General features: G+C 59.5%; 4 protein-coding genes across 10 annotated transcripts; 2 read left to right on the plus strand and 2 right to left on the minus strand.

Moving 5' to 3' along the window:
* Positions 1 to 3905: 3905 nt before the first annotated feature.
* On the plus strand, positions 3906 to 37130 carry CARD11 (caspase recruitment domain family member 11). The gene is made up of 24 exons (XM_075528613.1): positions 3906 to 3912; positions 6035 to 6247; positions 9130 to 9267; positions 11316 to 11641; positions 15768 to 15947; positions 17048 to 17200; positions 17871 to 17996; positions 18274 to 18468; positions 20057 to 20233; positions 23084 to 23135; positions 24495 to 24574; positions 25166 to 25266; positions 25638 to 25690; positions 27131 to 27263; positions 27581 to 27782; positions 28334 to 28460; positions 29600 to 29840; positions 31058 to 31154; positions 31835 to 31930; positions 32975 to 33110; positions 33810 to 33989; positions 34476 to 34600; positions 35808 to 35923; positions 36926 to 37130. The coding sequence occupies exons 1-24, from the start codon at positions 3906 to 3908 to the stop codon at positions 37128 to 37130; spliced, it is 3459 nt and encodes a 1152-aa protein (XP_075384728.1).
* Positions 37131 to 57282: 20152 nt separating this feature from the next.
* GNA12 (G protein subunit alpha 12) lies at positions 57283 to 80505 on the plus strand. The gene is made up of 4 exons (XM_075527604.1): positions 57283 to 57679; positions 69101 to 69316; positions 78024 to 78074; positions 78665 to 80505. Exons 1-4 carry the CDS (start codon positions 57395 to 57397, stop codon positions 79232 to 79234), a joined length of 1122 nt encoding a protein of 373 aa, XP_075383719.1. The 5' UTR covers positions 57283 to 57394; the 3' UTR covers positions 79235 to 80505.
* A 5445-nt stretch (positions 80506 to 85950) lies between these two features.
* Positions 85951 to 92000, minus strand: AMZ1 (archaelysin family metallopeptidase 1). 3 transcript variants are annotated; one of them, XM_075527601.1, is made up of 6 exons: positions 91697 to 92000; positions 90909 to 91076; positions 90168 to 90296; positions 89803 to 89972; positions 89160 to 89267; positions 85951 to 86481 (listed from the first exon to the last, which is right to left on the minus strand). In XM_075527601.1, the coding sequence occupies exons 1-6, from the start codon at positions 91998 to 92000 to the stop codon at positions 85951 to 85953; spliced, it is 1410 nt and encodes a 469-aa protein (XP_075383716.1). The 3 variants fall into 3 exon arrangements, with proteins under 3 accessions (XP_075383716.1, XP_075383715.1, XP_075383717.1); XM_075527600.1 differs by having other exon boundaries at positions 89160 to 89336; XM_075527602.1 differs by lacking the exons at positions 85951 to 86481; positions 89803 to 89972 and having other exon boundaries at positions 89257 to 89336.
* A 12467-nt stretch (positions 92001 to 104467) lies between these two features.
* On the minus strand, positions 104468 to 121313 carry BRAT1 (BRCA1 associated ATM activator 1). Of its 5 annotated transcripts, none has more exons than XM_075527582.1 (14): positions 121254 to 121313; positions 120947 to 121107; positions 119748 to 119890; positions 118356 to 118510; positions 115104 to 115248; positions 112291 to 112663; positions 111589 to 111708; positions 110790 to 110881; positions 109501 to 109875; positions 109273 to 109346; positions 108983 to 109085; positions 108653 to 108751; positions 108322 to 108497; positions 104468 to 107337 (listed from the first exon to the last, which is right to left on the minus strand). In XM_075527582.1, exons 2-14 carry the CDS (start codon positions 120973 to 120975, stop codon positions 106693 to 106695), a joined length of 2529 nt encoding a protein of 842 aa, XP_075383697.1. In that variant the 5' UTR covers positions 120976 to 121107; positions 121254 to 121313; the 3' UTR covers positions 104468 to 106692. The 5 variants fall into 5 exon arrangements, with proteins under 5 accessions (XP_075383697.1, XP_075383698.1, XP_075383701.1 ...); XM_075527583.1 differs by having other exon boundaries at positions 119748 to 119901; positions 121007 to 121107; positions 121254 to 121307; XM_075527586.1 differs by having other exon boundaries at positions 119748 to 119901; positions 121254 to 121307.
* Positions 121314 to 121896: the final 583 nt, after the last annotated feature.

A 121896-nucleotide genomic window follows, 5' to 3' on the forward strand; every position in this document is an offset into this window, starting at 1 on the left:
CCTCAGCAGCTGGTGGGTTCAAAGCGCCAGCGTTTGCATTACCACTTTACCACCAGGGCTCCTTCTGAGAACAGTCAGGTCAGGGTCTTTTGGTCCCCCCTACGCGCCCCCCCCCCAGAAGATGCGCTTGCTATTGCGACAAGCCAGGTATCGTTTGTGTCGAGGGGGTGCTAATGAAATCATCGTTTCCTTTCTTGTATGTATATATTTTTTATTTTTCCCAGAGTTAATATTGCTTTTTGTTTTTCCCTCCCCCGTTAGCTCAGTTTTTCCCAAACGTCTCATTGTAGTATGTTGCCATCACGCCGGAGCTGGCTCCGGCTCCTGTGACAGAACCAAAGGCTGCCTGGTCCTGAGCCCCTCCTGTGATGGTCTGTGTGTTTGCGTCCATTCAGCTCATCTGCCCATTGAGCGTCTCCTCTGTCTTCGTCGACCTTGACCTTGCCGACTATGATGACCTGCAGTAGCTGTCGTAGAAAGTGAATGACTCTTGTTCCTTCCCCTGTGCTTTCCACACCTGCCGTCCAGTACAATTTCCTAAATTATCGAAGGGATCCACTATCCATTCAGTCTCTCTCCACTGGCACCTGCCTCTAGGGACCCTCTGTGAGTCTGCTGCGGGGTGCTCACTCGGCCTCCCTGTTGCCTTCTCAAGAAGAGATCTTGCTTCCCAGACCCCGCGTAGCGTCCTCTTGATGGCTTCAGCCCCTGTGCTGCTGGGTGTACCCGCCGGTGACTTCCTCAGGAAGGATCCCGGGGAAACACGCGTGTCGGGTCCTTGCCTTTCTGAAGAGCGTTCGTTCTGTGTGCACGTCATTTGAGTGGGGTGTGGACGGCTGGCTGTCTGCTTCTTAGAGGCACCGCATCCTTCTCCAGGGACTGGTGCCTCCTGTCAACTTGTCCAAGGGCATGAGATGCAGGCTCTCGCCATCCTCCCTGTGGGCAGCCAGCTGGCTGGACCTTTGACTTGATCTCGGTTGGATTCCCCACCTACCCACCCTTACTTAGCTCCCGTCTCTTTAACTTCTTGTGTATTTAACTTTTGGGGAGATTTCATCAACTTTATCTTCCAAGCTATTTATGGATTTTCTGTTTCTGCTCCTTGTTTTTAATTACCCAGAGCTCTTTCTTCTGCTAGAATTGTTCCCTCTACTGTTCGTGGATGCAACATCTTACCTAATCTCTTAGTGGACCTTCGTTACAGAGCTATGGTTTTCAACTTTGATCCGGGGACTCCTCTACTTGCTTTGCGCTCTCGGCATTGGTCTCTTTCAATGTTTGCCTTTTAACGTGAGCTGGTCCTCAAATGCCGAGTGATCCTGATCTCTCTGCCGGATCCGCTCCGGGGGAAGGGGGCGGTCGGAGGGGGTGGGGGGTGCTGCGTGACACAGGAGAGCTTCACCTCTGCAGGGTTTCCGAAGCTGTTGTCTTTAAAAACACGTCTCTGGGCTTCCTCCTGTGAACCCGCTGCTGGGTTGGAGCCAGGGACCCTGGACCTCTCCGATCTTTGGTTTTCTCAGCAGGAAGACGGTGAGAGGCACCCTTTGGCATCAGTCCAATGCCAATTTGTGGTGGCCCCCACGGGTCAGAGTGGAACTGTGCCCAGAGTGGAACTATGCCCAACAACAGCTGCCACCTCCCCCAAAGAGCTGAAGAGCTGTCCCGGCTATGCTAGGGGCCGGGTGCCCGAGGGCTTATGTGTCTGCTGCTCTTCGCCAGACCAGCAGTTCTAAACCACCAGCCGCCCCGTGGGGGAAAGACAATTCAGCTCCCGGAAAAAGTGACAACCGTCTGGGAAATCCACAGAGGCAGGTCGCCTTGTGTTAGAGCAGCGGTTCTCAACCTGGGGGGTCAAACGACCCTTTCACAGGGTCGCCCCATTCAGAACAGTAGCAAGACGACAGTGATGAAGCAGCAAAGAAAATCATGTTATGGTTGGGGTCACCACCACATGAGGAATTGTATGAAATGGGGAAGGTTGAGAACCACGGTGCCAGGGGTCACTATGAGTCGGCATGGACTTGGTGGCCGTGAGTGTGGTCTGTCTGGATGTTGTCAGCCGAGGTGAACCACACACCTGGCATCCACTAACGAGTCAGCTACGCTCCGGCTCTGCCCGCGTCTCCGGAGGGAAGGGCAGTGCAGAGGTTCCCGGCTGGGTCTTGGCACTGTGTTCTCCAGGGCTGCCATCAGGCCAAATGGGCAGAAAGGAGAAACATTTGCCTCATTCTTGGTCGGTGCCTCAGTGGGCAGGCTGGACAGCTAGGGAAGTCGTGCCAGCCGCTTTCAACTTCCGCGGCCAAAAAGGAAAGGTTTTCCTCCAGATTACTGAAGATGTGCGTGTTCTCAGTTGGTTTGTTTTCTAAGTAAATACCAAGACGTGTGATTCCCCTGGGTGCCGTAGCTGCTGCTGCTGCTGTGAAGTGGGGGAGGTCTGCAGGGCACTCGGTGGCCCGCCCAGCAATGAAGAGCCCTGGGAGTGGGTGTGAGGCTGCTCACCACAAGGTCAGCCGCTCCCCACGGGAGAGGGATGAGGCTGTCTGCTCGCTCCCTGAAAGATCCGTCACCTCGGGACCCCCAGGGGCAGGTCTACTCTGTCCTACTGGGTCGCCAGGAGCCAGAGGCAAGTCCGCAGCAGTGAGACTGGGGTCTCCCTTCATGGCAGTCATGAGCCCTGGTGGCGTAGTGGTGACGTGTCGGGCTGCTAACCGCAGGGCCAGCAGTCTGGCACCAGCAGGTGTGCCCCTGGAGAAAGACAGGGCTTTCTTACTCCCACAGGGAGCTGCGGTTTCGGAAGCCCACAGGGGACGTTCTGCCCTATCCTGTAGGGTCGCTGTGAGCCGGCGTCCGCTCCAGAGAGGTGAGTTTGGTCTCTGGGTTTCATGGATTTGGTTTTGGTCCCCACAAGGGAACAGCACGCCTCCCGCCCCCTCCCTGAACTTCCTGTTTCCCGCCCTCCCTCCTCCCTGTCCCTTCCTGGCCTGCCACCTGGCCTTTGTTCTGCAGCAGATGTCCTTGGCTTGTCCTTGGCTGGTCTTTAGCTTCTGAGCAGTCTTCCGGACGCCCCTCTCCCTACCCTGGAGCTAAGTAAAGCAGGAAGCCGGGGGAGTGTGTCCACGATACATGCACACCTCCCGGGGGGCCACCGCCCTGGACAGCTTGCTCGGATCCCACCTGACACCCTGCCAGAGCAACGTCTGTCCCGAGGACTCTGTGTGTCACCTGTGAAACCCCTCGATCCTAGAATCCAGCTGGTGGTCAGTCCACGGGGGCACAAGCGCGGCTCCCTGGGAGGCTGGTAGGCCAGGTGGAGCCCCACCTCCCCTTCCCAGCGTCTGCTGCATCTTTACCCTCCTGTCCTCCCTCATGAACATCCCATCCCCATAAACCCACCTGCCTGGCTGGGCAGCAGGAGGGCCTGAGCCACGTGTGAGCGGTGGCCTTGTCGATCACCGTGGGCAGCCGCCCTCGGTAAATCACACGCTGGGCACTGCTGTGGGTTCCTGGCCAGCCCGGGTGAGCTATGGACCGAAGAGAGATGGGGCCTTTGGTGAGGAGAATGCTTCTCTACACAGGGGGCTGTCTGTGGCTTTGACCTGACCCTGTGAGCACCAGTTAGCCCCTCTCCCCCTGGGGACACTGGCCTGCTCCCTGGCTGCCATCCACCCTACAAGTGCTACTTGGGGAGATGCCCAGCCACACACATGCTAGGCCTTTCCCTGCCGAGAGATGTTGCCTGGATCCCAGAATGACTTTCTTTCTCTGTGTGTTTCCAAATTCCTCCCCACTGCAGCCCTGATGGTCGTTCCCGATCACTCCGACCGCGAGTTCAGACAGAGACCAGCTCTCAGGAAGATGGGGTCTGGCTGGAAGTAAGAGCCTCCTGCTTACTGGGCGCCTGCGGAATGCCAGGTACTTGACCCCAGCATGGTGGCCGTCGGCTGCAGTGGCACCATGGACAACGGGCAGAAGCGTGGCCTGCACTCTCTTCCCGGTTCTTGGTCTGCTCAAGTCCACTGGGCAGGAGGGAGCCCCAGTGGCATAGGAGGGTACCTTCTGGGCTGCCAACGACAAGGGCAGCGGTTTGAATCCCCAGCCACTATGGAGGAGGCAGGGTCAGCGTGAGTCAGAATGGGTTTGATGCCAGTGAGCCTGGGTTTGTTTGTGTTTGTTTGTCTGTTTGCTTGTTTGTTTTAAAGAGCATCATGCTCAAAGCAGACCTTTTTACTAGTTAAACTAAAGTAGCATTTGATCATATGAAGCCTTCAGAGGCTGGTTCTGATTTGATTACACCATGGCTAGATGGTAGGTTTTTACATCGGGGAGTGAAAGACCTCCAACTTTGTTTTTTAATAATGATTTGTTTATCCTGGGTTTCTTTCCTTTCCATATAAATTTGGTGATTCGTGTTTCCATTTCTTTAGAGAACTGGGCTAGGATTTGGATCAGAATCGCATTGAATTTATCAAGTGATTTTGGTAATGCTGTCGTTTTCCCTGTACTTAGTCTTCCTATCCAAGAGCATGGGACATCCTTCCATTTGTAGAAGTCCCTTCTAGTTTCTTGTAGAAGTGTTTTCAGGGTTTTCTTTGTACATGTCTTTGTTTCTCTGGTAAGAGTGTTCTTTTCTTTAAAAGGGAAACCAAGGGAAACCTGGAGCATGTATAAAAGTGGGAGGAGGGTGATGGAGTCCCGTGTGGCCGGCCATTCCCTCCCTCAGCACGGTCATCTATCCCTTCACAGAGCTCTGTGCGCTCTGGTCAGTGAGGAACGGAATTTAGAGACCACAGTCTCGTGAGCAGGTTGCTCATTCTCACAGGGTTGTCATAGTCCCACATGTTTTGAATGGCCTGTGGTAGGGCTGCTTGCCTCCGCTGCTGTTTTAAGACACAGTGCATTATGGGCCGGGACTCACACCTCCCATTCAAATTCAGGACCCTTGGCTTTCCATTGTCTCATCAGTCTTGCAACTCTGCCTGTGCCTCTTCTAGCTATCTGCTGCACTATAATCAACCACGCCCCCCCCCCTAAAACCTGACCTATGCAGCATTTCTTTTACTCAAAACGTCTGAGATTTGGACAGGAAAGTGGGGACAGCTTGTCTTTACCCCGGGGGCACCTTGGGGCTCGGCTGGAAGACTCACAAAGGCTGTGGGGTGGGAACATCTGAAGACGTACTCACTCATGTGTCTGCTTGCCGGTGCTCTCCATTAGCTGGAGGGCCCCGTTTCTCTGTGTTGAGATCTCTAGTGGGGTCTCTCTGCGTGGGCCCGTTTGGGCTTGCCCACAGTATGATGTCTGGGCCCCAGGGTGACAGGGAGTGTGGAACAGTCCTGCGCCCCATGCCACGTCATGGAGTCAGCCACACCATCCTGCCCAGGCTCAGGGGAAGAGGGTGCCAAAGTCCTGTAGGATCAGAAGAGCCATGACAACAATTTTTAGGAAATTCAGGCTGCCACAGCGCCATGCCCCAAATCCCAGAGGTCAACAGTTCCCAGGTGCCTTGACACAGCAACAGTTTCCGAAGGACAGTTCCAGACAAATTGGGAACAAACGTGGTTGCTGAAAACGGCTTAGGACTTTCTAGTTCCAGGCTGTCCTTGTGTCCTTGTGTGGTCCCTGGCAGGGATGGCTACTCAAGTTACCGTGTTAGAGCTACCTGGGACATTTCCCTCTCTGTGACTTCCACTAGTTGGGTACAAACATTTTTATTTCATAGCAGAGATTGATTTTGGATGTGATTGTGTTGTCTCGAGTTGTAACATGAGTGTAAAACCCAAAAACCAGGCTCACTGCCCTCGGGTTGGGTTCAACCCTTGGCAGCCCTGTAGGACAGAGAACTGCCCCTGTGGCTTCTCTACGGGAGCAGAAAGCTCCATCGTCTTTCTCCCGGTGACTTCAAGCCACTGGCCTGACGGTTGGCAGCACAGCACCTTCGTTGAATTGTTAGTCTCTGTAGGGGTTCCCCCAGAGGAACTGAGGGGGGTCTCGGGTGTGGCGGCTCCCCTGACCCTGTTGGGTCTGTGTCCAGGAGGCGGCGGGCCGGACATGGACGACTACGTGGAGACGCTCAAGGACGAGGAGGACGCCCTGTGGGAGAACGTGGAGTGCAACCGGCACATGCTGAGCCGCTACATCAACCCGGCCAAGCTCACCCCCTACCTGCGCCAGTGCAAGGTGATCGACGAGCAGGACGAGGATGAGGTTCTCAGCGCTCCCATGCTGCCCTCCAAGATCAACCGGGCAGGTACGTCCAAGAGCTAGGTCGCGGCCACCTCCGCGGTGGCTTCTGGAGGCACCCTTCCATCGGCTGTGCTGCAGGGACATTCCTCTGGGTTGGGACGGTTTTCAGTGGGCTCCGTAGACCTCTGTCCACCCCAGCCTCCAGCCCAGGAGCCCATGAATAGAACTCAAAAGGATCTGGGACCTCAGGTGGAGGTGGAAAGCTCCCTCTTCTTTGTGTTCTCCTGAGCTGAAACTCACGAGCAGGGTGGCGCCACAGATGAGCTCCCGGCTGCCAGTCCAAAGGCTGGGGGTTCAAATCCTGCCCCCCAGCACCTCTGGAGAAGGACAGACGACAGCCTCCCAAACCCTCTGGGCTGCCCTGCTCCGTCCATGGGGTTGCCGGGAGCCGGAGTGGACTCCGTGGCACCCAACACCAACTGAGCGTCGGAAGGCTTTCCCAGCCCATTGGCAGCACTGGTAACTTGGTCAAGATGCCCCAGTCGCACCGGGCAGTTCCACCGGGTCCTGACAGGTCTGGTGGTGAGTGGGTGCACATGGGTTTTTCAAGGTGGTGCATTGCCCCCCCTGACCTGTACTCATATTTCACGAGCATGAAAAGAAAAGTTTGCTCAACTTGTTTCAACGTCATGCACCCTCGTGTAGGTGGAGTCCCAGGGGGTGGGGACAAGTGGTTAAAGTGCTTGGTTGCTGACCCGAAGGTTGGGGGTTTGTGTTAGTCCAGGTAGACTAGAGAAAAATATCCATAGACACTCACATGTGTATAGGAAAGAGCTTTACATACAAGAGCAACTGAACATTGAGAAAACATCCCTGCCCGGTCCAGATCAAGTCTGTAAGTCAGATATTAGCCCATATGTCTGATACCAAGGTACAAAGTCCTCTTCAGACTCATGAAACACATGTAATGACACCGGATGCAGGAAGATCACAGGCCAGTGGGTGGGAAGTCTTGTGGACCCAGTGGCAGTAGAGGTATCTCAGCACTGGCTGGGGTCTCCACGTGGCTCCTCCAGCTCCAGGGCTCTAGAGTAGCTCCATGTGTCTTGTCAGCAGGAATGCCTCACAGGAAGGGACCATGTGTCCCGCCTCCAGTGAGCTATGTATCTCCTTAGTGCCTCCCAATGAGGTCATCAGCTGCGACCTGATTGACAGGCTAAACTCCACCCCTTCACTCTGGAGTCTCAAGGTGACAACAGATGATGTAAAGACCAAAGGGTTCAAGTCCTGTCTGAGGTCCCTCATGAGAACAGCCTGGGAAACCCTCCTGAAAGATCACGGCTATCGAGACCCAGAGGGGTGAGGTTCTAGGGACACACAGGTGTGCGTCCTAATCAATGCCACCTCACTGGTCTTATGCACATCGAGAAGCGTGCCGGTGGCATGGTGGGACTGCTAACCACAAAGTCAACAGTTCAAAACCACCAGTCACTCCATGGGAGGAAGGTGAAGCTTTCTACTCCCATAAAGAGTCACCGTCTTGAAAACACTGTCCTGCGGGGGCGCTGCATTGGAATCCACAGCAGTGAGTGTGAAAGCAAGTAGACGTTGCGTAGCTCGTGGAAGAATGGAGGCAGGAGCCACGGAAGCTTCCCACAAGCATTTTGTGGGCATACTGGTCTGCCTGGGTCTGTGTGTCTGTGTGCAGGCAGGTCAGCACGTCTGTCTTTGTGTGGGGCCCCTGCTCAAAAGGTCAAGGTTGCTTCTCTCCTGGGAGGCCTGAGAATCCTGCCCCTTGAAGCAGCTGGCAAGAATCAGCACGTGCCCCCGCGTCTCCTCTGTGCCCACAGCAGCTGGGCACAATGCATCGCACGCAGCAAGGCTTCACACAGCACCCACAGGCAACTTCGGAATTCTCCTCCACGTGCTGTTCCAGGTGCGCTTCGCCAGACACAGTTGACACAGCTGAAACTTATTCATCGTGCCCACCTTCAGGAAAGGGGAGCGCCGTCGGGTCTCTGGGGAAGTAAGCGCTGAGAAAAACAACAGAATAAAATTTAAGGAGATGCTAAGAAACAGGACGAACCCACACAGTGGGCAAGCAGCTGGCGGTGACTACGCAGAAAGCATTTAGGTCGCCGATGTTCCTAGACCGGATGGCGAGCCCAGAGATGTGCACAGAGGACGGCCCACCTGCTTCCTAGGCTCAATCCCTAGCTATCCCCACCCAAAGTCTTCTCACCTGAGACCCAGAAAATCAGATGTTATCCGCTCCCTGTTCCTGTTCTCCAAGGCTCTTTGCCCGCAGAGGAGCTGACATCTGCCTGGTTAAATTGAGCCACGGGCAGAGGGCAAGCAAGCACTTTGGGAGTGCTGGATGCCTGTGGATGCCATGTGTCCCTGGTTCTGTCCATTTCTCTGAGAAGAGCGACCAGTACTCCCTGAGCCCCTGCTGAGGCTCGGCCGGTTGATGCGTTATCTGACGCCCGAGGTGGGTCTCCCCGGCGGTGCGGATGGTGGATGCATTCTTCGGCCGCCAGCCCAAAGGTTGGAGGTTCAAGTCCACACAGAGATGCCTCAGAAGGAAGCCTTGGCGACAGACCCCGAAGGCACCCAGCCACCGAGAGCTGCAGGGAGCAAAGCTCTCCTCGGGCTCTCACGGGTCGCCCGCGTTGGGGCTGGCTCGGTGCCAGCTGGCGACTGATGGGACTCCCAGAGCCACCTCGGGGGCAGGATGTGTGGACGATGCTGTCTGGGTGTGTTGAGGGAGGTGTTCTTGTTGCTAGTTGCCAGCGAGTCAGTTCTGACTCATAGCGACCCCGTGTGCAGGGGCTCTGAGCGCCAGGAAGCCGGGCACAGAGGGCGAGGAGACTAGGATCAGGATTGTGAGGGCTAGAGGCCGGGCGAAGGCAGAGCGGACTCCTCTCACCATGCGGTTCCTCCTAGGTCGGCTCCTGGACATTCTGCACACCAAGGGGCAGAGGGGCTACGTGGTCTTCTTGGAGAGTCTGGAGTTTTACTACCCAGAGCTGTACAAGCTGGTGACAGGGAAGGAGCCCACTCGGAGATTCTCCACCATCGTGGGTGAGTGGCTGAATCACCAGCCGGAGCACTGGGACCCGAGTGGAGGGTGTGTGTGTGTGTGTGTGTGTGTGTGTGTGTGTGTGTGTGTGTGTGTGTGTGTGTGTGCGCGCGCGCGCGCGCGCGCGCGCGCCCTGTGATAGGGCAGCTCTCGAGCCGTCATCTGTGCCAGGAGAACAGTGACCTGCCAACCAGGGCTCTCTCTCTGAAGATCGACGGGCTCCCTGGGATCACACAGGCTCCCCATTGCGTGGGCCTCTGGAAAGCCCCGTGGGCACCGTTCTGCCCGGTGCACGTGGGGCTGCCATGAGTCAGCACCCACTGGTTGGTGGCAGTTGTGGCGTGAAGAGAAGGCCGGGAGGAGATGCTGGTGGAACCTCCCCCGTGAGGGCGCTGGGGCAGAAAGGAAGTCCCTTCTGCACACCGGCTTGTCTGCTCTCCTGCCAGTATCCCACAGATCTAAGCCCTCGGTCTTCTGGCCTCCTCCATCCTCCTCCGAAAAGATTCTCCCGGCCAGCTTCTCCACAGGTCCACCCTCTCACCAGTCCATCCTTGCTCTGCTCGGTCTTTCTCCACCCACCTCCCGCTGCCTTCCCCTGCTTGGAACCCAGGTGGGGTTCCCCGTTGCTCCTGTAAAGGGGGCCCCAAAGGCCCCACACAGTCAGTCTGCCAGTGTAGAGGCTCACACCCCAAGACTCAACCTCCTGGCCACCCTCTTCCTCTCTCAGGGTCCCATCCATTCCTGCCTTCCTCCAGGTCCTGAAGTGTGCCAGGTTCATGCCCTCCATCCCCACGTGACCTTGGCAGTGTTACTCCACCTGCCTAAGACACCTTCCCCACACACACACTCGATTTGTCATTTCTGCTCAACCATCAGTAGCCTTCTCTAAACCCTTCATTCAGCAGATGGATCTAATCTCACACACACACACACACACACACACACACACACACACACACACACACACACTGGATATCCGCAGGTTGACTCAGAAACGGTTTCCAGATTCTCCGTAGTCACAACGTTCTAGGATGATGATCCCATGCATCGCTTAGGTAAAGACCTGATCCATTCCAACCCTCTAGGTTGCTTTGACTGTCTAGTCCAGTGAGTCTCAACCTTCCTCACACCGTGACCCTTTCATACAGTCTCTCATGTGGTGGTGGCCCCCAACCCTAACATTATTGTCGTTGCCACTTCATCACTGTCAGTTTGCTGCTGTGATGTGTCAGGAGACCCACAGGTTGAGAAGCGTGGTCTAGTCCGTGTTTTCAACACACACAGACACAGTGACGGCAACGAGAAAGGCGTGACAGTCACTCAGTGACCACACAGAACCCTCTTCCCGTCAGAGCACTTTCTTCCTGGAAAGCCCCAGGCCCCTGTATCAGGTGTGGTGGTTTCAGGTCCCTACCCTGCTGACTCTCAGGTCTTGAAGCCAAAATTGCTCCCTCTCTCCTGGCGCCCACAGCCCTTTCTTTGTAAAACTCTCCTGACTGGTGGCTCTGCCTGTGTGTGATCTCTCCAGACTCTCAACACGGGTGTTGTTACACTTCATTTTCGTGAGTGCCGTGGCCGTGGTATTCTTACAACCCAAGGAAAATTCCCGCCCCACCTCAAGCAGATCACCTGGGGCCATTTTCCCCAATGGCTCGTGTTTACTGGAGTCTCTGCTCCCACGTGGTCCTCTCCCATGGAAATTCCAAACCTTTCCCCAGTGCAGTTGCTCATTTAATAGACGACATCACGGCTGATGTCGACCTAACTCTTATAGGCACTGGGACACACACACACACACACAGGTGCATGTGACCTGGGTGATCACAATAGTGGCTTTATTGTGGTAGCATGGAGCTGAACATGCAGTAGCACCTGTGCACCTGAAGTGCTCACTGCTGGGGCCACTGGGGGGAAGCCTGGCTGGCTCACCCTGGATCCCCAGCCCGTGGTAAAGTGAGAGCTCAGCACAGTGCTATGGAGTGGAGGTCCGAGTCAGGGGCACCTGTCCACACTAGTGTCCTCTGGGCCTGACGCATGTCCCCCTCTGCAGTGGAGGAAGGCCATGAGGGCCTGACACACTTCCTGATGAACGAGGTCATCAAGCTGCAGCAGCAGATGAAGGCCAAGGACCTGCAGCGCTGCGAGCTGCTGGCCAAGTCTCGGCAGCTGGAGGACGAGAAGAAACAGCTGACCCTCACGCGGGTGGAGCTGCTGACCTTCCAGGAGCGCTACCACAAGATGAAGGAGGAGCGGGACGGCTACAACGACGAGCTGGTCAAGGTCAAGGATGACAACTACAACCTGGCCATGCGCTATGCCCAGCTCAGCGAGGAGAAGAACATGGCGGTCATGAGGAGCAGGGACCTCCAGCTGGAGGTGAGATGGGCGAGGGGGGCACAAACGCTACCGGGGCCCAAGACTGCCTCGCCAACATGGGCAGACACGGGGGTGGGGCCTCAGGAGAGAGGAAAAGGACACAGGAGACCGAGTATCCAGTGCTGCGCACGTACACACAGGCCCAGCAGGCTTCTCACCCCTGGGTCAGGCGTCCACACTCACCATGCGCATGTGCAGACACACAGACACAGGCGGACCAGGGCCTCGTCCAACCCGACTTGGGGGGATGCGGGTAGATAGCCGACCTGGGAGATACAGGTGTGCATGTGCAGACATGCGGACCAGGGCCTCATCCAACCCGGCTTGGGGAGGTGCGAGGGGGTGGCCGACCTGGGAGATGCAGGTGCGCATGCACCCAGGCCCTGCAGGGCCCCCGCCAACTGGTTCCCAAGCTCAGGTGCAATCTGCGGCGTTCGCACATGCGCACAGCAGCGCAGTGGGTGTCCGGCCCTGGCAGGGAAGGCCTGCACAGCCACGTGCCTGGCCCGTAGTGGGAGATGGTGGAGGACAGCAGAGGGGACTGCCCCAGATGTGGCGCACAGGAGCACGATTGAAGAAGATACCAGAGACGAGCCACGAAGGGTGGCACAGCCGCTCGTTGCTGCGGCGTGTGGTGGAGCGGACCCAGACTCCTAGTGAGCCCGCGTGAGAGCAGAATGGTCCGTCGGTTCCCTCCTCTGCCAGGCCGTGCTCCCCCGGAGCCACTGCGCGGTCCCCCGTGCTTAACCACTGTGCCCGGTGTGATCCAGTACAAGGAGGCGTTAACGAGTTGACCTCGCCGTGGGGGACGGGGAGGGTCAACTTGCACTATGTGCTCATTGGTCATTCCTCCTGTGTGCTGAGTCCGACCGAGTGCCCAGGTTCTTTGTCCAGGTGCTAGGGACGCAGAGGGAGCCCTGGTGGTTGGGCTGCTAACTATGAGGTTAGCTGTTCAGAACCACCAGCTGCCCCTCGGGGAAAGATAAGGCTGTTCACTCCCGTAGAGTTACCGTCTAGAAAGCCTGCATGGGGAGTTCTTCCCTGTCTGATAGGGTCGCCACGAGTCAGAATTGACATGATGATGGTCTTGGGGGGAGGGGGTAGAACTCGGAGCACAGCCTGGCACTGTGGGTCTCATTACCAAAACAGGTAGCCACGGCCATGTTAAATGACCAGAGGGCATCGCGTCTGGTCATTCATAGGGTTTTTGCACCGGACTGGTAGCCAAAGGATCAGAGGTTCTAAGCCGCCCAGTGGCTCTGCAGAAGGGCAAGGGGTCAGTTCTACACGGAACCCTTGGGGTCACCATGAGCCGGGGTGGACTCGGCAGCACAGGCGGAGAAGAGAGCAGGGCATGAAGTAAGAGAAGGAGAGGGGCGAGGGGTGAGGTGGAGCCCCTCTCTATTGAGCGGAGATTGGAAGAGGGGGAGGGGTGCTAGCTGTGCTAGTCTCAAGGAAAGAGCTCTCCCGGCAGAAGGACGAGTGAAAAGGTCCAAAGTCGACACCATGCTGCGGGGCTGAGGACCAGTAAGCAAACTGGAAGGTCAGCGAAAAAGAAGACGCCCCACGACACGACAGCGTGACCCCGTGGCTGCACCGTGGGCCTAGACATAGCAACAGTGGCGACGCAGGCACAGGACAGGGCCGTGTTTCCATCTGTTGGACGTGGGCTCGAGAGCGGGCAGAGCCGACTCGGCACCAGGGAGGCCGAGGGGCCGGAGCCGGGTGCACACAGTCTGGACATGAGGTGGGAGAGGCGGCCGGGAGCAGACGCAATGGGGGGGCGGGACGGGGCAGGGCCTGTGGGATTTACTCCGGTCTTGATGGGAAGCCGCTGCAGGATTGAGAGCCGGGGAGTGACAGCTGATTTATACCTGGAAGGGTCACTCCGGCTGCCGTTGTGGAAAACAGACTCTGAGAATATTTATGAAGCACCTGCTGGTGTAAGGCACCGTGCTAAGCACCGTGAGGGATGCAGGGATAAATAACCCGCCCTCGGCTCCAGTCAGTGACAATTTGGGGAAGCAGGCGGATCGGCAAACGATCGACTGAAGTCCAAGGGCTGGGCGCTGAGTGGGGTGTTACCAGTACTTAGCACCGGCTCGGTCCAGTTCCACCCACTCCTGAGAGCTGGCCTTTGCAGCCCAGACAGTCGGACGGAATCCCAATCACATACCCTTTCAGCACTGCCCTGTGCTTGAGGGGAAGGCGTGCAGAGCACATTGGTTTTCCCTTGAGGGCACTCAGGTTGGCTCGCAGCCTTGGTGGCAGCCCCCGCCCTGGGTCAGGACACACCACAAGGCCTCCTGTGTCCCCGTGTCCACTCATCTGGTCCCCTGTCCCTCCTGGGCATCTCGTCCTTGGTCTTGGGGGAATGGGAATCCTTCCGTCCCGTGGAGTTGACTGCATTTTGAAGCTTGCTCTTCACAGGTGGTGGGGTGGTTTTGTGACACACCCCCAAAGTCAGCCCCGGGGGTGTCATCAAAGTTTCAGAGGAGTTGTTTTCCTAGGGAGACCATTTCTGCATTTCCTCCTGTCTCTGTCCAACCACTAAGTCCTGTCATTGTTGTCCGATGCCATCAGGGGGGTTCCATTCATCAAGACCCCGCCTATCACAGAACAAAACCCTCCCCCCACCCCACCCCCGGCCTGCACCCTCCTCATGCTTGAGCCCATTGTTGCAGCCACTGCGTCCATCCGTCCGTCTGTCTTGTCGAGGGCTTCCTCGGTCATATTTTGAGTGCCGTCTGCCCAGAGGGCTTCCTCTTCTGGTGCCCTCTGACAATGATCTGTGTCTGACAATGTCCCGCTCCTGTCCCTAAGGTTGTCAGTGGCTAATCCCCCAGAAGCGGACAGCCGATTCCTTCTTCGTAGTCTGTCCTCGGTCTCGAAGCTGCGCTGAAAACCTGTCCGCTCTGGCTGCCCCTGCTGGCATTTGAAATAGCAAGGGCACAGCTAGCTTCCAGCATCACACATGCCGCGTCACACAGTGCAACAGCCTGGCAGAGGAGTCTATCATCTGACAAGATCCCCAAGTGATTTTTTGTAAACCATTTTATGGTGAAGGAGGCGCAGGTTGACAGAGCGGAACATGGTTCTCGCGTTCAACCGTCCACGCACACGTTGTTCCTACCCCTCCATCGCCATCCCCTCAATAGGCCGCTGCTCATGCTGCACTCCCCCACTCCCCCAGCCCCCCATGATTCTTGTTTCCACTCCTCCTTTCCTCACTTTCTGTACTTTGACCTTGGGTCAAGACCATCCTCTGACCTTATGCAGCTGACTATCCTAGATGAGTCCCATTCCAGATCTGAAGAGTGACTAATGGACATAGTCTTTTTGGGGGGGTGGGGGAGACAGGGGAGGTCCCACTTGTCTCTAGCCAACCAGAATCCTCGGGCAATTGATTCTTGCAATCAGCGGCCTGGAGATGGACAACTCTGACCTCCTCCAGCTTCCCCATGGCCACAAGACCTCCATGCTCCCTCCTTCCTTACCTGTTCCAACACCAACTGTTCCTCCCACACCATGCCATGCCATGCAACATCCATGCTGGGGTACAGAATTCATTGCAATGGACACACAGAACTCAGGGGCAATACTCACGGTTGAGGGGGGTTATTCGGGAGCCCTGGTGGGGTAGTGGTGACCTGTCCAGCTGTGAACCGTTGCAGAGTCAACAGTGATGGAGAAGAGAGGCCTTCCTGCTCCCCTGAAGAGTCAGGTCTGGGATGCCCACGGGGCAGCCCACCCTGTCCTGCAGGGTCGCTGTGAGTTGGCATCGACTCCGTGGCAGTGGGCTTGGAGCTATCCTGCCCATCCGTGTGGTAGGGAGCCCCCTCCCAAATGGGAAAAAAGTCACCATCCAGAACGGTCGTCATCACTGGAGGCGGTCCTCCGTGTGTCCTCCTCTGCCCACCCCCTGATCACACAGGCTGTGTCCTATGGGAAGCGTGGGGGCCCCGAGCAGTGCCACTCTCTCCAAGGGTGACCCCAGCTGCATGCCCCCTCCGCACCCCCACATCGGGGCAGGGGTTTCACGCAGGCCGTTAGGGTAGGTGGGGGTCCCGGGGCAGCGCCACCCTCTCAGATCCGAGTGCACCTCCCCCGCCCCCCGGCGTTCCAGATTGACCAGCTGAAGCACCGGCTGAACAAGATGGAGGAGGAGTGCAAGCTGGAGCGGAACCAGTCGCTGAAGCTGAAGAGCGACATCGAGAGCCGACCCAAGAAGGAGCAGGTGCTGGAGCTGGAGCGGGAGAACGACATCCTCAAGACCAAAGTGCAGGAGCTGCAGGCACTTGTCCAGGTGCGTGCCGCTCAGGGCCCGGCCACACGCTCCACACAGAGGGCCACATGCCGGGCCTGACCATGCAGTCCACTTACAAAGTCGCACACTGGGCCTGGCCACGCAGTCCATGTAGAGAGCCACACTCTGTGCCTAGCCATGTAGTCCACTTAGCCACATGCTGAGCCTGACCACACAGTACACCTAGAGAGCCACATGCTGAGCCTGACCACACAGTACACCTAGAGAGCCACATGCTGGGTCTGACCACGTGGCTCACCTTGAGAGCCACGGGGGACAGTGGTGCTCTGCACCTCATCTTTAGTGGACCAGCCTCCCAAGGAGAATGGACCACACTGGGCACCCAGCACCCTTACCACCCGGAGCTGACCCTGAGCTCTCTGTGTACTGCAGAGTGAAGGAGGGAGGAGGGCTCTGCTGGGGGCAATAAGCACAGGTCCCCTTTCCAATGGTCCCCACCCAGCCCTGGGCCCAGGCACCTGACTCTGCCTGGAGCAGGCTGGCTGCCAACTCAGCAGAGCATCCGGGAGGTGGGTCAGCACCCGCTCTGGGGTCACCTATGATGGGTCTGAGGCTCCCGGAGGGGCAGCACAACAGCTGCAGGTCAGGAGGTGACCAATGGAGCCAGGTCAGATTAGCTTCCCAGATGAGGAGCTGGTTACTGTTCCCCACCTGCACCGGGAGCAGCCAGGGCGGCTAAGCCATGCTCCTGACAGCTGCCCTTGGCTAGCTGCTTGTGTCCAACACAGACGCGCGCGCACACACACGCGCACACACACACGCATACACACAGTAACAGATATACACACATAGGGACACATAGAGACTCACACACAGTAACACAGATATACACACACGGATACATAAAGACCCACACGCTCACACACAGTAACACACATATACACACACACAGGGACACACAGAGACACACAGACACACATATACGCTACACACAACCACACACAGCCAGACAGACACACAGACACACATAGACGCGCACACACGCTAGAGATAGACACACCCACAAACACACAGAGGGACAGACATACACTCAACACACGTACCCTGTGCATCTCTCTCACACACCCTTCGCCTCCCAGGCGGGGAAGCGCAGCCTGCCCGACTCGGACAAGGCCATCCTGGACATCCTGGAACATGACCGAAAGGAGGCCCTAGAGGACCGGCAGGAGCTGGTCAACAAGATCTACAACCTGCAGGAGGAGGCACGCCAGGCCGAGGAGCTGCGTGACAAGGTGGGCTCCCTGGGAGCCCAGGCAGGTGGCTGTGGAGTGAGGCAGCCAAGGCCCAGGCTCTGCCCCACCCACACCCATCTCTGGGTGGAGCCTGCCACTGGCCTGGAATGCTGGACAGGTGTGGGCGGGGCTTCTAGACCAAGACCAGAAAGAAAGGCTTGGAAGCAGACCCAGGAAAGCCCCGTGGTCACTGCTGTCCAGCGTCACCGGTCAGAGTCCGTTTCCCATGGGCGTAGTGTCCTTGCTGCCCCCCGCTCATGGGTGGGGGCAGGCTCAGCATCTGCTGGCCCCTGCTGCATGCGTTTCCTGCCTGGCCCGCCGGGTTGCTCGCACTCAGTGAAGGCATATGTCCCACGCGGTGCGTCTGTGGCCACCCCGTGTCTGCAAGCCTGGGGAGTCACTGATCCCTCATCTCGTGGGAGCCAGTTGTCCTCGGGACGTTCCTAACACCTCCGAGGCATGTGCACCCCTATGACTGGGGATGGGAACAGGACCCTCAGCCCATGTGGGTGGGACTGGCTTGAAGGCAGACAGCAGGCCCACCCTCCCCGGTCTCGGAGGCCTGGCGCGGCATCCCCTGGGGGGGGGCTGCCCTAGATCGGGGTGTCCCCCCAGCCAGGGCCCTCTGGAAGGCACGGGCCTGCGGCTGACCGTCTGTGTGGCCTGGCAGTACCTGGAGGGCAAGGAGGACCTGGAGCTGAAGTGCTCGACGCTGGGCAAGGACTGCGAGATGTACCGGCACCGTATGAGCACCGTCATGCTGCAGCTGGAGGAGGTGGAGCGGGAGCGAGACCAGGTGCGCCCGGGACAGCTGCGGGGCGGGGCCGCCCGCTGCAGGGGGGGCGCGGCTGTCCCCACTGACTCAGCCAAGGGTTAGTACCCCAAGGGACAGGGGAGTTGACCGACTACCGACATGGGATGCGGGCTCACGTCTGTGCAGTGGGGTGGTGGCGGTGCCCACTGGGGCCAGGAGGGCTAGCCTGGGGCATCCCAGGGCCCCCCTCCCCCCGAGTCCGAGGGGATGGTGGGCGGGCGCTTCGGCGGGCGTCACAGGCGGCCCCACCCCGTGGCAGGCCTTCCACTCGCGGGATGAGGCGCAGACGCAGTACTCGCAGTGCCTGGTGGAGAAGGACAAGTACCGGAAGCAGATCCGGGAGCTGGAGGAGAAGAACGACGAGATGCGCATCGAGCTGGTGCGGCGCGAGGCCTGCGTGGTCACGCTGGAGAGCAAGCTTCGGCGTCTGACCCGGGACGGCACCCTCGACCAGGTGGGCTTCCAAGGGGCAGGGGGCGTTTGTGTGCATGGGGAGGGTAGAGGACTGCACAGCAGAGAGCAGGGAGATGGGCAAGAGATGCATGGCCAGGTGGGCAGCCATGCCAAATAGGGGCACTCGGCCAGGTGGGCTATGCACAGGTGGAGAGGGACACTCAGGCAGGCAGGTGGGCGGAGTATGGGTGCTTGGTGGGCAGCCATGCTGGCCAGGGGGTGCTCAGCCAGGTGGGCAGCAACACACTGATGGGAGCATACGTGGCCAGGTGGGCCGAGCAAGTAAGCTGTGCACAGATATGGTGTAGACATTCAGGCTTGTGGGCTTCTCACGGGCAGGGGCCCTCAAGCAGGTGGGCTTCTCACAGGTGAAGGATGCTAAGGCAGGTGGGCTGTGCATAGGTGGGGGAGGATGCCAGACCAGGTGGGCAGCTGCACACAGATAGATGGACCCTCCACCAGGTGGTGCAATCACAGGGGGGGGGCCAGAGGGCGCCCAGCCAGATGGGCTGAGCCTTGGAGAATTCGCGGGGGAGGTGGGGGGAGCTGATGGGCCATGTGGGCCAGCACAAGTGGGGGAGGACTGGTCACACAGAGGTGATGGGTGCAGTCAGGCAGGTGGTACAGGCAGCACAGGTACAAGGGACTCACAGTTGGCAACGGGCAGTTCCCAGGCTGGGGCCCTTCCCTCCACGTCCAGACTGGTCCACAGACCCACGTGCCTGGAAGTTAGGAGGGCAGGTGGAACGTTACTCTGCACCTACCTGCCTGCCCCCCCCACCCCCCGCACACAAGCAGTGTCTCCTGTTTGAGGAGACGTGGTCACTAACAACACAAGAAACCCGTATTACATTCCTCCATAAAACGCACCCACATAAAATCAGTTGCGGTCACATCCCCAGAATGGCGCACGCGCACCAGGGCATGGGCGGGCAGGGGCGTGGCAGGTGCGTTATTTCAGAAAGAGTGAGGTGCTGGTCAGGAAGGGCTGGTGGTCACCTGTAATCCTTTCCTCCTTGTTGATCTTTCCCTTTCCCTTGCTGACTTCCCAGTTTTCTGTTTGCCATTTGCTTCCCATTTTGGGTTATTCAAACCCCCAGTGGGTGTTTTTGCCTCTGTCTTTAGCGTGGGAGGGGCTAGTGATCCGGCAGTGGTGCGGCCAGGTCAGGCTTAGGATGCGCACGTGGTTACGTGCCTGCAGCCCACGGAAAGGACACGGGCGAGTCCACTCACATGCACCTCCAAAGAAAGGCCTGGCAACCAACTTCCCAAACCAGCCGCTGGCACCCCTGAGGCGCCCAGTTCTACTCTGGCCCATGCGGGAGCCAGGCATCGCGTGAACTTGCCAGCAGTCAGCATCTGGGACCAGGGCCGTGGAGGGAAGGGTTAGGGTAGTGAGGGACAGATGTGGTCGAGCTGGGTGGATGGCCCAGGAGCCACCTGTCTGTATGCTGATCCTGGAATGGCAGCACCCTTACCTGTGAGGAGACAGGGCCGTGGTGGGCAGGGTGGGTGCCCCAGAGATGCCGGGCTGTGTGCTGAGTGGCCTCAGCTCACCCCCACCACCTCCCACCCCACCCCCACCCCAGAGCCTGCCCCGGAACTTGCCTGTGACCATCATCGCTCAGAGCCTCGGGGAGGTCAGCCCCAGGACCAATGGTCAGGAGGCCGATGACTCTTCCACCTCCGAGGACTCGCCCGAGGACAACAAATATTTCCTGCCCTACCACCCGCCCAAGCGCAGGATGAACCTGAAGGGCATCCAGGTACAGGTGGAGGGGCATGCTCATGTCATCATCAGAACCACCGGGGGCCAGGTGTGCATCAGACTGGAGGTGGGCGGATGGGGCAGGGGGCCTAGCTGTTGATATCAGAGCTACTGAGAGGGCCAGGTGATCAGAGGCAGGGCTCAGGGGTGGCCCGGATGACTGGAGCCGTGAGTGGCTCGGGCGTGACTTGACTCCAACCCACCAGCCCTGTTAGCCTGGCTCTCACCAGCTTCTGTTCCTCACCTGGTGGTTCGCACCATTGCCTCCACCCTCATCAAGTAAACAATGAGCCCAGGCTGGCTCGTTTTACGTAACACCTCCCCTGCTGTGCCTATCACGTGTTGAAGAGAGCCTGATGGTGCCGAGGCTAAACCACAAGGTCCATGGTTCGAACCCACCAGCGGCTCTGAGGGGAAATGATGAGGCAGTCTGCTCCCATAGACTTACAGCCTTGGGAGACCCCACAGACACTTGTTCTGCCCCGTCTGTTGATGTCAATGGGGATGGGTATGATTTCAGTTGAGGATTTTGGGGTTTGGTCACATGCCAAGCACAATTCTAGGAGCTGGGTTACAGCAGTCATCCATACTTAGAAGAGTCACATGGTAAAGGTGGTGGTGGTGGTGGTGGTGATGGTGATGGTGGTGGTGGGATGCTGGGAGTGGGGATGGTGGTGATACTGGTGGTGATGGTGGTGATGGTGGTGGGATGCTGGGAGTGGGGATGGTGGTGATACTGGTGGTGATGGTGGTGGTGATGGTGATGGTAATGGTGATGGTGGTGGTGATGGTGACACTGGTGATGATAGTGATGGTGGTGGTGGAATGCTGGGAATGGGGATGGTGGTGATACTGGTGGTGATGGTGGTGATGGTGGTGGGATGCTGGGAGTGGGGATGGTGGTGATACTGGTGGTGGTGGTGATACTGGTGATGATGGTGGTGATGGTGGTGATACTGGTGATGATGGTGATGGTAATGGTGGTGGTGATGGTGGTGGGATGCTGGGAGTGGGGTTGTTGGTGATGGTGGTGGTGGTGGTGATGATGGTGGTGGGATGCTGGGAGTGGGGATGGTGGTGATGGTGGTGGTGATGATACTGGTGGTGATGGTGATGGTGGTGATGGTGGTGGGATGCTGGGAGTGGGGTTGGTGGTAATGGTGGTGGTGGTGGTGATGATGGTGGTGGGATGCTGGGAGTGGGGATGGTGGTGATGGTGGTGGTGATGATACTGGTGGTGATGGTGATGGTGGTGATGGTGGTGGGATGCTGGGAGTGGTGATGGTGGTGATGGTGGTGGTGGTGATGGTGGTGGTGGTGGTGACACTGGTGGTGATGGTGATGGTGGTGGGATGCTGGGAGTGGGGATGGTGGTGATACTGGTGGTGATGGTGGTGGTGGTGATGGTGGTGGTGGTGACACTGGTGGTGATGGTGATGGTGGTGGGATGCTGGGAGTGGGGATGGTGGTGATACTGGTGGTGATGGTGGTGATACTGGTGATGATGGTGATGGTAATGGTGGTGATGATGGTGGTGGGATGCTGGGAGTGGGGATGATGATGATGGTGGTGGGGTGCTGGGAGTGGGGATGGTGATGATGGTGGTGGTGGTGGTGGTAGTGATACTGGTGATGGTGGTGGTGATGGTGATACTGGTGGTGATAGTGATGGTGGTGGTTGTTAGATGTCATCAAGTAGGTTGTGCTTCACAGTGACCCCACATACAACAAAACCACACAGTTCCAGCCCTGCAGCATCCTCACAATCCTGGCTACGTCTGAGTGAGCCCCTCGTTGTAGCCACTGTGCAATCCATCCTGAGGGCTGGTTTTGCTGCCCCTCTGCTTGACCAAGCAGGATGTCCTTCCCCTGGGACTGGTCTCTCCTGACACCATGTCCACAGTGGGTGAGATGCAGTCTCTCCCCTGGTCCCCATGCAGCGCTCTGGCTGTGGTTCTCCCTGCGGCCACGGCGCACTGTTCTTCACCAGCACCGGCCCAGTTCACACGCCTCACTTCCCCCTTAGGCCTCCTTGTTCGGTGTGCAGAGGCGACAGAAGAGACCACAGCGCGGTCAGCCGCGCCTTCGTGTTCAGAGTGGCGCTCTTTCTCTTTAATGCTTTGCAGTGGTCTTGTGCGGCCGACTGGCCCGATGCAGGGAGTCCTTAGACTGCTGCTACATGAGCACTGAGAGTGGGCCCAAGTAAAGTGGCATCATTGGCAGCGCCCACCTTTCCTCCGTTGATCATGATGTTGCTTGTTGGTCCAGGTATGAGGGCCTGTGTTTCCTTTAGGTCGAGGAAGGCTACAGCCTTTATTTATCTTTATCAGTGAGGGCTTCCAGCCCTCCTCACTGTACGCCAGCAAGGCTGCATCATCTGCATAACCAGACCCCCGCCATCAAGTAGATTCCGGCTCACGTGACCCTGCAATGATATGTAAGGTTTCCAAGGCGGCACAACCTTCACAGGGACCCACCCGCTCACAGGAAATGGTCCCAGAAACCCCCGGGCACCCTGCACCCAGGTCTGCTCTGTCTCTGGTCCCCCACTCCACCCTCCTTCCCTGCCACCACTTGGGGCTGGCTGCGCCTCTGCCACACGCCAGATGGCCCCGTTTCCAGGCGGGAACTGGCCTGCATCAACAGCTGCCTGGTAGGCCCAGAGCGTCGGCCCAAGGGAGCCAGCGTCCTGTCACTCACTCCGGGTGGCTGCTGGGCACTGCCCCCGTTGGATGAGCTTGCTCCCTCGGCTCTGCTCGCCGACCACCGCCAGCTGGCACAGTGACACATCTGCTGGGTCCTGATCTGATTCCATCCTCTTCCTCCTCCTTCTCCCCCTTCCCCTCCAGCTGCACAGAGCCAAGTCCCCCATCAGCCTGAAGCGAGTGTCCGATCTGCAAGGTTAGTTGGACAGCCCAGGCCTCTGCCCATGGGCTCTCCGTCCATCTGTCTCCCCAGCAGCCATCCGACCTCCTGGTGAACCCGGGCAGCCTCCGGCCAGTGGCCAACCACTCAGGTCATAATCAACGGTCATCAGCCTTGGACATGCCAAACACTGGCCCCTCCACACCCTTCCGATCTTATCAGCTGCTCCTGGCCTTCCTCCCTCAGGGCCAGATGGGCTGGCCTGCAGAGAGGCCACGAGTTGCCCCAAAGCCCCGGGCATGCCCAATGGACTATCTTCAGACCCCCCCTCACTGGTGCCCACTGTTGGGCTCCAGTTGGCCGGAGGGGATACAGCTGCCACAGAGAGGTGCATGGACAGGCCTCCAGTCCTGGGAGGTCAGGGCCCAGGGCGCAGGTGGCACTGTACAGATGGGGGGGCGGTGTATACAGAGGACCCCTCACAGTGGCATTGAAGATGGGTTGGAAAGAGGCGATTAGATGGGTGACATGGCTCCTGGAGAAGTGAGTGTAGACGGCAGGGGGTGAGGGTGCTGTCTGAGCAGGCAGCAGGGTGCATCAGCCCTGGGCCCTGGTGCTCTCCCTGCTACATTGCCGAGATGGGTCCCTGAGACACCCTCAGGACTCCCTACACTGCTTGGCCCTGGGGAGGATTCAGGTGGAGTGCGGGCAGGGTCAGGGGGGCCAGGTGATCTTCCTCCTCTTCTGGGGTCCAGAGTGACCAGTCTGTGCCGGGGTGTTGTGGGACAGTGCATCACGTGTGCAGAAGTGCCTGTGTGCACGTGTACGTGTGTGCACATATGAACATGTGTGTAAGCATGTGTGCCTATACACATGGTGTCCACAGATGTGTGTGTGAGCCTTACAAGGTTGTGTATGAATGTGCATGTGTGCACACATGTGGCTGTATGAATGTGCATGTGCCCGTATGCATGTGCATACACATGAATGCATATGCCTGTATGTGTGCTCACAACTGTGCTTGAGTATGTGCATGTATGTGTGTTCACGTGTGCACCTGTACATGTATGCGCATGTGAGTGTATGTGTCCGGGTATGGCAGGCAGGTGTGCCTGCTGGCACAGCTAGGTGGGGCGGGGCGGTGGGCCACTGCTGGGCAGCAGACACTCTCTCTGCACAGTGTGCGCATGCATGGCCCCTGAATGAGCAGTGGAGACATTATTCTAAAGTGGGACAAGCAGCCCGAGCCCTACTCCCCGCCCTTTAAAAGAAGAGGCTATTTCATTGGGGGAAGCACCAAGCTCCAGTTCAGCCCTGAGGCGGGGGAGGCTGGAGAAGGTGGGCACAGGCGTGGCAGCCACCCGGAAGCCCCACAAGCCCCTGCCTCCCTGCCAGCTACCCGAGAAGACGAGGATCCAGATGCCAGCCCCCGCCCCTCCAGCCCCCGGCCTCCCAGCAGTGCCTTCGCCAAGATGGTAAGGGGCGCACACACGCAGCTTCCAGTTAAACTCTCGGTGGGAGAGGAGGCCCCCAGGAGTGGGCAGCGCCAGTGCCCTACCCAGCTGAGCCCCGCAGAGGCCCTGAGGCAGGAAGGAGCCCAGGGAACGAAGTCCCAGCCCCAGGGGAGCCGAGAAGTGCTCAGTGCCGCTTCCCACCTGAGAGGCAGAGCCTCCATAATGAAGGGCTCAGGCTCGGCTGGGGAGCTCCCCCACCCTCCACTGCCGCCCCTGCCAGGTGGCCTGTGCCCACCATCCCCAGGCCTTGGTCAGAGAATAAGAGCCAGCCTGCAGAGCGTGGCACCATCCCTGCCTGTGAGCTAGCAGATGTCCCCTCGCCTTCCCCTCCTCTCCCCTTCCCCTCTCACGGTGGCAAGCAGATGTTTGCCCGCCCCAGGCAGGTAGGGCCCTCTCCCACCAAGGTCACTGCAGACAGCGGCTTGGGGGACAGCAGAGGGTGGGAGCCAGCAGGTCCAGCAGGGCCCCGTGGGTATGGTGTTTACACACAAGGCACCAGCTCCCTGTGACGCGCGTGTGTGTGTGTGTGTGTGTGTGCGTGCATGTTTAAAGCCTCCCCACCGAAGCCGCAACAGCATCGTGTCCATCACGGCCGAGCCCCCCGGGAACGACTCCATCGTCAGGCGCTACAAGGAAGACGCCCCCCACCGCAGGTGCATGGTGGGGGCCTACCCTGCACGGCACACAGGAGGGTGGGTGTATGGGCCCATTGTCCAGACACGGAGACTGAAGCTCAGAGAAGCCAGTGGCTTCTGACAGACGGGTGCTAAATGCTGGCCACGCCGCACAGGGCAGAGGGGGGCTGTCCAGGACCCCCACCCCCACGACCCTCATTGTTCCTCCTGCCCCGACGAAAGTATCATTGGCCTCTGCCTTGCTTCAGCTCTCGGTGTGGTCCCTGCAGTGTCCGGCGCCTCCACCCACACTCCCTTCCTCGGCCCACAGTCAGGACACTCCCCGAGACCTCGCACACGCGTGTGCTACACACACGCACACACATACCGTCGTCTGTTCTGTCTCGCAGCACGATTGAAGAGGACAATGACAGTGGCGGCTTTGATGCTGTGGACCTGGACGGTGGGTGCCCCTCGGGTGCTGGGGCCACTTTAACAGGGATAGAGTCGGGCACCAGGCCACGGCCAGCTGGGGGGTCAGCTGTGTCCATCCCCCTGAAGCTGCCCCAGGGGGCCCTCTGTCACACAGCCTGCTCACTCTGTTTTCTCATGAAGACAGGGGTCATGGAGGGTCAGTGCCCACTGACCCCACTATGACCTGCGAGCCTTTAAAAGCCCTCCATCCAAGTGAGGTCAAGTTCGCAGGTTCACCTCTGACCCAGCAGGAGCCTCGTGGGGCGTGAAGCAAAGTGGGGACTGGAGTCTGCTGGGTAGGCAGAGGGACAGGCAGGGGTGTGTTCTCCATGGTGTGCCACAAGGGGCCCAGAAATGAGTGTTAGGGGGTGCATGCCCCATCCACCTACCCACAGGTGAAGTCAGCCTGGGCGCTCCCCGCTCACCACAAGGTCGGCAGTTCGAACCCACCCATCATGGTGCCTGGGAAGAAAGGCTGAGATGACCCTACACACCCATGCACACACACGCACACACACAGCCTGGTATGCTCCCTAGCACATTCCAGCACACACGGGATCACCCTGAGCTGGATGGAACCCACTCGCCCCTACACAGCACAGCCCACAGCCAGGAGACTCTGGACTCAAGGTCCCCAGGTGTGACCTGCTCCCCACCCCCCAGGCCTTGCCAGCCAAGGCTACCCACAGATAAGATGGAAAACCCAACCATAAAGGTCAAGCACAGGACTGCCCCCGGGGTGCCCCAGGCTGTCCCCCTGAAGGACAGCCTCGTCCTTCCCCTCCCCGCCCACCTTCCAGGTAGCAGCTAACTGCTTAACCACTACACCACCAGACCAAACGGAGGGGGAGCGACCCCTGTCTGCGGACTTGACTTGGGTGCAGGGAGACCCTGTAGGACAGAGGGTGCTCGCTACCCCTGGGGTCCCCAAGGCTGATGATTTTTACAGAAACAGCGGTCTCGGCTTCCGCCCACAGAGCAGCGCATCAATCATTTCAAACCAGAACTAGCCGATGCTAATGGGAGACCCCTTCTCCCAGATACAGAAATGGGGTGGGGTCCTCAAATGGAAATTCCAGACCGGCCTCCTTGTGGGGGAGTGACAGCATGCTCTGCCTGGGGATCCCTAGGACCTGGGGCCTCGCCTCAGCCCAGTGATGCCCCCACATCTCGCCCAGACCCTGGCATGCCCCCCCACCTCTCAGATCCTGATCTACTCCCGCTCCTGGATCCTGGCATTGATGTCCCCCTCCCCACTGCACCTGGACTTGGGCATCCCCCATTTCACCCAGACCCTGACATCCCACCCTTCAGGCCCCTTGGGCTGACACCCCATGACCTCTGATGCCCCCTATCTGGATGCCTCACCCCCCCAGCCCCTGATGCCCCCCGACTCCCCCTCCCCAGCTCTCACCCCCCCTTGTTGCAGAGGACAGCCAGGAGCACTCATCCTTCGGGCCCCCATCTGTCCACTCCTCCTCCTCCTCCCACCAGTCTGAGGGCCTGGATGCCTACGACCTAGAGCAGGTCAACCTCATGTTCCGCAAGTTCTCCCTGGAAAGGTAGGTGCTGCCAGTGCCCCGCCTGAGGGGCCTAGGGCGCCATGGCTGCGGTCCCTCCGAAGGCCAGAGCAGGGCCGAGGGTTCCCACAGGCCCGCTTCCGGCAGAGGGTGGCTCTGTTCTCTCCTGACCTTTGGGAGCCCCCCATCTCTGCAACACCCAAACATCTGACAAGTGGTCCCTGCCCACAGGAATGGCATCTGACCGGTGCAAGTGACCCCCAGGCTGTGTCCACACTCCCATCTTGGGGCTTTTCCTGGGGAAGAGTCATCTAATCCCAGCCTGAATAACACCCCATGCCTGTCTCCCTGACCCCCAGGCCCTTCCGCCCGTCGGTCACATCGGGGGGCCATGTGCGGGGCCCAGGACCAGCGCTGCATCAGGCCACACTGCATGGGGACGGCCTCACTGCCCAGCTCACCCTGCTGGGCGGCAACGCCAGGGGCAGCTTCATCCACTCCGTCAAGCCGGGCTCCCTGGCCGAGAAGGCTGGCCTGCGTGAGGGCCACCAACTGTTGCTGGTGAGGGGGGAATGCCCGAGATGGAGGGGGGTGCCCAGGGTGGGGGCAGGGGGAGACAGAGGACCCGGGACAAGGTGGCTGCTGGGGAACGGGACACCTCCATGAGAGGATGGGCCAGGGTGGGAGCTCAGCCCCACGCTTCCCTCGGCCGCCCGGCTGGCCCCTGCTGCTCAGCTCAGTCAGGAGGCCAGTGAAGGGCAGCCCCTCATGGGACAGCCCTCTGGACCTGTCCCTCGGCCCCACCTGTGCCAGAACACATGTGAACCCGAGCACACGCACCAGCTTATGTGTGCTGCCGAGAAGCACGCACACTAGCACACACATGCTCCCAGGAAGTGCATGTACGCACAGCAGACGTTTTCACGTGCACGAACTCCACATGTTCACATGTGCACACACCACTGCACACATCAACACGCGTGTGCTCCCAGGAGGGGCGGGGGGGCCTGATGGGGAGGCATGCACCAGCAATAAACCACTCCAGAGGAAGTGCTGCCTGTGCCCCCCACGGGGCTGGCCCCAGACTGCACTGACCATGCCCCGGCCCCCAGCTGGAGGGCTGCATCCGCGGCGAGCGGCAGAGCGTGCCCCTGGACTCCTGCACCAAGGAGGAGGCCCGCTGGACCCTCCAGCGCTGCAGCGGCCCCGTCACCCTGCACTACAAGGTCAACCACGAAGGTAAGGGCGGTGCAGGGTCAGCCCCGACCCCCCATCCCACCCGGTAGCCTGTCTGATGGAGGAGGTCAACTCTGCCCGGGAGGGAGGAACCTGAGGGGCAGTGGGGCAAGGTGGCTGCGGGGGGACAGATGGTCCTGGACTAGCCAGTCACTGAAAGGGGGGCAGCTCCAGCCCACCCAGAAGCCCCTCACAAGAAAGGCCTGGTCATCAGCTTCAGAAAGACCGCAGCTATGCACACACTGGGTCTCTGATACACAGAGTGGGGGGTGGTCCCCCTTTCTATTGACTGCACCCAGAAACCCACACTCCTGGCACCCTGTGTTCCCAGCTAACAGCATGCCTGTGGGCCCAGGCAGAAGCAGTGGATGCTCACCTGCCCAGCTGCTGTCAGCCCCCATCCCCACACCCCCACCCCTGACAGCAGGAAACCCTCTGGGAAGCATCTCAGCGGGGTGACCCTCTCCCAAACGGTCCCTGAGACCCTCAGAGGGTCTTGTGGGGCCCCAGCTCCCCTCCTCCCCTGTACCAGCACCTGGCCACAGGGCTGAGTCCCCTGTCCACCCAGAGGCTGCATCCCAATCTCACCTCTGGGCCGGCCTGCGAGCCCCTGTCTACCGCTGGCCTTCACTCGAAACCAACAGGCTCGTGAGTCTTCCCGCAGAACTCAAACAGTCCACTTCTGCACCTGCCCACCCTGCTGCCCTCACGCCCAGCACCCTGCCCCACCCCCACCCCAGCCCCGTCTGTGCAGAAAATGAGTGCGGGGCCCGAGCCTTGCCCGGCACAGGCAGCAGTGTCCCTCTCCTGCCCCTGGCCAGCAGCACTGTTGGGAAAATGGAGCACGGGGCCTTGTGATACAGGCTGACCGTGTGCCTTCATCTTGTAAAAAAGAGTGCTACTGCCCACACTCCCGAGCGGGCATGGTGGGTGCAGGTCACACAGGGAGCGCCAGGGACCCATGCCAGTGTAGCCACAAGCTTCCTGGCGGCCAGTGGAAAAGGGAAAGCCACGCAGACCCCGTTGGTGGCCCACCGCCGGGGAGAACAGCCGAGGACAGGCCGCGCTGCTTTGCCCCAGGAGGGGCCTCCAGGACGGAGAACTGTCCTTAAGCAGGCGCTGGAATCTGTGTCGTCCCCCAGGGTACCGGAAGCTGCTGAAGGACATGGAGGAGGGCCTCATCACATCGGGGGACTCCTTCTACATCCGGCTGAACCTGAACATCTCCAGCCAGCTGGACTCCTGCTCCCTGTCCCTCAGATGCGACGACATTGTGCACGTGCGCGACACCATGTACCAGGACCGGCACGAGTGGCTGTGTGCAAGAGTGGACCCCTTCACTGACCACGACATGGACACGGGCACCATACCCAGCTACAGCCGGTGAGGCCAGAGCTAGGGAGCTGGGAGTGAGGGCAAGGCAGGGCCTGAGATTACAGGAGCGAGGCTGGGCCCAGAGGGTCGGGGGTAAATGAGGTAGGCCTGGGGGCCTGGGAGGGGTGACGTCAGAGCTTGGAGGTGTGGTGGGGTGAAGCCAGGCCCATGGGACTGGGAGCAGGGACCAGGAGGAGTAAGGGCAGCTATGGGGGGCGGCGAATGGGGTGCAAGTGTGCAGTGAGATTAGATCCTGGGTGTGGGGTGGGATGAGGCCAGGCCTATGGGAACAGCGTATGTGGCTGTGGGCAGCCACAGGAGGCTCACACGTGCCTCGACCCAGGCAGGCAGGCCGGCAGCATCCATGGTGACCATGGCAGAGTCCCCCTGGGGACCAGGTGCTTTGAGCTGGGCTTACCCAGCCAGGACCAGGCTGCCAGCCCTGGAAGCCCCTTTGAGACTGGGGGGAGGAGGGCACCTGCCCACCTCTCAGGGCATCAGAGACACCTGGTGCTCTCTGGCTGCAGCTGCAGCACCACACGGCAGCCTCGCCCCCCACCCCACCCCACCTCATCCCAGGTTTCCCAGTCTCTCCTCCTGCGTTACGATGGCCCCTGTCCCAAAGTGACCATGTGTCCTAACTGGTGACATTCCGAAGATTAGGTTCCTGCAAGATCATGTTCAGGGGTTAGAACTCAATATGCCTCTTGGGGAGCCCCATCCAGCCCCAGGACCCACTCATTGCCTTACGCAATGGGATCCCCACTCCCTCCTCCCCCAGGAGGCCTCCTCTCCCCACAACACCACCTCACCCCCACCCCGCCAACCCCTAGCATCTTGTGTGATGTCTGGAGCCCTGGTAGGGTAGTGAGTCTCCCGCCAGGCTGGTACTTCCCACAAGGTCAGCAGTGGACTTGACCACGCCCCCACCAGGAGGCCCCGGCCCCACCCCTGCAGCCCACCGATCTGTTCCTCCAGATCACCCACAGCAGTGACCCACACCTACCAGCTCTCTAGTCTGGGACCCCCATATCACAGGCAGCCATGCCACGTGACTGGCCCCAGCCCCCACTCAGGGCTGACAGACTGGGAAACTGAGGCTCCGAGAGGCTCCGTGGCTTTGCCACAGTCACACCAAGTCAGCGCTCGGGGAAGGGGAGCTGGGGTCAGCACAACCACACCCACGGGTCCTGCCCTCTGAGGCCCTGCCCCCTCTTTCCCCCCAGGGCCCAGCAGCTCCTCCTGGTGAAGCTGCAGCGTCTGATGCATCGAGGAAGCAGGGAGGAGACAGATGGGGCGCACCACACTCTGAGGGCCCTGAGGGTAGGTCCCCACCTCCAGGCAAGCTCCCTCTGCTCAGAGAGAGGCTGGCTGGGGTGGGGTTGGGCCGGACATTGTACGGGGACAAGCTCAATAGTGCCCTTGAGCCTAATGGTTGAAGCAGCCAACTGCTAACCCAACATCGCTGGTTCAAACCCACCAGCTGCTCTGAGGGAAAAAGGCCTGGCAGTCTGCTCTTGTAAAGGTGGCCGCCCCGGAATCAACAGGGCAGCAGGCTGGGGTGGAACCTTAGGAAGGGCTCAGGGGTCCCATGAGGTTTGCACTCAACTCTCAACCTAAAGGTCAAGGGTCAAACCCACCAGAGGTGGCTCAGAGAAAAGGCCTGCTTGCCACCTGCTTCTGAAATCCCAGCCGGGCAGGAGTGCTCGGACACACCTGAGAACACGGGGACTTTCCTCCAAGAGCCCTTCCCTGGGGGGTCAGCCCCCAGCTTGGCAGGGGGGAGGAGGACGGCTGTGCAGCCACAGCTCTGGGACGGGCTGGAATGGCAGCAGCACCCTGGCTGGTGGCAGCCACTCACCTTCCCAAGAAGATGCTCTGATTCCTACACGGAAGCAACTTTAGGGGAATGTGGGTAGGAGGCAGGAGCCTGTGTCCACTTCTCAGGACATGACAGTTATTGCACCTTCAGCCACCCTGGTGGACTCCCTTTCTGCTTCCAGAACACCCTGCAGCCAGAGGAACCCCTCACAGCCACGGACCCCCGAGTCAGCCCCCGACTCTCACGAGCAAGCTTCCTCTTTGGCCAGCTCCTCCAGGTGAGGCTCTGCCAGTGCCTCCAACTGCCCCCCAACAGTCCCACCATGCACAGCTGCCTTGTTGCCCTCCCAGGGGACACTGCTGTCACACCATGGCATTCTGGGTGGGCGACCCTCAAAGTTTTACTCTGGACTCTGCCCCTCCAGCTTTGCCCCTACAGGAGGCGTGGCATACATACACCCCACCCTGCACACATACCTCCTGCAGTCCCTGAACATGCACCGGCATCCTGCGCACAGGCCCTGCACACATGCACATATCCTGCACACAGGCCTTGCACACACACACAAACACACATGCACAACCTGAACACACACACCCTGCATACAGGTCCTGAACACACACACTCTGCACACAGGCCATGCACGCACACACCCTGCATAACCTGCACACACATACTCTGTGCACACACATCCTGCATACTGACTCTGCACACACAATCTGCACACACACCCTGCATACTGGGTCTGCACCACCTGCACACACACACACCTTGCACAACCTGAACACACACACCCTGCACACACACATCTTGCACCATCTGTACACACACGCCCTGCACACACACAGCTCACCCTGCACTTGTCTGAAGCAACCTGCTTTCACAAAAGCTCACACATGGGCTGTGAACGTGGGATGGGACAGCAGGAGGGGAGTGGACTGTGAACATGTGACCAGGCAGTGGGAGGGGATTGGGCACTTCAGAGGGAGACAATGCAGGCGAGTTCCTCAGGTTGAGGGCCCAGCTGATGGCTGAGCCTCCTGGCAGCCAAGGAAAAAAGGCACCTGCACACTGTCCATCTTACCTGGTGGTGGGACATTTCCGCCCCCGGGACCAGGAAGGACGCCTCCCTCAGCTCAGTTACAAAAGGACCACTCCTACGGGACGGCATCCCAAGGAGCTGTGAATGGCATCCTGCGCAATGGCCGGGGCCCTGGCCGCACAGCAAGCCTCAAGCTGGGCTTGCAAGGTCAGCAGTGGACTTGACCACGCCTGCACAGCCCACAAATCTGACCCAGGACTCCCCCGTGCCTCCCCCCAGTTTGTCAGCCGGTCGGAAAATAAGTACAAGCGCATGAACAGCAACGAGCGCGTTCGCATCATCTCGGGGGGCCAGCCCGGGGGCCTGGGCCGGGCCTCGCTGGACATCACTAAGCTCTTGAGTGAGAAGCAGGAAGGTATGGGGTCCCCTGCCCCTGCTTCAGGCTGCCTGCACACAGACCCACCACCACTTACACAGTCTTTGCCTCCTGAGCTGGTGCCCTGCCTCCCTTAAGGGTGCAGCTGCTGCAGGAGCAGTGAACCAGGGTGGGAGGGGAGGGGAGACCACTCAGGACACTGCCAGACCGGTCTGCCCGCTCGCCCGCTGAGGCAGCCCCTGCTGCCCATGCACCCCAGTGCCCATGTTCATTGTGCTGTTTGCCTGGACACGTTGCTGGTTTATCAGTCCCTCTCCCCGCGGGGTCCCCATCACCACTTACCAAGCTGTGCAGGGCTCTGGTGGTCTCGCCCCTGGCCTGTGGTTCATAGCGGACAGCATCCCTGCCCACTGTCAACGCTTCCCTCAGCTCAGCTCCCCCAGCCACAACCTCCCCCCAAAACCCTCCCATGGCATGCCCATGCGGCTGGAGCAGGAATGAGATCGGGCGACGGGGCACTCTGGTCCTGCAACCTTCCCTTACCCTGGAATGAATCAGGCCGCGTCCCTCCGGGAAAACCCCCACTTCTAGAATGACCTGGCTGAATTGGGGACCCGTTCCTTGAGCTGCACAGCCGTCGCTGGTCCTACAGCCAACCCCACTACATATGTGTTCCCGGGCTCCTGGCCCCAGGTATCACTATGGGATGTGGCCTAACCACCGTCCACCCGCCCGCAGAACCCGAGCCTGAGGGCGACCTGAGCCGAAACCTCAGCCTGGTCCCCTACAGCCTGGTACGCGCCTTCCCGTGCGCGCGCCGCCGGCCAGTGCTCTTCTCACCCTCCATGCTGGCCAAGACGCTGGTGCAGAAGCTGCTCAACTCGGGGGGCGCCCTCGAGTTCACCATGTGCAAGCCAGGTGCGCCCAGGCGGCCCTCAGCCCACCCTCTTCTCCTCGGGTGCCACAGCCTCCAACGCCACGCCCACCTCCCTCACGGATCCCACCTCTGCCACGCCCACCGCCATCACTGGTCCCACCTCCTCTCTCAGCACCATGCCCACCTCCACCTCAGTCCCCATTGCACCTCCATCACTGCCACGCCCATTTACAGCCCCTACTGGTCCTTGACCCTCCACCACAGTCCCACGTCCCCTTCTGCCCTCCCTCACTATAGCTGCCACCCCCCACCACTGCCACACCCACTCGGTTCACCCCTTTGGGTGGAAATGGGGGAGGGGAGGGTGCTGGAAGGCAGGGGGAGCGGCCGCCCTGTCCCCGTGTGGTCAGGACAGCTGCTGGCAGAGCCAGATGAGGCTGTCAGTCAGAGCCCCCCTCCACCCTGCGGGGAGCTCCTGGCAAGTGGCCCCTCGTGGCTGCGGTGTCAGGACAGCCCCTTCCCCACAGACGTGGTCACCAGAGAGGAGTTCCTCCGGAAGCAGAGGACGGGGACCATCATCTACTCGAGAGAGAAGAACCCCAACACCTTTGAGTGCGTGGTCCCTGGCAACATCGAGGCCGTGGCCGACAAGGTGAGGGGCCGGCAGGCAGACTGGGGAGCCGCATCCCTGCCTGCTTATCTGCTGGTGGGAAAGGGGAAGAGGACTCCTCCCACTCTCCTGGGACCACCCCCTCACCTTGGTCCCAACCCCGCCTCCTCCCATTCTCCTGGGACCACCCCCTCACCTAGGTCCTTGGTCCAGCTCTCCAAGACCTGACCTAGGGCAGTGTCTCAGTTCCTACTGTTCAGGGCCGATTGTGTCCAATTGTGACCCTGGGGCCCAGAGACAGAGAGGGGGGACTTGGGACATAAGAGGGGGCTGGTACCCGTGGGAAGTGTACTGAGCATGGTAGCCAGAATCCCTGTCTCAAGTACAGGAAGCCCAGGCTCTCAGTTGTCCAGCACTCCTGTCACTGGGACCCCTCACACTTAGGGACACGAGGATCACGAATCTGGCACCGATTCTAGGGTAACACTCTTTGTCAGCTCTGCACCTGGGGGGCGTCGCAGAGAGCTCCAGGGGTCTGGCCAGCCATCTTTCCCTGGGTCTAGGAGGTTCCCAGCACGGGGACCCCAGATCCAAAGCACACACTCAATTCCACTCTGCTTTCTCAATGCTCCTTGTTAATCCCTTTTACTGTGGTTACACGTTGGGCTGTCAACCACAAGGTCAGCAGTTCAAAACCAACAGGCGCTCTGCCACAGAAAGATGAGGCTTTCAGCTCCCCTGAGGAGTTACCGTGTCGGAGGCCCACAGGGGTAGTTCCACCCTGTCCTGTAGGGTCACCATGAGTCAGAATGAACTCTTCATGTCAGTGAGTTTAGTGGGGAGGAGGGGGTGGTTTTATACCTCAAGTGAGTCACTCTGGAGTCTGCCTAACCCTGTCAGGAACCCCACTACCCCTAATCCAGCCTGTTCACAGTGAGAGGGCGGACTGGCCACACCCAGGACAGTCATACACTCACAGTGACAGTAGTCAGGTCAGAATAGACACCAGGCCAGTGGGTTTGCTGAGAATTGTGGCCCAGCCAAGTGAGCCCGTGACTTATTGGGGGTTGGGGGTGGTGGCAGGCACAATGTAATCCCTAGCACTCGGGCCAGCGCCCCTCTTGCGCCCCCTGCTGTCCGTCCACACGGGGCCGTGTGTTGCTGAGTTTCACATTTTTCAGTGGAACTTGCAGAGCAGCAGGGACTGGGGAGCCGGGGGCACAGGGGGCTGACCGGCCTGTGTTCCCAGGACAAGCACTGCTTGCTGGAGGCCGGGATCGGCTGCACGCGTGACCTCATCCGGTCCAGGATCTATCCCATCGTGCTCTTCATCCGAGTGTCCGAGAAGAACATCAAGAGGTTCAGGTAGGCCCTGATGCCCCCCACCAGGGCCCAGCCCCAAGCTTCTCCCCTGAAACCTCTGCCTCTCTCAGCTCTGGGGGAAGGTCCTGGCTCCTCTCCGCATCTGTGGAGTTTACTGTGTGTCTTGAGATCAGACTTTCCCTGGGGCTAGGATGTTCCCAGCATAGAGACTCCCAAGTCCATAAGACACGCTTGATCCCAGCCAGAGCCCCTGATGCCTTCCAAAAGGCACAACCCCTCCCAGCCCTACCACACCTGCCAGAACAGCTAGCTATACTTCTGGGGCCCCAACTCAAGGACAGGTCTGACCCTGTGGGGCAAGACCCCGTGGCAGCAACAGAATGGGGACAGAGAGCCACAGAGGGAGTGGTGCTCTGGGCACTGTGCTGGAGCTGGGGCCCCAGGGAGCAGACACATGGACAGAGATGGGGCTGGGGGCCCAGGGAACAAAGGTATGGACAGAGGTGGGGCTGGGGGCCCAGGGATTAGAGACATGGACAGAGGTGGGGCTGGGGGCCCAGGGAACAAAGGTATGGACAGAGGTGGGGCTGGGGGCCCAGGGAACAAAAACATGGACAGAGATGGGGCTGGGGGACCAGGGAACAAAAACATGGACAGAGATGGGGCTGGGGGCCCAGGGATCAGAGACAGGGACAGAGATGGTGCTGGGGGCCCAGGGAACAAAAACATAAACAGAAAGGGTGACAGGGGACAGAGAGGGTGCTGGGGGCCCAGGGAGCAGAGACAGGGACAGCGAGGGTGCTGGGCAGAGGGCATAACTGGCATCCCTGGTCAATTGTTGAAGCTTCACGTCTCCACATGGCGCTTGGCTCCTCAACCCACTCAGTAGGGGTCAGGCCAGCAGGGCCCACCTGCTCCCCTAGATAATGCCCTGTCCATGCTCGGTGGGGAAGGGCTTGAGAAGCAGAGGAGGACCTGCACCCTCGGGGGGCGCAGCACCCCTCCTAGGGCCCCCACATACCTGCCTGCCCCCACCACCACCAGGAAGCTGCTGCCCCGGCCCGAATCGGAGGAGGCCTTCCTGCACCTGTGCCGGCTGAAGGAGAAGGAGCTGGAGGCGCTGCCCTGCCTGTACGCCACGGTGGAGCCAGATGCCTGGGGCAGTGTCGAGGACCTGCTGCGGGTCATCAAGGACAAGATCGGCGAGGAGCAGCGCAAGACCGTCTGGGTGGACGAGGACCAGCTGTGAGGCCACGGCTAGGACAGACACACACCTGGGCGCAGCCCGCACCTCCAGGTCACCCGCACCTCCCGGCTTCTCTGGGAGACGGGGCCGGACCAGCGTGCCAGCCAGCACTCCCAGCCCACGGGCCCCCCGACGTAGAGCAGCAGTTGAATGTAATAGAGGCAACCAGTGTACCCCCTGCGCAGGTGTGGGGCAGGTGGGCCAGCTGGATAGGTGTGGGGCAGGTGCCACCCAACCTCAGGTGCACGAAAAGCACATGCCTGCCACCCCGTTCTTGTGGGGGTGGGGCATGTGCCATGCTCCTGGTCTTCTCGCATTAAAAGGTCGGAGTGGCTTGATTTGTACCGTTCTGTCCCATGGCCCTTGTTCCTAGCCTCCTTCCAACTCTGGAAGCCGCCCAGTTTCCAGGGGCGCAGGAACAGAGGAGGGACACTCAGGGGCCTGCACCCCAGGACCAGGTCTGGCCTGGCTGACAGCAACTCTAGGACGTCACTACTAACAGAGCTCCCTTTGGTTGGGGGGGACCGTGTTTTGGTGCCTGCAGATGCTGCCCGGAGGGTCCCCAGGTCCGCTGACCCCAGGCTTCAACCCTCTGCCCTCCCTTCCTGCACTGCCTCAGCCCATCACATGCAGTGTCCATCATCTACAGCCAGTGGGCAGTGCCTGGACCCTCCACTCAGCCCAAAGCCAGCTGCATGCGTCCTGCAGACGTGCCCCCGTGTCCTGGCAGAAACTCCACCGTCCATTCCCAGTACCTCCCACGATGCCTACAAGTTCCTGTCTCTGAGTCCCTGTCTCTCTGAGCCCTGTCTCTCTCAGCCTGTCTCTTTGAGCCTTGTCTCTCTGAGCCCTGTCTCTCTGAGCCCTGTCTCTGGACTCTGTCTCTCTGAGCCTGTCTCTCTGAGCCCATGTCTCTCTGAGCCCCTGTCTCTCTGTGCCCTGCCTCTCGGAGCCCTGCCTCTCGGAGCCCTTGTCTCTGTCAGCTTTTGGGGGTGGCTCTTGTTCTTGGAGCTTCTTCACTGGGACCTCCAGCCTCCCCACCCTGAGATCAGTTTCTGCTATTCACGCCACCCACCCGAGGGGCCCTGATGGGGTTCCCCAACCCTCAAGGTTCACCCTAGGCACCAGTCCTCTGTAAATGGCATGCCCATGAGTCAGGACCCTGAGGCTCAGCCTGATTCCCAGAAGGACCGCCCACATCCCCTCTTCCCCCACCCCTGCTGCCAGCCTCCGGCAGCCATCGGATCCATCACCCCCATCCTCCCCTTCCCTGATGCAACCCCAACTTCCAACCCTCTGACCACTATCCTCGAGTTGACTCCAACCCCCAGTGGTCCTGGACAGGGTTCTGAGGCTGTCACTCTGTACGGGAGCAGACAGCCTCGCCTTTCTCCCTCCCGGTGGCCAGTGGGTTGGAACTGCTGGCCTTGGGGCGAGTATCAGGGCATGTAACCAGCAGGGTCCCCTTCGCACACTGCCTTCCTCATAGACAGGAGGCTTGTGGAGGCCCCAGGATGGGAGAGCACACAGTGAAGAATCGCTGGTCCCCACAGGCATGGCGAGGGCGGGACTGTTGCTGGAGTCACCCTCCTGGGACCAGAAGGCTCCCGGAGGTGGGGGCAGCATGGGAGCAGTCAGTGCCAGCCAGCTCAGGGCCAGCAGGAAGGGACACCACAGCATCCTCCAGCACCTGGGGTGTGGTCCCCAGCGTGGCTCTCAGGGTGCAGAGAAGCTGGACAGGTGGGCATTACAGTGACACAGAAGCTTCGGAGAGGCGAGTGCTGCCCCGTCCATCTGACGGGGTGTCCAAGCCTTAACCGCCAAGCCTCACTGCAGCCCCTGCCGTGGCTGCCCACCAGGGTTCATTGCCTTCTCAGAGGGCATGTGCGTGTGCTTGTGCGTGCATGCGTGGGTGTGTGTGTCTGTCTGTATGTATGTATCTGTGTGTGTGGATCTGTCTGTATGTATAGTGTCTGTGACAGCTTTCTCTGTATATGTGTGTGTCTATCTCTGTGTCTGACGTACCTGTGTGATTGTGTATGTCTGTCTGCATGTCACATACCTGTGTGTGTCTATATCTCTGTCTGTGTCTCTGTCTGAACGTGCTGTGCACTCACGCTGGAGTGTGGGGTGTTTGGACCACATATGACACACATGGGTGCTGGCCCCCCACTGACACCCCCAGAGACCACCCTTGACTCTCCTCCCACCACCAGCTCCACAGCTCCCCCCCCCCCCAGGCTGGTACTGCCTCCCACCTGCATGCAGCCCTCTCAGCTGGCCGGACAGGGCCCTGGGACCCTGAGGTCGGAGACACTCGGTGGCGTGGCCCCCAGGATGGAGTGGACCTGGCCCTCAGGGGTTGCAGCAGGACCAGGGAGGTACCCTTTCCCTTCTGGAAGAGAACTGGCCCACCAGCCAGGGTCTGCCCCTGCCCCCAGGAACCTCCACCCCTCAGACCCACCCCAGACACCCACACTCCCTCCACCCCAGGCCGGGGCTGTAGGACTGGGCCAGGCACACAGATGGCCACAGCGGATTTCCCGCTGTGAGGTGCAGCCCCTGTGCTTGCTCCCGCTCTCAGACCCCAGTGGCACAGACACACAGCTGGCAACCACGAGCTCAGGGTTCAAACCCATAGCGGCTCCTTGGGGGTCGGCCTGGCACCCTTGGTTGGCCCCTCGACCCTTCAGTCCTCAAACTGATCCCACCCACCGCCCACCCCAGGGTCACCTGGCCACTAAGAGCAGGCAGTCCTAAAGTGAGCAGCCACCCCTGAGCAAGGGGCCCTCAGCCATCAACACAAGAGAGCAGGTGGCGGGGAAATGACATGAGGGGCCCTGTGACACAGATTGGGGGACAAGCCACGTCCCAACAAGCTGCATCTGAACTGTCCAGTGGAGGACTGGGCATGCAGGCTCTGGGGAGCCCCAGACCAGAGTGCCCACCATGTTGGCACCCTTTGCGGGGCCACCAAGGGAAACTCTCAGTGACTCAGGGTGGACTCAGACTTGTTGGGTGCATCTTCCCACGCCCCCCCACCCCCACCCCAAGGGTGCCTCAGTGTCTTCTCTTTGCTGAGGACGCCAACTGGACTCCGAGTTATCACCACAGCCCTCACCAGGCAGCTGAGCTGGCAGCCACCGCCCAGAGAGCTTGGGTTTGCGTCTCCCGGGTCAGCAACTAAGGAGTCCTGGTGCGTGGTCATGTGTTGGGCTGCTAACCACAAGGTCAGCAGTTTGAGACCACCAGCCTCTCTGAGGGAGAACGACAGGACTTGATATCCCACAAAAAGTCAGTCTTAGTTCACCCTGCCCTGTAGGACTTGTAGGAGTCAGCATCCACTCGATGGCAGTGGGTGTGTGGTCAGCCCCAGGTGACCTGTCGTGTCCACTGGGAGGTGCAGTCCCAGCCTGTTCTTCAACAGCTGAGTCAGCACACAGGGCTGGCAGCGGGACACAAGACTGGCCATCACCCCACACTCAGACCTCAGGTATTCCCGGTGATCTTGTGGACACAAGCAGTGAGGGGAGGGGGCATGAACCTCAGGATCCAGCTCAGTCTTATTGAACCATGGGACACTGTGGCCAGCAGGTCCAGACTACCGATCTGAGGTCACCCAGGTAGACCCAGCAGGTCCCAGTGAGCTTCCTGGACAGACCACAGGCCCTGCACTGGCTCCCTTCAGCCTCAAACACAGGCACTGGCCCTCCCAGCCCCTCCCATAGCTCGCTGCGGGCTGGTGGACAGACCTGCCTCACAGCGTCCCCATGCTCGTCAGGCCAGAACTGCACCCCATTGGGTTTTCAGTGGGGTTGGGGATAAAGGGTTCCTTCCCGTGGGGCCCACCCAGAGGTGCCACAGAAGGGCCGGTGATTGCTGGAACCCTGCAGAGCACATTCCACTCTGACCCTTCCACCCCACCCCAGTCGAGTTAGCAGCATTGACGGCACCAGGTGAGTTTGTCAACAAGCAGTGTCCACTGCCATCTAGTGGATGCCAACTCAGAGCAGTCCCCCCAGGACAGGGTAAGACTGCCCCGGGGGTCTCAAGATTGCTCTATGGGGGGGTAGAAAACCTTGTTGCTCTCCTGAGGATCAGCAGGTGGTTTTGAAACACTGACCTTGTGGTTAGCAGCCCAGCAGGTATGGCTGTCAGCCTTGTGCACCTGGGCGAGGTGAGCAAGGGAGCAGAGTCTGCACTCACTCACTGATGCCACCTGCAGGTAACAGGCCTGCCAGCCCTCTACATGTCAGCCCTGAGGGCAGTTCGGGTTGGGTGGGTGGTGGGGGCAGTGAGGCACAGGCCACCTGACAGTAGGCAGTGGGTTGGGTTAGGTTAGGTTGAGGGGGTGGGTTTGGCTGAGCCAAACTGGGCTGGGTTGGGTGAATGTTGGGTTTGGATTCCATTTGAGTTGGGTTTGTTTAGATTTTGATCTGGGTTTTGTTTAGGGTTGGGGCTTGGGTTGGATTTGGGTTTGGGCTTGGGTTGAGTTGGGATTGGATTTGAGCTGGGGTTTAGGTTTGGGTCTGGGTTTGGATTGGGGTTGAGTTGGGTTTGGGTGAGGTTTGGCTTAGTTGGGGGTGGGTTTAGGTTAGGTTTGGGTGTAGTTTTGAGTCTGGGTTTTGTTTGGGTCTGGATTTGGGTTGAGTTGGGTTTAGGTTTGGGTTTGGGTTAGTTGGGCTTGGGTTTAGCTTGGGTTTAGGTTTAGGTTTGAGTCTGGGTTTTGTTTGGGTTTGGGTTTGGGTCTGAGTTTGGGTTGAGTTGGGGTTGGGGTTGGGTTTGAGTTTGCGTTTGGGTTTAGGTTTGGGTCTGGATTTGGGTTGAGTTGGGTTTAGATTTTGGTTAGTTGGAGTTGGGTTTAGGCTGGGTTTGGGTTTAGTTCTGGATTTGGGTTGAGTTGGGTTGGGTTTGGGTTTGGGTTTGGGTTTGGTGGTTGGGGTTGGGGTTGGGGTTGGGATTGATTTGGGTTGGATTGGTGTTAGAGAAGCAAGGGAGTCAGGGACTCCCACCCCTGCCCTCAGATCACCCCCACACCCACCTGCTAGACAAATAGCCAGGCAGATTGAAACCCCTGTGGACTGTACCTCCTCCGTCTTCATACCTGGAGACGGTCCAAAAGAGGCCGGAAGCACACCCATGCATCACCCCACAAGTATACAGAGCCTTACACTGTGGTGTAGGGGAGAGGGCAGCCCTGCCTCAGGGTGTACCCTGCCCCCTGTTCATTCCTTCTGCAAGGCCTCCCCCAACCAAGGCTCCCCCACCCTTACTCACCACACCCTGGCCCCCCACTGCAAGCCGGGACATAAATTAAAATTCAATTTCATTAAAGCTGACGAACAATCAATCCCTGGCATGGGCTAACAATGGTGGGCAGGGGGCCCATCCCCGAGGGCCGTAACTCAACGGCCGCCCCTGCTCTGTTTGCAAACTGCTGGAGCTGCACTTTGTGGGCAGATTTATAGAGCCGGTAGCATCCGGGGTCTGAGCGACGGCCGCATCATTAGGCATCGAATCCTCATGCCTGACAGCCCTAGACAGGAAGGGCCTGGGTGCCCGCAGCTGGGCACTGTCCTCTGGCCAGGTGGGCTCAGGGAGACCCAGGGTTGCACACCTGCCTCCAGAGGGCATCCTGGAAGTAATCCCTGTCTCAGGCTGTGGTGGCTCCAGGACTGAAATCCCACCTCCACTCGGGAGACCTGGGTTCAAGACCAGGCCGAGGCATCTTAGGTGCAGCCCCCTCCCTCCCGTTGGGGGAGGCAGGTGTGTGACTGCAATGGCTTACAAGTTCCAGTGGGGCTCCCAGCGTGTTATCGGCCAGGAAGAAAGGCTTGGCCACCTAGCCAGCCAGTGGAGGCCACGTGGACGTGAAGCTGACCCCAGGGATGACACAGAGTGGACAGAGGTGGAGCTCCCTGATTTGGGACCTGACCGCTCTGAGCCCTGATGCCAGCACTCAGCCCTTTAACCCTGTAAGGCAGAGACGGCCCGGAAGTCCGTCTCACAGGGGTGAGGGCTGGAGTGCGTCCTCAAAACCAGAGGGTTTGTCTTGCAGAGCAGAGCTGCCCCCGGTGGGTCTCCCTGGAGAAGGCCGTCTTGGGGCAATGCAAAATGGAAGAGCCTCAGCAAGATGGACGGCTCAGGCCCGGGTCAGAACGGACTCAGCACCTGACAGCACCCCCTGAGCTGCCTTCTCCCCCAGTAGACACTCTTGCCTCCTCTCCCTGGGTCCCCCTTCCCCTTCAGCCTCCATTACACCCCCTCCCCACCTTCTCAGCTGTTTGGGGGGCAAATGCTGCCTTTGGGGGTCCCTGGTCGTTTCTTGTCTCAGGAGGGGCTCCTGCCCGCTGCTTTCCTTCTCTCGCACTCTCAGCCATCGAGGGGGCGCCCACTCATGCCCCCCTGTTGGACATGGAGCACTGCCCCTGTGGGTTTCCGAGATGGTCACTCTGTGCAGGAGCAGAGCGTCTCGTCTTGCTCCCTGAGAGCGGCGGGTGGTTCAGAACCACTGACCTTGTGATTCCCACCCCAACGCGCCACCCAGGATGCCACCAGGGCTCCAGCATCCACCGCCCAGCTCTATCTGCTGTTGGTCTGAGAGTTGATCCCCTGGGGGGTCGACTCGGTGGTGGGTTTGAGGGGGTCCAAGGGCCACAGCCTCGGGGTTTCCACCAGCCCCTTGAGACCAGGATGTCTGGCCTTGGTCCTAAGTTTTGACTGTCTCCCATTCTGTCCAGAACCCTCTAATGGGACCCCTTCCTGAGCGCTAGGTGGTGGTCACCAGGCACCGTCTACTTCTTTTGGTCTCTGTGCTGGGGTGGCTGAGGTTTGCACCCCACCATTCCCCACCCCACCCCCAGTCACTTGGACTCCTAGAATCTCAGGGTGTCCATGGCTGAGGCCCCTCAGCCCCGATGCCCCTCAGGGGCAGAGCACCCTGACCTTCTCCCAGGTTTGTGAATCGCCATCTTCGGGGCTACCTGTCAAGGGCTGACTGATTTGCTCCACCAGCAGGCAGGTGTCGGGGAATCCTGGGCTCCTGAGAAAGAGTGAGGCAGAGAGTCCTGCACCCCAATGTTGACAGGTGCCTCCAGATGCTGCTTCTCTGGGAAGGAAGCCACATGGGGGAGGGGTGCAAACAGGAAAGTCTAGAAGCGTAAAGACCCAGCTGCTGAGAGCAAGGCTCCCCTCTGGCTTTGGGTTTGGGGGAGGAGAAGACCCCGCCCTTCTAGTCACCCAGTGAGGCTGCAAGTGCTGTGAGCAGATCCTCTGAGACCGGTTCTAAGCCCCAGCTCCCACCCCAAGCATCTGGAAGCTTCTGGAAGCCTCCCCACACCATCTGGGCCTCAGCTGTTGGGGTGGGAGGGGGCTTGACCACACACACAGCGTCTGTCCAAGTGCGATCTCACTGCCAGCCTGGATGGCCAGGAGTCATATGCTGGGGCCACTGGCCACCACCAGCCCCCCTGGGCAGCCCCTAGCACCTGCAAGGTGACCGTCCCTGCAGGCCCAGCAACACCTGTGGGTGGGATAGGAGATGGCGGCTGACCCCAGCCTCTCCAGAGTGCATCGAGCCTGGTGGGGGTGGGCAGATGGGGGCCCTGGCCTCCACAGGCTCCCCCGCTGCATCTTGACGAGTTGAAATGTATTTTTCTCTTCTCCTAATTAACTCCCTGCCACCCTGCCGGCAGCCTGTCTGATTTATCTCTCCTCCCTGCACCCAGGGATGGGCCACTCCATCGCAGTCTCGTGGCCGTGACACGCCAGCTCAGTAATGCAGACTGCACTGCTCGCCGGCCCCCACCAACTTGCTCCCACCCACTGCAGCCCACTGCCGGCACCGCAGCTGCATCCGTAAACCTCACAGCCACACTCGATGGTCACGCCCCTGACTGCTGGCCTCACCTGTCAGCATGGCTGCGGAATCCACTGAGCCCACGTCAGCCGCCCTAGGCAGCCCTACCTGGCTGTAGAACCACGGGAAGTGGACCAGGGATCTGGGCAGTACCGATGGGCTCTCCAGGGACATCCTGTGGCCTGGAGCATCCCTGGCATATTCTCAGGCTGGCCAGAGAGCCAAGGAGATGGATGGCCTGCTACAGCCAGTCGTGTGTGCCCGTGAGCAAGGCACCTACCTGCTCTGGGGCTCAGTTCCCTCATCCATGCAAATCAGATGGGAACACAGGTGCGCATCATCCTGGGGGTGTCCAGAGAAACAAAACCGGGGGCACTCAGGAAGGGCTAAGAAAGAACTGGATACCAAGAAGTAATGTCATGCCAAGGACCCCAGCCCAGCCCACCTCAAGTCTATGCCAACGCCAGCTGGAGCCGTGGGCAGCAGGAAGAACACAGGCTGGCGGGTGCACAGCCCAGTGGATCCGAGGGCCACAGAAGCACCTCAGAGGTTGTTTCTGGGGTCAGGGGCCCCAACAGGCCACCCCTCGAGTCAGAGCCAGAGTCCCAGGAGCAGGAAGGAGACGACCGGAGAGGAATCGTCTCTGTGTGACCAAAAGGCCACACCCCCAGAGTGTGCCATTGGAGCCCACACAGGTTCTGTTCCCACCCACTCACCACCAGCCCGAGTGCAAGGTCACCCACCCTCTGGACCCCCGGGCTCCCTGTCCCCACCCCTCCTCCTCTCCAGAACTTTCCAAACCTTGGTCCCATGCAAACGCTGCCCTTCGGTCCCCAACAGTTGGTGATACTTATGAGTGTTTATCCCCCTCAGGCAACGGTTCTGCCTACAGGCCTGTTGACTGCTGGGCTGAGCACTGAGCTGCCGGTGAGCCCGTCCCAGACCTGCAGGGTGACGGAGCTGAGCACTGAGCCGCCAGGTGAGCTTGTTCCAGACCTGCAGGGTGACGGAGCTGAGCACTGAGCCACCGGGTGAGCCCGTCCCAGACCTGCAGGGTGACGGAGCTGAGCACTGAGCCACCGGGTGAGCCCGTCCCAGACCTGCAGGGTGACGGAGCTGAGCACTGAGCCGCCAGGTGAGCTTGTTCCAGACCTGCAGGGTGACGGAGCTGAACACTGAGCCACCAGGTGAGCCCGTTCCAGACCTGCAGGATGACGGAGCTGAGCACTGAGCGGCCGGGTGAGCCCGTTCCAGACCTGCAGGGTGACAGAGGGCCCTCATCTCAGGCCCCACCTGCCTCCCGCCAGCCAATGAGCCCTGTCTCTTTTATGATTTTGAGTTTTGTTCCACATTTTCTCTCTCTCTACCCAGGGCCTTCTGATGGGTCCCTATCAGAGCTGGTGGGGATGGGAGCCGGGCACCATCCAGTGCTTCTGGTCTCTGGGTCATGGATCCTGATGCTTTCGGTGTCCATTCGACCAGTGGACAAATGGTTTCCGTGTGTCTTCGATTTTCATCACTCTGGACGGGAGCAGTGGCCCCTCAGAGCCGCTGGGTGCACAGGAGAGCCAGCATCTCAGCCAGCAGGCAAGTTTGTCAATCAATGGTGAGGCAGAGTAAAGACTGTGTGGTTGGCATGTATCTGCTCTGCTCCAGCCTCAGGGCAATGTGGCAGACAGGAGCCTGGCACTGCCCCGTCCAGCTACTGGGGCTGCCCTCAGTCCTCTGAGTACCCAGAGGAAGGGGACGGGGCCAAGAGCACTGTCCAGGGGCCAGCCAGACCAGTGGCAGGGTCAGACAGCAGCCTCCCCTGGGGCTGCAGCCACCAAGTCTTCCTCTCTGGTGAGAGCTGGAAACTGCCTTTGACCCCTGAGGACATGAGGGCATCAGCAGGGGCCACACTCTCTGTCTACTCTAGAAGCAGCAGCATCCAGTCACTTCCAGAGGAGGCCTGGTGGTGGCATGGATTAAGCACTGGGGTTTGAACCTGCAGCCTCTCCGAGGGACAACAATGAGACTGTTCATTCCCGTGAAGATCGACGGGATGCCCTCAGACAACGTGGGCAGCCGACCTCTAGGGCTATCATGAGTTGGATAGGCTCCATGCCAGTGGGCATGGTGTGCTGTGCGGTTTGGTGTGGGGTAGGGTGGTTTGGTATGGTTGGTGTGGTGTGCTGTGCTGTGAGGTTTGGTGTGATTTTGCGTTTTGATGTTGTGTGCTGTCAGGCACATCTCATCAGCGTCTGGTGGCCTCAGCATCCTCTGCCGCCTGTCCCTGTAGCTCACCTCCTCTTTGCAGACGGGAACAACGCTCTTCGGCAGCACACTGTGAAACACAGGACTACGGATTGGAGGTCGGCGGTTTGAGTCCACCCTCAAGCTCGCAGAGGGGCCATGGTGGCAAGTGTGTTCCTCGCTGGGCTGCTACCTACAAGGTCAGTGGTTCAAAGCCACTAGTCGTTCCTTGGAGACAGGCGATGTTTTCCGCTCCAGGAGAGGGTTACAGTGTCAGAAACCCACAGGATTACTCTGAGTGGACAGACACTGGACGGCTGAGTCTGGTTTGAGAGACTCCGTGGAATAAAGACCTGGTGACCTATTGCTAGAGGCCCTATAGGTCAGCTCTGCTCTGCACCGGGGTGTGGGGGGCTCTGCTCTGCACTGGGGGGGTGTGGGGGGTTCTGCTCTGCACCAAGGGATGTGGGGGGCTCTGCTCTGCACCGGGGTGGGGGTGGGGGGCTCTGCTCTGCACCGGGGGGTGTGGGGGTGTCTGCCTCCACAAGCAATAATCAGCATAGCAACTACTCAGGCGGAAGGGGACCCTCCCTGCTCCAGTGTGGCCTGTGTTGCCCACCTAGGAACACCCAAGAAGACCCCATTTCCTCACTAGGTCACATCTGCAGGTACAGGGATGGGATTTTAGCCCATCTTGCAAGGGTGGGGAATGACACAGGACTCATCACAGAGCAGTGCAAATGGGCTTGGAACAGGTGCCCTGAACCACTGTGCTAGCCAAGCAAAGAAGGCCAGCCCCGCCCCACTGCAGTGGGTGCCTGCTGGGACAGACACCTGGGCCCACCACCCTGGGGGAGCCCCGAGCCTGCCTGGTCTGTGGGAGGGTGCAGCTCTCTGAGCCTGAAGGAACAGGGCCCAGCGCCAGTCACAGGCCCACCCTTGGGTGAATGTGCGGCCGATCACCCTGTGTAGCGTGAGCATCACCTAGTGGCTTCAGCTGGGCACTCTGGTCATGTTCCTGCAGAGCCTGGCAGCTCCAAGATGCGATGTTCATCCAAAATCCATGGTTCGAACCCACTAGTCGTTCCTCGGGAACAAGGCGTGGCTGTCTGCTCCCAGTTAAAGATGCACGTCTCAGAAACCCCCGGGGGCCATTCTGCCCTGTGCTGGGCGGTCGCTGTGGGTTGGCATCTGCCCCAGGGCATGGGTGTACTTTGGGGCTTGGTTCTCAAAAGTTCCTGGGCCGTTTCTTCGTAGGTGCCTCTGGGTGACCCTGAACCAGCAACCTTTCAATCAGCAGCCTCGAGCCTCCTCTATGTACAGCACCTGGACGACTGACAGACTTTTCCCTCCCCCTCTTCCTTTCTCTCCCTCCCCCGCCCTCCTTTTCCACCTCCTCTCCCTTATCCTTTCTCTTTCCCTCTTTCCCTATCCCCCTCCCTCCTCCTCTTCTACCCAGTAACACCTCCCCATCCTCTGCCCAAGAAGAGTGGGAGGGACGGAACGGGACACGCACACACTGAGACACACACACACACACACACACACACACACACACAGCAGGTCTCATAGGTCAAGGCCAGACTGTCGCAGCGGGAGGGGAGGAGATGAGCGTGAAATTGGATTTGAGATTGAACTTTTATCCTCAACCAAACCGGGCTGTTTATGGCCCAAAAGTTCCCCAGGAAATGACTGTGCCTGCCTGGGTTATAGCTCGGGGACAGGACACAGAGTTTGGAAGGAGCAAGGCCAAGGAAGTGAGTCACTGGGGGGGCGGGGGGAGCCACTCCCTGGGTGGTCCAGGCCAAGTACAACAGACCCACTGATCAATCGATTAACTGATAGATCGTCCAGGACCAGCTGTGTATTATGTGTCTGTCCCCAGGGCTGGCACTGGGCGCTGAGAGGACTCCCTGTGACTCAGCTCTCGGGAGACTCGGGTGGCCACCCAGGGAACCCCATGGCCAGGGGGGGTATGTGAGCCATTTCATGCTGAGCTGTTTCGACCCTATGGCCAGTCTCCACGGAGATCATTCTGACGCATAATACCCCGAGTGTTGCCGAATAGAACTGCGCAGTCTAGGAGTGTTTGTCCAGGTAGACTAGAGAAACAAATTCATAAACACGCACATGTGTGTAAGAAAGAGCTTTAGATACAAGAGCAGTTGAATATTGAGAAAACATCCCAGCCCAGTCCGGATCAAGTCCATAAGTCCGACATTGGCCCAGCTGTCCAATACCAATCTATAAAGCCCTCTTCAGACTCATGCAACACATGCAAAGACGCTGAATGCAGGACGATCACAGGCCGGTGGGTGGAAGGTCTTGGGGATGCAGTGGTGATGTAAGCATCTCAGTGCTGGCAGGGTCTCCGCGTAACTCCTCTGGCCCCAGAGCTCTGGCTAGCTCCATGTGTCTTATCCACAGGAATGTCTCTGCTGTGACCCTCCTCCAGCGAGCCATTTATCACTTTAGTGCCTCCAAATGAGGTCATCAAGCTGCCACCTGATTGGCAGGCTAAGCTCCACCCCTTCACTCTTAATCCTCTCAAATTGACGACATGATGTAACCACCACACTAGGGGTGTCAATGGCTGAGGTTTGGGAGCAGATGGCCCCCCAGTGAGTCTGCCCAGCAGGTTTAGCAGGCAGGCGTGTGCCCTGGAGCCACAGGAAGAGACCCCCATGAGCAGCTTCTCTGAAACGTGGCCTTTTCTATGGTCGGCTGTCATTCAGCAAGTGCAAGTGGAGACTCTTGTCCCTGAGAGGCTGCCTGGGTGAAGGGAGGGGCGGCGGGGGCACTCAGAGCCCATCTGGGTCCAGTTTCCATGTGTGGACGCTGGGGAGGGCACATGGCATTTTTCACGTGGGGCTGCCATGTGTTAAGGATGAATGAGGTTGACTTGCAGTGCTGGTATGCGATGGTGGGATGGCCATGGTACCTGCGTGGCAGGTGTTTGCCAGCACCGGCCACGGGACCACCTGCTGCAGGGACGCTCCCCTCTGCTGCTGAGTCAGGTCCAACTCATAAGAGCGCTGCACGTGACCAGAGGTAACAGTGGCTGGGCCGCGCCATCCTCCAGGCAGACAGTAGGCCTGAGCCTATGGTTGCAACCACGAGGCAGGTCCTTCCCCCAGAGGGGCGTCCTCTGCTCGCCAACGCTCTGCCTTAGCAGAGGCTTCTCTGAGGGCACTCCAGTCTCCAAACGTCCAACTTGGTAGACCAGCCCCCCGGGTCTCCGATCATTCAACACCAAAACAAAACCCCAGACCCACTGTCCTGAGTCCACTCCACCGCCCAGCGGCCCTAGAGGACAGAGTGGATCTGTGAGCGTCTGAGTTGTCACTCTTCACAGAAGCAGACAGCCTCATCTTTCTGCCGAGGAACAGCGGTGCTTAACTGGCTGCACCACCACAGTGATGCTTTTCCCTTGGGTCCTTGAACTTTCACCGTGCACTGAGTTAACAAGTAGTGCAACTAGCCCTGGGTGGCTGGCTCCCTGCCAGCCACGGTCAGTCAGTACACAGGACCACTGGTCAGTCGCCGGGACCCCCATGTACTTGGTGCCCCTCAGGTGCCTCCTGGGGGTCTCTGGCTCCCACCTCCTCCTTCCAGGGAGGCAGAGTCTGAGGCCATTATACCCTCTGCCCAGGGAGAGCCTTGGCCTGCTCAAGTCACCAGAGGCACAGGGACAGGGCTGCCCTCTGGACACTGCTCTTGTCCCCTTGAGACAAGGGGTGGGGCACTAGGAGGGGTCCTCTAAGGCAATGAAACTGAAGAATCAGCCGGTAGGTATGTTGATGAGAGATAGATAGATGGATAGATAGATAGATAGATAGATAGATAGATAGATAGATAGATAGATATGAGTGGATGGGCTGGGTGTGTAAATAAGTAAATAATCTAAATCTATAGGTGGGTGGATAGAAGTGTGGATAAATAAGGTAGATATAGTAGATGGATGGATGGATGGATAGATTACATGGGTGGGTGGATGGATGGTGAGAAATATTGATGGATTGAAGAATAGGACATAGTGGATGGACAGTAGGAAATATTAATGGGTGGAAGAAGGGATAAAAGGAAGTGTGGATAGATGGATACTAGGAAGTATGGATGGATGGATGAATAAAGAGAAGGAAGTAGTAGATCAGTGGATGGTAGGTGTGTTACTCTGGGTAGACTAGAGAAACATTCACAGACACTCATATGTGCATAAGAAAGCTTTCTATAAAGAGTAATTGTACATTAACCTCCTTGGCGGTAATTCCGAGTGTGACTCGGGGTCAATGTTAACTGTCAGAAGCGGTAACCCTGAGCCACACTTGGGATTACACTTCAGAAAAGTCCCTTAACAAAATTACTGACATAATTAGACCACCAGAGAGGTTAAGAAAACATTCCAACCCAGATCAAGTCCATAAGTCCAATATTAGCCCAAATGTCTGAGGCCAATTTATACATTCCTCTTCTGACTCACGAAGCACATGCAATGATGCAGAATGCAGGAAGCTCACAGGCCAGTGGGTGGGACGTCTTGTGGATCCAGTGGCAGTAGAGGCATCTCGATGCTGGCATGGGTCTCCACGTGGCTTCTTCAGCTCCGGGGCCCTAGCGTAGCTCCATATGTCTTGTCAGCAAGCATGTCTCCCAGGAAGTGTGTGTGTCCTGCCTCCAGAGCTATTTATCTCCTCAGTCCTCCCAATGAGATCATCAGGCTGCGACCTGATTGACAGGCTAGACTCCACCCCCTCACTCTGGAGTCTCACATTGACAACAGATGGTGTAACGACCACAGTAGGAAACACGAATGGAGGAGAAGCCAGTGTTCCATGGACAGATGGCAGTTAGCCCCCAGGACCACTGACGGAGGGTCCCCTCTTCAGGGTGGCTCTGTCGCTTCTCCTGGAAGCAGACAGGGGGAACGCCCGTTTTAGCCAATCAGGACACCAAGTCAGCATGTCTGGGGTAAGGGGAACCTGTGGGGGACCAGGCCTCGTGTTCTGGGCACCTCCCTTTTCAAACCTTGGTGCTACTTACGTGCCCACCAACCCCCGAAGGTGCACGTGCTGCGGGACGAGCGGTCAGCAGGCTGGGGCCACTGGGCACGTCCAGCGTCCAAGCATGCCATCCCTTTCTAGTCAGGCTGCGCAGAGATGCCATCATGCGGCCTAAGTACATGGCGCCGTCATGCGACCTCGGTATGTCTCCGCCCCCTCCCGCCTTTGTCCACCCGGTGGTTACACTGTGGTAGCCAGGGTGCCACGGTGCCTGTCACTGCGAGCAGGGCCACCAAGGGGTCTGGGCAGCCCGGTGGGGACCTGCAGGGTGGAGCAGAACTGCCCCGCGGGATCTCCCAGACTGTCCACCTTCCTGCGACGAGCGGCTAGTGGGTCTTGATTTTCCAGTCTCGCAGTTAGTGAGTGGTCCAGCGCATAACTGTCCGCGCCCCCGGGGCTCCCTGGCTGGGATCTTAGATGCATGAAAATCTTGGCTATGCATCGAGTTTTGTTTCCATCCAGATAGTGCCGGATGAGGACAGAGTGCCTGTCGCTACGCAGAGTCCACCTTCAAAGCACTCACGCCCCACTGACCCACACTTGGCAGGGAGGACACACCAGACCGGCCAGCTCCTCCGAGTCGCCTGTCCAGCGTCTGCGAATCACTCACCCTCTTTCTGCTGAATGGCACCCGGTCGGTCTGCTGCTCAGGACCTCTCTAAAGTGCTGAAAACAAAGTTGTTACTCTTGCGGGCTCAGGGGCCTCTGGCCCAGGCCTCGACATCTGCGTGTCAAGTCACAGGTCAAATGAGAAGACTGGAGAAAAACCAGTGTAGTTGAACCACAGTGCCGGCAGAGAAGGTTGAAAACGCCACAGACTGCCAAAGGAACAGTCCCATCCAGAAGCAGTGCAGCCAGAACGCTCCTTAGGGGCAAGAAGTTCCCAGAGGCAACGTCTCACGTCCTTTGGATGCCCGGACAGGAGAGAGCAGTCCCTAGAGAAGGACACCGTGCCAGATAAAGTGGAGGGGCAGCGAAGGGCCCCCACAGCAGCAGCCCCTTCCTCTGATAAGCGACTTCAGTGTCCCAGGGCCAAGCATCCATCGCATCGCTCATCTGTGTCCTGCCTTCCTCCCAGCAGTGCTGAAAGGACAGATGAGCTCAGGTACATGGCCGCACTTTGAAAAGGACAGGCTGCCGCACAAACCAGTGGACAGAAGGGACAATTCAGCAATCTGTAGCATGTTTCTCTCAAGTGCCCGAGCCCCTCGACACAAGTGAAGGGCAGTGTCTCCACACCCTGCTGAGTGCCCAGATCACTGGGTACCTGCAGATGGAGCCAGAGTGCTGGAGCTGGAGGAGCCACATGGAGACCCACGCCAGCGCTGAGATGCTTCCCCCACCACTGGATCCACAAGACTTCCCACCCACTGGCCTGTGATCCTCCTGCACTGCGCATCATTGCATGTGTTGCATGAGTCTGAAGAGGAATTCATAGACTGGTATCGGACATACGGGCTAATATCTGATTTATGGACTTGATCTGGACTGGCTGGGATGTTTTTTAATGTACGATTGCTCTTTAGTGTAAAACTCTTTGTTATATACATGAGTGTCTATGAATTTGTTTCTCTGGTCCACCCGAACTGACACAGTGCCACTCAAAGTATATTGTTTCTCCCAGAGGAAGGTGTCGCTGAAAAACACTGTTGGCGGCCTTTTGGAATCCACCGATTGCATAAACACAGGCACGGCGCTATTTATAAACGCATCCAGCAGTCGGCAGTGTTGGGGGGGTGGACGGAGAGCATGGCGAATCACCTTTCCATCGTTTATTTGACTTGAAAGAGAATGTCAGTGGGGTTTGCCTCTCTGCTTTGCTGCCAATCTTTCTAGTCTCCTCCTTCCAAGCACTGTCACCCCAGTCCGCTCCATCCTCTCCTCACTTCTGCCATGAGGCGAAGCCAGTAGCAGTCACAGGTGGTCGCCTCTGGGCAGCACCACGTGTGTCAGGGGTTTGGTTTGGTTTGGCGGGGGGAGGGGCGGGGGAGGTTGCCATGCCTTTCTTCCAAGGCATCTCTGGGTTTAGGTTCAGAACTGAGCATATTCCTCAAAAATAGAAAATGCCTGCCTTTTGGTGAGAGGCCATGTGTGTGAAGGGACACGGCTTTGTGCATGTGGTTTTTTTCATCAAGGACAAGGGCCTGGGTCCCACATGGACTGCGCCCTGTGGGCACACGGCTGGCACCACATGCCCGGGGCACTAGAGAAGCTCAGGTCACAGGTAAATCCTGGGGCGTAGAGGTTTGAGATGAGACCTGGGGAGGCACACCCCCACCCCCACCTCCACTACCTAACGTATGTGGTTCCTGATGCCCTGGTGGGTGATTCTCCACCGTCAGGCTCCTTTCTGGGGCCTCACAAGGACCCCCACACCTGGAATTTTGTGAATCAGATGCAGACCATTGGTAGAATCTAACGGAAGTGCATTCACACTCCTCAAAGTCCCTGGTGGCACATGTGGCTAAGTGCTCGGCCGATGACAATCCAAAATGCTGGTTGGCGGCAGTAGGGTGTGGCAGTCTGCTTGCAAACTGTCCCGGCCTTGAGAGCCCCAGTGAGGCGAGGAGGGGGTGTTGGACCTTCTCTGCTTGTCCCTGTTGCCTGAGGAACAAAGTGACGGAGCAAAAGGAAGTAGGACTCTCACTTGGTGACTTCGGGTGAAGTGACTTTGAAGAGCTGGTCTGTAGGGTCCCTCCCCTGGTCTCATTTTACCCATCTGTGCACACGTGGTGGGGCAGGGTCCACGTGGCTAAATACTAGGGTGCTGCTGTTTCAATCAGCAATAGAGCCCCCGGTTGCTCCACAGGAAAGAGACAGCAGTCTGCTACAAAGATCTGCAGCCTTGGAAACGCCACGCCATCCTGTAAGCTATCTGTGAGTCCGCAGCAACTTGATGACAACAGGCTTGGGCTTGAATGGAATCAACATACAGAACCCAGGGGCCACAGCGCTCTCAGTTGGGAACCATGCCTCTCAGAAGAAAGGCTGTCTGCTCCCCTAAAGAACCTGTTGTTGGTAAGGGCCATCAAACCGGGTCCAACCCATAGCAACCCCGCACAACAGAATGAAACACTGCTGAGTCCTGTGTCATCCTCACCAGTGCGCCTATGTCTGAGCCCGTGGCCGTCGCCACTGTCAACCCATCACTCTGAAGGCCTTTCTCTTTTTCGCTGCCCCTCTTGCTTTCCCAAGTATGATGTCCTCTGTAGGGATTGGTCTCTCCTGACAACATATTCAAAGAGGGGAAAGTCTGGCCATCCTTCTTGCTCCATGGGGCGCAGACCCACAGGGGGTGCCATGAGTCACTCTGACTTATTTGGAGCCCACTCAGGGCTGAGCACCGTAAGTGTGTCACATGTCAATGTTCTCCCTTTATGTCTTCACAACGTGGGGGGGGGGGGGGAGTCAGTCCACCAACAGCAGGTAAGTCTGTTGGGCCCACAGTGGACCTCAAGGACAGAGGCCAACTGCCCATAATGTTCCGAGGCAGTAAATCCTTATGGAAATAAGACAGCCGCATCTCCCTCCCATGTAGGGGCCCATGGGTTTGAACCACATAGCTCCCCCTGAGCAGCCCAAGGCTTAACCTGGGGCACTACCACGGGCAGTGAATCTAGGTGGTGCTGCTGCTGTAACTCGTCCCTTCTTGTTATTACACATGCCTGTTATTACGCTACATGTTGCACAGCTGACCACAAGGTCAGCAGTTTGAAACTACGGGCCCTCCGAGGGGAAAGGCAAGGCTTTCTGCTCCCAGTTAGTCACGGAAACTCACAGGGTCAGTCCTAACCTGCCCGATAGGGTATGCATTGGAATCCACTCGATGGCAGTGAGTTTTGAGAACTTAATATTAGCCCTGGTAGCAAATTGGGTTGCGTGTTAGGCTGCTAACCATAAGGTTGGCAGTTTGAACCCACCAACCACTCTGTCTACGCTGATAAGAGTTACATTCCACAGGCGGTTCCCCCCACCCACCCACCCCCGCCCTGTAGGGTCGCTGTGAGTTGGCATTAACCCAAGCAGGCCCAAGTGACAGAGGAGAGTTGCGGTCTTAGGTGGGGGTGGGAGTGATCTTTACAGAGCCAGGTCACCAGGCCTTTCTTTCAGGGCACTGCTGGAGAACTCGAATTGCCAACTGTCCTGGTGGCGCCCTACTCCCAGCTCTCCCCTGCAGGCACTGAAGCTCTGAGAAGAGGAGGAGGGGAGGGGAGGGGCAGGGGAAGAGGAGGGAGGGAGAGGATGGGGGGAGGAAGTAGGAGGCGGTGGAGGAAGAGGAGGAAAGATTGAGAGGGAGGGGAGGGGGAGGGGGAGGAGGAAGAGGAAGGGGCGGAGGAAGTTGCGAAAACTTAGGGCCTAGTAAAGCGGTCGGTCGAGTGCCCATTCCCAGTGTGTCGTAGCCGCACCGGGCCCTGCGGGAGGGCAGTGGTCCAGCTCTCCAGCCTACGGAAAAGCGGCTGACAGCCCACGGCGTCCCGGAGCGAACTCTGAGTGTCTGCCTCTGCGCTCTCCACAGGATATGGGCATTTCCCGGCGTCTGGGCGTCCTCTAGGGTCGCTCCGCCAGCCAGCTGGTCCAGCCCTAAACTGGGAACCCGGGCTGACTCCTTCTGTACACCTGGCACTTGTGGTCACGCCCCACTCGACGAAACCCCCAATCCCAAGTCCCCTCGGTCTGACTGACGTAGCCTCCTACCAATGAGACTCAGAATTTTGGCTTGAAGCCCCGCCTCCCCGCTGGCCTCGCCCCCGCTTCACTCTGTAAGAAAGCGCCTCGGCCCGGCAGCCCAATGGGGAGCGCGCAGCCCGAGCCCGACGCCCAGGAGCCCGCCCCCGGAGGCCCCGCCTAACCCGGCGGAACTCCGCCCCGGGGGCGGGCGTGCCGCCGCGCTGGGCCGGTGCCTGCCAATTGGAGCGCGCGCTCGGCCCGACTGGCAGCCGCCCGGCCAATGGCGCGCGCCGCCCCGCCGGCGCCCCTCCCTGTCGCCGCGGCCCAGCGCGCCGGGCAGCGGGCGTCGGGCGGCGGCGGTGGCGGCGGCCTGAGCAGACGCCTGGGCCGCGGGCCTCCCCGGCCCGGCCTCGCCGGCGGCTCCATGGCGCGCGGGCCGTAGCGCCATGTCGGCGGTGGTGCGCACGCTGAGCCGCTGCCTGCTGCCGGCCGAGGCGGGCGGCGGGGCCCGCGACGCGGAGCGCGAGGCGCGGAGGCGCAGCCGCGACATCGACGCGCTGCTGGCCCGGGAGCGGCGCGCCGTGCGGCGGCTCGTCAAGATCCTGTTGCTGGGCGCGGGCGAGAGCGGCAAGTCCACCTTCCTCAAGCAGATGCGCATCATCCACGGCCGCGAGTTCGACCAGAAGGCGCTGCTCGAGTTCCGAGACACCATCTTCGACAACATCCTCAAGGTGGGCCGCGCCAGCTCACCTGCCGGCGGGGGCGGGAGCAGGGTCCCCGGGCACGCCCACCTCCACCCACCTCACCTACGGGGGGTGGGGACCTCCCAAGGACGCCCCCTTCCCCCGCACATACCTGACAACAGGTAGGGGGCCGTGATCCTTCCACCCACACACGGCTGTCAGTGCATAGAGGGACCCGGAGTACCCTCGCCTCGCACACCTGCTGGTCCATCTAGCTGCTAGAGGTACACGGGACACCCACATCCTGCACACCTGTGGCCAGGTAGGAAGAAACGTGGTGCCCCGACAGAGCATACCTACCAACCGGTAGATAAGGGCCTGAGGGCAAGCCTCCAAGCTCCCCACTTGCTGTCAGCTGTTGGGGGGGCCTTTATATCCCCACTGGACATACCTGTTGGCAGGTAGGATCCCTCAGGGGCGTTCCATTCCTCCTTTTTTGCCTCTACCCACGGGTCAGTTGTTGGGACAGGTGGGGAACCACAGAGGGTACCCCTTCCATCCTGCATACCTGCCCACAGGTAGGGCAACTCTGGGTATCCCACACCTGTTGATGGATAGACCCCTAGAAGTACCCCTTCCATCCTGCATGTCTGCCAGTAGGTAGAGTATCTCTGGGTATCTCGTACCTGTTGATGGATAGGGGACCTCTCCTCCTCTGATGGCTGTGGGTAGGTGGGACTACAGCTGTCCTGGGTCCTTCCCTCCCCCACCCCCCGACACAGACTGGCCTGGCCCAGAGGCCCCTGCAGCACCCCTGTGGAGACAGTGGTCCCCCAGGATGTGTGCCTCTCACCTGGCCTTCCCCAACGCCCCTCTGCCCCCTGGTCCCTAGAACCTGGGGTTGGTGGGTGTGTGACAGCCATCCAGCTGCAGTGGTGTGCATGTTGAAAAAAGTCCTGGACACTGGGGGCTGGTGTCGGGTGGGGGTGCGCAGTCACTCACAGACACAGGAGAAAACAGCAGCACGGTGGTGGCCTGCTCTGCAGTCCCCTCCCCCATCTGTTCCCATGAGTCTCTAAAGGAGGGCTCCTTTAGGAACCATAGCCAAGGTCAGACCAGCAACTCTGCATCCTCAAGGGCCAGGCCCGCTTTCCTCTGGGCAGCTGGCTGAAAAACAAGCTGGGGGCTCGAATCCCCCAGAGGCGTCGTGAATGTCAGGCCCCGAGCTCTGCCTGGGGACAGTCACAGCCTTGAAGCTCCAAGGAGCAATTGGTCCTCTCTACATGGGCGGGGGGTGGCCATGAGTCAGCATCCGACATCAGTCCCCACTCAGCCCTCCGTGGAGTGAGGACTGCCTCAGTGGGTGTCCGGAGGCAACCGCCCGCCTTTCAGTGAGCAGCCTTAACCACTCCGCCATCAGACCCCCAAACCACCACTGAATGCGCCAGACACCCAGTCCAAGTTCAGATCTCCAAACAGAGCAAACCCACTGCCCCAGAGTAGAGCTGCCCCCAGGAGGAAGTGTCCAGGCTGCTGCTCTCAGGAGTCCCTGTTTGAGTCACTTGATCCCAGGGCATAGAAACCTCGTGTTGCCCCCAGGCCATGTCCCTAAAGGCTGTAGGCACCCTGGCTCCACATCTCCAGCATCAAGGGTGGTGAAGGGTTAAAACCTACTGAGAATCCCCAGTCTTCTCCCCTTTTCTGACATCCTCGTGTTGTCCTGTGTCTCCCCTCTCCCAAGCCATTCTGGGGAGGTTTGCAAATTGCAGGAAATCCAGCAACCAGGAAACTTGCCTGGACACTGGGCTTGATGGTGCCCGAGGGGTTTTAAACTTAGTACACACACACACAGGAAAATGGTGACCGGTGAGTCACCTCCCAAGTCTGAGGAAAATGGTGACTTTGCAGAGACAGGTTGCCCGGACTTGGTTCTGAGATCCTGTGGAGCAGGTTCAAGCCACCACCTTTGGATGGGCACCCCAGAGTTTGACTGTTGGAGCACCCAAACCAGCATGCATCAAGCTCAGCCCACTGCCACCATGAGGCATGCTCTGACTCCAGGCAGCTCAGTCGGACCGCACTGGCCACCCTGCAGGCTTCCACCGGAGCCAGCAGCCTCATCCTTCTCCTAGGGAATGGCTGGTGGGATTGAACCGCCAGCCGTCCAGGCACTGTAGATTTAGGGAAAGAACCCATCCCTGTGTTTCCTTTACTTTAGCCATGAGGATGCCCCAGCTTCTGGAGGGAGCGAGTAGTTTGAGGTGCAGGGACCCCAAGTCCCCGGCTCCAGGCCTTCCTCCTGTGGGGATCCCGAGCAGAAAAGTCATTTTGCTGGGAAAGGCCCCTTCCCACCTCACCACGGGCTCTGTGGCCAGCCTCGGCCTGTCCTTCCTGCACTCCGAAGGCTGGGCGCCAGCGTGAGTCACGGCCTGACTGCAGAAACCCCCTTTCCTTCTGTGCTAAAGGGCAGCCCATTGTCTTCCCAGCCTGGTTCTCTGCACTGCCAAGAAACTTAGTTTTGTCCTCTGTGCCTGCCCCCCCCCCACCCCTCTCAGCCCAACCAGAGAGACCCACTGCGTCAAGTCCATCCCCATTGGTGGGCAGGCCCACCCCACTGGGCTTCCAGACTATCAACCTTTCCAGGGTGGGGGACGGCGAGGAGCTACTGGTTTGAACCACCAACCTTGTGGTTTGATCCCTGCACAGAGCTTGCTGAGCCACCAGCTTTGTAGGGTTTCCGAGGCTGTAGGTCTTTGCAAGAGCAGACAGGTGCTTCTTTCTCCCCAAGGAGTGGCCGGTGGGTTTGCACTGCCGACCTTGTGGGGAACGGCCCAGCGCCTAACCCGCTGCAACACCATGGCGAGAACAGGCTGTTTTTAAAGCCCTTTCAACAATCCATTGCTTACGCAGCCCTTTTCCCGAGCAGGCAGGCCTCGGTCTGCTCAGACCGCCATTGGGAGAAGCGGCCCGCCCCAAGCAAAACAAGACCGTGGGCACCGTTTCCCACCTGCATCTTCTCCCTTCCTGTTTCTGTGTCCCCTGGTGGTCACCCTCCCTGGGCCTCATGCTCCCCACCCTCCACAGATCACCTAGAGTCAGCATCACTTTCTAAACACTGGGAAACCTGAGGGCTCGGGGCCAGGCCTCTGTCGTTATCTCCGCTCTGCTCATCCAGATGAAACTGAGCCTGAGGACCGCCTGCTCAGGTGCCACCTGCCGTGCAGCCGCCATGAGCAGGTACCCGCTCCAGGCCAGGTACCTGCACAGAAGGTGGGCAAGCCAGGAATTCAACCACATCTTTCTCCTCCTACTTTTAACTAAACTGCAGGCCTAGGTCACTTGCTCGTCTAAGCCGGAAGGCAAGGGGGACTCTATGCTTTGTCTGGTTTTCTCCAAGCGATGGGGAGCAGACCTTCTGCCACCCAGGGGCCCCTTGGCTGCCCTTTGACACCTGCTCCCTGTGTCCTCTCCCCCGGCCTGGACCCCAGCACCTGTCCCCGTTTCTATAACGTGAGCACTTGGAGAGCATTGTGCTACTGGGCTCCGCACTGTGCAGTCTTTAGAACGAGCTCTGATTGGGCGTTTTCTCCGTAAAGAGTGACAGTTGTGGAAATTCACGGGGACAGTTTTGTCTTCTGTAGTCACTATGAGTTCTCTTCGCCTCGGTGGCAGTGAGTGTTTGTTCCTTGTGGTTTTGCTCGTCGTTGGGGACTCTTCCAAGCTACAGCCGTGGGGTCCTCAGAGAAGCATTCGTGGTAAGCCAGGTAAGCAGAAGTTCGGTGGTGTGAGCCTTTGCAGCCGGCTGGTCTGTAGCGTGGGCTCGGCACGAGTCGGAATCCATCTGGAGCAAAGCAGCATCCACAGGCCAGGGCGCGTGGATGGTTTGTAGTGTTGCCGTCGTGGGGCCGGCGGGTGTCAGGTTGGTGTCGGTTTTCACTGTTCTGGAAGGAGCACCCTGAGGTTCATCTGCGGTGGCGGCAAGCGTGGTAGCTGCCTGTTCGGTTGGGTGAGAAACTGCCTAACCGCTTCCAGAGTGGCTGTGTCTGTGCTGGGCACTGTCTGACGGGTCTGACTCGCGGGGACCCCACGGACAGCAGAGAAACGTGCCCGGCCCTGCCCGTTCTTCCCGACCAGGGCCACGCCTCAGCCCCTGTGGGAGCCTCAAAGTCCGTCCATCCCGTCGAGGGCCTTCCTCTTGCTGACCCTCCACTCAACCAGCACATCGTCCTTCTCCGCGGACTGGTCTCTCCTGGTAGCAGCCCCCTCCCTCCCGGTCTTGCAGGGTCTCTCTGAGTCAGAGTAGACTTGGTGGCAGTGGGTTGGCTTATCAGCCAACCCTTCCTCTTTGTGTTTTAGGATAAGTCTGTCTATGTCCATAAAAAACCTTGCTGGGGTTTTGCGGGGAATTGCATGAAGTAGCGACATCTTTTCCAAGGCACCTCAGGATGGGTCTCGGGTATCTGTCTGCGTGTCTGAGTATCAGGATGTAGTGATGCTTACCAGCGGCCATGCATGACAGCTGAGTCTCACGTAGGAAACCCTGCCAAACCCCGCACGAGAAGCGCATGTGCACACAGGCACGTGCGGTGCAGTGTCTGTATCCTGGGAGCCCTCTCCTCACCCCCTTTGTTTTGGTACAAATATGAGTAACCACGTCTGGAGAAAACACAGGAAGGGCACCCATGCCCAGAGTCGCCATTAGTGGGAGGAGCCGTGGTGTCCCCATGTGGTCCAGCTTTCGGGCTTTTGTCCTGGAGACGACGGTAGTTTAACAATGTGGGAACGGTTGACCGGTAGGACACAGCGTCTTCAGCATATTTTCTTAAAACCTGGACGCTTGTCTTGTGTTTCTTTCTGATCTTGGTAACTGGAGGAGAGGGGGCATGGGCGCCACCCAGTCCCCTGGCTCTCTTCCCCTTGTCTGATACAGAGTCCTTGGGGGTAGGGAGCGCATCTTCCAGTTCAGGAACTTTCCCGTCCGTGACAGTCCTGAGCCTAAGGCTGGGCAGTGTCACCAGGCAAGGTCGGTCAGGGGGCAGTGGCCCAGCCCCTGGGAGCAGGTCTGGAAGAGCAGCGCCGGGAGATTCCACGTCACGTTCGTACATGACGGGCTTCACAGAAAAGACGCCATTAAAATAACACCCTTAAACAGAACGCACAGAAGACGGTGGGGGCACCGGCAACGGTGTGGAGAGAGAAAGATAAGTGCCCCCGCAGTGCAGCTGACCCCACAGAATGGCTCATTTGTTGGTTTTCCCAGTGGGAGGGTGTCACAGTTCTCAGGAGAGTTGAATGAAAGATCAGTGAAATTTGTCCACAGACTTTTCAAAGTCCCTCCTGGTTACAGAGAGCACCTCCCTTGTTACCACCTCAGAAAGGAGCCCAGCACCAACCCCGCCCCCGCCCCCAGGGCTGCCGGAACCCAGAGGGTCCTGCCGACCCCTCAAAGGCACTAGGTCTCTTGGAACTGGCTCCTTTCGGGTGGCGTCATGCTTGCGGGAGCGGAACCCCAGTGTATCATCCATCTTGATTTCTGCTGCCGTGGGGGACCCCCCCACATTGTACGGACCTTTCCGGGTTCCTGTCCCCACTCCCCACCCACGGGCATCTAAGTCTGATGGGCAGCGCCCTCAGACGTGCCTGGTCCGTCCCTTGGAGCCTACCCCTAGACCATACAACGCATGGGGGTGGTACAAGAATACATGCTAGGGGACACAAGTACATCCTCATGAGGCCACCTTGGGAGCTGGACTGGGCCCAGCCCGTCCTGGAAGCCCATCAGCTGGTACCTGGGTGTCTTCCTGTTGTGGTGTTAGGGGTTCGAGGCCCTGTTGCTCACCTTGCCCGTGTCCAGTGTTCACGGAGCCTGGGGTCTGGCGCTTGGAGAGAGCAGTTGTGCATTAGTGACCTCGCTGCTCGTCTTTCTGGATCCTCCTTCCATGGATTTGGACTCCAGCACCAGTGGAGCCGTTGTGGGGAGTGAGAACTAGTTGTACACGAGTGTGTGTTCTGGCAGGTGGTCTTGCTACATGAGAGACAGGCAGCAGTGTGAACCCACCCCACGCAACAGCAGGAGGACTGGCTTCCCGCTGACTTCAGGTGACAGGAACAGATGGGGCCGTCCTGCCCTGCCCTGCCATGCAGGGTCCCTCTCAGGCAAAATGCCTTTGGGTGCTGTGTTCTGAAGGACGAGGAAGTAGGACAAGGGGGACGGAAGATTGTTTGGGGTAGGGGTGGCCCCAGGCTGTGAGAAAGGGGTGCTCTTTCTGGGGAGGTGGGGTCTGAGCAAAGATGTGGGGGTGCGGCAGGGGCTGCAGTCCCTGGGACCCAGGAGAAGGGTGGATTTGATCTGCTAGCCTCCTGGTTACCAGCACAGTGTGGAGTGTGTGATCCACCCCGCCCCCGTGCTTCCTGGGGTAATAAGCCCATCAGGAGAGGAGTAGGAGCTGTATGGTCAGGGGTAAGGCAAGAAAGGGACCTTTGAACTCTGACCTCCTGTCTAAAGAAGGAAATTCCCTCTGGCCTGTGGCAGCCTTGGTTGAGAACTGGGTTCCAGAGACCTGTGCCGCTAGGACAGTCGGCTGCTCTAGGGCATGCACGATGGCGCCCAGCGAGGAGCCTTATGGGGCAGTGTGTGCCTGGTTACTGACCAGCAGATTTCCACGAGGGGGAGGCTGGTGGTTGGACAAGGCCCAGCGGAACGACGATGGAAACAGCGTCCAGTGAGGGTGGGCAGGCCTGGCGCATGTGGGGTTTGTCTGAGCCCACACGGGGACAACAGCCCTTGAAAACAAGCTCGCCCAGCCTGGCAAAGCTCCCGGAGAGAAGGGAGGGGCTGGAGAAAGCAGGCCACTTCTCCCACGTGAGGCTGGGGGGCAGGGGGTGCTGCCGGAAGCTGGAAGCTCCTTTCTCACAGACGTGATCACAAAAGCTCAGTTTTCAAGGCTCCTGTGAAGAACCATCTGGAATGCTGGCTCCCAGTGGACCACAAACCTTCCCGGCCACTGCTCTGGAGGATGCCGGGTTTCCTTACCAGGGAGAGGCGGTGGCCATGTGGCCGGCCCGACTGTCCCTGCTATGTAGGAAGCTGGAACTCCACCTGGCTCTGCCTGCCTCTGGGCATGCCTTGTCCAGCAAGGTCCCCATAACACTGGGCACCCCGAGAGCAGCACTTGCTCTGTGAACCTGAGCGTGGGGGCCGCGTGGAGGACGACTTGTTCATGGTGAAAACAGACCCGGCACAGCATTCCCCGTGCGTCTCCAAATCATGTCCCTTCCCTGGACAACCTCATCTGAAGCAGCTCTGCTCACACACTCAGGTTCTCAGCCCCCGTCCCTCCCCTCGAGTCGCCTCTGGGACCCAGCTCTCAGCAGGGTTCCTTCAAGACCTGCCCGGACACCCGGCCTGCTGTTCTCACTGGCCAGCCAACCGCTGACCAGTTCAAGGTCTAAACGCTCCTCCGTGGGTCCAGAAAGCCGGTTCCTGGAGGATTGGACACTCTTGTTCCCTTTTTCCACCCCCAACCCCCATTGATGAGGTTCTGCTATAGTATCTTTGATCCAAAGGCTTCCCGGTCAGCATGGGGGGGGGGGACTGGATCTAAGGCACTATCCCTCACGGTGGGCAGAACCCAGTTCCACAGAGGACGGCTCGTCTTGAGTCCAGCAGTGGAGACGGCTCTTGGGTCACAACCCTTCCTGACCGCCCTCTACCCTTACTGAACGTGGACGGTGCCCTCTCAGAAAGAACCTTTTTACCCTGGCTGCCCTCCCACCACCACGCGCCCTGCTGTGCTCTGCAGTTCCTGCCGGTGGGCGTCATTTCCATTCTCTCTGAAATAGGAAAGGGGTGGTTTCTCCAGGAATCTCCAGGCCCATTGGTTGGTCCTTGCTGTCCAGTCTGCCCCTGCGACCGACCGGGCGTGTAACAGCCCGTCTCTGGGCCACCGTCAGGACAGCGGTGCACTCCCGACCACTGTCTTCCTGAGGGCTCCTCCTCTTCTCACCAAACCCCACCACGGTTTCTTCCCTGTGGCCCCCAGAGTATCTGCGCCAGTCCTGCCATCCTCCCAAGGAGCCTTCCTTCTGGCATTGCCTTTCCTCTGCAGCCCGAGATGGAAGGAGACGGGAAGTGGGTGCCTGATCCTGCTCCTAGGCGGGGCTGCCTGGATGCGACCTGCTGACTTTGCGGTTTGCAGCCCAGCCCGCTGTGCCACCAGGACCCCAGACCCGGGATGCCCTTCAGTGGTTTCCAGCAGGAACTTTGATCTCCTGCAGCTCTGCCCTCTGACAGCAGTGATGCCCCTGTCCATCTGTCCGTGTGGCTGACCGCTTGAGCTTGGCTTCAGGGGGCGTTTTCAGTCTCCAGCCTGCTGACTCCCGAGTTCTGCGTCTCCCCAGGGGAATCCACACGGAAGTTGAGTTCCTGTTATTGTTTGACAGTCACAAGTAGCCCCCAGGCAGTGAAAGCGGCCTGGGCACTGTCCACCCACTCCCATGTGCAGACTTGGCCCCTCCTGACCAAGCCCCGAAAAGACTGCCTGTGGGTTTCCCATGGTGTCATCCGTCCAAACCTGTGGGAGCCTAGCCCTAGTGCCAACCCTCTCAAGCCCCCTTGCACCCCAGATTTAGCCGAGAGCGTGGGGGACCCCTCCTTAAGGACTCCACCTGCACGGTCAGCTCATCTTGCTGGCACTGGATCTTGTCCTGGCTCCCCCCTGTACACACTCCTCCCCGGGGACAGTGTCTGTGCCTGTCCTGCTGCAGCTCTTGTTCTCGCTGGCCCTTCCGCCAGAGAAGAGCCCTGGCCGCAAAGGCTTGGTGGGGAGCTGCGTGGTGGGTGTCTTTCCGGAAAGAGCCGCCTCCTGTTCTGTGGGAAAAAAGCTTTGGTTACAAGCACCAAAGGTGGAGGGGCCAGGCCCGTGCCCCGGGGACTCCCCACGCCTCTGACCTGGACGTCCCAAGGCCCTGCCCATCAGCCTCCCAGAGAAGGCAGCAGGCGCCTGTCCCTGCTGCTGGCCGGTGAACGTAAAGAGGCGCATCCTGTTTACTTAGTCGGCAGCGTCTTCCCCCTCCTGGACGCCAGCCAGCGAGGACGACGGGGCCCTCCGCCCAGTGGGATTTCAGGCTTCCTTGGGCCTTACATGGTCATCCAGCCAGGTGGACAGTCAAAGCCAGAGGCTTCTGTGGGCAGCCTGTTTCCACCCCAGGAGAAGCCAGCCTGCCACGCACACAGGAGTAACAGGGTGTACCAGGGAGTGCTGTGGCAAGGAGTGGCTGCTCTCGAGATTGACTGACAGATCCCCCACCCCACAATCTAAGAACAGGATCTGCCATTTTTCTTATTTTGGTGTTAGGGTGGGTGGTGGAGTCTCCATCCGATAAAGCCAAAACATGCCCCAAATCCCTGTGAGTAGTATTCGGTGCACGGCACTTTGAGGAGGACTTGGAATTGCTGGAGTTAGAAATTATCGTTAAAAATGTGTCCTGAGTTTGCTGTCTGGATCGTTACATTGTCTCGAGATGAAGTCACTGTGCGTATTTCAGTGAGATACATGTTACAGAAGCAAAAGCAGCACTGTGACCCGAAGAGAGTGAGTCATTCTGAGAAGGAAGGAGGCCTGAGGACTTGTCGCCAGTTGTGTGTGAATAGCTAGGTCTGCAAGCCCCCTGGCTTCCGTGTGTCCGAGGGAGAGAGGAAACCAAGCATTGAAACTACCTGCCTGTCAGAGGCATGCTTGATTTTTACAACACTGCCCAAAAGCCTATTGCCCTGGAGTCTCAGGTCTGCTGGTGAGCCTGCAGGGAACCACCCGCCACACCATTGCTCCCCGGCAGTACTGGGGAGGAGGTGTTGAGCCCCAGGCCTGCTCCTCCTGCATGCAAGGGCACAGTGCAGTGACCTTCGTCCTGCAGAAGCCCTGTCCACACCAAGAGCTCCCCTCAAGGGAGCAAAAGGAGGAGAGAGAGCTGCCACTGATGTGAAGCAGATGCCCCCAAAGCCCCAGACGTCCCTGGCATTCTGCTCTGGAAGTTGGGGGGGACAGTCGGCAGCAAGAAGCTTAGTAGCTTTTAAGAGAGAGAGAGGGGCTTTGTCTGCTTCTTTCCCCTGCCTGCAGAGAGAGGAAGGGAACAAGACAGAGAATGGCACCCCGCAGCAGAGGGAGTTCCGCCCACATCCTGGGAGCAATCGGCAGCCGGCTCTGCATGTCCAGGCCAGCTCCCACTCGCCTGCCTGCCAGGGTAGGGGGCATGGCAGAGAGGCTGCTTTGGGGCAGGCCCACTGGTTTGTTTGGTTTGAAACCTAGACCTGTGTTAAGCGCAGGAGCGAGCAGAGGTCTGGTTGGCACCATGTGGAAAACCAGATGAGCTTCTGAATCTACTTTAAGGAGCCCTGGTGGCACAGTGGTTATGTGCCAACCAGTAGGCTGGAGGTTCAAACCTACCCGCTGCTCCAAGGGAGACAGGTGAGGCAGTCCACTCCCATAAAGGTCCACTAGCCTCAGGAATCCATGGGCTACTTTCTACTCAGGGGTCACTTCTGCAGAGCTGACCTGAGGGGCTGTGGCTGGACCTCATTGTGAACCAGGCTGTGGACCAATGAGGGGGGGGGGGGGCATGGACACCCATCGGTGCAGACTAGGCTGCGGACCCACCCAGATTCCAGGGAGCAAGCCATCACAGAGAGCCTTGATGACTGCCAGTCGCCACTGCTTGAGGCTGTGGCCCTGGGCCTGGCTCTCTGGGCAGACCTCACTCCCTCCTGCTGCCCTTCCCTCGGTCTCCCTCCAGCAGCCCTCCCTCTTCTTCCCACCTGATTCTTAACTCGGTTTGTCACATCTTGTCTTGGGGATGGTCTCTCTTGGGTCTCTAGAGCCGCTGAAACAAGCACCCTGACTTGCGGCTTTGACAGACAGGAGGCTGCAGGTCTGAACCCACAGAGGTTTTCTCCCTGAGAGGCTCCTGGGTCCAGGAGGTTCTCAATGCAGGGACCCAGGGTTCAAAGGACATGGTTCTCCCAGCTCGTCTACCTTGGCAGGCGTAGGGTGCTCTCTCTCTGCTCCACAGACAGCGAAGGCTGTGCCAGGCAGAGAGACATAGTGGCACAGCAGCTAAGTATCTGGGTGCTAACTGAAAGGGCAGCAGCACTAGCTGCTTGCTCCAAAGGAGAGATGTACTAGCCTCCTGCTCCCAGGCAGTTCTCTCTGTCCTGCAGGTCCCGTGAGTCAGAATCCAGTTAATGGCTGTGGTTTGAGGTGTTGTTCGTGGCTGTATACTATTCCTTTCTCCTAATAAACGTCTATCCCCGGAGCGAAGACGCCCTCACTGTGTGGGGCACACCAACAGCCGCAGACCTGGTCACCTGTGGGTGCTGGTGTAGTGTGCTCCATGCTTCCCCCCCCCTTGCTCTGAGTTTAGGGGCATCTTGGGGACACAGTCACAGCCTCTGTCTGTCCCTTTCCTCCGCAGGGCTCACGGGTCCTGGTGGACGCCCGGGACAAGCTGGGCATCCCGTGGCAGCACTCGGAGAACGAGAAACATGGAATGTTCCTGATGGCCTTTGAGAACAGGGCGGGGCTGCCGCTAGAGCCTGCCACCTTCCAGCTGTACGTGCCGGCACTCTGCGCCCTGTGGAGCGACTCGGGCATCCAGGAGGCCTTCCAGCGCAGGAGCGAGTTCCAGCTGGTGAGCACCCGCCGTGGCCCCCTCCACACGCACACGTGCACTCGCACACACTTCCCCTCTCCGAAGAAGGGAAGCCACCAGGAAGACAGCTGCACCCGTGTCCCCTCAGCTGGGGCCGCTGGGCAGTCCAGGAGCACCATGGGCAGCTGTCCTTTGGGTGAGAGGCTTGAAGCCTGGCTTCAGGGCACCAGCTTAATGTCCTCAAGGTGTCACCTGGGAAGAGCTCTCAGGAGGTTTGGAGGGGAGCTCTGCCTTGGGGAGCACAGGCAGCAGGTCAGAGGGCCTTTGAGCAGGGGAGCGAGTAAAACACCCAGTCCTTCATGGTGACCCTGTGGGGCAGAGAGGATCTGCTCCTGGGAGTCCGAGGCTGGGCCCTTCCCGGAAGCCAGCCACCTCGGTTCTGATTTCTGTAGTTGTTGGAGAAGTTCTTTCGCAGGCTCCCTGGATGTGGACAAGTGTCCTTTTGTCACTGGACCTCAGGTTGCCAGTGCCTCGCTGCCCCAGCTCCTCTTATTAGTGCCACGCTGCTCTGGTGCCTCATTGCCCTGGCTCCTCTGATTGGTGCCTCTCTGCCCCGGCTCCTCTAGTGCCTCATCATCCAGAGAAGTCTCTTCTCTCGGCCAGTACCAGGGACCAATGGTTCCTCCATCTCTCGGGTGAAAGCATGTCCTTTTGGAAGCAGTGTAGAGCCCCAGGAGATGATGGAGGTAACGGAGAGAAGGGTCCCTGGCCACTCTTCCAGGGCTAGTATGTAATGTCCACACCAAGGACCGGCCACCCTGCTGCCCAGGGAAAGAAGCATCCCGTGCCCACCGAGGTCTCACGAGAGGCTGGACCAGGACAGCTGAGATGCCAGTGAACTAGGGGACCCTCTCCCGCTCTGATGTGTACAGTATGCCCCCTGTACCAGGTCCTCCCTCACAGTGTGCCTCGTGTCGGCCACCCCACTCCGGTCAAGTCCCATTTGATACCAGAGCTCGGAGGCCATGGGCAGGAGTCCCGAGCTTGTCGGGTCCTGGCCCAGCTCCAGAGCAGGCAGCCCTGTCCATTCCACCAGCAAGTCATTGGACTCACAGGAACCTGCAGACAGCAGAGGCCCACAAGGCCTCTGAGAATGCTGATCTTCACTCACCCGAGCAGATGGCCTCCTGTCTCGGGGCGACTGGGGGTTTAAAGGGCCAGTCTTAGATCCCAGCCCAGTGCTTAACTCACTGCAGATTCAGGGCCCCTTGGGACGGGGGAGGGACTCTGAATTGCCCCTGGTGTGGCTCTGCCCAAGAACCCAGATGCAGGAAGTGAGGCCAGGGCTATTCTTGGGCCTAGAGCTGACCCTCAGTTCCTGCTTCTGCGCCGGCCTTTCTCCCTACTTCCTGTCTTCCTGCTCGAAGACCAGCGATGCCGACTTAGGCAGCCGAACACAACCCTGTAGGAAATACTGGGAAGCTGGGCCCTGGGGTTCAAGCAGTTACATGACATCTGCTAGCTGCTGCCGGATGCCATCGAGGGGACCCCATGTAACAGAATCAGCCTGCCTGGGGGGCTCCGGTCACCAGGTCTCTCTTCCCACTTCACCACGACCTGAGAGGTCAGCTATCTGACCCCACTGGCGGCTCCGAGGGAGAAAAGACCTGGCCATCCCCTCCCATATAGATGGCCACCTCAGGGCTCCACAGAATGATGATGGGGCACAGACAGCCTTTGTGGGGTGGGATGTTGGCCATGCCTGGGGGAGGAGTGTTGTGGTGTGTGTTTCCCCAGACTGCCCGTACAGGTGCTGTGGTGGTGGTGGTGGTGGTGGTGGTGGTGGTGGTGGTGGTGGTGGTGGTGGTGGTGGTGGTGGTGGTGGTGATGGTGGTGATGGTGATGGTGGTGGTGGTGCGAATTCACAGCAGTAGAATGGAAACCTGCCCAGTCCTGCCCCTCCTGTGTTTAGTCACTGTGGCGGCCCCTCTATCCACTCTCTCCTGAGGCCCTTGCCTTCCTAAGCACGATGTCCTCCAGGGACTGAGTCCCCTTCCTCTCGTGCCCCAAGTACTTGAGACAAAGTCTGGCTGGGCCCAGCTCTGAGCTTCCTGGCTGGGCATCATCCAGGTGTCACGGCAGGTTAGTCACATGCCTTCCCTGTGAGGGAAGGAGGGTGTGGCTTGCTTAGCAGACAAGCGTGGCGTGGCCACTTGTGAGCCAGGCAGCCCGCCCCCGTGGCCTGAGCCCTCTGTCTGGTGGCGGGGGTGCTGTCCTAGCTCTGGAGCCGAGGTTTCTTCGTGAAGCACCTCTTCATTGGTCAGACCTGCTGAAACAGCACCCGCTCCAGCCAGCTCATGGCCACCTGAGCTTCAAGATCCAAGACATGTGACCAACCCTCAGTTCACGCCACGCCACACCATGCCCCACCCAAGAAACACTGGGCACATTTCTCTGTCTGATCGGGTGGATAAACGTGTGCTCTCAGAAGCCCCGTATTAATACCTTTCAAATGTCCCCTTGCCCCTCTGTCGGCGGGCAGCAGCCAGCATCCTGCTGACCCTCTTCCTGAGTGAGGCCCCAGCAGTGGCCCAAGCTGGGTTCCACACTCCGTAGGCACTTCCACAAAGAGCGAGCACCCCTGTGGGGAGAGGGCCTGCCCCTCCAAGGAAGGGTTAGGGTGTTCGCCCTGCACCTGCCCCAAGGTCGGGGACACAGGGACACTCAGCTCCTGGCGCAGTGCTGTGCCCTCAGCTGCTCTACAAGCGGACTCGACGGCAACGATTTCACAAGGAGCTCCGTGACTGGTGCAGCGGTTAAAGGGCTCAGCTGTGCACCTAAAGTTCTCCAGTTCAAACCCACCATCCGCGCCCCGGGGCACGGAGAGGCCATCTGCTTCCATCAAGGTCTGGACTCAGGAAGCCCACGGAGTTTGAGTTGGAGCCAGTTCCCAGTGGGGCGAAGTCATTGGGAAGCGTTATGAGCCGGCCCTGTCTGCCAGGCGACTCGAGTGGGCAGGGCTGGTGATCAGCCACTGTGCAGCGGCAGGTTTGCTTTAAGCAGCAAAGGTTCATGCAGAGCCGAGTCTCCCATGCTCAGTCATGCCCTGGTGGCGCAGGGGGCTGCTCACCGGAAGGTCGGCGGTTCGAACACGCCTGAGTTCCCCTGGAGAAAGAGGCTGCCTGCAGAAGACCCCAGGGAGCCGGCTAGCTCTGTTCGAGGGTTGCTGTGAGCCAGAGACCACTCAGCAACTTCCTTGTAGTGTCTGCCTGGCGCGTCGTGCATGGTGACCACAGGTGCCAGCAGGGCCCTGCTACCGGGTACCCTGCCCGGCGCCCGGCCCCTTCAGGCAGGGCCTCTCAGCCTTGCTCCCTGGCCCAAAAGACCCTGAAAGGACCATTTGTAGCCGAGCTTGGGTCCCAGGGCCCCATGGGGCGGCCCTGTGGCTGGGCCAAGGCATCCAGCAGACAGCGGCCAGGACTCCTCTGGTCCCCGTGCCTAGCAGGGCAGCCCAGGCAGGAACAGAGCTCCTGTGTCTGGTGCCTTGGGGACCACGTCCCTCTCAATGAATCACCTTTGGTGTTTGTCATGGGTCCCCTGCCCCCCCCGCCCAGACCTCGGTCAGCGGAGTGCTAGCAGGGCTCACCCCTGGCTTCTGAGGCTGCCGTCGGCCCCTGCCAGACATCACAAGGCACTGCTGGCTGGCATCTTCTAGAACAGTCTACAGTGTTTGTGTTCGGGGGGAGTGTGGGGCGGTCGCCTGGCCCGAGGCTGCGTCACCATCAGCATGACATGGACAGAGACCACCCAGGTTCTCTGAGGTGAGGGCTCTTGGCCAGTCCCGCAGGGGTGTCTGGGCCCCTCCTCCCGGCCTGCCAGGCCCTCTGCCTGGTTCTCTGGCCCCTCTGGGATCCCTGGCATACTGCCCGGGGAGGGGGGAGGCGCCTAGAGAGACGTCAGGCAGTGCTCTTTCTCAGGGAGCTCCCCTCGGTAGGGGTCCACACAACTGGACCCAGGGCTGCCGGGAAGGGCTGGTTGTGGAGTGTGGCGGCAATGTCCCTTGGACCCACGTCCATGGCCTTGGCCATATTTATGCTCCCTGCCGGCCAGGAGGGACTGACCCCGAGGCTGTGTGCGTTTCATCGAACCAAGGGCATCTGCTTGGAGCCCTGTGCTCACTCAGAGGACGCTGGGGGCCAAGATGGCGGAGGGGGTGTGGGGGAGTCTGTGTAGAAGCCTGTCGAGGATGGTGGCCGCCTGACTGCCCTGCCCGGTGTGAGCAGTGTCCATCCTGCTGCGAGATCAGGAAGTCGTGTAGGCACTAACCCAGAACCCAGCACTGCCCCAAGCGAGACCACCACCGGCCCCGCCCTGGGAGGAAGATGCCAGTCAGAAGGGCCCCTGCCCAGGAAAGCTGGCGATGAGATGAGGCGAGGAGGCTTCTCTGGGTTGCATCTCCACACAAAGCCGTGCTCCTGGAACCTTCCCCACAAGAGCAGGCCTCGGAGTCCCCTGAGGAAGATCTGAGAAGGGCTAAACTTAGCTGCCAGACTGGGGGAGGGGCCAGGAAGGCTTAAAGGGGCAGCGCCTGCTCCTGTCCTCTCAACAGGCAGTGTGTCTAGCCCCGGGACCCAAGGCAATGGCCACAGACAGAGGGCAGACATGCCTCTACCCCACATGTCCCTCCGTCCCCTCTCGGGTCCTGCCTGGCCTCTCCACTTCTGCGGCTGGGCTGGTTCAGTGCCTCTTCACCGGGCCACTCACGGGGAAACTGAGGGAAGTCACAGGTCACGTTTCAGGCAACAACTGGGGGGTCAAGCAGTTTCCCCTCGGGGCTGTCGATGTCCAAAGGGCACCCTGCCCCAGAGCGCTCAGCTGGACTTGCTGTGTGGGTTGTGCTGCTGCTGCGCTCTGATGTCACGGCTACCCCCGGAGTCCAGGAGGTTCTCTGTGCAGGGACCTCCTGTGAGATACCCCTCCCTCCTGGGTCTGAGCTGGCTCCTGTCACGCCCAGCAGGACGACCCCACAGGGACCCCTGTGAACTATCTCTCACCACGGAGCCCTTTACCCAGACCCGCCAGGGAAGGCCGTTTGCTGGGTGCTGCAGAGCTCTGACTGGAGGAGCCTGGGGAGTCATTCGCTGCCTGTGCACCCTCACCGGCCCAAGTCTGCCCCTGGCGAGGCGCTGCTCGCTGTGACCAGCTGCCTCAGCTACGGGCGAGATCCGTCCTCGTGCCCAACAGTGAAACCTCGTGGAGTTGGGGGGGGGGGGTGTCAGTCAAACTGTCCATTGAGCAGGCTCGCCCCTCCCGTTCTTTAACTGTGGTGTTTGTGGAATTAGTGTTTCATCCTGAGCAGCTGTTGCCCTGCTTCCCGTGATCTGTCCAGTCGGGTTTTGATCCTGAGAGTCAGTAGAGGAGGAGGGACCTCATCTGGCAGCCACCATGAGCTGTGAGGACAGCGCAGGACTGGTGCGCGTCCTCACCGGCACACAGTGGCTGCATGCGGAGCCCATGCGCCCGACAGCACCTGCTGCTGCAGGGCTGCTTCATGCCTGTAAATCTGATGTGTGAGATGCCAGGGGCCTCAGCCCACGGAGTTTTTCTCTGGGGCCTTGCTATGCCTGGGAGGGGCTCGAGATGATACTGCCCCACTGCCTTATAGGGGACACTTGGGAGTCCACAGGCTCCCCGGTAGGCCATCCTCTCAGGTGCAGAAACCCCAAAGGTTTTCTCTCCAGGGCTCACCTCACAGTTGTCCTCTGGAGGCTTGACAGCCATGCAAGGTCAGCAGTTCAAAGCCACCAGCTGCTCCAGGGGAGGAAGACAAGACTGTCTCCTCCCATAGAGAGTGCAGTCTCAGAATCACTCAGGCAGGTGTGCCCTGTCCTGCACGGTCACACGCTCTGGTCGGCACCCACTCCACAGCAGACGGGGCTGTTGTTTCTGCAGCACCGGAACTTCCTGCCCTCCCTTCCCCTCTTGCCCTCACCTGCCCCAGGTGGCTCCTTTTACGGACTGTGGTACCACTTGCCTGCTTCCTTCCTTCTGCACTGGGCCCCGGCCCAGGATGAGACTCTAGAAAGTGCCCACATAGAGGCCTCCAGGGCTGCCCACAGGGCTGCTGGGGGACCTGGTGAGCCATCCAGCAGGGTCCTGCTCAGAGTGCTGACCATGGCTTAAAACAGTGCTCCCTCCCCGCCAAGCCAGGCTTGAGTGCAGTTGCCCACAGTCCTAACAGGGACAGAGTGCGGCCACGTGGTCAGCACTTTAACGTGCTGGGTTCGAATCCCAGCCAACGTTTGCGATTTGGATGACTTCGCTCTCCTCTTTGTCCGTGATGTTACTTCTTTTTCATACTTATATTGGCATGTGGTTCACATACAGTTCAAAAGTTCCGTTACGTCGAGGCAGTGATCATCACAGTCAGATTCAGAACCTTTTCTTCTTTCTTGTCCTCATCGCTGTTAACACCCCCTGGCCCCCAGTCTCCCCCACCACACCCCCAAGGAACCACCAATCCAGTTATGGACTTGACACAAAACCGAGAATGTGTGTGCATGTCTGGTTCATGGGGTTGAGGTTGGTGCTTTCCTCCTGCTTGTGTTCTAACGTGGTGGTGTGTCTCAGCCACAGTCCAGGAGGGGAGCGCCTTCCAAAGGGACAGCTTCACCGGCACCCACAGCTACCCCAGCAGAGGAGCTGGGGGCTGGCTCACAGGGTTGGGGTCGTGCAAGTGGTGACTCAGCCACGAGCCGAAGGTATCCTCACCTGCCAGCCCACCACCCTGACTGGACGCACGCCAGCTTCGGTGGTGGACAGGCGCCTCTGGGGAGACCATGTCAGGACTCCAACAGCTCACTCCCTTGCTGAGCTGAGTGAGTACTGGGCCCCACTGAGGGGGCAGGTGGGACAGAAGTGATGTGAATACACTTGACAAATCCGACAGCCAACGTAAAGGAGACGAGATCGAGCCTTGAGACAATGCCAGACGAGACCATCTTCAAGGCTGGGGCCTGGTGGTGGGTTCTTAGCCAGGGCCTAGCTGAGGTGTCCTCAGAGCAGAACCAGACTCAGTGCCCGCAGGTGACCTCTGAGGGCAAAAGACCAGAGAGGTCAACTTGACAGTTCGCTCTGCCGGAGACCCTTTCATGGTTAGGTGCCGTCCTGAGGGTGCCAACAGGCAGACTGCCCTCCCTGCACCTGCACGGTCCCCACCAGCACTGTTGCTGCAGGTGGGGCCACGGTGCCTGCCCGGCTCCTCCTGGAGGAGTGCCTTGAGTTGGTCCTCAAGAGACCACAGCCGGTGAGGTGTGCGTGTGTGTGCACGGAAGCGGGCAAGTGCCAGGCCCTGGGGTCCATGGTGCTTCTCTCGACTGGCAGTGTGGCCGGCCGCTGGCAGAAGTCCAAGAACTAGAGTTTGACAAGCCAGACACAGGATGGAGAAACCACAAAAAGCAACAAGCTTTTCTCTGGAAACTTCCTTTCAACTAACTGTATCGGGGCCAGGACCCGAGTCAGAGACCCCCGCCCTCACCTCCTTACACCTGGTGGGCTGCCCACGGCATCACAGAGACTGCTGCCTTGTGTCGGCAGCAGGCACCTTCACAGGGAGTCCAGGCTGGTCTGCTCACACAAGGAGCTTCCTCTTTGTCCGGGAGCCCTTGGCGTGCCGGTCCCAGACGAGCATAGGGAGCCCTCTCCCGGGTGCAGGATGATGCTGGCCCTAGACAGTCTGGGCCTGCGTCAGAGCGCGAGGGAAAGACGTGAGACCCCGTGAGGATGCCAGCGCAGGGTATGCTCACCGCAGGGCAACCACAAACCCTCCATTTGAGAAAATGCCGGGTCTGTGACACGCAATGGAACCCAGCACCCACTCTGGGAAGACACTGTCTTGCTAGCTGGACACCCTGTGTCCAACCCCTCTGCCACATGACAGCTAAGCAAAGCTTCTCTGGGTGAAGTGCACACTGGGCCTCAGCATCTCCCCAGGAGAGGGCTCACTCCCAGTGGCCAGGACACTGACCGTGCCTTCCTGTGCCAGGTGACAGAGCCACTGGTGGAGACAGACAGGAGTGGCCTCTGGTGGCCTCGGGAGAGGCAGTAGGCCGGGGAGGAGGGGATAGCTGCTCGCAACGCTGCTCGCCAAAGGGCCCTGGTGGTGCTTGAGGTTCGGCGCCAGGCTGCTGACCTCAAGGCTCTGACTGGACCCTCTGTCGGGTCACTGAGTCAGAATCCACAGTGCTCTTGGGTTTGGTTTGACTTTGGCCAGAGCCTGGGCCAAACTCCGCTCCAGACCCGTCCCCCGCCCCCGGGGCTGGGGCCTGGAACAGAGGAGCCCTCCCTCTGCAAGCAGGGGCAGCCTGGCCCTGAGGTGGCCGGCACCCAGAACAGCTATAGGCCCCCCATTGGGGCTGCACCTAGACGAAGAGCGGCCGCCTCACCCGTGGTTTTCATGTTCTAATCTTCACGACGCATATGCACCCCAAGCCCACGAGCCCTGCCTCACAGAGGGAGAGGTGGGTGGTCTTGACACTGCCCGACTCATAAGATTCCAGACCCTCCTGCGAATGGGGACGGCGGGTCTAGGCAGTCGTTTGGTGAGGGTCAACCCCTCTTCTCCCGCGCTTGGCAGGGCATGGCCCATGGGCAAGTTTTCGTTTCCTTTCTGGGTCCTCGCAGGCTACGGCGAGGCTCCTGGGTGAGGACTGGGCCCTGACCCTGTTTCCTCTCCTCTCTGCGACAGGGCGAGTCCGTGAAGTACTTCCTGGATAACTTGGACCGCATCGGCCAGCTGGTGAGTGGGGACACCACGTCTCGGGCAGGGCCTCCGTGTCATGTCACCGGCTTCCTGCAGCACTCGGGGTGCTGTGTGCCCTACTCCGGAGCCTCCGGGGTGCCACGACCTCACCACCTTCCGTGGCGTGGCAGAGCTTCTGTTCCACTCCTCAGCCTCGCAGCAGGCTTGTGGGAAAGTGCCCCTGTGGGTGGGGGAAAGGCTGGAGGTTCCCTCGAGGAGATGGTGGGGCTCTCGCGGGACCTGCGTGCTGCCGCGTGCCTGCTTAGTCTAGCGTTTCCCAGTGTGGGCGACCCCGGAGTGCCGGAATGATGGGGCAGGTGCTAAGGAAGCAAGCCCTGCGCTTGCCCCTTGCCCCTGGACAATAGGCTGCAGGCCGGGTGGTGCTTGCCAAGGCCAAGAGGCCGCCGAGCTGTTCTTTTCCCTGCACAGGTGTGGGTGCGGGGCGGTCGTCCATGTCAGCCGCTGGAGTTAGCTCTCGCCCCCAGGTCAAGTTGGGGGCGGGGGGCTGCTGGTCCTCTGTTGTGTTCAACCTGTCTCGCGTGTAACGCACCCACACACACCCCTCTCCTTTTTCCCGCCCGGGTCAGAACTACCTCCCCAGCAAGCAGGACATCCTGCTGGCCCGCAAAGCCACCAAGGGCATCGTGGAGCACGACTTCGTCCTCAAGAAGATCCCCTTCAAGATGGTAGACGTGGGCGGGCAGCGCTCCCAGCGGCAGAAGTGGTTCCAGTGCTTCGACGGCATCACGTCCATCCTGTTCATGGCATCATCCAGTGAGTACGACCAGGTGCTGGTGGAGGACCGGCGCACCAACCGGCTGGCCGAGTCCATGAACATTTTCGAGACCATCGTCAACAACAAGCTCTTCGTCAACGTCTCCATCATCCTCTTCCTCAACAAGACGGACCTGCTGGTGGAGAAGGTGCGGCGCGTCAGCATCCAGAAGCATTTCCCCGACTTCCGGGGCGACCCCCACCGGCTGGACGACGTGCAGCGCTTCCTGGTGCAGAGCTTCGACCGCAAGCGGCGCAACCGCAGCAAGCCGCTCTTCCACCACTTCACCACGGCCATCGACACGGAGAACATCCGCTTTGTCTTCCACGCCGTGAAGGACACGGTCCTGCAGGAGAACCTCAGGGACATCATGCTGCAGTGAAGGCCCGAGGGCCACCACCTCGGGAGCCTGCACACCAGTGGCCTTCCACACCCGCCCCCCCCACCCCCACCCAGAGGGTGCCTTTCACAGCAGTGCCAATTTCCCCACAGCCAGGCAGCCTCGTTCCCGGTGCCCCTGCGCTGCGGACGTGCGCTCCCCCCACCCCCACTCTGTGGCCTTGCAGGCAGTGTCCTGCCTCATGTGCACCTCACCCCCATGGTAGGGGCGTTCACCTCGGGCTCCCTGGACACCTCGCCCAGGACCCCTCAGGTGGGGGCCGGCTCAGCTCTGCTACCAGCCGACCTGGGCCGCAGTGGCCAAGGACGCGGGATAGGAGGACCACAGAGGTCAGCCAGCCAGGGTCCCACTGTCTGGCGCACGCAGCATTCCCACCAAGTCTCCATCTAGTGTCACTACTGAAAGCCGGCCCCGCTGCTGGGGGCCTACTCCTGTGAGTCTCTCAAGGGCTTTCTCAGCAACCCCCAATTGTAACACCAGGGCCCACCCAAGGCTGGTGTTGGGAGGCGGGGGGAGTGGCCTGTGGGTCAGCATCGGGCTGCCCACCACAGGCAGTTGGTCCTCGGGAGAAAGACGAGGCTGTCTGTCCCCGTGACGAGTCACAGCATGGGAAACCCCAGGGGCAGTTCTCTCCTGCCCTGTGGGTCACTAGGTGCTGGCCTGGTTATGGGGACGTGAGTGGCACTGTCACGGTGCCTCTGTTCATGCAGGGCAGCCTCCGTGTTTGGGGCGGTGGACAAACACAGTATGTGGCTGTTGGAAGGGGCAGGGCCAGGTGGCAACCCCAGCTGGTGGTGCCTGCTAATGCCCAGCACATTTCCCGCTCAGTGGACAGGGTTCAGAGGCCACAGGCCTGCCTGCACCCCCTCAGCCAGCCAGCACCCCACCTCCTGGCAGACAAGCCAGAAACAGGCATGTGTGCGCATGGGGTTGGGTGGACGTGTTCAGCTGGTCATCCCAGGCAAGGCAGAACAGAGGAGGGCCGGCCCAGGGATGGCTCCCTGCACTCCATCCTGTCTGAGCATCCCCACTGTGCGTGCCCCTGACCCACGGCCGCGCACAGCCCCCCAGGCGAGCCAGCCCCGTCTCAGGAGCCTTAGGCCTTCGTCTGATGGGGACTTTTAGTTTCACTGTTGCTCTCGCCCCGACGTCTTCTCCTAATTGTTTCTGGGGCGTCGGAGAGGCAGGAGGCCACCTGTACCTCGTCGACAATTGCAAACAGACAATTGTAACAATAAAGGTCTCGAAGCCTGTGCCTTCCTCCTCCTCCAGTTGCCCCCACAGCCCGGCTGTGCCCCGTTTCTCAGGGGAGTTCAGCTCCGAGTCTCTGCTCGTGTTCAGAGATCACTCACACGCCTACCCTCCTCTGTCCGCCTCTCCTCACAGCTTTGATAAAGAAGAAAAATCCAGTCCGGTGAGGTCATTCCAAGGCAAAACCACTGTGACCTGAGGCCCCAGAGGCAGGCAGGCAGGTGTGATGGGAGAGGTGAAGGTGTGCAGGACACCCTGTCCCTGTCGGGAACACCCTGAGCCACCCCACCTCAAGGCCTGGGAGTGGACATTCCACCCCCCTGCCTCGGGGCAGGGACTGGATACATGTAGATACAAACCTCATCTGTCTGCCCGAAAGAGGATTGGCCACTCAGTCGAAGGCCAAGAGTAAGCGTACACCCCCGCCCTGTACGCAGTGTCAGTGGATGTCCTGGCCCAGGTCCCAGACCCGTCCGAAGTGAGCGGAGCCCTGGGAGGCTGGCTGAAAGGCCATGTGGAGCCAGTAGGCGTTATGTGTGAGAGAGACCATTTGCAGCATCAGGCCCGGCAGGGCAGCTGCCCCCATCCCACAGGACCACCGAGCAGATGGGGCCCGAGGGCAGTGGGGTGGTTGCGATGGGAGTACTTTAACTCAAGAGCCCTCTGCTGCTCACAGGAAGGTCGGTGGTTCAGATCCACCAGCTGCACTGAGGGAGGACAATGAGGCTGTCTGCTCCTAGAGAGATGGCAGCCCTGCCCTGTGGGTGACCAGGCATCCATCGCCTCATCAACAGCGTAAAGCCCAGCCTGGTGCTGAGGGAAGGCAGTGGGGGCGGGGAGCGGTTCTGAGTGGAAGCTTCCAGAATGCAGTGCCTCGCACATACTGGGCACAAACCCACAGAAATGCTCCATAAGAAGGCCCTGTCACCCTTGGGTGAGTTCAGTGTGGCAGGGACTTGCCACAAAATGAGGGAACTATTGTGTGAGAACCGAGCTGCCCCCACGGCCCCTAGGCTGTCGGTGTAGAGGAGCAGCGTGCCAGGCCTCTGGGTGAATCTGCACCACTAACCTCAGGGTTAGCTGCCAAGGGCTTGAGCCCCACACCCCCAGGCCCCCTTTTTCCGGGAAATGCTGTTTGGTAGAGCACAGGCGGCATTCCTCCCGGAGCCCGGTCAGGACAGGGAAGCTGCCAACAATCTGAACCCAGCTCCCCAGGGCCACTAGTGGGCTAGAACCACCCACCTTGAAGGTTTGCAGCAGAGCAGTTTAAACCCTGTGCCACCCAGGCCCATGGTGGCCGGGCATTTGTTCTCCCATGGGGCCCCTCCTAAGCAGGCCCCATCCTGGCTTCACCAAACTGTCCAGCTCAGCCAGCAGCCCGGGCCCTCCACTGCAGCTGCAGCAGTGTGCTCACAGGACCCCCACCCCTTAGCCTTGGTTTGCAGGCAGGACCCCTCTGCCCTGTTTCCTCCCCCCCACCCCCACACACAGACCTGCTCCTCTGCTCCAGAAACCATAAATAGCCCTCTGGGGCCCCACCCTCTTCGTGCAAACAGCCTCAACCACTGGGTGCTTTATTTGGGTTGGCACCTCACCGAGGGCTGGGCCACCCACCAGGGAGTCCAGTCTGGCACCACCGAGCTTCCTACGGGCCTCCTGAGAATCCCAGCAGATGACGACAGGGTGCAGGGAGAGGGATGCTGGCTAGGGGTGGGGTCCCTCCTCCTGTCACCCGCGGATCTCCCCCCAGAAACCCTGCAGAGTCCTTGGCTGTGTTTTTGCCCTAGAGGACTCGATCCTGCTGTGCCCCCCCCACCCCTGCCCCCCTCTGCTCTGGGAACCTTTGTGCTTCACTGGAACGGCCACTTCACACTCAAAGCCAGCCCTGAGGCAGCTGGTAAAGATGTACCAATGCAGTGCTGGGGATGTCTGTGATAAAGACATGCCCGTGCGCGTGTGCCCGCCTGGGCAACCTGCAGGAGAGCACCCATGGGATGCTCTGCGGGGGGGCAGTGGCAGCTCCCTACAGAGGACAGACAGACCCGGCGGCCCCACACCACAGGCTAGCACTGCCCCTGTGGTGTAACTGCCCCTGCAGGTGTCCGCGGCTGTAACCACGGGCGTAAAAATCGCCTTTCCACGTGCCAACCTCAGCCCATCGTCCCCTGCTCACCAGCAGGGGAGATCCCAAACAAGCGAATGTCGAGTCCCAGGCTCGTAGATACACAGCCAGGGGTCAACTGATCTTTTTGTGGTCACAAATGACTCACCCAAAAACCCACGGCCATTGAGTTGGCATGGACCCTGTGGGACAGGGCAGAGCTGTGCTGTGGGCTTCCCAGACTGCAACTGTTGACCTGTCTCCAATCGGTTTTTCATGGCGGACCTTTCGGATGACAGCCCAGTGTGGAGCCTCTGAGATGCCAGGGCTCCTGACCCAATTACAGGGAGAGAGATTTTTTAAAATAAATTTTGCAGAAACGTCCTCTGGCCTCACCCCCACTATCTGGGCCCCCCGTTTGTCCACACCCCTTCTGATGGATGTCACTGACCCGGCCCCCCAGGTCCTCACCTGCTTCCTGGCCAGAGGTGTCCAGTTCTCAGAACACGGGGAGGCAGAGGAAGGACACGGGGCTGCGGCTGGAGGAACTGGACATGCTGCAGCTCCACCCCTCTGAGCCTGCATCCTCACACAGCAAGGGGACGACACACAGACTGAGTTGAACTGCCCCTGGGGGGTCTTGTCGGCAGGTCCCCAAGTGAGGGGTCCCAGAGAGGGTTGATTGGTCAGGGGAAGAAAGCCCGCCAGGGTGCTCCTTAGAGGCTGCCACGGCGAGACCTCAGCCCACGGAGCCTGGTCTCGGGATCAGGAGAGACCAGTCCCTGGAGAAGGACGCCATGCATGGGAAAGTGGAGGGGTAGCGATAGGAAGGCCCTTGAGATGGGTGGACACTGGCCGCCGCAGCAATGGGCTCACCCAGGGCGGAGGCCCTGAGGATGGTGCAGGCCCGGGCAGCATCCTGCACTGTGGCTTCTCATGACCAGTCTTGGTGGGAACAGGTCTCCAGCACGTCCTTCTGTGGAGAGACCCCCAGCCTTTTGGGGCGTCACTCCGGGGCCCCAGGTCCTGAGAGGACAGAGGAGGTGCAGCAGGTACACACAGCCCAGCCGTGTCTGGAAGGGGCCTGTCCAAAGGGGAGGTGTTTATGAGGCAGGACCTGTCCCTGCAAGCTGGAGCCCACGGTGACAGTCACTTGCTGGGGAGGCCTGGCCTTTCTGCCTTTCCTGGGGCTTCCAGTGGGGCTGCCCCCACCCCCACTCGGGACATAAACTTCCTGTGTGTCTGTGAATCTCTCCCCTGGGCTCCCATCAGCAGAGCTGGGCCCCACAAGGCTTCCAAGATCATCAGGTCGCTGCGTGCACTAGGACCTCTGTGGGCGACATCTTCCGGAATCCTCCGTGGGTATACCCGCTGGGGGCCATTGGGTTGGTTGGTTGGTTGCGACTCACAGTGGCCCTATGAAGCCGAGCAGAACTGCCCCTTGGGGATTAGGGCAGCACGGCCCATCTTGGTGTGGCCACCAGGTTCAAACCCCCGACTGTGCACCTAGTGAGCACGCTAGACCGCCACCCCCCGCCGTTCCCGGGATGCTCAGACCTGCTTGTGGGCCCGTCTGCGGCCTGTCCATAGGCCGTGTAGACATGGTGCAGGGCCTATGGGATGGTGTTGGTGGGCAGTGCCTGAGTTGAGCTCTGGCAATGGGAGTGGCTCAGGACTGGAGTGCTGAGACCACTTGCTCTCCCCACCCCCGCCCACCCCGGCCCACTTCACTCGGGGGATCCTGTGGGAAGAGCCTCTGGCTCATCTGAGGGAGGTGGGATTCAGGAAGGCAGGGAAGGAGGCCGGAGGAGGAGAAATCAGGGATGCCGGGGTGCGTTTGTTCGTGTGTGTGGTGTGTGTGTGCTTATGTATACATGTATGTGGGTGTGTACCTGTGCATGTGAATGTGCCTGTGTGTACCTACATGTGTGCATGCATTCGGTGTGTGGGCATCAGTGTAGGAGTGTACCGATGTGTGACTGTGCACACCTGTGTTTGGGAACACGTGTATTTCGCATGTTTGCATGTGTGTGCGTGAATGTGTACGGTGGGTGGGTGGAGTGGTGACTGTGGGTATCTGTGTGCATGCTTGTGTGCACATGCCTATACTGAATGTGTGGGTAGGAGTGCATGTCCTGGTGCGTGCACACGTCCCTATGTGTGTATGCATGTGTGTCTGTGTCTGCAGTTATGTAGGCATATGGAGTGTGTGCATAAATAAGTGCGTGTGTGGGAGTGGATGTGCATGTGTATGCTGTGTTGGTGTGTACGTGTGTAGTTGTGCATGTGTTGTGTATCTTGGTGTGTACGTGTGGCATGTACATGCATACACTGAATGTGTGTGTGGAAGTAGATTCACGTGTACATGTGTGCCCTTAGAAGGCAAGGGTACATCTGCAGCCCCTTGTCTCATGACCAAGTATGGAAAGGCCAGGACCCCAAACACAGATTGTACTCAGCCCCTGAGGGGCCCTCCCACAGTGTGACCACCCCCGGCCCCCAGCCACCCGGCCCAGCTGGAGGCATTTTCTGGGAGCCCTGGCGTTGCAGACAGACAGACTTAGAGGTGAGACAGCCACGCCTTTACTACCCAAACCACCTGGGCCCTTTTTTGGTAGGAACCACATCTGTCGGGGCCCAGAGTGACCTGTTGATTTCCTACATGGGAGAAGCCCCCACAACTTCCCAGTCACTCCTAGCCCCATCACCCCTGAGCAAAGGACAGGACTCCACCCCCCCTCAAAACCTCCCAGCCAGCTCCCTGGCACAGGCCCTGACCCACAGGCCGCTGCCCCTCTGCCATGCTGTCTCGGACGGCCCGGGACAGTGAGCCAGAGGGCACCAGGCTGTGGGCTTCCTGAACCTCTGCTCCAGAGTGCATCATCCTGAGCCTCACTGCCACGGGAGATGGGCGGCACGAGGGAGCCAGGTAGGCTCGCCCAGCAGGTACAGGACCAACCCCGGGTCCCACTGCACAGGGGCTTCCAGAACCTTCCCAGCCCTCCTGGGGAGGTGATATCCTCCCCTGAACCTGGTGCATCTCTGCCACCCCCACCTTCCGCAGGCACGTCATGCCAGGGCACTGTTGGTGGCTTACAAAGTGAAGCCCACAGGCAGCCAGCTTCCACCTGGCTCTCCTTTGGGCGGCCTGCCTGACTGGGAACGGGCCACAGCCATGCAGTGCAGGAGCCGAACCACCAGGGAAGGGGTGACATAGAGCGAGCGGAGGGCCAATGTGGCACTACCTCAGAGTTACCCCTCCACACACACACACACACACACGCCTGGCTAGGAAGGAGCTGAGTGAAGGCTTACTCCTGAGGGCCTTGTCACTGACCCTCACTGCCTAGGCCTCCTCCTGGTCACAGCGCGAGGGAGATGGCCCCGCCTTGGCCAGCTTCAGGGAGCCCAGCTTCCTCCGCCAAGAAGACAGCGTCTCCCCCAGGGCCTTCCGCAGCCCCGGGCCATCCTTGGCACTGGGCAGGGCCTGCCGGGGGGCCGGGAGCTTCCCTGTGAAGAGCTCCCATCGAGCCAGCGAGTCCACAGCCGCGTCCAGCTGCACCAGCTCCTCCTCCACCTCCTCCCTCTCCAGGGCCCGGATGCAGGCCGCCAGCCACAGCCTCTGCGCCCCGAGTGTCCCCTCAGGCTCGGCAGGGCTCCCAGCCGGGGGCTGGCTCTCCAGGTCCTCCAGGGGCAGCAGCTCCGGAGGCCCCCCGTCCGGGGTCAGGGGCTCCGACAGGCTGGGGGCCTCCGAGTCATTCTCGACACCGAGCCCTGAGTCGGCGCTGAGAGGCAGCGTGTCCTCAGACCCCAAGTGTTCAGGCACCTCCCAGCCGGGCCCGGCTCCAGCCACGGCCTGCATCCAGGCATGAAGTCCCTGAAATGGAGAAACACAGGCTGAGTCCAGGCACGGTCTACCGTGGGCTCACAAAACAAAGGGGGTCCCAGTGTCCTCAGCTGCAGCCTGTACACCTAAGGCGCGCCCAGGGCCAGCTCTCAGAAACCCCTAGGACTGCACGTGGGCACAGGCGTGGGGGCTCACATGTGGGCGGCAGCTGCGGGCAGTGTGTGGGAACAACAGCCTGCAGCTGGCTTCCTCTTCGAGGTCAGGCCACTCCCAGCCCAGCGCCCTCAGACAGCAGGGACTCGGGGCCAGGCAGGTCTCTGGAGGCCGGGAGGGGACTTAGCAGGGTCCCAGGGACAGGGATGAGACCCCTGGCCAGGGGCCAGCAGGACCTTCCTACAGCCAGGAGTAGCTGACCTGCCCAGCCTAGAGCCTGCCCTCCCTCTGGGCTCCTCCCCTAACTCACCCCTCCCCTCCCTAGGCCCCTCTTACTCTGAGCCCCTTCCCCCAGGTCGCTTTCCTTAGCTTAGATCTGCCCCCTCTAGGCCCTTTCCTGTCCCAGAAAGCCCCCTGCCGCTGCCTGCTCGGTGCCCTGACATGACGCTCAGGTCAGGAAGCATGCTCAGGGAGATCCTGGTCCACCCGGGGTGACCAAGAAGAAAGACTTGGCGCTGTCCTTCCAGAAAGCCCGGTGCAGCAGAGGCCCAACCTGACCCTTCGCTCTGAGGTCCACAGGGACCCCTCCCCCCAAGGCAGGGCAGGAGTGGGGAGTAAGGGAGGGGGACATGAAGATGCCCAGTCCTCCCATAAGGACCCTTGCCCACAGGCTACCCCAGGATGAGCCCCAACAGCCAGCTCGGCTGCCCTGGGACGTGTTCTGCCCCTCAGAACAGCAGTCCAGGCCAAACCAGCACCACGTCCTAGTGGAGACGGCTCCGCCGGCAGCCAGGTGTGCTCAGGCTGCCCCTTCCCTCACACCTGCTCCCTCTGTGAGCCGACACCCCAGGGTGACCCCTTCCCTCTGTGAGAGAGCAGGGCCCAGTCCTCCCAGGCTGCGGACCTTACAGGACAGGGTGCCAGGCCTTTCCCCTCAGAGCCGCCAGGTGGGACACTTTCCCAGAGTCCTGCACTGCGCCCTCACGCTGGGCCTCAGAGGCCCCAGACAGACAGCAGAACTGTCCCCCCACCCCGCTCGGGCTTCCTCTGCCGGGGCGGACGGGCAGGCCTTTCCTCCTGACACAGAGCCCCTGGGCCGCCCACAGCCATCATTTGCTTGGTTGACATCCAAGCGCTTGAGCCCACGTCACCAGGGCTTCTCGCTCTAAAACTCAGAGCCGTCTTGGCTTGGTTTGTCTTGTTTCGCTTTTAAATGTAAGCAAAGGCAGTTTGCCTTTATTCAAATGAGATCAAACCCCCCAAACCCAAGTCCACTCCTATCAAGTTCATTCTGCCCCCAAATCAATGCCGACTCACAGGGCAGACCCCACAGGAGAGGGTCGAACTGCCCGTGGGTTTCTGCGGCCCGTGGATTTGAACTGCTGTGTGGTTCGGGGCCCAATGTGTCACCAGGGCCCCGTTTAGTCATCTAAAGGTGGGTACGAAGAAATGACTTTGAACCCTGAGCTTGGAGGGAGGTCACTGAGTTTGTAAACAAACTCTTTTCTGCCCTGAACCAACTCCCCTCAGGGACCCCAGCCAGGCAGCTCCCCATGGGGACAGAAGAGGGCAGCAGCGCCACGCGGCTGGCTCAGCCCCAAGGGCCGCCTTCACAGTGTCACCTCTCCCGCCCGGCACTGGATCTGCCTAGATGGAAGCCCGGCAAGGGAGCAGCAAACCCACGGCCATCCAGTGGGTTCCGAAGCCTGGTGATGACGTGCTGAGCTACTAGCCCAAGGTCCGCGGTTGGAAAGTACGGGCCGCTCCGAGAGGGAAAGAGGAGGCTGTCTGCTCCTGCCCCCGAGGGCCCCTGGGATGGGAAAGCGAGGCCCGGCTCCAGGGAAGGCAAGTTCGGTGCCTGGGGCAGCAGTGTGGCCAGTGTTTAGTCCAGCCCGGCCGCGCTGGGATTCCATGTTGCAGAAACGGGCCAGGCCGTGCTGAGGGGGCTGCGGGCTGTCAGTGACAATGGGGAGCTTCCCCAGTCCCCCTTTATGGAAGCAGCCAACAAGCCCTCTCCTCCCTGTGTCCACTCCCCTGTACCTGTCCACTCCCCTGTGTCTGTCCACTCCCCTGTACCTGTCCACTCCCATGTCTGTCCACTCCCCTGTACCTGTCTACTCCCCTGTACCTGTCCACTCCCCTGTGTCTGTCCACTCCCCTGTACCTGTCCACTACCCTGTACCTGTCCACTCCTGTGTCTGTCCACTCTCTTGTACCTGTCCACTCTCCTGTACCTGTCTACTCCCCTGTACCTGTCCACTCCCCTGTGTCTGTCCACTCCCCTGTACCTGTCCACTCTCCTGTACCTGTCCACTCCCATGTCTGTCCACTCCCCTGTACCTGTCTACTCCCCTGTACCTGTCCACTCCCGTGTCTGTCCACTCCCATGTCTGTCCACTCCCATGTCTGTCCACTCCCATGTCTGTCCACTCCCCGTACCTGTCCACTACCCTGTACCTGTCCACTCCTGTGTCTGTCCACTCTCGTGTCTGTCCACTCCCCTGTACCTGTCCACTGCCCTATACCTGTCCACTCCCCCTCACTGGTCCACTCACCTTGTACCTGTCGAGCAGCTGGAAGCCCAGGAGGTGCTGCAGCTTCCGCAGGCAGATGGGGCAGAGGTCGGGGGGCCGCCGCAGGGCTTCCTCCAGGCTAAGCACGCCCTGCAGGAGGCAGCCCAGCCAGCGGCAGCTGCCCAGGCCCAGGAGGCGGCACAACGCGTGACAAGTGGCCTGGGGAAGAAGCGACCTGTCAGCCTTGCCCTCGAACCACACAGCCTACCTCCAAGACCCTCCCTCCCTGCCCCCAACTTCTCTGACAGCCCCCAGCCAAGGTCCTAGGAAGTCTGCAGTGACCTCAGGGCCAGGCTGCCCAGGGCACCAAGGACAGAGGCTCCTGCCTCCCCAACCCTACCTGAGACTCACTCCAGGCAGGCAGGTGAGCCGTGACATCCCTCTAGGGTCAGACACAGGCAGGTGCAGAGCTCAGCTCTGCCACTTGACTGCCCATGGCCCAGAGCTGAAGACTTAGCATGTCTGCCTCAGTTTCCTCAGTCACACAGGTGGACAGAACAAGGCTGTCATTCACCTGGTGCATACCTGCTTGACTCACTTCCCCCCTCCACCTGATTCTGCACCCTTATCAACTTCCCTGAGCCCAGCAGACCCCCAGCACTGGCCCTCGGCCGACCACACTCACCCTGCAGCACTGTACCGAACCAAGGGCACTGAAGGCCAGGCCAGGGCCCTGCTCCTGCACACGGACTTCAGTGTTGCTCTCTGCTGCCTCTGCCAGGCCCAGATCAGCGGTGCTGGGCTCCTCCTGCAGCGACTCCCCTGAGAAGCGGGCAAAGCTGCAGACACCCACCTCTGGGAGAGGGGAGGGATGGGGCTGAGGACAAACCCACCCCTTCCTTTCTGCCCAGAGATGCCCCCTGGGGAGCAGTCATTGCCCAGGAGGAGCTGGAAGGGGCACTGTCCCCCAGGTGTGCACCCGCTTCCCCTAGGCAGGGGGTGGGGTTGGAGTGGCAGGCCACAATGAGGAGGGCGGAGGCGGCAGCTCACCGTGCCCAGGCAGGGACTGGCTGAAGGTGAAGGCCCAGGTCTCTCGTGGGTACAGGTCAGACAGTGTGAGGCCCAACACGCATAGTGCATCGTCTGGCTTATGGGTTTTCAGGAAGGACAAGATGCCACCTGGGGACATGGAGCGAGGAGATGGGGCTTTCAGCGCCCAGTTGGTGCCAAGTGGAGGGACACTCCTCCCAACACACCCTCTCCTGGGTTTAGATTGCAAAGCACCTCCCAGCTCTGTCTGCACAACTGTCCCCAGTTCATGGACGGTCCAGGTATGGCCTATGTCCAGATGGAGAGGACCGTGCACACAAAGCTCACTCTCACTCACTCGCCCTGCCCTCTTCTGATCACCTGACCCCCAGGGCCGGGGACAGGACCCCACAGAGCGGACTTGGAACTTGCCTTTTACTAAGACCCAAACTCACGGACACTGAGTCGGAGCCGACTCACAGCGACCCGACAGGGCGGGGTACACGGCCCATGGCTTTCTGAGACGGTCACTCTTTACAGGAGGAGAAAGCCCTGTCTTGCTCCCACGGAGCAGCCGGTGGTTTTGAACTGCTGACCTTGCAGTGATCAGTGCACTGAGTAACCACAACACCACAGGACTCCTCCCAGCACTGAGTCAACCAATGAACCCCCTCCTCCCTTCTCTTGGCCGGTCCGGGCTCTGTCTGCGTGAGGAAGATCCTTTCTGCTCCCCATGACAGGACCCTGGGCATGATCACCCACCTGTGTGGAACTGGAGCTGGCCCGCATCCCTCCAGGGGCGGGAGGAGCAGTGAATGGGCGGGGCTGACACCAAAGGAAGGCAGGTGACTCTCAGGCCTGGGAAGAAGGCCTCAGTGTAGCTCCGCACGTTGTCCAGCAGGGGGCATGCCACTGGCCCCTCACCCAGATCTGTGGGCAGAGCGGCATGTCCATGCCCACCAGAGACCCTCCCCTCCCCCTGCCCAGGCACACCCCTTTGCCGGCAGGGGCTAGCTGGGAGACCGAGGCCAGAGTAGCAAACACAGGCCCCCCACAGAGGTCTGCTGGGCAGAGTGGACTTGCCCTTGTGGGTTTCTGAGGTTGTCCATCTTTAAAGGGACAGACAGCCTCATCTTCCTGCAATGGAGTGGGCTGTGGGTTTGAACCACTGGTCTTGGGGGAGCAGTCTATGGCACCGCGCCCCCAGAGCTCCTGAAACCCCTTCTGGCAATGGGAGTGTGGAGAGAACGACCCTGCGGGCTGAGGGAGCTGAGGCAACTCTCAGCAGCCTGGCCTCATGGGCTCAGGGTGGGCAGCACTTGAGACTGCCCTTGTGTTTTTGCCACATTATGGCTAGTAACGGGGCCCTGGTGGCACTCAGCCAGGACCTGAGAGGTGGGCAGCTGAAATCCAGCAACCTCGGTGCCACGCCTGGCCTCCTGGCCTCTCATCCCAGGTACCAGACACTCCCGGGCTGCTCCCTCCCCACTCCCGTCAGTCCTGTGGGCTCCTGGGCAGCCCCCTCCCGCCCCAGCAAAGACCCCTGGTACCTATGGGCTGCAGAAAGATGTGCCTCCGCCTGGGATTCAGTTTGCGGCCTTGCAGGGACTGGTAGAAGGTCTGGAAATCCTCGGGGGGCTCAGGGCGGCTCAGGAGCCAGTCAGAGGCCGTGTGGATCCGCAGTGGGTGGAAAAGAGTCCCATGGGGGTTGTAGGCCTCGGCCAGGAACAGCCGCTCCACCGGGGAGAAGGTTGAGGCATAGAGCTGGCCCAGGGCCACGTCGCTGGACACCAGGGCGTCCTTCAGGACCCGAGGGCCGAAGCTGAACTCCTGGGCAGGTCTACACTGGAGCATGTCCACTCCCGGGACATGAGCCACTACCCATGAGCCACCAGGGCACAGGCACAGCGTCTTCCAGAATCTTCTCTCTGCTGCTCCATGGAGGTGGGGGGCCTGTCAGCACCCCAAGGCCTGTTGTCACCCTGCAGCAGCTGGGGGTGGGGACACAGACAGCACGGTCACCTCTCTCAGATCCCACAGCCTTAGGGGACACCACATGGTGGACGCTTTGATGGCTCTGATGCACCTGACCTAAGCGATGGTTTTCTCTTTGGACATGAGAGTGGACCATGGAGAAGGAGGACCAGACCGAATCTGAAGGGCCGCGTTGTCCAGGAGCACTGACTAGCCCACGCCCTGCCGGAGGAATGAACGGGCGTGTCTCGGAAGAGGGAAGGCAAGAACGCTCCTTAGAGGCAAGGAGGGACCGCGAGACTTGTCTCTCGTCCTTCGGACGCATTAGCAGCAGAGAGCAGTCCCTGAAGAAGGGCACCGTGCGTGGTAGAGGGGAGGGGCACAGCATGGTGGAAGACCTTCGACCAGATGGACTGTCCGGCGGCTGTGGCAAACAGGGGCTCAAACAGGAGAACAATTGTGTGCAGAGTCGGGGTGTCAAGCCCTGGATTCCAGCGGCCTTTTCTGGGGGGCTGAGGCACCCCAACTCATTCTAAACCAGCAGCTATTGAGCTGACTGGCTCACAAGGGGGCCTGTGCTCCTGGGGGGAGGGTCTAAGCTGTTCTGGGGATCCAGGGGAAGAGGCTAGGCCTTTCTCCTGAGCTGCCTCTGATGGACCCCGACCTCTGCCCTGCGATCAGCAGCATACAGTGGCTCCTGTGCTCAGGGTCAGGGAGACTCAGGCTCTGACTGCCGGAAGTTAGGGGAGAGAGAGAGTTAGGGGGAGGGGGGCAGAAAAGGCACCCCGTGGTCTAAGGGGCAGCAGAGGCCAGTGTGGCCGGAGTGATGTGCAGAGGGGAGGAGGTCCTGAGTGACCCTGGGGAAGCTGTGCAGAAATGCTGGGGCTAACCCGAGGCCAAGAGCCTGTCAGCTCCGGGAAGGGGTGGGGAGGGCAGAGTGTGCTTGTGTGAGTACACACATGAATATATGTGCCCATGCGTGGTCAGCCCCCCTCCCGGTGTGACTGCACAGCACCCCCATCTGATTGGACAGCCCCCCACCTGACTGGACAGAACACCCCCCCAACTGACCAGAGAGACCCCCCTCTGACTGCCAGCCCTGTCTGCTGGGCAGCCCTGTCTGACTGAATAGCTGACTGTCCCCTGAACGGGCCCTGCAGGTGGCCGCTGCAGCTGTGCCCTTATTCACCACCACCCGAGGAGCCTCCAGCTCAGAGCGCCCTGGTGGGGCCGGCGCAGGAGCGGGCGCGGTTTGGGGGTTCACACTCCTGGCAAGGCTCCAGGCCCACAGAGGGGAAGCTGAGGCATCGCCCTGGGGGGCCAGACACTGGGTTTCCTGTCCCCCTCCTGTCCCCTGCTGGGTGCCCCCTCCAAGACAGGGACTTGCTCACCCTGCCGCGCGCCGGCCTGGGGCCAACCCTCTGGGGTCCCTGCGCTCCACGCTGCTGGGTCTCCCGCCCTGCGCCCCAGCCTGGAGTTCTCCGGGGGCAGCGACCGAACCTGGGAGGTACGCGGACCGGCACGTGGGCGCACGCTCACACCCTGAGGGTGTCTTCAGCTCCAGAGATGCCTGCAGCCTCCGTCACCCAGGAACCCTCTGTCCCCGTGCTAGCCAGGGGCAGGACTCTGTCACGCCCTCTCCCCGCAGGGCCGGCAAGGGGAGCCCGCCCCGGCGCCCATCTCAGGGGTACAAGTCCTGGACACCCGACGCCACAGCGAACCAAACCGCCCCCCGCGCCGCAGCCCTCCTGCTGCTGCCCGGCACCAGCCCCTCGCAACCCCGACCCGGGCCCAGCGCCCCGACCGTCCTACCTGCCGGCCCGGTGGACGGCCTCGGGCAGAACGCGCAGGAGGGCGGGCGGGGCGCACGTGACGTCTGCGGGGGCGGGCGGGAGGGGCGGGACCCTGTGAGCGCAGGCAGCTGCAGGCTCCCCGCCCCCTGCCCTTCTTGTGCCCCAAACTCACGGCAGTGAGGATGGACGAGGTGCTAGGCAGACCGACAGGGGAGGGTCTCCAGAGGGCCACCCCAGCAGCGAGGGGTCCCCAACCTGGGGCAGCCTAGCTGCCATCACCCCTGCCTGCAGAGGAGAATAGTGATCCCTGTATTCCACATAGTTTAAACTTAAGTCCAGTGGGACAGTGGTTAAGGGATGTGAACCCAGACAGGGCCAGTCCCTGGGCTCACTGGCAGAGTGGTTTGGGGGTCATGAGTCCCCACAATACCTGCCTCATCCCCTGTGGAACCTGCTTGCTGGCTACTGTAGGCCAGTGGGGCAGGAAATTGCTTCTGTCCACCTCCCTAGGGTCCTTCTGGGTGGAGTCAGGAGGCGGGTGGGGTGCCTCCTCTAGGGACCATGACTGATCAGCACCCAGGAACGCAGGGGAGCCATCCAGCGGCCTTCTGTCCCTGCTCTATCCAGAGCTGGGCAAGGACCCTGCTGGTCACCGCTTACCCGAGGCTCCATTCCCCTCCACAGCTGGACCGGGCAGCTCTGCCCAGGCCGCCCTGCACTTTGGAAGCCAGAGCCCTGTGCTCAATCAGCCAGGTAAGCCCCAGGGCACCCACGGCTGCTTACTGGCTAATCGGGAGCAGACAGCTTCACTAGATTTTCCCCAAGCCCTTGCTTGACAGGGGCAGCCACACCCAGCAGCTAGGTCTGCTCTCCCCTTCCCCCAACATCATTAGTAAGCAAGCACAGGGGAGGCCCTGCTTGCCTGGCTTTCTGGGAACTCCCTGTCCAGGATCGGAAATAAGGACAGTGCTGGTTCCTTGAAGGTGCTGTGGGCTGAGAGAGCGAGGGGTGCCTGCCAGGCCTGGGAGCCAGCTCTTTGAAGGGGTAAAGGTTAGTAAATCAGCACCAGGAGGTTCCCGTTTGCCTACCTTACCTGGCTCATTGGGCCATCGGAGAGCTCAGAAGAAGGGGTTCTTGGGGGCCTGGGAGCCTCAGCAGCCAGCCCACCTCCTGCGGAGGTGACCTTGCTCAGAAACAGGGTCTTTGAAGATGAGTTAGCCTGCAGGTGGGGCTGGTGGGGTTGGGGTGACTTGCGGTTCTTGATCAAAGGGGGAGAGAGAGGCAGACACAGAGGGAAGGTTGCCATAGGGACACTGGAGTAAGGTGACATCTGACCAAGGGATGCGGGGGCCACCAGCAGCTGGACCAGGACAGTTCCCTCTCCAGGGGCCTTATGGGGACATGTGCATCCAACAACTGACTTCAGACTCAGAGACGCCAGTGAGGCCACACCCAGTGGTCAGCTCTCACAACTTCATGTCAAGCATCCTGCTGACACATCTCTCCACCTTTAATTTTATCTTCAGAGGGAGTCACACCTCCACGCCCCCTCTGTCAGCTGCTTGCTGCCTAACACCTGCACCTGGAAGAAGCGCTGAGACCTGCCACCTGCGCCAGTCACCTGCTTAGGACTTTTCCTTTTTACCTAGTTTCATTCAGGTCAGTGGATGGCAGGCAGGGAGAGAGGTAGATGATAGATGGATGGATGGATGGATGGAGAGATAGATAGATGGATAGATCATAGATAAGGATAGATAGATGATACATAAATAGCTCGACCGAAACAAAACAAAGAAACTACCCCCGAGTCAATTCTTACTTCTAGTGACCAGTATCGTGTTTCTGAGACTGTAAATCTTCAGACAGCCTCACTTTTCTTCCACGGAGCAGCTGGTGGATTTGAACCATGGACCCTGTAGCCAACAACCCCATGCTGCCTTATCTCACATGCACACTAAGTAGTGTCTTTTCCCCCTCCCCTTCCACCCTGTGTGGGTGAGAGTTCCCTGGGCAGGCCACTGTTACACTTTCCGCAGCGCCTATCCTACCAGTGTGGCTTCAGATCACCTGCAAGCCCGTCACGCCCCCATGCCCATCCCCTCCCCATCTGTTTCCACCCCCTTCCTCCCCAGCACTCAGAAGTGTTTTTTTCTCCACACCCTACACGTTGGTCATCCTGAGGGTAGGGAGGGGACGAGTTCCCTTCCAATCCTAAAGAGTGACTAAGGGTCTGGTCTTCAAGGGTGTGGCAGTGACATCATCACCTGTCAACTTGAGCGAAGGGGTGGAGTCTAGCCTGTCAATCAGGTCTTAGCCAGTCATGCCTCTGTGTGAGCAGGGCCTTCTCCTGAGGATTCTGGGAATGCCTGTCTTCCTCCCTGGAGGCGGGACACACACTCTCTCTGTTTCACCTTCCTGATGACAAGCCACATGGAGTTATGATGATGGAGCCAGAGCCCTGGAGGTGGAGGAACCACACAGAGACCCACAACAGTGCTGAGATGCTTCCACTGCCACTGGATCCACAAGACTTTCCACCCACCAGCCTGTGCTCTTCCTGCATTCAGTGTTATGTGCTGCGTGAGTCTGAAGAGGAATTTGTAGACTTTGATCAGACACACAGGCTAACATCAGACTGATGGACTTGATCTGGACTGGGCGGGATGTTTTCTCAATGTACTATTGCTCTTTGACATGAAGTCCTAGTCTACCCAGACTAACACAAAGAGCTTAACGGTCTCTTTCCGTCTTCTTTTGATTCCGTTTATCCTTAAGCTTGTCAAAACCCCCTCGGGTCTAGCGATGGTGCTGGCTGGGAGTAGGGAGAGGGCCGTGGGCTGTGCCAGGAGGTCACAGGAGTTCACCCAGGGCGCTGCCTAGAGGCAGGGATGCAGAGGCTGCAGCTCACGCACTTTGGACACATTGTCACGAGGGACCAGCCCCTGAGAAGGACAGCATCTTGACAAAGTAGAGGGGAGAAGAGGAAGCCCCTCAAAAAGACGGATGGACACTGCGGCTGCAAGCCCGGGCTCAGACAGAACGAGCGAATTTGGTTCAGGACTGGGCAGTGTTGGGTCCCACATGACGGCACCTAATGGAGCCACGGCAACCCTTGGTTCTATTATTATTAGAGATCACCGTCGGAGGCAAGGGGGCTTGATGGAGCAACAGATTAAGCTTTGTGCTGCTAATTGCAAGGTTAGCAGTTCAAATCCACCAACTGCTCCTCGGGAGAACGAGGAGGCTGTCTGTCTGGGAAAGACATACAGTCTTGGAGATCTTCCATGGAGTTACCCTGAGCCAGAACCGACTCGATGGTGGTGCGGTGGGTTAAGCATGGCTGCTGATGGCCAGGTCAGCTGCTCAGGCTGCTAGCCCGCAGAGGGGGAGGGGAAGACGTCACAGCTTCAGTGAAGATGTACAGTAGAACCCTGGACTTAGACACGAATCTGGTCTAGAAGGAGCGTCGAGATGTGATATAGTCAAGTTCCGAATTGATTTCTCTCATAAGAAATCATTGAAAATGGATTAATCCATTCACGACCACTAAGTCTTTACCCCAACCTTACCTTTTTATACAAAACATGACGCGGACATTTTAAAGTCAATAAGTGTGCAGAGTTAAATCATATAACTTAAATAGGAGACAACATTAAAAACATTTTAACAACTACAGGACAGCTCATACCTCGAGACGGATGAGGATCTGGATCTGTGGACACGGACGTGGAGAGGAGGGATACAGAGAGAGTCAGTGTTTGGAAGGAGAATCCCCTTCCACAAAGTCAACTGGTAGCTGCTTTTCAGGATTTTTTCCCTTCTTTGCCTTTTTTCACTAGAACCTGACTGACTTTCTCTTAAAAAATAAAAATATCTGTCTAATGCAGTCTGCTGCTGCCGTTTCCTTAAGCGTTTACTAACAGGGTTTACTAAATTATCATCGACAATATCAATAGCATGTTTATCCAGTTCTTTTTCATGATTCTTTTTAAAACACTCTTTCTTAGGACCCATGGTTTTTATCTAAAAACAGTTTTTAAAAAAGCCACAAAAACTAAGAAAATTATAGCAAAACATTTGGAACACAATCGCAAAAGGTTTAAACTATGCATACTAACAATGCCAACTAGCGTCGAGTGACGGGAAAGATTCTAATTGCTTTTGCTTACAAACATCACGTGCTTCGGGTCGGATTCCCATGTTTCGTTCGAGCTCTGGTGCAAAAATTTCCAGACATTCAGCGTCGAAATCCGACTCTGTGGAGTCCTGGTGCAGTCGGGCCCAGGTTCTCTGTCCTGCCTTGCAGACCCTGGGCAGCCCTGCTCTCCCCTACAGGTGGTGATGAAGGAGTGGGGGATGTAGGTGGAGGGAACTGATGTTTGGGGGTGAGGTTGTGTGCTGGAGAATGGCCCCATCACGCACAGTGAACCCTCTAGGGCAGAGAAGGACTGCTCCCTAGGGCTTCCGAGGCTGTCTGTCCTACGGGAGCAGACAGCCTCATCTTTCACCCTCCGAGGAGTGGGTGGATTTGACCCACTGACCACGCAGTTAGCAGCTCAGAGCACTGAGTGGCTGAGCGGGGTGACAGGTCCTCATGCCCGTCTGGGGGAGCCGGGGGATCTCCCTGAGCATGTGGCATTAGGAGAAGGATTGCAAGTGGGCTATGTCCCCTAGGCCTGAGGAATGACCCCCAGAAATGCCTGTGGGTGGTGGGCCAATGCCAATTCCTACTGAGGCCTAGAGGCGGGGGGTGCCCAGCCCTGACCCTTGAGTGCAGCCTTGAGCCATGGGGTAGTGCTCACTGCAGTTCAGGGCCTGGGCGACTGGTTCTGGGGGCTTGCTCTCAGGATAAAGCACCCCCCGACACAGTAAGGTTTCCAGCATGGGAGCTGCACTGCCTGTGGCATCATGGTGGCCTTCCCCCACCCATGTGGTCTGGGGGTTGAGATGGCATGGTGGGTGGGTCAAGGATCTAGGAGGGGTCAAGGATCTAGAAGGGGCTGCCCTGGCATCTGTCACCATCCTTCCCCCACCCAACCCCCTCATTCTCACTCAACTTGGTTTCTCACATTCTGTGCTGAATTTCCATTTGTCTCTACCTCTCCCTCCATCTGTCTGTCTGTATTCTAGGTCTCTTACTCCCTCTGTCTCCATCTCTGTCTCTGTCCCCTTCTCCTCGTTCTCTGTGCCTGTCTCTCTGTCCCCGTCTCCTGGTTCTCTGTCCCCGTCTCCTGGTTATCTCTGTCCTGTCTCTCTGTCCCTGTCTCCCGTCTCTCAGTTCCGTCCCTCTGTCCCTGTCTCCCGTCTCTCCCCGTCTCCTGGTTCTCTGTCCCCGTTTCCTGGTTCTCTGCCCCCATCTCCTGGTTCTCTGTTCCCGTGTCTTGGTTCTCTCTGTACCGTCTCCTGGTTCTCTGTCCCTGTCTCCTGGTCCTCTGTCCCCATCTCCTGGTTCTCTGTCCCCATCTCCTGGTTCTCTCTGTCCTGTCTCCTGGTTCTCTGTCCCTGTCTCCTGGTTCTCTGTCCCCATTTCCTGGTTCTCTGTTCCTGTCTCCTGGTTTTCTGTCCCTGTCTCCTGATTCTGTCTCCATCTCTCTTTCCCCGTCTCCTGGTTCTCTGTCCCCATCTCCCATCTCTCTGTTCCCATCTCCTGTCTCTCTGTCCCCATCTCCTGGTTCTCTGTCCTGTCTCCTGGTTCTCTGTCCCTGTCTCCCTGTCCCCATCTCCTGTATCTCTGTCCCCATCTCCTGTCTCTCTGTCCCATCTCTCTGTCCCTGTCTCCTGTCTCTCTGTCCCTATCTCCTGGTTCTCTGTCCCCGACTCCTGTCTCTCTGTCCTGTCTCCTGGTTCTCTGTCCCCGTCTCCTGGTTCTCTGTCCCGTCTCCTGGTTCTCTGTCCCCGTCTCCTGGTTCTTATTCCCATCTCCTGGTTCTCTGTTTCCATCTCCTATCTCTCTGTACCGTCTCTCTGTCCCTGTCTCCCATCTCTCGGTTCCGTCCCTCTGTCCCTGTCTCCCATCTCTTTCCCCGTCTCCTGGTTCTCTGTCCCCATCTCCTGTCTCTGTCCCCATCTCTCTGTCCCCGTCTCCCATCTCTCGGTCCCGTCTCTCTGTCCCGGGTGCTTCTCTTAGCTTCTGGGTTCTGAGCCGTCAGTCACCAGCATGAACCCAAGCGGTGCTTCTCAAGCAGAACAAGGAAAACTCCAGCGGGGTCTCTGTGTGTGTGTGTGTGTGTGTGTGTGTGTGTGTTCCTGAAGCACCTCCTCCTCCACCATCCACCTCTGAAGATGTCCAACTTGACTCCATGCCTTAATGACATTGATTCATTTCAGGATCAACCTTGACCTGGGCTGTCTGAACTTGTCCCCTGTGGTCTCCAAATATGACCCTGCCCTTGGTCCCCACCCAGCCTGAGAGTGACAACAGTAGAGCCCCTGCCTCTGGGTGGTCTGGTGTGGCGGGTGGAGGCGGTGCCAGCCAGGAGGGCTCAGGGTAAACCGGCATTCTTAGGACTCTGGTGGCAGGAAGCCCTGACAGCTGCCCCCCACCCCCCACCCCAGCTCAGTTCTCACAGCACCAAAGGGGTGGCCCACAACTCCCCACGGCAGTGCAGGCAGGAGCTCCCTGGGCAGGGACCCCACACCCTCAGGCCACGTGGGCCTGCCCACAGTGGACATGGGTCTCCGGGGCCCAACCACGGGGAAGGTCGTCCACACAGGAAGCGTCCCTCTGGGGTGTGCAATGTCCTGGTGGCAGCCTGCCTTTCTGCAGCCTCACGTGGTGAGGTCCAGAGTGCTGGCCCCCTGCAGTCTGCCTCTTTCTCGCAGGCCCCAGGGCCCTTGCACAGGCTCTCCTGTCTGACCCCCTCCCCACCCAACAGCAGAGTCAGGGCACCTGTAATTACCTGTCCAGGGTCGGTCACCTTCAGCAGAACCTCCTGTGGGATTCTCCGTGCAGAGTGAGCGCTGACCGTGCCTGGCTACTGGCCACCTCATAGCACAGGGCCCCCCAGAGGTCCTCCCTGCTGCTCACACCCGTCCCCACCTGTGACCACACGTGGGACACGCCCATGCCACACCTGGATCACAGGTGCCCACACCCATACACAGGCCTGGCACATGCTCACGACACACATGCTCAACACTCACCCGCACCCAGCACCAGACGCACTCACACAGAGCACAGCATGCTAACCGAGTCACAGCACAAGCCTAGAGCCCTCATGCCCACTGCATGCCCAGCACAGGCGGGTGTGTGCCCAGGCTGCGGGCACAGCTGGGCACCCTTGCCGCCCAGCTGCCTGCGGGGCTCCAGCCCAGTCCCAGCCCTACTGCAGCAGCCTCTGCCAGCCAGTGTTTGCCGAGTGGTTTCCATGGAGACGCCTGTCAGCTGAGGGAAGGGATGAGGGCGGGGAGGGTGGTCTGCCACTGGGGACGGAGGACGCTGGGTCCTGGGCAGCCTGAAAGGGGGGTCCCATGAACAGGGATGCCTCACACCCCAGAAGGGGCTCTTCCCTGGGCCACCTGGCAGGGAGCTGAACCCGGTCACTCCGTCACTCCCCCAAACTGGTGTGCAGTGCTGGCCCGGCTCTGGGCACCACTGCCAGGGGGAGGGACGGGCACAGTGAGGGACCCTGGGCCCAGGCCAGGAGGGCAATTGCAAAGCGACCTAAGCTCCCCCCTCACCCCGTGTCACCTACAACCTCCCCTTGTGACTGCAACTCCAAACAAGGTGGGGTGTGCCCTCACACCCCAGACTTGTCACACCCGAGCCAAGGCTGTCACCAAGGCTGCCTCCAGGGAGATCACGATGGGGACACAAAATTCAGCGTGTGACCTGTGCGCAGCAGGCTCCAGTTTAAAAAACATCAGCCGCCTGAGACGGAGAGGCCAACAGTACCAGAAGGGCACGACTGGAAGCAGCCAGGGAGAGTGCTGGCACTTAGGCATGGTGAACCCCGGCAGGAGAACCAAGCCACGGGCAGCAGCCAGCTCAGGGGGCTTAAGCAAGAGCGCTGAGCACCCCAACAAAGCTGTACTGGCGGGTGAGGTGTGACTCTGGGGCCCATTCTGGGAGCTACAAGGGACTTCATAGGGCTTGTCTGAGCAGACCAGCCCCCCACAGCCAAAGGGCCAGGCACAGCGATGACATGTCAAGAGTCTAGTAAAGTCAGAGAGGATGGGAAAGACAGGAGAGAGAGTGGAATAAAGGAGTCGGATACATTTCATAGTAGCATGCCCACCTCAGCCCCTCTTGGTGGCCACGTAGAACTGGGAGGAGTGAGAGCGACCCTTTACCCTCTTGGGACACTTATAGGTGGCCATAAGACACGCATGTTCAGTAGGTACATACTTGACAAGGTGGGTGGTACCTGTATTAAAGGTCTCTCCACTCACAGGCGAGGAAACTTAATCCCTGCACTGGGGAAGGTACAAGGGGAGCTGGGCGTCATGGTGGGAAGAGAGCAAAAGGATTGTGTCTGCCTCTGTAGGGACATAGGATCCACCACGCGCTCACTCTAAGGCAGCACAGCTGTTCAGGGGAGAATCTGTGGGAATGATATTTAAAGCAGGGTCATGTACTTGAACTTTAACTTACCAAAGTGGAGGCTTTCCTACCGTGGAAGACCAGCTTTCCAGACCACCCCCTCCCCCTCTCCGTGATAAGTTAGGGGATACGGTCCTTGTCCCATTTCCCTCCGTCTGAGTTTCCCCCGAGGAGTCTGCTCCCGTGAAGACATGCAGTCTGGGAAACCCGACGGGCAGGGCAGGGCAGGGGTGGGGTCCAAAGAACTGAACAGCTGACTCGCTGCCCTAGGGAGCACTGGACTTGTAGTTTATGACCTCCTGTAGTTAATATGTAAACAAACAGGTATGCAAAACTAGGTCATGAGTTCCAGAATGTTCAAGAACACCTGAGGGAAACAGCGACACCTGCTATTGCAGATGTTACTGTGTCGCTTCCTGAGCCATCACTTTTGTGGGAGCTGCACGGTGTCCGCAGGAGGGGGACCACGCCTTCAGAGCAGCGGTTCCCAGCCTTCCTCATACCGTCCCTCGTGTGGTGACCCCAACCATAAAACTAGTTTTTAATCATTAGGGGCTCATACAACTCTTATCCCAATCCACACATACATCAATCGTGTAAAGCACATTTGTACATTCATTGCCCTCATCCTTCTCAAAACATTTGCTCTCCACCTGGCATCAGCTCATTTTCCCCTCCCTCCCTGCCCCCCATGAACCCTTGATAATTTATAAAGTATTATTTTGTCATATCTTACACTGTCCGATGTCTCCTTTCACCCTTTTCTGCTGTCCATCCCCCAGGGAGGAGGTTATATGTAGATCCTTGTAATCAGTTCCACCTCTCTACCCCACCCTCCCAGTATCACCACTGGTCCTGAGGGATCGTCTGCCCTGGATTCCGTTTCCAGTTCCTACCTGTACCAGTGTACATCCTCTGGTCTAGCCAGATTTGTAAAGTAGAATTGGGATCATGATAGTGGGGAGGTGGGGGGGAAAGGAAGCATTTAGGAACTAGAGGAAAGTTGTATGTTTCATCGTTGCTACACTGCACCCTGACTGGCTTGTCTCCTCTCTGCAACCTTTCTGTAAGGGATGTCCAATTACCGACAGATGGGCTTTGGGTCTCCACTCCGCACTCCCCTCATCCACTATATGATTTTTTGTTCTGATGATGCCTGATACCTAATCCCTTCGACACCTCGTGATTGCACAGGCGGGTGTGTTTCTTCCATGCGGGCTTTGTTGCTTCCGAGCTAGATGACCATTTGTTCACCTTCAAGCCCTTCAGACACTATATCTTTTGATAGGCGGACACCATCAGCTTTTTTCGCCACATTTGTTTATGCACCCATTTGTCTTCAGTGATTGTATCGGGAAAGTGAGCATCATGGAATACCAGTTAAATAGAACAAAGTATTCTTGCATTGAGGGAGTACTTAAGTGGAGGCTCGATGTCCATCTGCCACCTTAATACTAAATCTATACACATAGGCACATAGATCTGTTTCACCATCCTCATATATAAGTATATTTACATATGTACATGCCTTTATTTAGACCTCTATAAATGCCCATTTACCTCCTAGCTCTTTCCTCTATTTCCTTTTACTTTCCTCTTGTCCCACCATCATGTTCAGGCTTCATTAGGGTTTCAGTAATTCCTCTCGGTTACACTACACTTGGTCACGCCCTATAAAGCCTCCTACATCCTCCTCACCACTGATTTGGATCACTTGTTGTTCCCTTGTCCCTGGGTTTGTTAACACCACATCCTTACCCCCCCCCCACCCACCTCCCCTTCTCCCATGTCCTCCTGACTGTCGGTCCCATTGTTTTCTCCTCCAGATTGTTCATCCAGCCTCTTATTTAGACCGACCTGCAGAGATAACATGCACAAAAACAAGACAGAGCAAAACCAAGCAAAAAAACGATAAGCCAATGACAAACAAAACACAACTTCCTGTCATTTTGCTGCTGTGATGAATCAGGCGATCCCTGTTAAAGGGTCGTTTGACCCTCAGAGGAGTTGATACCTACAGGCTGAGAACCACTGCTTTAGAGGGAGGACAAGTACACGTGCCATCATATATGATAGACTAAAAACAGGCCAGTTTTCTCTGAACATACCGTGTTCGTCTCTGAGAGAGACAACGCTTTCTTCCCCTGGGAGGAGACACCGTTACTGGCTGTTGAACGGACAATGTTCTGTGGTGTATTATTTTTGCCAGAATTGAAGGAAATTAAGCATAGTACTGCCAACTGCGAGGCCGTCCCGAGTCACAGCAGGGACACCCACAAGGACAGATTTCCCTGGCCCCGCAGGGTTGCTGTGCGTTGGAAGAAACTCGACTGAGGTGCTGGGTCAGGTTTACAGTTGGCAGAGCAGTGCTGCCCGGTCCAGCCATGTCCTCCCGCGCGCTGGGTGTCTGGGATGCCCACTCAGCATGGGGCGTGTCCTTCAGTGGCTCCTATGACTTCTGCCAGCTCCAGGATGTTCCTGAGCACGTGTCCCGTGTCCAAGGGTCCAGCTCCCAGAAGGACCGTGCACCCTGAGCTCTGAGATGGAGCTTCCCTTCTCAGAGGCTGTGGTGGCCCAATGGTTAAAGCATTCCGCTGCTAACAGAACCCCTGGCTGCTGCTCCGGGAGAAAGCTGTGGCTGTAGGCTTTGGCCTAGGGTCAGTCTCAGGAGCCCCGCAGGGCTGGTGGGCTCTGCCCCAGGGCTGCTGTGTTATCAGGATTGGCCGGCAATGGGTTCTTAGCCGCCCACTTTGCAGCCCTGGCTGGGGGGATGGCAGGACGATCTCCTGCTGTGTCCAGCCCCACCTGTCCCAGTCCCCCACCCTCCTGTGGCATCACTGCAGTAGCTTTGGAAGCTGTAACACTCAAAGGTCAGGGCAAGGGACATGGGCTTGCCCTCACTTGCAGGACCACTGGCTGGGCAGGACAGCCTGGTGGAGGTTTCCCGCAGACACAGCACATCTGGCTTCTGCAGCCTTCAGGGGCCCCTGGTGCTTGTCACTTCCTGTCCCTCCATCCACGGCAAGCCCGTGAGGCAGGGAGGAGCTTGGTGCCTCCTGGGATGGAGGTGGGAGGCAGTTGCACAGCCGGGTGGCAGGGAGCTGGCTTTCTTAAGGTTGTCTCATCTCCTGACCCCCTCACCCAGCTCAGCTGAGACTGTGGCTTTGGAATGGTGATGCCCTGTCTGCCCACACCGTGGGTCAGCTTAACGGCCACCAAACCCGGCTCTGACACAGGGTGACTGTGCGCCCAGGCCGTCCCGTGTCGGATTCTAGTAGTCTGGCCTTTCTTCCTGCTGGTCTCAGAGCTCCGCTGCAACCTGCCAGCCTCCACTGACAGACGGTGCTTGTGTGTGTGCACCGGTGTGCAGGTGTGTCATTCAGAACACTCACAGCTGCTGAGCCAATTCTGACTCACAGGGACCCTGCAGGCAGAGTGGCGCTGGCCCTGCGGGTTCCACGGCTGGACGTCTTTACAGGAGCGGACAGCCTCACCCTTCTCCCCTGCAGTGGCTGGTGGTTTTGAACCACTGGCTCTGTGCTTAGCAGTCCAGCAAGTGACCCCCGAGGTCACCAGGGCTCCTCCTGTGCAGGTGGTGCAGTGGCTGGGAGCCGAGCCCACACCACTCGCGTGGAGGGTGGGGGCCTCCGGGCAGTGACGGTCACTCCGGGCCATGCAGAGACGGCGCTGGGACAGCAACACCGACTGCCAGGGGCCACTGGAGGTGCATGGGGTCTGCACTTGGATGCCCAAAGGGCCCCAGTACTGAGGTACCACAGGTGTCTGGGCCGTGGCACCTGGAAGTCCATGTGGGGACACTACCACAGCCCTTCCCCATCCCCCAGCGACGGGTCTCCAAGCTAAGCGTGTTTTAGGGGCCCCGGGAGTGTGTCTGCTGTCGCCCCAAAAAATGCAGCCAAAGGCCATTAATTTCAGTGGAAAAGAAGCCACTTCTGAGGGCAGAATCCCACTGTGCTCCCCCATCTGGGCTTCTCTGTGTGTCCAGGCAGTGCTGAGGGCCACAATGAAGGCCGAGTTCCATCCTCTGGGGCCACCACGCTTGAAGTCAGGCAGGTTCGGTGCCACCAACCATTACCCGGCAGCAGTCAGCCTCAGGCTCCCCCAAGGTCAGGGGGCCAGGAAGCTCCATCAGCCAGGGTCACGGTGTAGGCTGGGCAGATGCTGTCCCACGGGTCCCCCTGCTGGACATCTGCCGGCTCCATCCCTGGTGCTGGCCTCAGTAGCAGTCGGCCTCCTGTCCCCCCAGGGTGCCCACCGAGGCCAGCATGTCCTGCAGCAGAGACTGTGGGCTCTGCTCCACATGGTCACTGCTCTCAGCCAGTGAGGCCTGCAGACCCTCCAGGTCCAGGGTCTGCAGGATGGTGGCCGCCACTTCGGGCCCCAACTCGCCCAGCGGTGGGCCCTGCTCGCCCGCCCTCCAAGCCCGCAGAGCGGCCTCCACAGCGGGGCCATCGGGGTGGTGTCCAGGGCCCTGCAGCCCTTTGCCGTCAGGGGCAGTCCTGGCCCTGAGATGCAGCAGAAGGTCACATGACTTCCGGGCGACTGGTCGGTCGCAGTCGAACAGGGAGCGGAGGGCCAGGTCCAGCACCTGCACATGGCACAGCGTCTGCAGCACCTGGGCCGGGGGCCCCGGTGTCTGCTCCAGGAACAGGCGGGCCAGCTCCAGGCCCTGGACGCGCACCTCCCAGTCCAAGTCCTGGCTCACTGCCTGTACCACGTGGGCCACCAACTGCTCTGGGTCCCTGGCCACCTCGGCGTGGCCATCCTGTAGCCACTGCGTGAAGACACGCACCACGGCCCTCCGGGGGAAGCCCTCCGGGTCCGTGGTCAGCATGTGCAGGAGCTCAGGCAGCAGAAACTTCTGGGAAACAGACAGCGGGATGTGTCAGAGGGCCTGCCACACTCATGGGGCCCGGGGCTGGTGCCCTGTTCACACCCTGTGCCCTCGACACGTTGCCTCCCCCTGCCCATCCGCCTGACGACAGGAACGGGGGGAGCCGAGAAGCCATTCCACCCTCCTGCAGGGCCTCCTGGCCCTCTAGAGCAGAAAGCAGCTCTGGAAGAGCGGTGAGCAAGATTTTGCTGTTGGCCAAGAGGCCAGCGGTTCGAATCCACCAGCCACTCGGAGGGAAAAAGATGAGGCCGCCTGTGAACGAACAGCTCGCAGGTTCCAGGCCCCTGGAGGGCAGCTCCCCCACGGTGTGTGTATGTGACCGAGGCTGCAGCCCCACTGGGGCAGGGATGGAGTTGACCCCACCTGAGATCGGAGCAGGAGGGGCAGAAGCAACACTGAGTGGGGGGACTGGGAGGCTCGCCCAGGAAAAGCCAGAGAACCTGAGGTGGCACTGCAGCCGGCAGTGAGAGCCCCCCACCCCAGGGGGCGCTGGGCGGCACAAGAGGCCCCCCTGGGGTCGATAGTGAGAGTCCTGCCCAGGGCCAGGCAGCTAGACTCCTCGGCCACACGAGTGTGGTCTGTTTGTGACAGCAGCTCTGGGCCACCCCCGAGTCCCATGGCAGGCATTGTGGAAGTGATGCTGGCACTCACAGAACAGGCACTGGACCCTCACGCTCCGTGGGCCTCACCATGGCCCTGCAAGATTGGGGCAGAACTGCCCCTTTACGGGGGCAGACGGGCTCATCTTTCTCCCATGGAGCAGCTGGTGGGCTCACGCTGCTGTTCTGTGGTTGGCAGCCCCGGTGCCACCCAACACGCCCCCAGGGCCCCTCGGACCTTCGCCATGGAGGGCAGCAGAGCTGGCCTGTCTGCATGGAGCCTCAGATGCACCCAGGCCAGCCAGCCCAAAAACCCACCGTGGCCCTGCCTGCGGCAACGTCTGACCCCTACCTGCTGGACTCCTGGGTGCTCGAGGCCAGCAGGGGTGGCATGCAGCCCCTGGCTGGCTAGCTGGCCCACGGCGGCCACTGCGCTCGCACGGACGTAGCCCTCGGGGTCCTGGAGAAGCTGCCGGGCGAGGTCAGGCACATTGGAGGCCAGGAGGACTTGTCGAAAATTGGGCCGCCCTGCAGAAGGTGGGAGTGACCACAGGACCGCTGAGCCCCTCAGGAAGAGGGCATGCTCTCACACCTACCCTGCCCAGGTCCCCGCAGCCACGGGACTGACCGCTCAGCCCCCACCACCCCTACACCCTGGCCTCTCTGCCCAGAGGCGCACTCACCTCCCCAGTGAGTGGTCAGTTGGGCCAGGAACTCTAGTGCTGAGTCCCGCACCTCCCAGCTGGGGCTGCACAGCCGTTTCTGCACCATGGGGAAGAGCCCTGCAAAGCCCAGGCCCAGGGTGGTCAGGGGAGCCCCATCCCGTGCCCACCCAGCCCTGGGTGCTCCCCCACCCATACACACACATCCATCCCAGCACCTGGTACCTCTGAGTCAGGCAGCTCCCCTACAACTACCCCGCACCAGGTATCTCCCCCAGCCCTGGGGGCCTCCCCTCACCCTCTGTCCCAGTGGAGTAGGACTGGGGGGCTGGCCCGTGCCCACTGGGGTACCTGTGAGGAACCCCTGGACATGTGGGTCAGCGTCACAGGTGCCGCAGGTTCTGGATGAGTTCAGCAGCCACTGGAGAGTGGCCTGGAATGTCTTCTTAAGGACCTGCATGAGGGGACCAGGGTTATAGGGGCTCAGGGGCCCCCTGACTGCCCTCCGACCAGGGCGCCTCACCCTCGGGGTGCACAGTGCTGATGTCCTAACACCGTGAAGGCTGGCGGCTCTTCCTAGGATCCTGGCTAGTACCTGGGCCTCAGCTGGGCGCCCCTGGGGACAGCCCACGGCCACTTACTGTGGGGCTCGAGTCCGGACTGCTCAGGTACTGCAGGAGGACGGCAAAGGCCTGCGTCACCAGCTCTCGGGGGCCTATGAGGAACGGGGGTGAGGAATCAGGACCCCAGCCCGTCAAGAGCCTGGCCGTCAGAGCCCGGCTGCCCGCTCACCCAAGAAGACAGTCCCACCGAGAGGACAAGGATCGTCAGAGGTGGTGGGGGTGTCACCCGTCTCACGTCCCACACACCTATGCCCTGAGACAGCGTCCCCAGGAAGTCCAGGGCTGCCCGCTGCACACGGACGCAGCTGGCCAGCAGCCTGCAGAGGCGGGCGCCTGGGCCGGGGGTGGGCACCCCAGAGCCAATGCAGAAGTGCAGGGTGGTCACAGTGGCCTCCAGCAGAGCCGCCTGTGGCCAGGACTGCTGCGGGGTGACTGGGCTCGGCAGGGCATCGGGCTGGGGCTGCAGAGTGCCCGCCTTCAACGCAGGGCTTGCCACGCTCTCCAGCAGGTGCAGCTCCCCCAGGTGGGCCAGGCTGTGGCAGAGGAGGCCGGCACAGGACGAGGTGGAGGCCAGGACGGCTTCGGCCATGGCAGGGCTGCCCTCGGGCACGGCGGGCAGGCCTGGGGGACAAGCAGAGCAGTGGCCATTTTCACAGCAGACCCCATGCCCACTCCCGGTCTGTTACCGTGCCATGCTGGGCTCTGGTAGCACACTGAGGGGGCCGAGGCCAGAGTCCAGGCTGAGACCGGGTCCGCGTGTGGTCACACAGCACCACTGAATAAGGCATGGGTTCTAGAGGCTTCCAGACGCAGCATGGTGCACGGGTGCCTCCCATGTCCAGTGGGACCCTCTGACCTCAGGGCCAAGTCCTCAGGAGAATGGAGGGTCTGGCTGGTGGGGCCCAGCGTGACCCCGCAGGAAGCGGTGCGGAAGAGCAGCCTGGCGCACAATGCCCACCTGTGAGGTCGCTGGGCCCCGGCAGCCGCTTGACTGCTAACAGAGAGGCTGTGTCCCAGGCGCCCTGAGGCCGCGAGCCCTTGTGCAAGCAGACCGCCTCGCCTCACTTGTGAGACCCATGCTGGGGGCCCAGGGGTCAGAGTCAGGGTGATGCAAGTGTGACAGCCCAGGACACTGAGCCCCTGGAGCCTCGACCCCAGCTCCACCAGCACCTCCACCTGGGAGGGGACACTGGCTGCTCTCCGGGGGCACCACCTCCAAGGGGGACAGGAAGAAACCACCTGGGGGGGCAGTCCCTGGGAAAGTCTGGCCCTCACTGTCCGTCAGATACCTGGGATGTCCTGCCCCTCTCTGTCCATCAGAGACCTGGCTGTCATGCCTCCTCACTGTCCATCAGACACCTAGGCCGGACTCAAGTCGAAATCGCCAGCCAGCTTCCTAGTCTCAACCATTCTTCCTGTCGTCTGCTTCCCTTCCCCAAGGTCCTCCCTCCAGTGCCCACCCTCTCCATGTTCACAGCCACCTGCCCAGAGACCCGGCTCCCACCTCTGAGTCCCGGCCCCTCCGTGCAGCTCACCTGGTGCCCCAGGCGGCCGGGCGGCAGCTTCCAGGATGAAAGCCAGTGGCTGAAGGAGGATTCCAAAGGCTTGGGTCCAAAGAGGCTGAGGACTGAGGACACGGGCACAGGGTGAGCCCCAGAACCTGGCCCTCTTGCACCTGAGGGTCTGGGGTGAGACCTGCAGGCCTAGGCCTGGTGTGCTGGCCCCTCCCTGGGGCTCGAGGTCACCGTGATAGGAAGTGTCTGCGCCACTACAACGGGGGCTCCTCCCCAGGGCATCTCTCCACCCCAGCCAGGTGAGGGGGCGCTTGGGTCCAACAATGTGCTCTGGCCCCTTGCTGCCCCGGGTGGGCTGGGCCCTCTGGGGGCTGGCCCTATGCAGGTGTGGTCCCGCCTGCCAGGTCACCTGGGCGTCCCTCTTCCTTCCCGTCCCGCCCCTGTCCCCCAAGCCTCCTGGCTTCCCCGCCCCTGCAGGTACCCCTGCATTTACAAACCACTAGTCTAGGGCACCAGGCTGGGGGCTGCCGGGGAGTGGACGGGGGGCAGCGGCTTGTGGCATGGTTTGTGGTGGTTTAAGGAGACCCAAGGGGCAGCGGCTGAGTCGGACACCGAGGGGAAAGGCCTGGCGGTCAGCGCCCCTCAAAAGTCTCTCCTAGAACTCCCATGGGCAGGTGGGCCCTGCCCTGGGGGGTCTCTACAGAGTGGGCAGGATGCGGCCAGCAAACGAGGGTGGTGCAGACACCGCCTCTACCCATGGCAACCCAGCCTCGCCTCTGGTGCCCCCCTCAGTCCCTGGGGCCCCCACACCAGTCCATACCAGGCTGGGAGCTTCAAGATCCCCAGAGCCAGGGGCCCCCGCTGCGCGGGGCTCAGGCAGCTCAGAGTCCGGGCCAAGGTCAGCCACAGGTCACAGTCAGGAGATGCAAACACTGGGGACCTGTGGAGAGAAAACAGAGACAGACAGACAGACAGATGGTAAGAGAGTCCCGGTCTGGGAGGGTCAAAGGGGGCAGGTGGTCCCACCCTGGCTTGTGGGTCCTGAGTCCATGGAAAGGCTGGCTCACGGCGCCCCCAGGAGCGCAGAAGGGAACGCACTCAGCGGCTTTCCATGGCTGGGCCCTTGGGGGCTGCCAACTACGAAGTCGGCGGTTCGAAACTACCAGCAGCTCTGGTGGAGAAAGGTGAGGCTGTCTGTTCCAGGAATGGGCTCCAGCTCTGAGTGGAGCCCACGGGGAGCCCTGCCCTGTCCTGGGGGTCGCTGTGAACCGGCTCCGGCTCCGTGGCAGTGTGTGGGGTGTGTGGCCTTAGTGACTTTTCATCCGAGGCACCCTGAGGTGACCCTGAACACCCAGCCTGCTGGGGACTGACAAATAGTCCTCCCCAGAGAGGAGCCTTCCAAGCCGACTTGTGCCGTCAGGGAGCAGGGGACATGCCTCCCCACCCCCTTACCCCCGCGTTGGCCTCCAATGCCCCGTGGCCCTGGGAACATGGTGCCCCCAACCCTGGGCCCCAGACTGACCGGCCCATGCTGAGGAAGAGGTCGGCGAGCCAGCGGGCAGTGGGAGTGAGGTCCGTCTCCAAGAGACTGGACACCAGGGGGCCCAGCCGATCCCACAGGGCTTCAGTCCAGGGCTGATGGCAGCGTCGGAAGGTGCTGGTCAGGACCTTCAGCGCCTGGGTGACTGGCGGCACGGCCCCGGAGCGCAGGGACCCCTCAAGGAATCCCAGGATGCTCTGGGCACACGGGGGCCAGCGGCCATCCAGCGAGCCACGCTGTGCAGTGGCTAGGTCTTGGAGGGACAGAGCCAGGACCTGGGCCAGGAGCTGGCTGGCGGCAGAGGCTACAAACAGGCTGGAGTCGCCCTGCAGGGAGAAGATGGTGTCCAGGGCACCTGGGGGAGGGGAGGGGATGTCAGTGTAACTCACATTGAGCTCTGACTCTAGGGGTCCAGCACGGCCGGCCCAGTGCCCTCCCCAGCAGTGGTTACAGAGGCAGGCGGCTTGGACCACAGGGTGACAGTCAGAAGTGGGTGGTCAAGCTCTTGTCCCTTGTCTGAGCCTCACAACACCATGCCAACCTCTGCTGAGTGGCCGAGGTGTCCTGCCAGGGACTCGCACCCAGGTCTCCTGCTGGAACGGTGAGAGGGGGCGCCCTGAACCACCGCCTCCTAGGGCAGCGGTTCTCAACCTGTGGGTTGCGACCCCTTTGGGAGTCAAGCAACCCTTTCACTGGGATCGGCCGATTCATCCCAGCAGCAAAATGTCAGTGATGAAGCAGCAACGGCAATCATTGTTTTTCAAATGAACATAATTTGATGGTTGGGGGTGACCACCACATGGGGAACTGTAGGCAAGGGTTGCAGCATGAGGAAGGCTGAGAAGCACTGCACTAGGGTACCCTTGCGAGCCAAGGGAAGAGCCGGAGTGGTGCCAGCCGTGAGCACGACCCCGGAGCTCCTGCTGGGTCATGTGACGTGAGAGCACCCCTCCTCGGAAGCAGAGTGGGGGCAGCGGTGGGGAAGCTGCCAGCTCTTGCAGCGGCCGACTTTGGCAGGATAGGGTGTTTGTGAGTGGTCCCCGGCAGCAGGGCTCGGAGCCTGACAGGGAAGTGGGGGGGGGGGTTTGGAGCATCTCTGTGGAGTCAACCTTGGTTCTGGAGCTTCAACATCCCACCCTGAGAATCTGGTCCCACCCGCTTCTCTCTCTCTCTCTCTCTCTCTCTCTCTCTCTCTCTCTCTCACACACACACACACACACACACACACAGCCAAACACTCTACAAACTCACTGCCACTGAATCGATTCAGACGCATAGTGACTGAGGCCCACAGAAGAACTGCCTCTTTGGGTTTCTGACACTCCAACTCTTTCTGGGAGGGGGCAGCCTCCCCTTCCTCTTGAGGAGGGGCTGGGGGTTCAAACTACTGAACCTATGGTTAGCACCGTGTGTGTGTACACATGTGCACATACACGTGTACACACACACACACACACACACACTGAGTCAGCACACAGGCCCCAGGATGAACTACTTGGATTTTTCTGCGCAATTTCAGGGGCTCTACATGAGGGTCTTTCACACAGTTCATGGGAAATTCTGCTTCCCACCTCCTTGTTCTTGTCCCCCGTCTAAGGAGCCTGGTGACCTAGTGGTCACACTCTGGGTCTGCCCTGTTAAATCAGCAGTTCAAGGCCACCAGCGCGTAGGGTGAGAAGGACACTTTCTGCTCCTGTAAGGATTGGGAGCCTCAGACACCCACGGGGCAGTTCTAGTCTGTTCTATAAGGGCTGCTGTGAGTGGTAACGGCACAGCGTCAGAGTGAGAGGGTGGGTGAGTGGGTAAGCATGAGTGGGTGTGTGTGAGGGTGAGTGTGCATGTGTCTGTGAGTGTAAATGTGAGTATGTTAGGCTTATTGTGCCAACCTGGCCAATAGGAACATGTGGGATTGGCCAGGTCGCAGTTTGATTGGAGGGTAAAAAGATAAATGGCTCTGCAAGGCCCGCCCCCATCTCTCATGCTCTCTGGTGATTGGACGAGCGTGCTGCTGCTTTAGCTGGTTTTCTGCGTCAACCTGTGTGCTACACCACCTGTGGGCCAAGCCAACCCCTGGGTTGTGTTGCTAGAGCTTGAGGCTCCTTCGAGACCTGCTTTACCACGCTGCTGGTGGGTACGTCACTTGAGCTTGAGTCTGGTGGATCCTGTAGCCTTCCATTGCTTAAGTTCAAATCCCATCCCATCTGCTGTCTGCTGCTTGTGGGCAGACTCTGCCTGCCTTGCCCGTGGGAGGTCTCTGCTGTCTGCTTCCTTGACCTTGGACCCAGCAGCCCACAAGAGTCAAAGGACTTCCAGCATATTAACTGTTTTACAAAAGTGAAATTGAGTCCTCCACACTGCTGTGTGGACTAATTCCTTCTCGCTGTATAAACCCATCTGCTTACATGTACATATAAAATCATAAGGGTCCTGGTTTTGTTTCTCTAGAGAACCCTGCCTAACAGTGGGTGAGTGTGAGGGTGGGTGACTGTGAGAATCTGGGTGTGAGGGTGGGTGTGTGTGTAAGCGTGAGGGTGGGTGAGTGTGAGAATCTGGGTGTGCGTGTGGATGCATGAGTGAGTGTGTGGGGGGGAGCGACTGAGTGAGTGGTGTACCTTCTATCATCTTGTGTCAGCACCACCTCCCTACCGTGAGGAGGGCTGGCAATACGTGTTACTGGAGGACAAGCACAGAGGGGTGAAGTGACCACCCTAGGGGTCCTGGAGCCATTGGAGGAGGGGCCTGAGGTACCACCAGCTGGAGATGGGACTGTGGTGGGGGCCCAGAGCGTCACTCACCACTGGTGGCCAAGAACTGTTCAGCACTGGGGTGCCGCGCCAGGGAGCACAGGCCGTGAACCCAGCCGCTGCGCACTGAGGGGGCGGTCCAGGCGGGCGAGCTCAGGGGGCCCGCCTCCCCAAAGAGCCCGGGCACCAGTTCTCCCTGCCGAGGCAAAGGACAGAGATGTGACAAGACCGTTTCCCTTATTGTGCCCGCTCTGACCCCACCGCACCGAGGAAAACACTAGGGGTGTGCAACACAATAGCAAGGGAGCAGGCAAGGAAGTCCCGAGGGAGGACCAAAGACTCTGGGGCCAGGGCTTGGCACCCCATCAGACTCAACCGGAAAATATTCCTAAAGGTCCACAAACAGACCTTGATTTATAGGCTTTTCTTTTTTGTCATTGTTTTTGTTGATTTGTTTTGCTCTGTCTTGTTTCTGTGCAGGTCTATCTAGATAAGACAGGCTGGATAAAATCTGGAGGACTGACAGTTCTAGGGGGACATGAGAGAGGGGGAGGTGGGGGAAAGGAAATGGTGTTAACAAACCCAGGGACAAGGGAACAAGTGATCCAAAATCAGTGGCGAGGAGGGTATAAGAGGCCTGGTAGGGCTTGATCAAGGGCAATGTAACCAAGAGGACTAAAACCCAAATGAAGGCTGAGCATGACAGTGGGACAAGAGGAAAGTCAAAGGAAATAGAGGAAAGAACTAGGAGGCAAAGGACATTTATAGAGGTCTAAATAAAGGCATGTATATATGTAAATATACTTATATATGAGGATGGTGAAACAGATCTATGTGCATATATTTATAGATTTAGTACTAAGGTAGCAGATGGACATTGGGCCTCCACTCAAGTACTCCCTCAATGCAAGAACACTTTGTTCTATTAACCTGGCATTCCATGATGCTCACCTTCCTGACACGATCACTGAAGACAAAGTGGGTGCATAAGCAAATGTGGTGAAGAAAACTGATGGTGCCTGACTAGCAAAAGATATAGCATCTGGGATCTTGGAGGTTAAAAAGCAACAAAGCCCACATGGAAGAAGCACACTAGCCTGTGTGATCATGAGGTGTTGAAGGGACCAGGTATCAGGTATCAAAAAACAAAAAATCATATCATTGAGAATGAGGGGGAGTGTGGGGTGGAGACCCAAAGCCCATCTGTAGGCAACTGGACATCTGCAACAATGAAACATACAACTTTCCTCTATTTTCTAAATGCTTCCTCCCACCCACTATCATGATTATAATTCTGCCTTACAAACTCAGCTAGACTAGAGGCTGTACACTGGTACAGATAGGAACGGGAAACACAGGGAATCCAGGGTGGATGGTCCCTTCAGGACCAGTGGTGAATGTGGCAATACCGGGAGGGTGAAGGGAAGGTGGGGTGCAAAGGGGGAACCGATTACAAGGATCTACATATAACCTCCTCCCTAGGGGATGGCAACAGAAAATTGGGTGAAGGGAGATGTCGGACAGTGTAAGATATGACAAAATAATAATTTATAAATTATCAAGGGTTAATAAGGGAGAGGGTGTGGGAAAAGAGAGTGAAAAATAAGAGCTGATAACAAGGGCTCAAGTAGAAAGAAAAAGTTTTCAGAATGATGATGGCAACAAATGTACAACTGTGCTTGACACAATGGATATGTGTCTGAATTGTGATGAGTTGCATGAGCCCCCAATAAAATGATTTAAAAAAAAAAAAAGGCGGTCTCCTTCATCCAGCCTCACCCTCTGCACACGGCTAGTTGTGGCTCACGGAGGGTCTGTTGAGGACCTCACGCCCACCCCGCGAGGGGTACAGACCTCAGTGTTCCTCTCTGGGGCTTTGGGATCGGGGTCACTCTGGCTGCCTTCAGAAAGGAAGGAGGTCCAGCCTAGGAAACCCACAGGGGCCATTCGACTCTGCTAGGGGTCTCACGGGCCGGGCGAGGGAAGCCCTGGTGTGGCCCAGTGGCGTGGTGGGCGGTTCACCACAGGGTCGGCGGTTGGAAACCACCAGCTGCCACGTTGGAGAAGACGAGGCTGTCTCCTCCTGTGGAGAGTCCCAGCCTCAGAGCTCCACAGGGGCGGTTCTCCCGTCCAGGCATGGCAGCCGTGAGTCTGTCATCTGCTGGGAGGGCGTGGACTCTGGCCACACTCGGCAGCCTGGTTCTGGCCTGCTCATTGTCGGCAGGTCTGTGATGAAGGGCTCCCTTGGCTTCCGCGCTGCTTTCAGGGCTCTGAGAGTCTCCGTTTCCTCCTGTGTGTAGAGTGCTCACCTGGTCTGGCTACCCACCTGCTCACCACCGTGACCCTAGGGGAGAGTCAGGGCTGCCCCAGCGGGTTTCTAAGACTGGGACTCTTCAGAGGGGCACACAGCCTCCTCTTCCTCCCTCAGAGCGGCTAGTGGATTTTGAACTGCTGACCTCGTGGTCAGCTGCCCGATGTGTAACCATCACCGGGGAGCCTACAGCCTTGTTGAAAGCACCAGGCCCCAACCGCACACTCTGCCATCCCTGGAGCGGGATTCCGAGGCTGCAACCCTTCATGGGACCAGCGGCCCCATCTCACCACCTCGGAGCAACTGGTGGGCTTCAACTGCTGCCCTGGAGATGAGCAGCCTGCAGCGCTGTGCGTTGAGCACCAGGCTGCTCACCCGGAGGTTAGTGGTTCAGACCCACACAGCGGGTCGTGGGAGAAAGACATGGCAAGCAGCTCCCGTAAAGATTAGAAACAACCCCCACAAAACCAAGCCTGTGGTCCTGCAGTGGCGTCTGGCTTACACGGGCTCCACAAGACAGGGCAGAACTACACCACAGGGTACCTGAGGTAGTGCTGGGCTGCTCACTGCAAGGCTGGTGGTTCAAACCCACCAGCTGCCTCTCGGGAGAAAGCTGAGGCTGTCTGCTCCTGTTCCACAAGAATGAACAGTCTCGGGAACTGAGGGTCACTGAGAGTTGGCAGAGGGTGGCTTTATCATCAGGAAAGTAGACAGCCGTGTCTTTCTCCTGTTAAAGGCACAGCAGTCCTGGAAACCCTACGGACAGCCTTGCTCTCATCAGATGGGCCTGCGATCAGGAACCGACGCAGGGGCTTCCAACTGCAGCTGTGCCTGTGCTTCCACCCAAGATGGTCTGCCAGGCCCTTTACCCAGCTCCTCTCCCGCCGCCCCAAAGACTTCACAACTCGGCCCTCTGCCTGTTCCTCCCAGAACCGCCAGACACCACGATGAGCTTGGCTCGGGAGACGTAGGGGCTGGAGGTCCAGACTCACCTGGAGGTACTGGAAGCAGCTTTCCTGGGCGGCAAATACCCCCACGAGGCGCAGTGCGAAGGTGAGGACACGGGGGCTCACCTCCTGAGACCTACAGGTGTGGGACAGCAGCTCCACCAGGCACGGGTTCTCCTGCAGCAGCAGCAGGCTGGATCCTGGGGGAGAGAGTGTGTCAAGTCCATGGGGCTGGTCTTCTTCCCCCAGGCCCTCACTCAGCAAAGCCACCACTGGGAGAAACGGGCACTCCAGCAAAAGGGCCGCAAGGTTAATTCGGTTAAAGGGGGACTGGGGTGGAGTTGGAGAGCCAAGATCTCAGCCACCAGCAGGAGCAGCGGTGGCTCAGGGGTCGCCTGCTCACCGCCACACTGGAGTGCAAGTCCCAGCCTGGGCACACCATGCGCGTGGCTGTGTGTGGCACAAGGGCATCGGAGCTTCCAGACTACGGCAGATGAGCATGAAAGGCCAGGCCATCAGCTTCCACAAACGGTGCAGATGGAGCCCCCGGGTATCTTGAGACCAGGAAGGCACCCTCTGCCCCAGGGTGGAGTCTGGCCAGGCTCAGAATGGAGGAGGGACAGATAGGGGCAATGCAGGGGAGGTGGGGGGGTGCACACATGACTGATGTGATCCGTAAGCCCTTGCCCAGTTCACGATACAAAGTCTGAAGGAAAACAAAACCAGGGACAGCCCCCTTGATGGAAGAGGCAGTCCGGCCTCCCGGCGCCTGGCGTCCTCAAGAGGAGTTGGGGCCTGGAGTGCGTGACCCCAGTGAGAAACTAGAGGTCGCGATGAGAAATGCACACGGCCAGCCAGACAGAAATAGCTGTGGTCCTCACAGAGAAGACGCGAGTCAGAACACAAGCCCATGTTTGGGGATGGAATGGAACCGAGAGAAAGCACAAAGGGGCACCAACGTACAAGAATCAAAACTACGGTGGCTTGAGGCACCACGGAACAATGAGGTGTAAAACACCAGACACAGTGACGTGGAAGATGGGGACCTGGGGCTCTGTTCCCGGTGGCACCGTCAAGAACTCAGCAGCTAACCATAAGGCCAAAGGTTTGAGTCTGCCTACACAGAGGGATCTCGGGAGAAAGGCCTGGCTATCCACATTCTCAAAGGAAGCGGCCCCTGTACACCCTGGAGGGCCCGCGGGATTCCGAGTTGGCTCCGTGGCTACCAGTAGCAGGAGCACCCTGAACGCAGGACCCCAGAATCTGAGAAATGTTTCACGCTTACGTGTCCCCCTAGCAATCCATGCCTGCGTCTGCTGACCGGGCTCGGTAGGACTTCAGGAAGGGAAGACACCTGAGGCCACGGTAGCAGGCACACCCCTGCCCCCACATATCCATGCCTCTGGAGAAACACAGGCGGTGGCTCCCCACCCTTACCTTCTTCTGTCACTGCTGTAAACCAGTCCAGGAGTTTCTCTATGCAGGTGTCATCTGTCACCGGCTGCCGTGGGTCAGCCAGGACGGCACAGAGAGCCGGGAGGAGGCGGGAGCACTCTGGGTCCATAACAAGGCTGGGGTTCCTGCAGAGGAACTGTGAGGGGCATCCCCAAGCCCAGTTCAAAGGTGTTACACCCCCCAAAATGCCAGAGTCCATTCCGACTCACAGCAACCCTGTAGGACAGAGTGGGCTTCCATGGCTACACCTTTAGGGGAACAGAAAGTCTCCTGTTCCCCCCAGTGGGCCAAAGTTCTCAGAAATCTTCCCTCAGTCAGACAGAGCTGGGGGGCCATGGCAGCAAAGTGGGGATAGCTCTCCGCTGCTGGCTGAAAGGTCGGCAGGTCAAACCCGCCAAGGGGCCGTCTGCTTCTGTACAGATAGCCTCGGAGACCCACGGGGCAGTTGTACCTGTCCTTTCAGGGTCCCTATGAGACAAAACCCACTGGACACCCGGGGGGGGGGGGTGTTGTTTACTCTCCTCTGAGGTGGTCAGGGAGTCCTTGGGCTGCTAACTGAAAAGGCTGGTGGTTCAAAGCCACCCAGAGAAAAGCCCTGGCCAATCTGCTCCCATGAAGATTAAAAAAATAAAAACTGCCATCAACCATAGGACAGGGTGGACGTGCGCCTGTGTAGTTCTCAGATGACCACTCCTCACGTCTTCTCCCGTGGGGCGGCTGGTGGTTTCAAACTACTGACCTTGTAGTTAGCAGCCCAACAAGTAACCACAATGCCACCCGGACTCCCACAGCCTCAACTTTAAGGCGCCCAGCACCAGGCACAGCAGCAGCCTTCAAGGTGGTGCTGACCGTAGGCACCCAGGGTCCGAGAGTTCGAAACCCAGAGTCTGCCACTTGTGTCAGGGGCAGAGTCAGGGAGGTCTCTGCAGGGTGGGACTAGCAATGTGGGGCTAGATGGGAGCATGCGTCTGCCTGCCTGTCTGTCCCCAGCCCAAGCTGGTAGCAAGTGGCCGGGTGTCTTTCCACAGCAGTGGCCTGCGTTTGGCAGTCTGGGGCCAGCTGCACAAGGCCTGTCCGTTTTGACTAAAAAGTGCCTGTGCCACCCGGGATCGGGGCGGCGAGGAGATGCGCAGGTGTGCCAGTCTTGTGGTCTCGAATGCGCGCGCGCGCGAGGGTCCTACCTGTCTGGGCTGGGAGCTGGTCTGTGCATCCAGGGTGAGGCTGCGTTCCTGGAAACGTACCTTCGCTACGATTCGGAGCCAGGCTATCCTCGGTCCGAGGTCTGGCCCACTCCTAGGTCCCCAGGTACGTGTGTGTGGAGTGGGGTGGGGCTCAGAAGGCGCTGGAAGAGGTAGCCGGGGGACAATCAGGCCCAGTCCCGCGGCTCACGACTGCTCTCGGTTGTTCCGGGTCGTCGCAACCCCACTCCGCGTTCGAGACTCCACCCTCGACCCGCACGTGAGACCCCGGTCCCAGTGCGCGCCTTACCAGCTCCACTTCCGTCCCCGTCTGCTAGCACCGCCTCCCACGCCGCTAGCACCGCCTCCCACGACGCTAGCACCGCCCCCACGCCGCTAGCACCGCCCCCACGCCGCTAGCACCGCCTCCCACGCCGCTAGCACCGCCCCCACGACGCTAGCACCGCCTCCCACGCCGCTAGCACCGCCCACGGCTCCGGACCGCGCCACCTGAGGGGCCTAAGGGGGAGCAGGGGCGGACGGCGACGTGATGGCCGCCTCAGCTCCTGTGATGGCGACTCTGTGTGCTTTGAAGCACAAAGACTGACTCGAGGGAACGAGCTCCATCTGGGACGTGGTGGGGGGAACTCGCCGTCAGACAGGTCGTCCCAACGTACCACCCCCAACAAGACGCTCAGTGGTACCTGCCGAGCTTCCGGCGAGGCTGCGGAGGAAGGGGCGGGGCGAAGTGGAGGGGCGGGCCTCTGGCGCGAAGGGGCGGGACTACACCTCGGAGCCAAAAAGCACGTGTAGTACCAGAGGGCGCTTGCAGCCCTGACTTAGAGTGAGTGAGGCACAGGAGAAGCGGGGTTCCCGATCATTTGGCCCCAGAACTTCAACACGGTTTTCAGGGCCCTGGAAGGGGTTGCCGTGGGTGAACAAGGTTTGGGGGA

Source organism: Tenrec ecaudatus, chromosome 12 (genome assembly GCF_050624435.1).
Source record: "Tenrec ecaudatus isolate mTenEca1 chromosome 12, mTenEca1.hap1, whole genome shotgun sequence".
In the NCBI taxonomy this organism is placed as follows: Eukaryota; Metazoa; Chordata; class Mammalia; order Afrosoricida; family Tenrecidae; genus Tenrec; species Tenrec ecaudatus.

Bases quoted from the DNA above. Each gene is read 5' to 3' on its own strand.
- BRAT1 (XM_075527582.1), bottom strand. From the start codon at position 120,975: ATGCACAGACCAGCTCCCAGCCCAGACAG. The intron at 119,891-120,946 runs GTAGGACCCTCG...GTTCCTCTGCAG, and splicing joins CCAGCTCCCAGCCCAGACAG to GAACCCCAGCCTTGTTATGG. The intron at 109,347-109,500 runs GTGTGTGGGACG...CGTTCCTCATAG, and splicing joins GACGCTGTCTCAGGGCATAG to GCCCCCGAGAGCTGGTGACG.
- AMZ1 (XM_075527600.1), bottom strand. From the start codon at position 92,000: ATGCTCCAGTGTAGACCTGCCCAGGAGTTCAGCTTCGGCCCTCGGGTC. The intron at 90,297-90,908 runs GTGGGTGATCAT...CCATGTCCCCAG, and splicing joins CCAGCTCCAGTTCCACACAG to GTGGCATCTTGTCCTTCCTG. The intron at 86,482-89,159 runs GTGAGTGGACCA...TCTCCATTTCAG, and splicing joins AGCTGCTCGACAGGTACAAG to GGACTTCATGCCTGGATGCA.
- GNA12 (XM_075527604.1), top strand. From the start codon at position 57,395: ATGTCGGCGGTGGTGCGCACGCTGAGCCGCTGCCTGCTGCCGGCCGAG. The intron at 69,317-78,023 runs GTGAGCACCCGC...TCTCTGCGACAG, and splicing joins GCAGGAGCGAGTTCCAGCTG to GGCGAGTCCGTGAAGTACTT. The intron at 78,075-78,664 runs GTGAGTGGGGAC...CGCCCGGGTCAG, and splicing joins TGGACCGCATCGGCCAGCTG to AACTACCTCCCCAGCAAGCA.
- CARD11 (XM_075528613.1), top strand. The intron at 23,136-24,494 runs GTTAGTTGGACA...CCTCCCTGCCAG, and splicing joins GCGAGTGTCCGATCTGCAAG to CTACCCGAGAAGACGAGGAT. The intron at 27,264-27,580 runs GTAGGTGCTGCC...CCTGACCCCCAG, and splicing joins CGCAAGTTCTCCCTGGAAAG to GCCCTTCCGCCCGTCGGTCA.